General features: G+C 39.8%; 6 protein-coding genes across 7 annotated transcripts in view; 5 read left to right on the top strand and 1 right to left on the bottom strand.

The window, feature by feature from the left end:
* Positions 1–32347: 32347 nt before the first annotated feature.
* On the top strand, positions 32348–38664 carry LOC128968469 (radial spoke head protein 4 homolog A-like). Its single transcript, XM_054382963.1, has 6 exons — positions 32348–32655; positions 33130–33361; positions 34867–35619; positions 36735–36882; positions 37686–37803; positions 38424–38664. The coding sequence occupies exons 1-6, from the start codon at positions 32348–32350 to the stop codon at positions 38662–38664; spliced, it is 1800 nt and encodes a 599-aa protein (XP_054238938.1).
* Positions 38665–39703: 1039 nt separating this feature from the next.
* On the top strand, positions 39704–77569 carry CENPE (centromere protein E). The gene is made up of 44 exons (XM_054382836.1): positions 39704–39759; positions 40067–40158; positions 41464–41553; positions 41632–41750; positions 43288–43407; positions 44315–44396; positions 44612–44679; positions 44753–44824; positions 46279–46330; positions 47083–47170; positions 47341–47467; positions 48066–48185; positions 49379–49537; positions 49914–50061; positions 51184–51278; positions 51525–51581; positions 51661–51828; positions 53930–54004; positions 54253–54375; positions 54719–54853; positions 55454–55631; positions 56072–56226; positions 57211–57525; positions 58348–58662; positions 58857–59015; positions 59998–60198; positions 60942–61214; positions 61320–61478; positions 62301–62522; positions 63589–63756; positions 63950–64162; positions 65238–65375; positions 66196–66396; positions 66480–66626; positions 68024–68236; positions 70467–70676; positions 71170–71379; positions 73058–73279; positions 73876–74079; positions 74610–74722; positions 75211–75308; positions 75811–75973; positions 76315–76580; positions 77369–77569. The coding sequence occupies exons 1-44, from the start codon at positions 39704–39706 to the stop codon at positions 77485–77487; spliced, it is 6708 nt and encodes a 2235-aa protein (XP_054238811.1). The 3' UTR covers positions 77488–77569.
* Positions 77570–81082: 3513 nt separating this feature from the next.
* On the top strand, positions 81083–91993 carry BDH2 (3-hydroxybutyrate dehydrogenase 2). The gene is made up of 9 exons (XM_054383138.1): positions 81083–81154; positions 83126–83204; positions 86310–86406; positions 86933–87041; positions 88575–88635; positions 89268–89381; positions 90026–90084; positions 90756–90848; positions 91940–91993. The coding sequence occupies exons 1-9, from the start codon at positions 81083–81085 to the stop codon at positions 91991–91993; spliced, it is 738 nt and encodes a 245-aa protein (XP_054239113.1).
* A 6550-nt stretch (positions 91994–98543) lies between these two features.
* On the top strand, positions 98544–114140 carry SLC9B2 (solute carrier family 9 member B2). Its single transcript, XM_054382928.1, has 11 exons — positions 98544–98636; positions 100194–100377; positions 102091–102261; positions 104820–104962; positions 107109–107236; positions 108132–108307; positions 108836–108942; positions 110051–110200; positions 112559–112667; positions 112858–112994; positions 113901–114140. The coding sequence occupies exons 1-11, from the start codon at positions 98544–98546 to the stop codon at positions 114138–114140; spliced, it is 1638 nt and encodes a 545-aa protein (XP_054238903.1).
* A 5385-nt stretch (positions 114141–119525) lies between these two features.
* CISD2 (CDGSH iron sulfur domain 2) lies at positions 119526–126598 on the bottom strand. Its single transcript, XM_054382929.1, has 3 exons — positions 126496–126598; positions 120866–121077; positions 119526–119828 (listed from the first exon to the last, which is right to left on the bottom strand). Exons 1-3 carry the CDS (start codon positions 126596–126598, stop codon positions 119739–119741), a joined length of 405 nt encoding a protein of 134 aa, XP_054238904.1. The 3' UTR covers positions 119526–119738.
* A 14301-nt stretch (positions 126599–140899) lies between these two features.
* UBE2D3 (ubiquitin conjugating enzyme E2 D3) overlaps positions 140900–143796 on the top strand; it is a 21595-nt gene continuing 18698 nt past the window's right edge. For both annotated transcript variants that reach the window (XM_054383237.1, XM_054383236.1), the window contains exon 1: positions 140900–140955. In XM_054383237.1, coding sequence (XP_054239212.1) covers positions 140932–140955 — 24 coding nt within the window. In that variant the 5' untranslated portion in view covers positions 140900–140931. The remainder of the gene's footprint in view (positions 140956–143796) is intronic.

The raw sequence follows: 143796 nt of genomic DNA, 5'->3' as shown, positions 1-143796 counted from the left end.
GATTAAAAAGTATGCTGAAAATTCTGAAGCAAGTAATGAACTTCCTGATCCACTGTGGGTCAAGTGCTAATTCTTGTAACATGAAATAGTTGGTTACATTGTGCTGGTTTCTACCTAATAATATTAAGATGTCAAAATAAGTAATTTAAAGATATTTTCAATGTAATTTTTATAAGTACACCATATTTTGCTGTAATGTCATCTGATTTTTAGCTCACAGACTTATTACAACAGGTGTCAGTTACAGTAAAATCAAATGTAATATTAATGAAAGCAAATTTCCTTTTAATAAACAAAACTTTTTTCATATCTCAAGACTGTGACACAATTTTAGACTAAATTTCTCCATATATTCTAGAGTTTAGGAACCACAGTTAAGTTATTCATCCAGTACCTGTTACAGTATCTGAATTTTTTTAATCAGATCAAGGTCAGAGAGAGGAGGTGGTTTACAGAGGCCTTTTTCTTCACAAAGAACAGCTGAGAAAACAACTGCATTTCCAGAATGGCATCACAGCACACATTTCTTCAACATGAGGCTCATACAATGAACTGTAGAATGTTTTAGGTTAGAAGCATCAAGTCCATAGGCTGGACTTGATGATCTCAGAGGTCTATTCCAGCCTCAATAATTCTATGATGAGAACAAACTGCAATACAGAATCATAAGGGCAACCTCATTTTGTATTCTTTTTTTTTTCCATTAACCAGTACCTCACCTCAGGTCTTCATTGCAGCTTTCAGATTTCACTAAATTCATTCCTTCCTATTTGAAAACAAGCTATATTAAACTAGTCATGCATATAATCCATGCAGGAAGTTTCCTAATACTATGCTTGCTGCTCTCACAGTATTTCCATAAGGAGCAAAACCTTCTTGGTGTTGACTAGTTTAGTGGAAACCAAAGATGGAACACAAGTATTTAAAAAGTGTGTAATTGGAATTTCATAGCTGTCACAGCCACAGTGAGCTCTGAATTGCCTCAGTGTTGATGCATTTATAGTGAAAGACAGAATTGGTGATAGACAAACCTCAGACTTGCCATAGCATTTACAGGATACTGAAGATAACAGAACCGCAGGCCTAACAAAGTAAAGAAGGCAGGTTCGGGATAGACACATCCTGCATCTGGGAAACGTGTGGCATTACAGTGGCAATCTTACACCGTTATTAACAATCACAGGAAACCAAGAGTAGGATTCAGCTTCTGCTGTTGTTCCCTAAAAGTCTTTAAATAGCTATGTGATAAAACAGAGTTAGCAAGGCTGTCTCCAAAGCACCCAAAAAAACAGACAGCAATAGCTACCCAAAATGTGGATTTATTGAAATAATAAAATTAAATAAAAAATAACTCACTCTGTCCTTTGGACACAATTAAATTGTAAATTGAGATGCCAGTCAGGAATGCAACTACTACACAACCAGTGAATATTCTTTCTAGAAAACTGAACCAAAATGTGTGCACATTCACTCATAAAGGCAAAACATTCCACTCAAGGGTACCCGAAATATACACTTTCAAAAGCTGGGGGTGAGGACTCAGTCCACAGATGTATCCTTAGACAGCATCCCAGCCTAACAGGTGAGGATCTTACGGCAAGGCTGCTTGCTTCAAGAGAACAAACTCAAAACGGCTCTGTATCAGGACACCATTCATACCCTAGTCAATAGTGCACTGTGGTCAGTTCTGATGAGTTGGAGAGCAAAGCCAACATAAAACCAAACCTAGCAGCTACCCAACTCCCACCTGTACCACCACCACCCCTGCAGAAAAAAAGACAGCACCTAAAACCTGGAACCCGAAAGGAGCCTCTCATGAGGTGAAAGTTCTTCACAGAAACAGTGATCTACCATTGGAATGTGCTGCCCAGGGAGGTGGTGGAGTCACTGTCCCTGGAGGTATTCAAAAAAGGATTGGATGTGGGATTTGAAGCCATGGTTTAGTTAGTCGTGAGGTGCTGGGTGATAGGTTGGACTTGATGATCTCTGAGGTCTTTTCCAACCTTGTTGATTCTATCATTCTATGTTACAATCTGAACGTCAAGCCCCATAATGACAGTGGCATTGAGTGCACCCTCAGCAAGTTTGCTGATGACACCAAGCTGTGTGGTGCAGCAGACAGGCTGGAGGGAAGGGATCCATCCAGAGGGACCTGGACAGGCTGGAGAGGTGGGCACAAGCCAACCTCATGAGGTTCAACAAGTGCAAGGTCCTGTGTCTGGGTCGAGGAAATCCTAAGCACAACTACAGGCTGGGCAGTGACTGGCTGGAAAACAGCCCTGAGGAGAGGGACTTGGGGGTGCTGGGGGACAAGAAGCTCAACAGGAGCTGTCAGTGTGCACTTGCAGCCCAGAAGGCCAACCAGAGCCTGGACTGCAGCAAGAGAAGTGTGGCCAGCAGGTCAAGGGAGGTGATTCTCCCTCTCTACTTAGCTCTGGTGAGACCCCACCTGGAGTACCGTGTCCAGTTCTGGAGCCCCTATTACAAGAGGGATATGGACATGCTGGAACGTGTCCAGAGAAAGGCCACCAGGATGAGCAGAGGGCTGGAGCACCTCTCCTATGAAGAGAGACTGAAAGAGTTTGGGCTGTTCAGTCTGGAGAAGAGAAGGCTCCGAGGTGACCTTATTGTGGCCTTTCAATATCTGAAGGGGGCTACAAGAAAGCTGGGGAGGGACTTTTTAGGATATCAGGTAGTGATAGGAGTAGGGGGAATGGAATAAAGCTGGAAGTGGGGAGATTCAGGCTGGACATGAGGAAGAAGTTCTTCCCCATGAGAGTGGTGAGAGCCTGGAATGCGTTGTCCAGGGAGGTGGTTGAGGCCCCATCCCTGGAGGTGTTTAAGGGCAGGCTGGATGAGGCTCTGGCCAGCCTGATCTAGTGTGAGGTGTCCCTGCCCATGGCAGGGGGGTTGGAACTAGATGATCCTTGTGGTCCCTTCCAACCCTGATTGATTCTATGATAATACTTTGCTTCAGCCAGCACTTTCATTTTGAAGCTGGCATAAGGCAGGGTGGTTTGGAATAACAGCAGCAAATATTCAACTCAACCCATAACACATCCATAACCTTCCAATTGGACGTTTGCTGTTACAAAACCATACTTCAAACTCATTAAAACAAACCATCTTGAACTCACACAATGGCATCATATTACTATCAAAACACTGTTGCACCACTCCAGAAACAACAAAGCACCAGCTCAGCAGGCACACACCACAGTCAGGATTCTGCAAGTGTGCGACCTGGCATTAAGGCAAATGCATATGTCTAAAACTGGTACACTAACATAAACACAGCATGCACTACAACTCGAGGACATTTCCACTTACATCTAACCAAACCAATATAATGACAATCCTCTTCCATGCATAACATCATTTTTTAATCAAAAGACCCCTGTAGTTATACTGCATTATTAGTAATTATCTTATGGACACAAAGCAGAGTATTTTATGACCTGTTAAGTGTCTCTGTCCACATTATGACTCCATCTCTCCAACAGCTTCCCAGACATTCCCAAACATTATGGCTATGCTTACAGCCACCACTATTTGTGCACTGATTGTGCATCTGTATTGCTGGAACAACATCCATCAATAGTTGGGAGAACATTATCAGCCTATCCAGCAGCAGTAAACTATTGCTGCTGACAACCAACCGTATGGTAGTTAGCTTCCAGGAAACAATTGTTTTAAATAGTTTTCTCTTTTGGAAACATGGAAAGACAGTTTCATAACCAGCCAACTTTCAGATTAGAATAATATTTTCTTAAGATCATTCTCAGCATTTTCTCTTCTTCTCCTATGTGTGATAATCTCAGTAACTATGCTTATACTTTGAACATAACACTATGTATTCCTTGAAATTTAGAAGTTAGAAGTACTCAGTTATGAGATTTCATGGATCAAATGATACAAGAATTATCCTAGTCTTCCTCATCAGCATCTTTGCACAAATTCTCACAGTGGCTTATTGTTGCCTATCTCAAGGTAGTAGAAGACTGAATCCACACACACCAAAATGGAGTAAAGAGTAAAAAGGGCAAGACTGACAAGAATAAAAGGTGACTGAATAGTTTAAAATACTTAATTACATATGTTAATGTAGAGAGTCATCTTAATGCTTTTCTGTGTTCAACCATTTCCAGGAAAACAGGCCTTTATGACACATAAGGGTTACTTGTGAAGCTGAATGCCTTAATTCTGAACAGCTGCCCCTTTCTCCTTCTTTCTCCAGCTTTTATTGCTGCGCACGATGTCATATGGCATGGAATATCCACTTGGTCAGTCGGGTCCAGTTGTCCGGGCTGTATCCCCTTCCAAATGCTTGTACAGCCCCAGCCTACTCACTGGCAGTGCAGATGAGAAACAGAAAAGACCTTAACTCTGTGTAAGCACTGCTCAGCAGTAACTAAACATCTGTACCAACAACACTGGTTTCAGCTCAGATCCAGACACACAGCATCGTGCAAGCTATGACAAAGAAAATGAATCCTGATCCGTCCAAAACCAATACAGAGTCCCAGTCTCTAGCTGGCAGAGAATGAAAAAGTTCTGTGTTTCAAAGCTAGAGTTTTTTCTCTTTTTTAGTGATTAAAAGCTTGAGGCAGTCACTAAATGACACTGGATCCACAGTGACACACTGCCTGTTGCTGGTTGGTCTCAGTGAACTGAGAGAATTTTGCCTTAACTCACACTCCACATGGAAGGAATTGTTTTCTGGTATATCTCAATTCCATTGTACAACACTTGTCCTTGTGCCAGTCACCATTTGAACCATGGAGAGATTAAAGTGAAATCAGACTCTTGTTATTTCTATTCCATTGATTCTAATCAACGAGATCAAAAGGATTTTACTTTACTATTCCCCATAAAACTACATAATACAGGCAACAATCAATAGATGCTTTCAAAAGAGACACTCTCTTCTCCCTGCAAGCCAGTTAAGTGTATGTTAGCATGAAAAAGGTAAGAAAAAGTAGAATTAAACATGTCATTGCTAAATAAAGACAGAAAACTACTGTCTTCTGGAATACGAGCACCTGTCCTCAGGGGAGGTTTTTAGATTCACACTACATTAGATCAGTTGGTAACTGAGTTACTTCAATTAAGATAACTATTACCCTGTATTCTTTCTGATTAATTCTGAGTAGATTTGAATTACTTTATTTGAACATCCATAATTTTTCTGCATAAATTGCCTTGGAAAAACATTCAGCACACTTATCTATAACAATTTAGATGTAACCTCCAGTCTATCATCTGACATTTTACCACCTAAAAAAAACCCTTAGCTTTAATCCTCATGATTCATATTGTCAAGTTGAGCTTTATTATTAAAAAATACAATTTCTAGCTGTGATAAATTGCCTAAAGGCTAAATCAATATATTTATTTTCAAAGGCAGTTCAGAATAAAATCCATACCCACCAATTATAAAACCATGGCTGTTAAACTTTCAAAATTTGTAGCCTCTTAGCTTTACGAAGTTGTTCTATATTCCTACTTCCTTACTCGTTCAGTCTTTTTTATACAGCTGTTCTGCAGTTCACTGAATTTAACATCACCAGTCTTAAAGAATCTGTGTATGTCACACGTAAATTAACTGTACTGTTCATGTGCCCAACTACTGCTTTTGAATGCAGCCAGACCTCCAGCAGACAGGTTGTTACTGCATCTGCTGTCAATGCCTTTGAGATGTGAGTAGGCTCTGTATTAATTTTAAAAGTGTGTAGACTCCATGCCTTCTGTTAGCATCCACATACAGGTGCTAATTCAAACCTCTAGTTATAAGAACAGTTTATCTACTGACCTTCCTTTGTATTTATAGAGGCAGTTAGATGAACTATTGTCACAGATTAAATTTGTCAGTGGGAAGCATTCCTGTGCATACTACTAAGAACGCTCCTCTTGTTCAGTTAGGCAGCAACAATAAATCACATAACATAACCATATTCATAATTATGAAGCTTTGTAGGGTAAACTGATATTCAAGGTAAAAATCAACGCTGTTGCAGACTTCAGCTAAACCACTGTAGTTTCCAAGATGTGTCCTTACCTGACGAAAATGCTAGAAGAATAAGCAATAGCTCATAGTGAATTTTGGGAAGTGAGATTTGACATATACTGATAAGTAGTCCTTAAGACAAAAAGCTTTGGTTTAAACAGACATTCACATTCCAATACTACTGACAAGCTTCTTGGCTTCTATGGATTTGACTAACAGGGCTGCAAACAATGGAGCAATCTTAGTAGACCAGGGAACAAACAAAAAGTCTATCCCTTCACAACTATTTCAGAAGAGTCAACTAAAAAGAGAAAAAAAAAAGTTACCCCAGATATGATCACCTGAGCTAACAAACTAAGAATTATTTACAATTGTGCACCTGTTATGAATACTCCACTACTCTTGAGAGCTCCTAAGTCTCTCTCACTTAAATACTTTAGCTCAAGCTCTTTCTGCATCATGAAAGATAGAAATAAATTATATTCTCCTTGGCTTCATCTGGAGTGCTGCAAGAAAACACTCAGGTATTTTGTAAATCTGTAATATGATTAATCCTCTACCTTCCTGTAAGCTCACAGCAATTAAACATTCATACTGATACTGAAGTCACTCAGGCTGTAAGTCAGCATTTGCTGTCATGCAGCTATTATTCAACTCACACTTTGAATATTTATGCATAATCACAAGGATCATACAGTTGTTTAAATAAAGACTATACTCATCACAAATTATCCACTTATGTGCCATAAGATGCAATACTTAATATAACAATAATGATTTTGCCTTTTCTTTTTTTTTTTGACTCCCCGAAAAAATCTGTATTCAAGCACTCTGTCACATCTAGAGTTGCAATAATTAATAATAATAATAGTCTTTTTAATATAATAATAGTTTTTCCTAATGCACAGTAGAAGTCTATTTTAATATATGGCCAAGCTTTCAGGCCTCCCTTCACCCTTCATAGACTTACATGAAATTTCTCCTAGACACAACAGCACTCAGAATCACAGAAACATCCAGGCTGGAAAAGACCCTCGGGATCACCAAGTTCAACCAATAACCCTACTCTACAAGGTTCACCCCTAAACCATATCCTCAAGCACCACATCCAAATGACCTTTAAATACATTCAGGGTTGGTGACTCAACCACCTCCCTGGGCAGCACATTCCAATGCCTGACAATCACTCTTCCTATGAAAAAATGTTTCCTCATGTCCAGCCTAAACCTACCCAGTCGCAGCTTGAGGCTGTTCGCTCTTGTTCTATCACTGATTACCTGTGAGAAGAGACCAGCACCAACCTCTCCACAATGTCCTTTCAGGTAGTTGTAGAGAGGGATGAGGTCTCCCCTCAGCCTCCTCTTTTTCAAACTAAACAGCCTCAGCTCCTTCAGTTGTTCTTCATAAGATTTATTCTAAAGCAATTCTATGATTCTATGGTATGAATATATGTCAGTATTGAAGTCTGATCTGAAAACTAGTGTTTACTTTTTTTTAATTTAAATAGAGCAATAGTTTTTCTAATGAAGCCACTTGTTGAAATCAGAAGTCCAATGGCTGCAGAAGACTCTTCACATTATGACACAAATCTTACATGTCATTGCTAAGTCTAGAGTTTCTTAATGGAAATCACTATAGGAAAAGAGACTCAGTTTAAGTGGCTTGTTTAATCAATGGAAAACATGAATGATCCTTCTATGCTTCCTGGCAAGAACGTATACTAGTGAGTTAATTCTTGTGTTATCATAGACATCTGGCCAAAGACCTTAGCAGTTAATGTATTCTTTATACATTGGGAGGAAAAAAAAAAAAAAAAAAAAAGGTGGGGGTGGGGGCAATATAAAATGGTTACCTCTGGAAAGCCTCTTTCTTCATTATGAGATTTGATAGACCTTGACATCAGAACAACAGTTGTGGAGCAAATTTATTATAGTAGTGGAAAGACTTAACTGGTATCTACAAAGTGTTATCAGGTAACTCCCTGTGAAGTGTCCTGAAAAATTGATCTTGTCTTGGGTGACTAACAGGGGTGGCCTTGTTCTCCTTTTGTGCTTACTGATGTAACAAGTCTTTATTCCTTCATTGCTTGTGTGCAGACAGGTTCCAATGAAATATAGATTAAGTGGAACTCTTTTTGACTAGCAGTAGTCACAAATAGCGATATTTTGGGTAATTAGCTTCTGTGATTGCATTTAGAAGAGTGCTAGCTGGTAGAATCCTTTTAAATCAAACTCTGGGTGCATAAATGCTTTGGAGTCTCTTGGGAAATAATCACGACAGTGTTTTAAAGGCGGTTTTATTAATGTACATCATAAATTATTTGGAAATTTTCTTCCTGTCTGAATGGTACATCCACTTGCTGTCACCAAATAATTTTGGTTTGATTGCAAAAACACTTGTTGGAATCATAATTCAGTCACTTAACTGCTTATGTTCTTAGAGTGGATATGCATAAATAATTGCAGAATCAGCACCTACCATTATGAATTCTTTAATACAGACCTTACTGTGGCCTTCCAGTACCTGAAGGGGACCTACAAGAAAGCTGGAGAGGGACTTTTTAGGATGTTGGGTAGTGATAAGACTAGGGGGAATGAAGCAAAAATGAAAATGGGTAGATTCAGATTGGATGTTAGGAAGAAATTCTTCACCATGAGGGTAGCGAGACACTGGAACAAGCTGCCCACGGAGGTGGTGGAAGTCCCATCCTTGGAAGATTTTTAAGCCCACATTGAAAGTGGCTCTGGGCAACCTGATCCAGTGTGAGGTGTCCCTGTCCATGGCAGGGACATTGAAACTAGATGATCCTTGAGGTCCCTTCCAACCCTTACAATTCTGTGATTCTGTGATCTTACTTTAACCTCCCATTCCAGTCATCTATTCTTCATCCAACAGTCCCATAACTCCTCAAATTCTTGACCCTTCCAAAACAGTTTATACAAGGCCCTAACTCAGCCTAGCACTTCCAGGCATTGCCTTGCTTTCTCTTCTCTCTCTTTCCAGTCAGGATCCTCAGTTGTGCAATTCACTTTGCTGTTATCATCATTCATTCAAAATACCCACTGGGGTTTTTTGTTTGGTTTGGGTTTTTTTTAGCAAACACACAACAGAAAAAATTTCCAGACTTCCACCTTCAAGTGTGGTATTGCTGAAACGCAAGCTGACTAACTCTGCTTCTGCTGCAAGATGAAGCTGGTTTGTGTAAAATGAGAACCCACTGAAGATTTTTTCCTTTATCTTTCTTGTTACTGTTGCTGCTTTTCATATACATAATTAGTCTACTACTCTTGCAGCACTTACTTCCCAAATGATCTCTTTTCAGTATAAGAAAAAAATTGAAAGAAAGATAAGATCAGGGATGGAATATTATCAGGCATCTAAAGATAGTATTTTAAGGTCACATTTCAAAACAAAATACGAAAACAATTCAATGCAAATAGCTTACCTGAGAGTTGTTCATTACCTTGGCAAGACAAACACACCAGGTCTTCCTCCTGCTATGTTTCACAACTCCCTGTTTAGCAACTTAAATCTACATATTGCTACAGAACCACATCAATATGCAATGTGGTTACTGCAGTGCCTGCTTAGGTCAGTAAACAGGACCCCAGACCCAGGACTTCATGAGTCAGAAATGCTTCTGAACTCTAGGGAACTTCATTGTTTCGCATGGCTTCTCCTGCACCACAATATACAGCTGAGTGAATTCAGTCTATGCATTAGGAGGAAGTAAACTAAGCACAATTCTGTGCTTATCCAAACTTTGCTGGGGCTGGCAGGCTTGTTTTCTTATATTCCTCAGACACAAGGCTGAGATCTTTAGTGCCTGTTGCTAACAGCCCCCAGATCCATTAACAGCATGCCAGCCACAATTTTGTGGAAGAATACATTGCCATGAACAGAGCACAGAATTTTAGGGCACTCATCTGAGCAGAAGGAGTGTGGTTAGGAACCAGGCTCTATAGATCTGAAATAAATTTAGAATGTGGAAAACTATACAGCTGATTAAGAATCTGCTGATAAAAGACTAGGAAGCAATGGAGAGCCATTTTCATACACTCTCCAAGCTCAAGTTAAAAAAAAATATATACACATATATAAAAATAGGTCTTTGTATATTTAAGTAGCAGAAATGTCTTCATCTCTAGGTATAAAAATATGCCAAAATACACTAAGGAGAAAGGAACGAAAAAACAGAATATGAACTTTGTTAAAATAATTACACCCAAAATCATCAAAAGTATAGTCTCTTGATAATACAGCAAAAGTTTACCACATCAAAAATATTCACAGCAGTTTTTTTACAAAAAATATATTCCTGAAAGCTTTATGAATTAAATATGTTTACAGATAAAAACTGTCAGGAGGCAAAACAGAGCAGAAGGACTATAAAAGACTAAAGTAAAGTAAAGCTATATATGTATTTCAAGGAGTAAAGTTTTACCAAGTACAGTTAATGGAGCCTCATTATTTTATTTCACCATTTTTATCAGATTTTTGAGCTTTCAAGTAGGGAAGCAGAAACCACTATCAGCTCTCTGGTTGTTTCAGAAAGTTCCTCATTCAGTTCAGAACAGATTTCTACTCCTAGTAATGACTCCATTTAAAAACAGTCTCAGTAAGATGCACACACATTTTGTGGAAACTTTGAATTCTCAGGATACCTCCCTCTCCTCCAGACAGACAGAAAAGCTGCAGTAACTGGTTATATTTAATGATCTTGCTACATCTTGCAACTCCCTTCAAAATATCTCACCTGCCAGCAAAATCAAATCATAGTCATCTCTAATTTTCTCCTGCTATCCAGCCTCTCCTAGCGTGAGTGTATAGAAACATTTAAAACTTCATCCTTCCTTACTAACCTAGTGAGAAAGAGATGCTACATAAAACACAAAAACAAACTGAAAAAAAAGCTTCAGTACTAATATTGCTAATTAATCACTAAAACTTTCACATTATTTTGTCCATGGGCAAATACAAGTAAACAGACCAAATACATAGTCTTTTAGGTGTCTGCAGGTACACCAGTTGCTAATATAGCAGGGTACACAACAATCAGGCCAATCAACACATACCCTGGAACAATCAATGCATAGTTCCAAGTACCTGGCATAATCTCATTGCTGTGTTGATTAAGATAAACTGAGTCTTAAAAACAAGGAAGAAAGCCTAACCACCAGTTTTCAAACACTTACATTTCTTTGTGTATTATTTATTAAAGTCAAGGTGTGTTAGGTAGTCACTCAAACATGGAAATGAAACACACGGTGGGGGGGGAAACAAGAGCAGAAAAAACACACTGCTTTGACATGCTGACAGTCAAGAAGCTGGCTCTGGTTTAGGAGGCAGCTTGCTGAGGAACTTGTTTTGCTTTTATTTAAAGTGTGGCAAGTCTAAAAAATAGATGATTCCATTTCCATGCCTAACAAACACACACACACACACAGAGGAAAAAAAGAAAACCAACAACACAACTCCAAAACACTAAATTGGAACAATCGGAAGCCAAATTTGTGTATTAATTTTATGTTCATGCTTCAAAGCATAATACAATCTGAAGCTGACAGCGTTTATCTGACATAGTTAATGTGTTGAGAGCAGCACAGAAAGATACATCAGCATCTTGATTTTTCAAAATGTGTTAGACACCTGTCTGCTCCTAATAACTGAGTTTCATGGGGAATTTTAGCTGCTAGATAACAGCGTTCTGCTTTCCTATCCCTTGCACCTCAGGGAACTCCACAAATACAACTTGCAGCAAAAGATGATTAGCATTCCATGAGTCTGGATCAAAGTACACAAAATTTTTCACAATAGCTTGGCATAGAGTCCACACATATCTCTAGAAAAGCAAGAAACAGCAATAAAAGTTTTTTCCTAAGTCCCTGACAGCCAAGTAGAGCAGCACTGGAAGAACATAGAAAGCAGGCAATCAGATTCAGTGGGAGAGGAGGAACACCTGAGCCAGTTCAACACAACTACTAACACCCTCTATCCTTTGCTTTCAGTGGCATACAACAACATGATTAAAAAGCAAAGCTAAGGATGAATGGCACAAATGCTGTCACACCAATCACATTTTGGCAAGAGATGTTCATAGCTCTTTTCTTGAAGACACAGCTTAAGGTTCTGGAGACTTTCTCAAACTGTTTTACATTATGCTTTTTAAGTTGACCTAGCTACAAGTTCCAGTTGAAGCTCTCATTGAGAGTCATATGCTTAACACCATCACTGGATATGAATCCTGTAATAGGAAGGATGAGAAAGCAGCTAGTATGTAAGGCCAGTGCTGTGTCTTGCAATGCTACCATGTTTCTAGGCAACCTAACACCAACGACACAACTTATTAACACTTTTGCCTTAGGTGGAGTCCAAACTCCCAAAGCTATATGAAAGCAGCAAGCAATGGAATACACGTTTTTTTTTTTTTTTTACTCAGCTGTATGTATAGATAGGATTGTTACGAAGCACTAACAAATTTAAAAGGCTCTAGACTACAGACAAAAAAAGCCCCCTTGAGTTTGTACATGCATTTTTGATAAATGCGTATCTAAATTTGCAGATTTGATCAAATAGCTTGCCAGCTTTACACAAGGTGACTTATTTGGCATTTTCTTGCTTTACTAAGAAAGCCCATTTTGTATATTCCTTGCTCCTCAGTAACATGCCATTTTATTCTGTGCCTGCAAGTTACCAAAACCCATCAGATGGCTTCAGAAGATTCATCACAATAAACAAAACATTTCTTTTCAGAGTATTTTTAAGGGAATTAAAAAGAAAAAAAAAAGATAAATTGGATGACAGGCATGTTACTTATCAAGCTGTTATTTTGTTTTTTTCAGTTGGGTGGGTTTTTTGGTGTGGGGTTTTTTTTTAATACTCCAACCTAAGGTCCAGCCAAAACCAGATCCCGATTTGCTACTGATTAGGAATAGAGGATACATTTTTCTTTCCTTCCTCCTCCCCAGGATGCTACGTGGATCATTTTCTTCATGCTTCCAATTCTCCAACTAAACAGCTACTCTGCTAAGTAAACTATATACCACACACACACATTGTATGCAGCTCAAGAGCAGTAACATGACCTATCTTGTGATCTGCAGGAAAAGATGAAGTATAACGATGTATAGTGTCTAATGAGTAACAAGCAAAATTTCCCTACAGTATTTATATAAACATAAGAAGCAACAAAAATAAAGATAAAGGATTGAGCAAGATGCCTGGTAATTCAGGAAATATGGGGATATTTGGATAGGTAAACTAGCAACTAAGAACCAGTAAAATTTTTGACCTCGCCTGTCCTTTTGATGAATAACCACTTTCTGCAAAAAGGTTGACTGATTTATTTACAAAAGGGAAGGAAAGCAAGAGTAAAATTCACACAAACAACATGAGGTAGTCACTGGAGAACAACCCTGTTGTATCCAGCGTTCTGTACGACCGCTCTAGTGCAACACTCAAAGCCTATATTCATGGTGGTACGTTGTGTGTTTGCTGCAGTTTGCTGCTTCAGTGGAAGTACTGTTAGGCTGAAATCTGAGTGAGCGAGGGGGTATCTAACTGACAGGTTGACATTCTACCTGCTCTCTGGGCTGTTCTGCTTACAGGCAGCCAATTGTAACAGATGTAGCTGTGTGGCTGCAGCTTTCAACCATAGTCAGTATACTGAATAAGGGTTACTGACTCAGGCTAAGAGCCACTCTCATTGAAGTATATTGTTTTGGACAGCTTGAAGTGCACGTGAGGTGAGCTTGTATCTGAAAGAAAATGATGCCACGGGCAGAGTACTGTAATAGATGAAGATCAGAGCAATTAGTATCTTACAGATCCAGACTTAAGCTTTCATACATCTTGCTCCACAGGCAAAACTGCACATATATCCAGACTTTATAGATGCAAAGCCTTCCTTAAAAGACTTGAAGAGTTTTATCTGTTACTCCTCAGAATTCAGGATACTCTTAAGCTTTCTTGCTAGGAGTACTAATCATTCATTTGGCTGTAAACTGATTTTTTTTTAATTGCTACCCATCAAAAGATATTCACTGCTCTTTTATGCTATCAGCAATTACATGCTGTACTGTCCTATCAGGAGCATTCATATTCAAGGAAAGCAGACAGAAAAATGAGAAGCTTCTGAAGTGTTCAACTAGAATCAGCATAATCTACCACCACTGAAAATGCAATTGTGTAGTTCAGGGTAAATTTGAACTGTGGAAAAATTTTCACTACTACAATCTCCCTAAACTAAATGGAAAACAATGTCAAAACTTTACTCTCTGTACATTAAAATGTCAAGAGATTTAAATTACCAAAAAACTTTGAAATCACACAACAAATAATGAAGATAATTAGGAACCTGAAAGACTGCATTAGTGAATCCTAGGAAAATTTAAGAACTAGTTTATTTCAGGCAGTATCCTAACAAATCTAGTGCATTCAGGATCCACAATATCCAAAGAATCTATCTAAAAAAAGGGCCTGAAACTGAAGTGTGCATAGAAAGAATTAAAGGTACAGGTGAGAAAAATCACAGCAGAGACCTAATGCTGTTAGTTGCACTTCTCAGTGAAAGTTTCACGTTACTGTCCTCTACACGCAGAGAGCTGAGCAAAGCAGTTCAAAATGTACCACATACCAAGCCCAACTAGTAACTGCACTTTTTCCCTTCACTGAAGTCCTCCATGAGGACTTTGAGAGAAGTGTGAAGGAAAAAAAGAACGTACCAAAAAGGACTTTATTTTTGTTTTTAAAATAGAAGGGAGTTTTTTCTAAACTGACCACCTCTCAGTGTTCTTGCATTCTACACCAATTTAGAATCAGAATCTCTTCTCAGCTATGCCAAAGTTGACAATAAAGGAGTTACATTAAATCTAATGTAGGTATTAATACCCTTGCCAGAAATTCTAGGCATAGATGGGGCCTGGCTTTTTAAAAGCAAACCAAGAAGTAAGTCTCTTAAGTACAAAGGCTTCAGTACAGGCTTCAACTACAGTCTACATCCACTTAAAAAAAAAATAATAAAACCACCAAAAGACCTCTGGGGAAGTACTTTCAATCCTAACTTCATGTGACTTGTGGGTCAGAATACAGATTTAAGTCTGTCAGGAATTCACCTGATGTGTGGCCAGAATCCTCATTCTTGAATGAGCCCCTTGCTCAGAGACACCTGAAAAAACTTCAAATTCCCATCACCAAAAAAAAAAAGGGGGGGGGCAGCCCTTTGAAGTATCTGGGAAAAGAATTACAGGCTATGTCCCCAGAGAAAGCATTGCAGGACACAACTCTAGACATACACACAGGTTAACTTCACAACAGAAACCATCTCACATTCATAGACTACTCTCAGGTAAAGAACCACCCTAAGCACAGCGATGTAAGATGAAAGACAGGAGGATCTCTAATATAGAGGCAGTTCTAGTCTTCCTTGAACAACTCTTCATGCCACTCCAGTGACCAGACTTAATTCAGCAGAATTACTCCACATGAATATCTGGGCAAATGAGTGTAAAACTGGACTTTTACTTCAACTGGACTTGTATTTTTAGGAGCATCATATGGCTAACAAAAGCTCTTTCCAACTCATCCTCTGGTACATGAATATTCAGTTCTGAAATCAGGTGGGAGTCTCAGTAATTTTGGAATTACTCTGTCATCTTAATTCATTTAGGAGCTTTGTTCTTGTTTAATAATTTTATCTGACAAACCTTCAAGATTTCTCATTATTTCTTCTAACATAAGCAGAGCAGAGAGGCTCAGTTTGTATTAGCATAAAAACATGAAATATCACTCTAAAAGTTGAAGTTCATCCCTCAACCGTGTCCCTCTCCTGCCTATCTCCACTCCTGTGCAAAATTAGGGCACTAAATGATGCTAGGAGGCTATAACCAACGTGTAAAAATGGGGGGAGTGGGGGCAGAATATATAATCAGATCATTCAAGCTCAAAACTCAAACCAGTTTTAATTGTTAGAAAGTAGATGACATCTAAACAGAGGACAGCTGTGGGCCAAAGAAAAGAAGACTAGGATAGAATCATCAATTTTTCATATCATAATGGTACAAATAAATGCCATCTAGCAACTCACTTCTAATTTTTGTGGAAGAAAAACGTTTTCTTTCCCAATCATTTCCTTAGGAAGAACAGTGCTCATATCTCTTTTAATGTTGAGATGCTTCTTTTTATGTTCTTGGACAGTATTCAATATTTGCACAGACAAACACAGGATTCATAATATTGGATTAAGGGATTATGTGCAGTGGGTTTTACAGCCTTTTTTCATTTTCTCACTGCTATCACATCAGTACTTACTGAGTTGAAGTACACTGGAGGCAAGTTCAATTTCCATCTCTACTCAGGGGAACGATTAAATTTAGCTGATGCTGAGGGGAAAAAAAAAAAAAATCAGTGTGATGAACATAGCAACACATGATTATCAAGCCTATGAGAAAAGATTAGTACCACAGGCAATGCAGAGCTACCAAAACACCTGCAAATAAAGTTTACATATAGAAAAAGTAGGAAGGAAATAGAATTTTTTTTTCTAAAAAAGGAAACCCCAAAACATTATAAACACAGGACCCAAGCACACTTACCTCAGTTGTATATTTAAATATCAGACAGGATCCTAATGGTAGAATTTCCACTTCAGTAGAATAATCTTTAATTTTGAGAGAGTTTGGAATAAAATTTGAGATTCGGATTTTATGGCTAATATGTATCATTTTCCAGAATTGAAATGAAATCCTGAATGCAAGTTTCACTGAACTTTTGAGCTGTTTCAGATTTTGGGGCATTTACTTATTCCTGACAATGAGACATCCAATGGCTGCCTCTGTTAATGAAAACTACTCAAATATTTGCTTCTGGCAAACTGGAGTAACCTTTCCTATCGCCACAAACTTTCCCACACACTACAACAGCAGCCATCTCTTCACACAAGGAGAAGACTGAACGCTTCAAAACTAACTATTGCACATAAAACTAACCATTGCACGTAACGGACAACTTCGACTACAACCTACAGCAGACTGAACACCTTATTTTTGAGTTACACATTAGTCCAATTCATTTTTCTGTAACATAACTAGGTTTGAGTAACAGTGCTGCCTTTTCAAGATCAGGAAATGCAATGACCTGGCACAAGCACATTCCAGAATTCTCCACATTTTTACTATTTAAAATAAAACTAACATTATCCCAAAGGCAGTAGCATCACCCCTCTTCTCAGAAAGAGGGATTAGAACATGTTTTCCAAGACTGAGACAAACATATGATAGGGAAGAAATGTTTTAAAACATTGCTTTTCCTCAAGGAGGAAAACACAAGGATGCTTTGGGGAGTGTTTTTGTTTGGCTTTTTTGGTTGTTTGGGTGTGAGCTTTGTTGGGTTTGTTTGAGTTTTGTATTGGGGTTTTTGTTTGTTGGGCTTTGGGTTTTTGTTTTGTTTTAAGAAAGCAAGCATATCCTCTAGAAGTGAGGTCTGTTAACTTTAGTAAGAATTAAGGAATAAAACAGGCCCAAACTAATCTAATCCCACTTTCATTAAAAGGTGATTTTGAAAGCACTTCCATTTTAACTTAGGAAAACAAAAATAATTATCTTCTCATTTAAGCTAATTTGTTCATAAGAACCATGTCAGATCCAAGCATATCTGCATCAACAAAAAAAGCTCACTGTCATCACTAATTACACAGATTCATTTTTAGTTAAAAGCAGCTCAGATCAATAAATTACCACCCACAATGTGCGTGGTTTAATATCTGTTTTAAAGAATGATTGTCTATACAATGAATTTACCACTAGCTCTGAGCACCTAGAAACTTTGGAGGTGATATATACAGGCACTTCAGTTTGGCAAGGCCTTTTGGATACAAAGCTACTATCTATCACTGCCATCCCATAGGCCTTAAACAATGGCTGGGAATCTACACATTTGCTGTGCCAAGTGGCTAGTGTTAAGTTTGGGATTGTTTTGTCTGAAGATCATAGCCAAAACTGTAATAATGATGATCAGCCATTTACAGAACCTAACAGCCACAGTGATTCGTGGCCTGGAGCAGAAAACCATACCAAGGAAACCAGCAAGCTTCAGGCAACAGCTGTTTTTCATGAGCACTGCCACAGGAGATCAGCACAGCTTGTCTGATATTTACACAGCATTTCTATACATATGAAATAACTCCCCCAAACCATTTTCACTAGTAGAACTGCACTATTGCCTGCCCTATCCACCTAAAGCACTATTCATGGTTTGACTTTTTCATGCAAACTGATACGGTATGGGGGAAAAAAAAAATATTAGCAGAGAGTAGAGCCCAATTCTTTTGTCCCTTCCAGATGGTCAATGCTAATAGCAGAGTATGAATAAAACCATCTAAAAGGTCTCCAAATATTGTAGCACTTAGGTATTCTCCCCTTAATACCCTTCAAGTTAAACTGCATGTACAACCATGGCCCTGAACAGCATCACCACATCAATGTTTTAAGATATCTAAGGATATATTAAATATGTACTAACACTTGGCATTAGTATAATTGTGCAGGTAATTGCTTATCAAAATAGTTCTACTGATCCTAAATAGTTCCTAGTGTTGGAAGTCAATGATTCAGTTCTATGATCACTTTGATGATCCCCATGAGTAAGATCTTATTTTGTGAGTTTTAGAAGGCAAAAAAACTTCTAAAGATGGAAAACAAAGTCTTGACTCTTTCCCTTAAAAAGAAATGAAGAGTCAAGAAAAGTTATTACATCCTCAAAGAGAAGACTACAAATCCAGGATTTGACAACTAAAAGAAATACTTCTTTCACCTGTGAGAGCCCAGCATGAGGCCTACCCTCTTTTTTACTATGTAAGAAGTGAAGAATGAGAGCTGTATTCATCCTTCTTGCTAATCTGAGCCCCTCCTAGATCAGTCACTGGAGCCAGTGGAACTACCTTCAGGGCAATATTAGCTTTTGTCATCTTCGATCCAGTTCAATAGGTGTAATAATGCAGCTTGCTTTCATTGAATTAAAAAAAAAAAAAGTTTCTAAAATCAGAAGTTTGGAATATCAATGAATGAAAAGTTGCACCTAACATATGGCTAACAATCTGTTCTTCATATTAGGCTACTACTTCTCAACAGTTAGATGTGAAAATACTTGACACACTGAGTATTTAAGCCCTGAATCAACTCTTGCTACCAATGTGATAATGTTCCACTCCCATGGCAAAAGTCATTTCACTTGGAATACTCCAACAAATGAGAGAAATGATATTTCAAATATTAAAAACCTTCTGCAACAGTAGTTGAGGTTTAGAATACTTATGCTCTAAGCCATACAAAACTGCTTCTGCTGTAATTACACAAGTGTGGTGCAAGATAACATCACACACTAACACAAATGCCAGTCGCCTAGCAGTTGCTTTTTATTGTCATTTACTTACTATGCATTGGTTAAATAATTTTTTTATTCTATTCCCCAAAGGTTTTAGCAGAGAAGTCAAGAAAGACAAAAAAAAAAAAAAAAAAAAAAAAATCACTTCCTACAGATTAAATCCATCAGCACAAGTATTTGATAAATAGAAACTAATGAACTATTATTTAACTTCATCACAAGTGTCAGAGATCTAAAACAACAATGGTTAATTAAGATGATGTGTGCCTCGAGCCTTCTCCCAGGAAACTGGTGGATCACAACAAATTGCCTTCATTGCCAGAGATATTCACAGAATTACATGAACACATCTGTTAAAACTATATGAATGGCATGAAATCTCCTGCTGTTATTTCAGATAGATTAGTTGTTAAGCATATTTGAAGGAAGCAGGAGAGAGGCTGATACATAAAATGATGGAGAAAAAGCAGTTGTGACTTCTAAAGAGAGGCTGAGGTACTGTTTGAACAGAAAAGCTTATACATTTTAGATGAAACATGAAATAACCAATGAAACTAATGTTTCCCTTGCATTTCTGTTCTCGTGCCTATTGACAGATTTCAGTGCCTGAATAATATCAACTAAACATGGTGGTCCCTTTGTTATTTCTGACAACAAATACTCTCCCATTACTGACCAAGGACAGCTTCTAAATCTCACTCTACTTCACTGCCTATTTACAGAAACAAATGCATCACTAGCTGCAACTCAGTGCTGAAAGTACAATGTGCTTAACTAGAGCAATGATGTACTCAAATTTTATCTCCTCTGCACATGTTCCTTCCTTTGAATCTCAGAGCCAGAAGGAATCGAACCAACTGAAATTGAAGAGTGTACTGAAATGGTAAAGTCAGATCAAATCTAATCATAGAATTGTTAGGGTTGGAAAGGACCTCAAGGATCATCTAATTCCAACCTCCCTGCTACAGGGGGACACACCTCACACTAGAGCAGGTTGCTCAGAGCCACATCCAGCCTGGTTTTAAAAACTTCCAGGGATGGGGCTGCCACCACCTCCCTGGGCAACCTGTTCCAGAGACTCACCACCCTCACAGTGAAGAGCTTCTTCCCAACATCCAATCTGAATCTACTGACTTCTAGTTTTGCTCCATCCCCCATAGTCCTGTCACTACCTGATATCCTAGAAAGTTCCTCCCCAGCTTTCTTGTAGCCCCCTTCAGATACTGGAAGGCCACAAGAAGATCTCCTTGGAGCCTTCTCTTCTCCAGACTGAACAACCCCAACTCTCTCAGTCTGTCTCCATAGCACAGAAGCTCCAGCCCTCTGATCATCCTTGGGGCCCTTCTCTAGACAAGTTCCAGCAAATCCAGATCCTTCTTGTAATAAGGGCTCTAGAACTGGAAACAGTACTCCAGGTGGAGTCTCACTAGAGTGGAGTAGAGGGGGAGAATCACCTCCCTCGACCTGCTGGCTGCACTTTTCTTCATGCAGCCCAGGATCTAATTTGCTTTCTGGGCTGCAAGTGCACACTGCTGGCTCATGTTGAGCTTCTCATCCACCAGCACCCCCAAGTCCTTCTCTTCAGGGCTGCTCAGTGTGTATAGGTGCTTGGGATTGCCCCGACTCAGATGCAGGACCTTGCACTTGGTCTTGTTGAACTTCACGCAGTTGGCTTGTGCCCACCTCTGCAGCCTGTCAAGGTCCCTCTGGATGGATCCCTTCCCTCCAGCGTGTCTGCTGCACCACACAGCTTGGTGTCACCAGCAAACTTGCTGAGGGGGCCTCAACGCCACTGTCCATGTTGATAACAAAGACGTTAAACAATACTGGTCCCAGTACAGATCCTTGAGGGACTCCATTTGCACATGGACCCACTGACCTTACTGCACTTGTTGAAGGTAGGGGAGTGGGAAAAGAGACGAGACTGACTCAATACCTCTGTAACTGAGTTCTCCCTAGCTGGAAACTAATCTTCCATTCATCTTCTCACCTATCCCAGGTGAATGTGTTCATTTATTCAGAGTCACAGACACAAAATTATGAACACTCAAAATCACTGAAGGGCAAGTTCCACATTCAGAAGGAAAAGTTGGAATGGAAGATAGATGGTAGATAAATGAATTTATAGCACATGCTTAGAGGAAATGAGCAGTTATCAGCTGCATAAGCAAGACACATTGTGTCTACAATGATAGTTTTTAAAACAAACCTACTACCAGAACTGAAAAAGGGCTTGGGGAACAGATACAACTTGAAGAAAAGATCCAGAATTTCATAAACTCAAAGTTTTACTGTTTCTTTGTTCCTATTATATTTGGATTTGTTTCTCATAATACAAATTCTGAAAGAGTTCTAAGATTAAGGGATTTACCACTCAATTAATACTTCTATTTAGAAACCTTCCCCCACCCTGCAACACTGTGCCTTCGTATGAAGCAAGCGAAGAAAAAAAGCAAAGCACACAATTTAAACCTGCCATTTTTTTTAAAGCAATCCCACAATAACCCAGTAGTTTTACTGCCCACTTTAGTTTTTCCAAGTTATTTTTCTGATCACAAAATTATTGAATAAACATGTCAAGTGAAAGCTTGATTAAGTATACATTGCAAGATTGTTGAATTAATCACCATATAAAGGCCAATACAAGGTCCAGATGTTATTCATACAGAGTTCAAACTCCAGATGATGTATTAAAATAAGTTTTGTGTCAGGGCTACTCTAAGATCTCAGGCTGAGAAATGGTCTCTTTTCTAACAGGGACAGCAGACAAGCCAATGAAACCCAGTGGATGATATTTCAATTTCCGTAAAAAGAATGTGAACTAGATGTGTCTTCAGGCTTAGGGGGAGCAAACCCCAAGTCAGCAGGTATGTAATTAAACCTGTTAGTTAGCTCAGAATTCCACAACCATGACATTCTTCCGAATACCAATAACAAAAACTTGGGTGAATAGGTTTAGTTGTTTTCAGGCTTGTTTCAAAGCAGTACACCTCACCACACTGAGGAGTATTTATTAAATCTCAATCTAAAATAGCAATTACTATGAGAGTGGAAATGCAACATAGGCAGGCCTATTAAGCCTGGTGAAGACTTTGTTATGATTTATTTTCACTCTTGTAAGATTTCACTCTGTAAATAAACCTTGTAAGAGGCCTACGCACTTTAAAACAAAAAAAAATTGAAGCATTATTTTTATTGCTTCACGCTTACTTCTATCTGTACAAAGGGTAATTTTTAAGTAATAAACTTGGTATGTCCTGTCGAATATCATCAATGAAAAACCCATAATGCAAATTCCTAATGGAAAGGTGTTTGAGCCAGAAATGTCTCACTGAGGTACAGGAAATTCCACCAATGAACTCTACAACTGGCCCACTGAACAAAATCACAGTCATTTCAGGAAGTCACCCACTAACTCATTAACAGATAGTATTTAGACCTAGGTTCTCTAAACAGAAGACTTAAGCTCTATTTTATTATCCTCATTCTTACAGTCATTACTGTATCCCAGAAAACTCCTGTTGGCTATAAAACATTAGCTTTACTGTTTTAATCTTTTTATTGACTGTACTGAAATCTCTTAAGAGATGCTCCAAGATCATGGTTTGTTTTCTAAAGGTAAAAACCCTACAACTTTGCATATTAAGCTAAGGAAAGGAGAGTAGAATTTTGTAATCGTAGAATGGCTTAGGTTGAAAGGGACTCTAGAGATCATCTACTCCCACCTCCCCACCATGGGCAGCAACACCTCTCAACCAGAGTCAGCTTCTCAAGGCCTCATCTAACCTCACCTCAAGCACCTCCAGGGAGAAGGCATCCACAGTCTCCCTGGGCAGCTTGTTACAGAGTCTCACCGCCCTCATTCTTAAGAGCTTCTTCACAAGATACAGTCTAAACCTACTCTACCTGAGCTTCAAACCATTCCCCCTTTTCCTAAGGGTGTCTAGCAATAGGACAAGTCCCTCTCCAGCCTTCTTGTAGGATACCTTCAGGTATTGGAAGTCAGCTATAACATCCCCCCAAAGTCTTCTCTTCAGGCATACCTGTTCCCTTATTCAAAATACAGGACATAAGATTTGAGTTTTAGCCTGAAGGGAGTTGAATTCAGGCCTCCCCTCTCCTGGGCATGTAAAGAGTCTATGCTCCCAGCAGCTGTCCTTTAGAAAACAAGCCCTACTGATTTCTTTAGACAGTGAAGGAAAAGAGGAAAATTTGTCCTCCTTCAGCAGAAGATAAATTGAGAGTCTGAAACAGATAATTGTGAGCCCTTTCAGTTCAAACTTAGTCACCCTTCTCAGAAGAGATGCATAATTTACAGCATATCGCGACAGAATTTCCACATCATTCAGTTAAGCAGCCCTTGCTCAACACACGGATTGTCATGTATTTTTAACTTCCAAACATTTCACTCTAAGCATCAAAGAGGTCTCACTTCAGACAGCTGAAAGGAAAATGTTATGGCCCCTAAGTTTCATATACTTAAGGGCACCTTTTAAGATGCTTTTATACTTTTACATGGACACATTTTTTTCCTATTTTTGCAAAAGAAGACAGATTTATGGTTTAGTATGGATGCTCTGAACACTTACTGCATTGACAGCTAAAAAACAAAAGCAGTTTTCATCAACAAAACACAGAAGAGGGAAGCAAGTTACAAATGCAGGTGAGCAAGATGTTTACAATAGTAATATAAATATTTTGCAAGAAAAACAGACTAATAGAATCTATTCTACTATCTAAATTCACAGGATATTTTCTGTGGAAAACTTATTTATATGTAAAATAGGATGGAAACTCTTGTACAAAGAAAATCTAGTGATATGACAAAGTTACTAATTTAAAATACGGGGAAACGTATCTCAGACATTTCGTAAGTACTCTTGTTTACTTCACCTAAATATAGTCTTTTGATTTGCTGATGCAAATTTCTGCCTTGTTTTTGTCATACTTTCGTAGATAGAAAACAGCCACAGTAACTAAGTGAAAACAGAAGCCTTATCCAAAAAAAAAAAAAAGAGGAAAACAAAAAGGAAGAAAAAAAAAAGGGGGGGAACAACATGAAAACACATTTGTTCCTAGAATAAGGTTGTTCATGGGAAGTTCTATACCTCTGTTAAAAAAAAATGAGATGAAGTTATCTATAACAATGGAGATTGAACCTAGATGTTCAATTTACAATGAAAAAATATTTGAACTTAGAAAAATTATCTCCAGAGAAAATGGTTCTCCTAACAGTATTTCATGAAGTAACAATGACAAAGATGGATTTCTCTCAGTTGGATATTATCATAAAGTGAACTTCATAGCCTTACTTCTCCTCTTAACTACACCTTGAGTGTTATTTCAAATGAAGAATAAAATTGCATTATGAGCTCAGTAGACAAGTTAAACATACTGCTTCTGACCATACTGCTCTCCTTAAGTCAATTATGACATCTCAGCACTCAATACAGCACAATATAGGACAACTTGCTTAGACACTGTTGAAAAACATGGCCTGGAAAGTTCTGGCTTTGAAAAGTGATATTCAGTAGCGTGGATTGTCATGGCAAGCTCCTTCTGTTAAGAATTTAAATTTTATGACTAATTCTAGTGAAATATTGAAACTTCTTCTGTATATACGTAACTTCCACAAAACCACCTAGCCATTTCCAGTCACTAGGAACAATATCATCAATGGTTCTGAAGAATTCTGATTTTAGAATATTTATTTTCTAAGTGATAAATAGCAATGAGTATGCTCAGACAGTACTTCATTTGAAAGAGCAAATAGTCAGGCTTGGTTCCCTGTCTCCTCATGAGTTGTAAAAACTACTCTGTTTTACACTGCTGCTGCAGACTAGAGGGTTTACTGCAGTAGAATAAAAAAATAATTATCAAAACCATTCTCTCTACACTGAGAAGTGCTGTTACACAGCTAGGGAAAGGGGAAACAGTAACTGACATTTATAATCCTCTTCAAGTGTACTTCTCAACTTCACATAAGAATACATACATTACAAATAATCACTGTAAACCAAATGCAGTATCTAATAAATATAAAAATTCGGTTTATCACTTGGAAATACAGTAAAGGTTACAGATCAAGGTAAAAAAACGAACCTCCCTTTTAGTAATGACAGTGTATCGTTGCTCCATTTTAACTGTCACTTAATAAAACATTAACAGACAATAACCTCCAAGAATTTCTACATTGAACAAAATCACACACCTCCTTTCAGAAGAGCTTTAAATGCACAGCAAGGAGAAACAAGCCTCTTAAAGGTTTCGCAAGCCTGCAACAAGGCAGAGCTGAGGAGGGTATTCGAAGCTCATTCCACGACACAACTGCCACCTGGTAACACTTGAGGCAAAGACCCTAAACTCCAACAGCCACTGAGGAAACACTGCAGTCATCAGAAGCCACACAGCTCTGAGGAGCAGCTTTTGGTATTTTTAACATGAACCACTGAAACAGGTTCAGTCGGTAAGAAAAGCACAGAAATACACAACGACGCATAGTTAGGTCTTTTAAAACAAAGTCACTATCCAGCACTGACATGCAGATCTCTCTGCCTAACAAAAGCACACGGACAGCAGCTGAGCTGGCCCTATGTAGATACAAATCAGGCCCACTTGGACTCAAAAAGAGCTCTAACAGGCTAGCAAGGGTGACCACTGCTTTTCTTCTCACCCTAGCAAGTATTACACCACACAGCCTCCAAAATCCACAGCTGTGATCTAACAAACTTGTAGGAACTGGCTGGTTCTGAGCAGCAGCACGAAGTGCCTAGGCTGACACTGGTTAAACCCAGCATGTATTTAAAAGATGCACAACTGCAATGCCCTCTTTGCCAGGAAACTAAGCTTTGTCCTTAAAAACAGCAACCATAAAACACCATCTTCTGATGGTACTGACAAGTACTGTAAACCCAGAGAAATACCATCACCTTCAATAAGAGAAATTATAATCAAAGACATTACATTCCAGTATCTGAAAGCCTATTAACTTCAATTTCCTGCACTTCTTCCAAGAAAAATCTTCACCATGTCACTCAGATTCCCAGGTGATATAAAATTTTTTACCCTCTTCAAACTTTGCTGGTCTACATGAATGTTGCTGCCACTGCACAGTTACGATTAAACATCTGCTGAACATTATCCTGTAACTCACAGTGATCTTTTGAACTCAGAACGTACAATACAAAATTGACACTTTAGGATGCAAACTCACATGCAACCTTAACCACAGGAACTCTCCACTATAAGTCAGACTAAAATCAGTTTGCCTCCCAGCATATAACCTGGTCTACATTAAAAAAAAAAAAAAAAATTACCAAGAACCTAATCTTACTTTCACAGAATTCAGTTGCAGAACTCCCACCAACTTCAATAACAGCAAAAGCCAGCACAAATCTCCAAAAAAATATTCTTTTCAGAGCACCATATGCATTTCCTATCAGCCCCCTGCAGAAGGATGACAGTCTCTCAGCTTCTCAAGAATATTGCCTCATAGAAAGACATCTCAGACTGCCAGCACTAATCTAGTGTCTACGACCACCTAAGGAATACAGTTGGGCTTCAGCATATAACCAAAGAAGATAAAAGAACCAAGCCCTATGGAAGAAGAAAGCAGCACATGAGCAGTGATGACTTAACTTTTTTTCCTGTGTGTGTTAGCTACAATCACTGTCATATTTTAAGAAGATCTGGTATGAGAATCTACTCCTCTCAAAGATTCACAAACTAATATATGGTTTTTTTATATACAGGTACTTAAATATCTAACAGGAAATTGCTATTAGAAGTAACATAAAAAGCAGAATTTCAATCAAATGGATATCTGAAAGTGATGCAAAAATACATTTTGATTGTTTCTGGGAAAAAAGAGAAAACCCCACAAAACCATTTGCTGTAGCTTTAACTAAGCATTAAGTTTGCCTGTGACTTTTTGAAACTGCAGGAGAACAAAATGTCACTGGCTTCTGAACAGAGAGAAAAGATTAAGAAGTAGTTACGTAATTAGTCTTTTCATGAGAATTAAAAAAGTGACAAGACAAAACCTGCACTTTGCAAGCATCTTCATTTAGAAGTCAGAGTGAGTGTAAGTATTTAATTCAGAAACACAGTATAAAGGAAGATCTAAAGTTCATATGCTCAGGCACTTGACTCTTGATCATGGTATACAGTCTGAAACCTACTGGTTTTGGTATGGCATAAATTCCACTAATTATGCCTTCCCTTTAAATGAGCTGCCAGCACACCTGGCAGGCACTTGCTGGAACAAGCTTTGCACAGACTGCAGTAGCATCTGACTGAGTGCACAGGCTGGAATTCAGTTAGAATTACTTGCTACACAGTGAAGAGCGGCCTCAGTAGTTACAGGTGCTACTTACTGGTCTGGTGATGAAAGCATTCTTGTAGGAAGACAACACACAGCACCTGAACCTGGATTTTCCAATTCAATAGTTGTTTGCACAGAAAAGAGCAGAGCACACACAGGAGGATTGCCACTTGAAATGAGATGCTCAATTTAAATTCCCTTCCCAGTGTGAACATGTTCAAGATTCACCAATGAAGCTGTGGAGAAACAGATGTCCAGTTCAACATGCAACATTTTATACCACCTTTGGATCTCCACTTTGAGATCAGCAACAGGCAAGAGTTCAGTTTGAAATACAAAAAGGGCTTCTGAAAAAGAGACTTGCATCCATAGGACAAAAGACCATTGCTACCTTGCCATGGTAGAGTCAATACAAACCATTAGCATATCTCATTTGGAAAGAGTAAATATGGTAGTTACTGCTCAGCTAATGAACCCATGCTACTGACAGCATTCAGAGTTAAGTTTCTGCAGCAGCATTGCAAATATTCACTTCCTATTTTTCTACAGCAACACAAGAGGTCATTACAGCACCTTGCTGAAATACCCTTCTGTGCCCTGAACCATTGTACATTTATCCACTTCTTAACACATAACTGCAACTTAGGTGCCTCTAATTTCCTCTTCCTTTGCTGAACAAGACTGAAAGTAAGGTGGTTGCCCTTTCTTGAGCAGTATCTTCACAGAATATTACAGGCTGAAAGATAACTGAAGTCCATACAATTTTGACATAAGTCAATGACTAAACAAATCAAGTTTTCCCTCCAAATATAACACATATATCAAATAAGAAAGCATTAACAAGTAATTTGCAAGTGCTGTACCGCCCTCTGCAGTCAATGTGCAAGTTCTGCAAAATGAACTCGGGCACATTCCTGTAAGGCTCAGCAGGTCAATAATAAAACCTCTGCAAGTCTAAACCCAGCAGAATATATTGATAGTCTTACTTGCTGGAATCATAAGAACATGAGACAGAAACCTTTTAATTCTTCATATGAATGCTCTGCCTATTAAAGGATATAGAAATGCACATTTCACTGCTGTCAGGGTGGAATCCTCAATCACACCTTCTGGTATTTACTGTCTTGGAACTTGACAGAAACTTGAAATGGCCTGAGAATTTTTTCCTGGTTGTTCTAATATCCAAAATAAATTGCATTTTTTTCAAAGTTACATTAACCAATCTATCAATGTCAGAGAAGTATATACTAGTTCAGGTATTGCACTACTTTACTTAACACAACTTATAACCTTAATTGGGTGTCTCACTGAGATTTCTACAGCACTGCAGTGCATTAACCCTGGCTGGACACCAGTCACCCACCAAAGCCACCCCATCACTCCCTCTCAACTGGGCACAGAGGGGAGAAAATAAAATGGAAGTCTCATGGGTTGAAATAGACATAGGACAGAGATCTTTCACTGATTACCACTAAATAGTCTTGACTTGAGAAAATCAGTTTAATTTATTACCAAACAAACCAGAGTAGGATAATGAAAAATAAAACCAGATCTTAAGAACACCTTGTCCCTATCTCTTCCTTCTTCCTGGGTTCAGATTCATTCCCAATTTTGTCTATCTTCCTGTCACCAGCAGTGCAGAAGGACAGAGAATGGGATTTGTGGTCAGTTTATCACAGTCTCTGCTTCCTCAGGAGGACTCCTCACACTCTTCCCCTGCTCCAATGTGAGGTCCCTCTCAGAGGCGAGTCCTCTACGAACTTTTCTATTGTGAGTCCTTCTCATGGACTAGTTAGTTCTTCACAAACTGCTCCAACCTGCATCCCTTAAAAATGGTGGAGTACCTCAGTTACCAACTGCTCCAGCATGTGTCCCTCCCCAGGGTCACAGGTCCTGCAAGCCAACCTGCTCCAGAATGGGCTCCCCCGGGGGTCATAGCCTCCTTCAGACATCCACCTACTCTGGCTGCAGGAGGACAGACTGCCTCACCATGGTCTTCACCACATGTTACAGGGGAGTGTGTGCTCTAGCACCTGAAGTACCTCCTCCCACTCCTTCACTGACATCAGTATTTGCTGAGTTGTCTCACATATTTCTCTTTTCAACTACAATTTTGTTAGGCAGTTTTTCTCCCCTTCTTACACAGGCTATCACTGAGATACTACCACCATCACCAACAGGCTTGGCCTTAGTCAGTGGTGTGTCCATCTCAGAGCTGGCTGGCCTTGGATCTATCAGACATGGCAGAAGTTTCTAGCAGCTTCTCACAGAAGCCACCCCAAGTAGCACTCCCAGCTAACAAAACCTTGTCACACAAAACTCCTTTACACAGATACCTTAAGGCAATATTTTTTTCCCTGTTCAATTGTTAGAGAACAGTTGGCAGTTACCCTTGAGCCAGCTGTAAATATATGCTAAAGTGCAACTCCTTAAGAAGCCTTTTTTTTAATAAATAAATAAATAAATAAATGTACTCTATAGAACTGTTTTATAACTGTTTTGTTGAATACTAGGTATGTGTTTAGCTTCACTCAAACAGTAGAAGCTCTTTGTGGACTTAAAAGCAACCAAGGAGAAAATGTGAGTAAATTTCACACAGGTGATGAGGGCTCTGGAAATTGACACAACTCTGAGTTATCTGTTCGAGTCAATAGCACTGTGGCACATACCATCTGATGGGACTACAAAAGTATAAAGCAATGCATTACTACATTCCTGTAAAACAAATCTTGAGTAACTAAATTAATAGAAGCTATCAGGTTCTTCCTCTGTAATGTGACATTTGTCTTTCACATTTTCATGTTTGAATACTGTTGTAAACAAAAGTTACTCACACTTCGGTCAGCTGTCTCCTTCACACTGAGAGTATCTCACATGACAAAGGTGTTTTCTGTCACATCTGTTCTTCCCTGGAATCTGTGAATACAATATTTAAAAGTAATTACCAATTTTTACACTATTTTTCTCCTTCTAAGAGAAAAAACTTATTACCTCATGAGAATAGCACCACTAAAATGCATATTAAACTGAGTACAAGATTTTCTACTAAATGGAATGAAAGCAAATGAATGTCACTTATTTCTTTTCAAATCAAAATGAAGCTTTTGAAGATCCATTCTTCTGCTTTCAGCAGAGATCTGAAAGATTCTTATGCCACAAATGTTCAAGACATAATACTAACAGCACTTCAAGGTTTGTAGAATCATTGAATCATTAAGGTTGAAAAACGTCTCCAAGATCACGAGTCCAACCATCAACCCAACACCACCATGCTCACTAAACCACATCCTGAAGTGCCAAGTCCACTTTTTTTAACACCTTCAGGGACAGTGACTTCACCACTGCCCTGGGCAGACCATTCCAATATTTCATAACCCTTTCAGTGAAGAACTATTTCCTAACATCCAGCCTAAACCTTCCCTGGTCAGTCTGAAACCATTTCCTCTATTTTTGTCACTTCACCCCAAGGATAAGAGGCTGCCGTTTCCTCACTCCAACCTCCCTTCAGGTAATTGCAGGGAGCAATGAGTTCTACTCTCAGCTTCCTCTTCTCCAGACTAACGACCCCATCTCCCTCAGGTGCTCCTTGTAGGCCATGTACTCCAGGCCCCTCACCAGCCTCGTAAGCCTTCTTTGGACACGCTCCAGCCTCTCAATCTTCTTCCTACAGTGAGGGGCCCAGAACTGAGCACAGTACTCAAGGTGTGGCCTCACCCGTGCTGAGTACAGAGGGATGCTCACCTCCCTGTTCCTGCTGGTCACAGTGTTTCTAAGAGAAGCCAGAACACCACTGGCTTTCTTGGCCACCTGGGCACACTGCTGACTCATGTTCAGTCCACTGTTAACCAATACCCCCCCAGGTCCTTCTCCAAGCCCCAACTTCCACCACACATCCCCAAATCTGTAGATTACCATAAGGGTGTTGTCACCCAAGTGCAGAACGCAGCACCTGGCCTCCTTGAACTTCCTACAACTAGCTTCGACCCATCGGTCTAACATCTCCATATCCAGTTCTAGCAGGCTGACACAGAAAACCTCTCCGGAAAAGGGGGTAAGGGCTCGGGCAGCTTACAAGGGTTTCCCGCCCGGCAAACGCACCTAGCCTGCCCAGCAGGGCCGCCCTCAGCCCCCTGGCTGTAGCTCTCCAGAGACCTGCCCAGAGCGACAGCCCCTCAGGGAGCCGCCGCGCGACCCGCCAGACACTGAGGGCGGCTGAAGCGGCAAGGGGCGCTTCAGGAACCAGCTCCTTCTCCCTGCCAGCTGCTACTCCTCAGCATGCGGCAACGCGTACGGGACCGTTCCCTGCGTGCCGATTAAGAGCAGGAGCGGCAGCTGCAACAGTTTTGCTAGCCTCTCTTAGCGTCGCCGGGCCACCGCTGGCGTCCCCCGCCAAGGGCCCTGCCTGCAACGGGACAAGCCACCGCCTCCTCCCGACCGCGGGGAGAAGCGGAGCAGCAGTACACAGTCCAGACAGACATCAAGTGCAGGCCCACCCCTTCCGATATCCCCCACTCGGCGTCCCCAGCAACGCGGGCGCTCCGCCCCGCGGCGGCAGCCGTTGCTGTGAGACGCGCGGAGCTGACGGCGCTTGAGAGGCGGCTTTGTGTCCCCGGTCCGGCCCGCAGCCCCTGGACCAGGCCATGGGTGAGCCCCCGACCCCGGCTGTCCCGAAGGGCGGGCAGGAGCAAGTCAAGAGCATCTATCAGCCACAAAAACCCGACCAAGATCAAGACCAAAGAGAAAGTGTCAGCCAGAGCTATGCATCAGGACAAGCACCCTATGAGGACAGGCATGGCCCTTACCAGCCACATGAACCAGGCTATGGTCTTTATCAGCCAGGATTCAGTCCATACGATGATCAGATACCCGAACCTGAATCCCGGCTGCTGGCAGTTCAGAATGCAAAAGCCTACTTACTGAAGAGCAGCACAACATCTGGCCTGAACTTGTAAGTCTGAAAAAGGGACACAATTGAAAGGGGCAGGAAGTAGGAGTGGAGAGAAAAGTAGTGTTGGTCAAAGGGTGATGTTAACAAAGGGAGAAATACCAATTGGTATATAGAGAATGGGAGAATGTGTTCATTGCTCTGTGATACTTGTGTGCGGCCAACATCTTTCAGAATCAAAATTCCTTAGGAATTTTATAAAGCTCAAAGGGAAATGGCTTTGATTAAGTTTAATTTTAGCTTCAGCTCCTGAGGCAGGTGTTGTATATAGTAAAAATGGAAGACGGGACTACTCCTAAGTATCTTGTAATCTTAAATAAGTTTAATTTAACATAATGCTCCATGATACTCTTTCATCTAAGTATTCCAATGATTATTCCAGAGCTCCAAGTGATTAGCTTCTACTTTTGATGTTCAAATCATAATAATCTAAAACTTTTGTACAGTAGGCCAATAATATTTGCATTTATATAACAGATACGATCATCTTGCTAATATACTAACAAAAATCCTGGATGAAAAGCCCACAAATGCAGTAGATATAATTGAGAATATCAGCAAGGATGTGAAGTGGGCTCAATTTCAGAAAAAAATGGACACTCTTCGAGATGAACATGAGATTCTTCCAACATATGAAGCTGCAGAAAAGTGTAAAGCTTTGTTTCTCAAGGGAAATGGAGAAGAAGAGGAAGAACTAGAAGAAGAGACAGTGAGTTATTAACGGAGAAAAATAAGTATCATATATATACCAGGCAGTGGGCGGGAGGATGGCAGGAAAGGAAGGGAGTAAGGGAGTGATATCTTTTCTAGTATTGCCTCGCACAGCCATATAAATAGTTCCAGCCACAGTACCATGCACCCTCTTCACAGCTCAGTCAATCCCATGTCTTGTTGTGAAGAAGAAAACTCATCTTGTTACTTAGTCGGGATTTTTTCTTGTAGTAAATCTAATCATAGAACTGTTGAGCTTGGAAGAGACCTTTGAGATCATCAAGTCCCATCCTGAGCCTTTAAAATTATAAATACTGTAGAGAAGATGAACAGAAAGTAAAATTTACAATATCTCCCATAGGCCAGTTCAGCATGGAATATTGCATCCAAATTTCTTTATCTAAAAGTGACATTTGTTTACCTAAAGTGATCATAACTCGGGACACCAGTTCAAGAATCTTGTGCACAGCAGCTACTGTAAAATAGAAAATGAAGAATTTTATGATCCTTCCAGCTCCAGCCATGGTTCCAGCCTGTCCTCCTCCAACTCAAAAAAAAAAAATGGTTATAATGAAGAACTACTAGAATTGAAAAGCCTCTTCTTAAAACAGATTTTCAGTATTCAGTTCATTATATGCAAAAGCATTTTTACCCAATAAAAATCAAGAGAGTTCTTATAATAATGAAGGGAAACTAATCAACAAGATGTTGATTTTCATATGAAGCTAACAGTATATATTCAAATGAACAGTATATATTCGAAATGAATTGCTGTTGCAGAACACAGATGTTAACAACAGATAGTCTTTCATCTTTTCTATAGCCTATTACTTCTTATACAGTAACAGCACATGATGGTAAGAATTTTTAATTTCTCATACTCCTGTCTACCTTGCTTTGATATAAGAAGCCTGGAATTCCAGACAAAACTAGCATTAGTTCTGCCAAATCCCCTGCCCTGCTGTGTACAACTTCTAGGATCTTTGTGTGATATATAATCACCTACCCCCATGAAAGGGACAGTATTTTTAAAAATGCAGGGAGCTTTATGTCAATGTTTTCTAAGAATAGCATTCACTCCAGAGAAATAATGCTGGTCTGATTTTGAAATATATGAAATAGGTATTCTGTTTTCCCCAAGGAAACGTAGTGACACTGTGGGCATCAAGGCTTCTTAAATAGTCGACGTGTCCTAGCACTAAAGTCTTTGTAGATCATTTCATGTGACTTTCTTTAATCTATAGGAATTGGGAGTTTGCATTCTGAAATCCTGTACTCTAAAAGCAGTAGTTCATCTGTGTTCTCTTCTGTAGCCCCAAAGTGGAATTTTTATTTTGTCTAAATGATAGTGGTAGATGTAGTGAATGAACATCTTCAAAGCACTTGGAGAGAATGAGTGGCACTACAGAAAAGTGAAGTGTAATGTTTAGTGGATAACATGTTTATTTTTTCAAATAGATAATTATACTATTCTTCAGATTAATTCTGGATCTTCTTTCCCAGGAAGATACCCCTCTACCTAATGTGATGGAAACAGCCTTTTATTTCGAACAGGCTGGAATTGGCTTGAGCAAAGATGAATCCTATCACATATTCCTTGCCCTTAAAAATCTAATTAGCGTTCAGCCAATCCAGACTTGTCGCTTCTGGGGCAAAATTCTGGGCTTGGAGATGAACTACATTATAGCTGAAGTACAGTGCCAGGAAGGGGAAGAGGAAGAGGAAGCAGAAGAGGAAGAAGTAATTGAGGAAGAAGAGAAAGAGATGGGTGAGATTGAAGATGAAGATGAGGAGACAGAAAAAGAAGACAAACCACCACAGTCGACCTATAAGCCCCCACCTGTCATCCCAAAAGAAGAAAATGGGACTGGGGCTAATAAATATGTCTACTTTGTCTGTAATGAGCCAGGCACACCGTGGGTGAAGTTGCCTCCAGTGACACCAGCCCAGATTGTCTGTGCCAGGAAAATCAAGAAGTTCTTCACTGGTAGGCTGGATGCTCCTGTTGTGAGCTTTCCTCCTTTCCCTGGAAATGAGGCCAACTACCTGCGCGCACAGATAGCTCGGATCTCAGCAGGAACCCATATCTCTCCCATTGGATTTTACCAGTTTCCAGAGGAGGAAGAAGAAGAGGAAGAAGAGGAAGGAGGAAGAGGCACATACGAAGAAAACCCTGATTTTCAGCCTCTTTCTGTGGCTGAACTGGTGGATTCACTCTCCACATGGGTACACCACACACAGAGTATTCTACAGCAGGTATGTTCTGGTGTAGCTCAGATACCGTCCACGCTGTAGTACTGATAGGGTTTCAGAATCTAAGTGGCACTCTTCACCTTCACATTTGAACTAGTCCCTAGAAAATTGTGATTGGACTGAAAGATCTTTCTACAGAAAATATATCTGATATAGTATTTAATATATAAATATATAAATATATTGCACATTATTTACATATAGCATATATTTATATGTACATTTTTTAGGAACCTTCTAGGTTTAGTACTTTTTTTCAGTGTTGACATTGAAACCCATCTTTATGGATAATAGCATGGAGTTAGGTATTGACAGACAATAATTTCAGGTAATCTTCTATATTAGGTTTTCTTTTTTGAAGACCTTACTTGACAAAAATGTTTTAAATTCTCTTTTCTTGGGTAGGAGGCCAAAATGCAGATATGTTTGTGTGCTGAATGAAACTTATTTGATGTTTTATTTCTGGTTTACTGTTTGTTGCTTACTTTCTGCTGTCAAATATGCAAATGAAAAAGCTTAGAAGTTTCTGACATCAGACTAGTGCTGGAAAGAGGTATTACTAATGTAATGATCATTGCTGGATGACTTGCTGGCTAATCTACCAGTTCAAGAATGCCAGTGTAAAATAACAGGAATGGCAGGAAATAAGCTTTAAAATTAGCAGCAAAAAAACAATTGTAAAAAGGTGTAAAAATAAGATACATATGCATTAGAATCTTAAGAATATTTTGTTATGTTCCTCTGACTGGTAGGTACATACCAAGGCAGACTTTAACAGGAAGGTGCAAAATCTGTAAATTAAGCCTCTTAGTTTGTAGTAAATGGTAATCTAGCAAGGCTATAATCAAACTGTCAAGTAACTGAAGACTTCAGAATAACAGAAAGCTGATGTCAGAGATAGAAGCTTATTCTGAATAGTAAGCAAGGATGAGGGAGGAATGAGTACTACAGGGATACAATATTATGCCAACCATATACCAATTATGGAATATATCTTTTTATTTTCTCCCCCTTCCAGCTTAACCCGGTCTGTGTGTGCCTGAGACAGTTCTTTTAATTGGCTGGCATTCTTTCAGCGATTGCTACTTATATTTATTATTTTTCCATATCAATTACAGGGTCGCTGTGTTTGGCTTAATCCTTTTAAAAAATCTGAGGAGGAAGAAGAAGCAGAAGAAGATGAAGAGGAGGAGAAAGAAGAGGAGCCAGAGGCACCACAGCAAGAAATAGGACCGCCTCTTCTCACTCCACTCTCTGAAGATGAAGGTATTCTTCATGGGATGTCAAGTTTGTGGATAAAGAGCCACTAGGAATATTGGCATTTAGATAGTAAATATTGGAAGATAGAGGACTCTGATGCTTCCTGAAGCAATATAGTTTGCCCCTGTAGGCTAAGCACATTCTTTTACAAAATGGATCGAAAGCAAATAAAAATTATTTGGTACAAAACTGAAACCATTTTGTTTACTAGTTAATAATTTTGTTGAGGATAACAGGAAAATACCTCTGATTTGTAAGGCTACTGCAAGTTCAAGACAGCTCACTACATTAAGCTATTTTTCTGCCATCTTTTTTTAGGCAAAAAAAAAAAGAACTGTGCATGTGTAAATAAATAAATAATATACATACGTACAAATATAGATATATAAATAAGAATTTAGATCCTGTGGCATATTACTGCAGCAAATCATGGGAGTACAGGAACCTGAGTATTAGATTACACTAATAGGAAATGATTTTCCTACTCTCCATTCTTTGATCCAGGTGAAATATAACTATGTAATTTATCCACAAGCGATAAAACAATCAAGTCCTTGACTAACGAAAGAGCAGGGAGCACTATTGACTTTCAGGCTCAATTAGTATCCCTGTGCTATCTACCCATACATCCAAACCACCTGTTCAAACACAGTACTTATATCTATTGTTTCTGACTTCTGGCTCCTTGAACATGCAACTTAATATAACTATTGCTTGAATTCTGGGAAAGTCTTGTAGCTCAGTCTATAATATTTTGTAGAGGCTTCTAAGTAAATTTATTCATAGACTGTGTGTTCGGCTCCCTCCAGGAATTCAAAACATCCCTGCCTGGACAGCTCAGGCTTCTACAAACCTGATCCCACAACACGCTGTTGCAATCCTCCAGTCTAACCGGTGGCCCGGAGCCTATGCCTTTGCATCTGGCAGGTGAGGAGCTGACACGGTTACAACACAGGCTGTGCATGCTCCACACAGGTACCTCTCTAATGATGTCAAAATTGCTTTATTAGTAGTTTATTGACTGAACTCTAATATTCCAGAGACTGATGGAAAAGGCTACTGAAGCGTGTGCAGCAACACTAAAAATGTGTTTAAGACTGAAAATGAATAGTCATTAGAAAGGCTGGTATAAAGTTAATAGATGTAAATGTCCAGTTAGTATTTGGGCACGGTCCTTGATTTAAAACCTGTATTCTTGAGTCTGCTGCACTTTTTACAAAAACAGCTGTGGTTCTAATGTTCCTTTGTTTCCACTACACATGGTACAGTTACTAATGGGCACTGGAGTTGGTGGCAGAAACAGTGCCATGTTACCAGTGTGAAGTTGGAGTTGCATTGTAATAATAGTGCACTGAGAGAGTACAGCTGTCATCATTTTATCATTTGGAGATTTTTAAGTGCAAGGTGTATTAAGTTACAGCAGTTAAATATTTCTGTTATAGCATCTACACCACAATGACTTGTCGCACAGCAAAGAAAGCCTGACATTATCTCCACTGATGTTTTGTCAGGGGGAGAATTTGTGATCTTTCACTTTTCTTTCTCAGGAAATTTGGTAACATCTACTTTGGCTGGGGTCATAAATACAGTCCAGAGAACCACACTCCTGCACTACCACTGCCAGTGCAAGCTGAATACCCTGGTGGGCCAGAAATCACTGAAACAAGAGACCCTACTTTGGAAGAAGAATTGGCTTTCAAGGCTTCAAAAGCAGCCTCAGATGCAGCTGAGGAAGAAGATGGGGAAGATGCTGAGGAGGAGGAGGATGAAGAGGAGGATAATGATTAAAATATGGGGGGAAACATTTTTAATTTAAAAATGAATAGTATTTTCAGAAGTTAGTCATTAATTAGTTGTCCTTAAAAGAAATGCAGCTGGTGCATGCTGTCTTTTTTGACTTCTGTAGGCTCTTCTTTGGAGCTACCTTCCCTGTCCTTCCCTGTCTCTACACCACCAGTGCTGGTGAATCATAGAATCATAGAATTGTTAGGGTTGGAGGGGACAACACAGTGAAGTAGAATCATAGAACCATTTCAGTTGGAAAAGACCTTTAAGATCATTGAGTCCAACCATAATCTTACTCTACCCAGTCTGCTGCTAAACCAAGTTCCTCAGAATCACATCTCTGCATCTTTTAAACACCTCCAGGGATGGGTATTCAACACCTCCATGTAGAGCCTGTTCCAGTGTTTGAGAAGCCTTTCAGTGAAGAATTTTCTTCCACTATCTAACCTAGTCTTTTTTTCAGAAGATTAGGCGCACACAGTATGTTCTGCTTCTTGAAATAACACTGCTGTCAAGTATCCAACTACCTCACACGTTACTTTTCTAACTCATAACTCACGTTACTTTTCTAACCCGCAATTCAGTACCTATATAAATTTTAATTTCAAACAAACAAACAAAAAACCTTAATTACATGACACTGTTACTCCCATGTGTGCAAGCATACTACTAAAAATGCGATCGCCAGCCTGTTGAATTACTGGCCGAACCCCTCCCTGTGGGCCCGCAGCGATTGGCTGTCACACACCCAATACCGCAGCCCTGGCCGCCACCATGGCAGGACACTGGGCAACCATGGGGGGGGAGGGGAGGTATGGGGACACGGCGGCGCCCGTTCAGCCATTCAGCTTGCACCAGGCTTTTCCCATACTCCCCTCTCAACTCCTGGCGAGTGGTACGCTCCGCTGTGGCGTCTGCCCGGTGCGGGCCAATAGCAGCGGCCTCGGGAGCAGTTTAAACTTGGGCGGCGGTTAGGTTCTGGCGTTGTGCGCTCGGCTGCTGACGGGCGAGAGAGGAGTGAGCGGTTTTGTTAGCACCGACGATGGGAGAGGAGGGTGCCGTGACGGTCTGCGTGCGTGTCCGGCCGCTCATCGCCAGGTGAGGCTCTGCCTAGGCGGGACGTCCGTACCCGAAGTCCCGGCCGGAGGGGAGGCCGAAGTGTTGCTCGGAACCCCTCGGCTTTCCTGGCGTGTTGCTGGGCCCCCGGGGGTGCCGCTACAATCCTACGAAGAAAGGGAGGCAGGGGCGTAAATACAGCGTCCGTCATCTTGAAGGAAGGAAGGAGAGAACCTAAGCAAACGGAGCTGGCGATGGGTGGAGGGAGGACCTTGCCGTGAGGGGTAGACTCGTGTTACAGGAGCCCAGTCTTAACCTCGTAGAACTAACGGAATACGTTTTCTTTCAGAGAAAAGGCTCTAGAAGATAAACTATCACTTCACTGGAAGAGTGAAAATAATACTATTTCGGAAGTGAATGGCACGAAAGTATTTAGTTATGGTAAGAACATGAAAGCAATGATTTTCTTTTGATGCTTACATGGGCCTTTCTTCCTGTGCTACTGGAATGTTTCAGATAACAGTGATGACTATCTTTGTGACATACCCTGAACTCACTTTGCCGGCACCATAATCCTGACCAAGTGCCATTGGGACACACCGAATTTCTGGGTTAATCAGTACCAGAGATGTGGTTTTGAAGTCAGCTTCATCATGGATGTTGCTTTTTGTGTTCTGGCTCATGCTGTAGAGTGCTTTTGTAACACATGATCTGTGTTCTTTTCGAATGAATTCCAGGTACAAGTGGACTAGACTGGGGTTAGTCCACAGCATTTAGGAAGAAGAGGGTGTGGGAACCCAAATACAAAATGGGAGGGTGCACAGTATGGGTGCTGGATCCTTATAACTAACTGCTGATAGGCAGGACGACTTTTCCGACATCCTTTAATAGAGCATGCATGGGCCGCGTTGGGTCTTTCGAAGAGCTGCGAGGTTAATTGTACTCCTCATAGAGGGCTCATCTCAATACATCCGTATTACAAGCCTAAAAACTGAGTTCAACAGATACAGGCCTTTCACATCTGGGTCTTTGCTGCCGCCTCCTGGCAACATCGCAGTCGCGAGCCGTGTCGTTCTCGTAGTTTCTTTCGTTGTTTTGCCGCTTCTAACAGAAGCCTGGGCGTGTGGGAATTCTTATCGCTCTTTCCAGCTGCAAACAGTCAACGCAGTTATTTTTGTTCCTCCGAAGCTCAAGGCTTCACCGTTGCTTATGTTAATAAAAATTACTTTTTTTGGTCTAAAAACTATGTGGGAACATTTTCTAACAGTAAGAAATTTAAACAGGAAATTATTAGTCTCCTTCCTTCACTGCGTTTCTTTAAGTGTCCTCCTACTGATTCGCTCGTTAATAAGAATGTAGCCACCAAAAAGACTTTTTTTTTCCCCCGAAAGTATAGATTAAATAAAAGCATGCGCCAAGGCAGAGTTCAATGAGTAGTTTGTCTTGTCAGAATTAGAAGCCTCATAGATCATCTAGACACATTTTTAGGATTAAATGGGATTGCTGTTTAACTGTCTATCTTTCATAGTTTGTTTGACTTGCCTGTTCATCATATCTTTCTTGGTTCTGAGTCTAATATTTGCCAAGAAAATGCTAGTATTAGTAGTTATCACAGTAAATTTTGTCTGAATTATTCTATGGTCTGATGCCAATTTACTGGATTTGAAGTCAGCAATACTGAGTAAGCTGACAGCTTGGTTTTGAGTTGTTGAAACAGATTCTTGTGCTTTGTTTTATTTTTTTAAGATCGTGTTTTTCACTCAAGTGACAGCACTCAGCAGTTATATGAAGGTGTAGCTGTTCCAATTATACAGTCAGCTGTGCAAGGTTATAATGGTAAGTTTTAAAACTCTGTTTAAATCCCGTTCCTAATGCATTTCATCAGTAATTAACAAAAATTAAACATCTTTCTAGGCACAATATTTGCTTATGGACAGACGGCTTCAGGCAAGACATACACGATGATGGGAAATGAGGATTCTGCAGGCATAATCCCTAAGGCAATTCAACATGTTTTCAAAGTTATTTGTGAGGTGAGCAAATCCACTGAAGTGATTGAAAGGACTAGTAATGTTTGTGTTGCTATGTACTACACTTAGCTTGTGTCAAGGAGCTATTAAAGGAAATTCATTTATTGCAGCTACTTTGCTAGCCTTGCAAAGATGAGTGGTTTAAAAAAAGCTAATGAGATGCATTTAGTTGGAATCAAATCAGGGAAAAAAAGCTTTGAAGGGGGCTGTTAAATTTGCATATATAGTAAACCTTGATTAAAAATACAAATAGATGCTCACTTGTGGTAGATGGGTCATGTGAAGTTTTGTGTTGATTCCACTCTTGTAAAAATTAACATTATTCAAGACTTTACTTGGAAGAATGACACTGAATTAACTTACTCCAGGCTTTCCAAAGTATGGTCAGGCCACACCTTGAGTACTGTGTCCACTTCTGAGCCCCTCAATTCAAGAGAGATGTTGAGGTACTGGAATGTGTCTAGAGAAGGGCGAAGAAGCTGGTGAGGGGCCTGGAACACAAACCCTATGAGGAGAGGCTGAGGGAGCTGGGGTTGATTAGCCTGGAGAAAAGGAGGCTGAGGGGTGACCTCGTTCTCTACAACTACCTGAAGGGAGGTTGTAGCCAGGTGGGGGTTGGTCTCTTCTCCCATGCAACCAACAGCAGAACGAGGGGACACAATCTCAAGTTGTGCCAGGGGAGGTACAGGCTGGATATTAGGAGGAAGTTCTTCACAGAGAGGGTGATTGCCCATTGGAATGGGCTGCCCAGGGAGGTGGTGGAGTTGCCATCCCTGGAGATGTTCAAGAGAAGACTGGATGAGGCACTTGGTGCCATGGTCCAGGTGACTGGATAGGGCTGGGTGATCAGTTGGACTGGATGATCTTGGAGGTTTCTTCCGATCTGGTTCATCCTATGATACTGTTATAGGGTAATTGCTCTGTGTGAAGAAGTAAGGAGATAGTGCAAGTTAAAATAGCAATTGTCCAAACATCTGCAGAGTGCTTTAATTGTGATCAGTTACATGAAATGGACCTTTTTCCTACAAGGAGGTGGAGAGTACTTTCTGGGTATATAAAAGAAACTGAAGCCAAGAAAACCTTCTGTGGTGCTGTAGTATTGGGAGTTTATTGTGAAGCCTCTTCTCTCACCAGTATTCTCTACCAGGGAGGCAGGGCAAGAAGCAATGTAAGCAAGCAGAGAGAGACGACTAGCTACATAGAGGAAAGAGACTAAGCAGAAAGAAATTGGATATGGAAAGGACTTTGGAGTGGGGAAACGATTGCCACATTTCTGTAGGGTGGTTGCCTTACTTTTACAACATACTTAAAGTGATATACTATTAATGCAGCTGGGAAGAGGTAGAAGAAAAATCAATCTATATTGGTAAATGCTGATGTACAAAGAGGATGGGGAGAAAGAAATACATGGAACAATATCCAGAGGTGTACTTTTTAATTGAGAATACTTGTATTAAAAGGTGTTCCTACAGCAGTCTGGTTTTGTTTTGGTTTGTTTTAGGTTTTGATTTGGGTTTGTTTTGGCTGTTTTTAATGATAGATTCCAGATAGAGAATTCCTGCTAAGAGTTTCTTACATGGAAATCTACAATGAAACCATTACAGACTTGCTTTGTGACACCAGGAAAAAGAAGCCTCTGGGAATTCGTGAGGATGTTAATGTAAGTGGATATTAGGTAGGGAAATATTGTCTGGAGTAAAAGTAGTAGCTTAAAACAAAAAAAGGTCTTCAGGGGCATCTAGTTGAAAACTTGTCAGTTTGCATAATAGTTATCTTCAGAATAAGCAGAACACAACGTAGACAGCAATGGTGCTGGGTTATCTTTAAGTGTTTGTAAAAGTTAAGCCAATCCTTTCAGCTTTTCAGGATAGTATATTTTTTGCAGGATAGTATATTTGACTGTGAATACTTGGGAGTTCTATTAGCTAATAAAACCTCTACAAACATGGTATTAAAGCTACAGCTCAATGTGTTATAAGTCCTCAGCAGATAGACAGTTATTTTAATACCATCTTCATATGATCTACCAAGTATACACTTCTACTGTAGTCATAGTGTCAGATTACAACTACTCCATATGATGATCAGTAGAGAAAACAAAGCTATTAATGTCATCTTCAGTACCTTTACATCAAGTTTTGTAGCAAATAAAAATTGGTAGTTTGATTTTGTTTGTTTGGCTTTTTTTTCTTTTTATGCCCTAAATGATCAGTGGTTTTGGAACTTGAGAAAAAAGGAAAGTTTATCAGTTGTATCACTATGGCCTTACAACATTTACTGAGAAATCCTCTTAGATTACATTTCAGAAAATGTTCAGAGGGATATTTCTGCTAACTTTTTTTTTTTTTGAAAGTTTGCAGATCTGTTGGATTGCTGTGCCTTTAGGCTGCAGTTCCAACAAAGATTTAAACTTTGTGTTCTCTATGGTTGGAGTAAAAAGACTTTGAAGTGATGTTGGAAGCAAGCTAGCATGAATACTGCAGGAATTGTTTGTAATGCTAATTTAAGCGAAGTATTGAAGTGAGGTTTAGAGTTCAGTAAAACCTATTGCTGTTTTTACTCTTAAGAGGAATATATTTGTGGAAGATCTGATTGAAGAGGTGGTGGTTGCCCCTGAAGAAGTGATGGAATGGATCAGAAAAGGAGAACGTAAGTTGTTTAGCCCATGTCAGCTGATGAGATCTTAGCAAAGCTTTGATTATATCTAGAGTAATATATGAAATATATTTAGAATTGCGGAGTGTCTCTTAGATTATATTCAGAAAGTAATATTTTTCTGCTTGTTTTTAAATTGTGCTTTTTGTTTCATCTCCAGTTCATCTGAATATAAGCATTAAGTATTCCAATATTGCTTTTTTTGACAGGAAATCGGCATTACGGAGAAACCAAAATGAATGAGCACAGCAGCCGTTCCCACACTATCTTCAGGATGGTAAAAACTGTTGCACTGTTAGGAGGGGCTTTACTTTTGAAGTGAGGAAAAACTTTATTGCACTCTCTTCTAGATCATTGAAAGCAGAGAAAGAAGTGACCTTGCAAATGCAAGCTGTGACGGAGCAGTGATGGTATCCCACCTGGTAAGCTGTACTCCAAGTTACTAAACAAGTATTTTAAGTACAGATATTACTGCTACCTCTTGAGATAATGTTACTTTATACTGATAGTACAAACATACTTTTACTAACTTCTAGGGTATGTTTTTAAAGCAGAAATCATGTTTCTGGTCATCTGCACAAAGGGAGACTCCTGAGCTGTTATCTAAAGAGTATCTTTACACCAAAGGATGTTCTGGCATGGAAATAGTTCCTGGGGAGTGTTCTGTCCTTCCTGGGAGTATGAGGTGCTATTTTCAGCTTGCTCTAACATTTTTGTTAAACACAGCAAAGCTTCACCTACTGCTGACAGTTCCTGGCCACTGAGAAGCTCAGTGGAGTAACTTGTCAAGTGGGTAACATTAAGACTTCTCTTATCCTCAGATTTGGTTGTTGTTCAAGACCATTAGAGCTGCAAAGCTGCAGTGTCCAGAAGGTTCTTTTCAAAAGTATCCCCAGTTAGCATTTGGTGGATTACTAGTGTATGAAATGGCCTGAGCTGGGGGTGTACATGGATGATCTCTAAGGCAAGCATTTTGGTGTTTTCAAAAATCGAAATCAACTGGAGGAGTGAGACTAATATGAAAGCATTCAAGCTTGCTAAAATCTGCATGAGCTCTCTTCTTCAGATCTGGGAATGGCACTAAGTCAGTCGCATGCCTTGTGAAAGGGGTGTTCTCTTCTGGCTTCTGTGGAAGCTCTGGGATCTGAGTGTAAGCACTGCTCATACAGGACTTGAGAAAAATGCTGCCTACTCTTTTTCTTGCTGTAGTTTACAGAGTCCACTCTTACACTACACCCCACTCTCCACCCTCGGTCTCTTTCAGCTAACTTTCAGTAACCCTTTTGGTCTGTTGCTGCTTGGAGTTAGCACAGGACTTCTTCCTTTCGAAAGAGAAACCAGTGAGCGAGGGCTACTTGCTCAGGCAAATCATTATGGGATGCTATAAAGTTCCATTTGACTTGGAGCAAACTTCAGACTGGTGCTTTTCCTTTAATTTCATCCTTATCCTTAGAATGACAGCAAGGAGAGACATCTGATTTAGGACAAAGTGCTAAGTAGTACTGTACAGGCTCTCTTTTTCCCATGAAAGATTGGACCAGGTGACCTGTGACTCTGAAGCATCTTATAGCTTGAATCTGTGGTGAACTCTTCTATACTGAGAAACTGTATTTATCTTGTTACTGAGGGTAGGGAAAATTGCACTGGAAATTAGAAATGCTCTTCAGAGTGGAATAACAGTTAGGGACATAGAATAAGTTTGTATTATGTACCTTGGAAGTATTGATTGCTCTGTGTGTGATAGCTTCCAGTAATGACAGACCTCTTGCTGTTGCCTAAGTGTGTCTTTAATAATTAAACTAGAGGTTTAGAATTAGGAGAATCTGAACCCAAATTGCTTCAGAACTAACCTGTGAAATATTTAATGAATTTGCAGAACTTGGTAGATCTGGCAGGCAGTGAAAGAGCTAGTCAAACAGGATCTGAAGGTGAGTGTTAAATGAGGCTTTCCTGATGACCACTTCAGTTAATTAACCTTTATGAAAAATTATGATAGAAAATTATTTCTGTATGCTCCTGTATTCTTTATGAATCCCTTCTCTGTAGGGCACATTCTACTCAAGAAAACCCTGAAAATGCTTTAAAGTGCAAACAATTGGGTAGTAGTAGTATGGCTTTCTAGAATAGCAGGTCCAGCAACTGCCATGCACTGAATTAATAGAATGGAGAGGAATCAGTGAAGTTTCACCTGTAGTAAAGAAATCAGGAGCTTGTAGGGACTCCTATGTGAAGTGAACAGATGGCTGACTTGAGCTGAGAAGCTTGATTGTGCAGCCTCATGCTGTCCTTGCTGACAAAAATGCCTTTATTAATAAAAAGTGATCTGAGAGCAACACAAGTTCACGTTCTTTTCTACAAGAAATAACCCCAAAGCTTGCCTAAGGGGCGTTTGTTGTATTTAACATGTGTAAATATGGACATTTGTCAAATCTAAACAGGAAAAACTTATGGGTCCAGATAGTTAATATGTAAAGATTGGTTGTGTATCTGTGATACCTTATTTTGATGCATTTTGGCTGTTAAAGGATTTGGTACTAGAAGCTGATGGATCATAGTGGATTGTGGTACTTGAGATGTAAACTCCCTGAACAGAGCATAGCATTTGCAAAATTGACAGTTTGAAAACATATTTTCACATTGTTTTGAATCAAAACCTTGAACAAATTGCTGTGATACCTAGGTGTGAGACTGAAGGAAGGCTGCAATATAAACCGGAGCTTGTTCATTCTGGGTCAAGTCATCAAAAAGCTTTGTGATGACCCTTCTGGGTAAGCATTTGTGTTTGGATACCCTTTTTATTAGTTTCAGTATCTTTTAAATGAAAATCCTCTACATATAACTCTATGTTCTCTAGGTAAAGGTATGGTAAAGGTATGTACTGAGCTTTTTCTATACAAAATAGGAATTATTTTTTTCTTCCCTCTTTTTTCCCAATCAGCTTCATAAATTACAGAGACAGCAAGCTGACTCGAATTCTGCAGAACTCCCTTGGAGGAAATGCTAAGACAGTCATTGTTTGTACAATTACTCCTGTTTCTTTTGATGAAACACTCAGTACTCTTCAGGTAAATCATCTCACCTGCTTTCAAGTGTTTTTCAGGCTCAAGGCTTCATTGTAGACAGGTTAAAGAAGTGGAAAATGTAGTCTTCTGGATATGTAGTCACTGGAGTATTTCAAGTCCAAAGATGCCCTTTGGAATTTGAAATAATTGGTTTGTACACAGCATCTTTTCTCAGTCATCTTGTACTAGGTGGCCTAAAGCTTCCTGGCAGGTGGAACAGAGCTCCTTCCCTCCACTTTGAAGGCGGGAGGTAACATCTGTTTTCCTATTTGCCTTTTCCAAAGACAACCACGGGTTTTTGCTAACATAAGGTGTTAGGTCCTACAGGAAAGGAGGATAATTAAACTGTATTTAGGTAGGTCTTCCTTTCTGGTGGTCCTTAAACCTTTTCACTCAAATTTTTGCATAGATGTTATGCTTGGCTTATTAATATAAACCACAGAAATTTTATCTTTTTCAAAGCTTATGGGAAATAAGCAAATGTAAATATTTTTGTCCTTTATATGTTGTTCTTTGTCTCATGACCCAATGGCATTGAAGAGACAGTATCAGGGTAAGTTTTTGCTGGTGTCTTTGTACCAATGAGAGAATATTCTTCTAGTTTGCCAGTACAGCCAAAAGAATGAAGAACACTCCAAAAGTCAATGAAGTACTTAACGATGATGCTCTCCTGAAGAGGTATCGCAAAGAAATTCTGGATTTGAAAAAGCAGCTGGAGGAAGTATGTAATACGCTTATTAAAATTAATCTGTCCTTAATATTGATAGCTATTTTGAAATGGTTTTTTGTAAACAAACCAGGTAAGCTGAAGTGGTAAATGTTGCCTCTGAGAGAAGTTCAAAAGGTGGTGTGAAATTTAGAACTGATCATAGTCCATGTATCTGTGTGAAAGCTAATACAGGATGAGATGAACTGAATTGCTTGCTTTCTGTAGGTGAGCATATTTAAGATAGGAATTTGTCATGACTTAGAGTACATTATATTGCACAGATGAAAAAGAATTAATTGCAGTATAAGAAGCTATTGAGTGCTGGTTGGACTACATGTTTTTTCCCCCTTGCTGATGTTTTAACTTCAGCTGACCTTGCAACTGTGTAAGACTACTGGCAAAACTTCTCATGTGTAGGCAGAAGATAGGTTTAGGAAATGGGAAACAGGGACTTGCCACCAGACTGCAGTCTCCTCTTCATATGCCTTCCAAAAATCCATGGAGTTAGGAGAGCAGTCTGTCAAGTCTTGTCAAATCATGGAAAACCACAGGAAACTCACTATTCTGAACATAACTGTTCTGATGAATTAAATAATCAAAATATACAGTTGTGCTTGGTTTTCAAATTGAAGTAGTCTCAGGAAAAATGTAAAAATGACATGTTAAAGAGAATTTATCTGCACCTGGCAATGTTTGCTGCCTTCTGAGTTAGTAGGTAGTGAGTGAAGTACTTAAAGCACAGAGGAGCTTACTGAAAAATCCCATGTGAACTTTGAATTAGTCTAAGGTACTGTAAGCTTAAGATAGAGCTCTTAACTACTGTAAGGCAATTGCTTTAAAACAGGATAAATTCAGTATCTCAGTTTCAGAGTGGCTTGCTGTTATTTAGTGATTGACTCAGCTCTCAGAGCTTGGGGCTCTTGGCAGCAATGGGAAAGTCATCTTAAGCTGTTACACTTGAAAGTGCTGCCTTTTTTTGTTGTTATTAGAAAAATCTGAGGCAGTATTGTTTTAAGCCTCTGACATACCAAATCCACAAGTAAATTGATTAAACTTTCAGTTTCAGTAAAGATTAAATACAGCTTTTCCAGAGTTAGAAGAATACATGTGTAGTTGTTATAAAAATGTTAGTAATTGTGTATTTTCTGTAGAAGTAATTTTTGCTCTTATAGTGTTAGGCTGATTAAATATTCTTTCTATTGAAGGTATCTTCGAAGACTCAAATCCATGCAATGGAAAAAGACCAACTGGCCCAGCTGTTGGAAGAAAAAAATTCTCTTCAAAAAGTACAGGAAGACAGGATACGAAATTTAACTCAGATGCTGGTGACTTCTGCCTCCTTTTCCTCTAAAGCAAATGCTCAAGTAAGCACCTGTTTGCTAACTCTGATCCTATCTGTTAACTCTGGAATGCTTTGTGAAAGGTAATATTAAAACCATAGGGATATACTGATAGTTAAGAATAAGTTTGTTAGGTAATTTTCACATACTTAAAGCTGCCCCTTTAAATACTAACTTTTGAGTTGCAGTGTTGCCTTGGAAAGCAGAAGTCTCTGCAGTCTAACTGTTGTGCTGTATTTTTAGTTTTCAGGGGAGGGTGGGAAACCAACAAAAAACCCCAAAACCTGCAAAACAGTGTCTAGTAAGCTGCTGGTCCTGTTCTAGAACTAACCTAATGTAACATCTGCTCTCTTCAGTGTTTTCATTGTGTCCCTTTTTCCTGTAAATACTATTTTTAAAGGCCAAGAAAAGAAGAAGAAGAGTGACTTGGGCTCCTGGTAAAATAAACCAGGCAAATGTGAGCTATTTTGAAGAAACTGAAAAGTCAAGGCAGTGTGAGACAAAGAAAATGAAAATGTCTGTGTCATCACTAACAGACATAGAGGATTGTAAGTATCTTGAGAAAAAAAAAAAAAGGAAACACTGCAAAACAGCTTTTAAATGAGATATAATCCCTTCTTAATAAAACTACATGAGAAAGCAAACTTGCTAACAACATGGAAGCATTCAGTTGGCACTATACTACCCCAAATGGTTCATGAACCTGGTTTTGAAAGTTACCTGTAACCCATTAGGAAGTTACGTTTGTCTGCCAGCAAAGAATGCAGCCTGGGAGAGAAGTGGTTTTAGCACAATTCTGGTAGTTGTCTTCATAGTATCAAGGCTAGTTTTATTTCAAGAGTCATGGTACAAGTTTTGTTGTCCCAGGTCAAGAAACATGTAGTGAATTTTTGTTGGCGAACTCTGCAAGTATTAGTTTCTCAAAGGATTAAATTGAATCTTAGCACAAATTATCAAACTTAAAAAAAGCTGCCCTGTAAGCCCCCACCTCACTTTACATATTGAGCCTTTAATTTGTTAAAACCAAAGGTGTAGGGAGCTGTAAGGCAAGAAGCCTTTATAAATCTGCCATGTAGCCTACCCCAATTCTCCTTTTGGTTTTCCCTTGTAAAAGTAGCCAAAGCTATGCTTTAACACAGACTACAGCCCAACTATGTTCCCGTTATAAAAAACGGAGAGAAACGGGGAGGTGAAATTTAAAATTATCTACAACAGTTGAGAAGTCATTACTCAAGATCAGAGTGGGATATAGAAACTCAAGGATGACCAGAGGAAAAAGCTGACCTGTAGACATAATTGGGTAGTGTTGTTGCTGAATTGTATCTTCCTGCAGCTTTGAGTGGGGAATTAGGGGGTGTGTGCTTTTTCTTTCAATCATGGGGTATTGATGAGTAATTCTTTCCCTGACACTTCCTAGTGTGCAGTTAAATATGTATTCTACATTCGGTTTAGTGTCTATTAGTTTGGTAGTGGTCAGCATAAGTGTAGGGACTTAGCTTCAGTGTTTGCTTTCACAAGAGAAAATTACAGGATTCAGAAGCTGTATTCTATGTGCTACTCCTTGTACTGAATAATCATTTCCAATATAATATTTTTTCAAGAAGAAAATTCTTGATGTCCAGTTTAAAATCTACTGGTACTCTGTTTTTTTAATGCATCTCTTTTTTCAGCTATTTTAGAAAATTCTGAATGGGACAACCAATCCCTGGTGATCCCTGATGAAATTTCAGAAACAGAATGGACTTCTGGACCTAACATCAATTGGGTAATGTCTTGATCTGTTTTGGCTAATACAGTGCATATACATTATATGCTTCTCAGTAAGATCACCCTGACTCTGCTGCAGAACGTCAATAGTCTTTTATGTCTGAAGAATTATTTTCATGTATTAGAAAGCAAGTGGGTTTGTGGCAACGTTTTAGTAAGCTTTGGTATTTAAACAGAAGTAGCCATGAGAACTTGCTTGATCTTATGGATTCATTAATTCAGAATAATTTCTTTTTTGCTTTAGTCTCAAAAAGATTTTGAAGAATCTGTGCAACTCTGTGAAGCATTAGCCCTGGAAAAGGTAAGTGTTGTTTGTATGTCTTAAAGAACTAAGACTGACATCCCAACAACAACTTCTCAAGTTTCTTGTGCTTCTTCAGGATATTGCTGTAAATCAGATCAGCATCCTGCAAACGGACTTGAATAACCTAGTGTTGGAAAATCAGAAGCTGAAATTAGAAATAAATGAAGTGAGGGAGAAGCTAAAGGAAAAAATAGAAACTGATGAGTTTGAAGCACTGGAAAAACAAACACAAAAAGATTATGAGGTAAGGTGCATTGAAATAAATACAGACTTAAGATGTGTTTAGGCTCTTAATTCTCTAGTTCATTCACAAACAGATGGTGTTATAAGATGTGTTAAGGAACAGAATGAGTGAAGCAACCTAGGATTTAAAGTGGATTTACTCAGTGTAAAATTTGGGCTCCAACTTTTCAAGAGTCACATAGTGGAGTCCAGTTAAACATATGAAAATACATGGATACATCCACAAATACATGCATGATCTAAATTGCAGTCTAGATTTCTGCAAGAGGCAGTTGTCTTGCTGCATGAAGTAACATTTTTGAACTGTTCTCAAGGTAAGGGATGTTTGCTACCTTGTACTTCACATACTTATGCAAAACATGTTGGTTCACAATCCAGGATAGCTCTGGCATTTGATAATCCTTTGCACTATGTGGATGCTAGCTTAACATTTATCTTACTAAGAAAATGAGTAGTAATGTCTGTGGGGAAACTTAAAACATTGGTTGGTTGTTTTTTTTTTTTTTTTTGTGGTAGGATGTCAGAAAAGATAAACCTACCTGCAGGATAAATTATGGTATAGGAAAAGCTGTTTGTTTGGGGGTTTTGGTTTAGTTTCTTTAGTCATCTTGATTTCCTTGTGAAGAAGTAGGTTTTTTTTGTCCAAATGTTTTATGCCACAATTCTGTAACCTAAAATGTGTGACTTGTATTAGGTTCTAGCTCCCAAAGGGCTAGACTGTGAAATAAGTCACAGCAACACAAAAATCCTGTGAATAAGCAAATAAACTAAATTACAACTACCAAACCCAAAAAATACTCCAACACAACCTAAAGAAAACTCCAGACTTGAGATATTTAGACATGGATGTATCATTACATTTCTTTCCTGATACCTTCTCTGCAGATTTACTTGTATATGCTAGCTTGAATATCCTCTGACCAAGAAATTAATGTTGAAGCTGAAGTTGCATCCTTTTGAGTTTTTATAATTTTAAAAGATCATTTCTGATTTCTATTGTTTCCTATAAGGATTTATAGGTCTTTAACAAAATGGACCCATAATAGATTGTGATTTTTAGCTTGTGTTTAAGATTCTTTTTAGAAGACCCTTTGTATGCTAGGCTAAAGTTGCCATCTTCTGTTATCAGCCAGCATTTAACACATGTTCAGTTACAGGCTTTCTTGCAAAGACTATCTCATAACTGATGCAGTGCTCTGAAGTAGCTTCTCTTACAAGAATAATTCTTGAATGATTCATATTTTCAGACTGTCTTCCCGTATCTGAAGCCAGTCCATCAAATAGAAGCATTTGATACTCAGGTAGCAGATTAATTACAGAAATACAGAAAGGTTGCATACTTCATGAAATACACAAGTCAACTTAAATCATCACAGATAGAAAATTAGAACTTGAAATTACATCTGAAAGTGTTATCACAGCCTATCTGTGACCATCCTATGGTTGGGATTTTCTTCTCTCTGTACCCTTAAGTATATAGAAATACTCAGAGGAGAGTGCTTTTTTAAAATCTTTTCACTGATCTGAAGATGGAGTTTTCTCCTTACCTATGACTTTGTAGATGAGTGCTTACTGAAAAACTTTTCTAACAAATAACAGAAGAGTTCTTCAGTTTTGGGAGTGCTTTTCTATCTAGTTTTCTACTTGTCCCTGTTAGAGGGTACCACTGAATGTGTTTATGGTTTCCTTTTAATTTTGCCACCTTCTCACTCTTGTTAGTGAATAAATTAAATCACATTTGCACTGTCATAAAAATCCAGTTAACATGATTACAATTTGAAGTGCTTTATCTGTACAATTTCTGCATTAATTGCTATGATAATGTTGCTCTTGCTTCTTGAGCAGTTGCAGATTAAATTGTATTTTAATCCTTTCTAATTACTGGAAAGCTAAACCAGAGCTTTGCATCTCATGTATGCATTTGAAAGAATGTGGCAAGTTGGCTTGTCGCTGCTGGCATAGATGTTAAGTGTATACATGGATTGCACACTAACAGAAAACACAAGGCCTGTCTTGTTTGTTTTCATGGTGTTGGCAACTAAAACTACTGGTGTGGGTGCTTTCTAATGTCTTCTGCAATTTTGCTTCAATTTGCTCCACAGGAACAACTAATACATGAAATTACCAACTTAAAGAATCTAGTTTCAAATGCTGAAGTGTACAATGAGGAACTCGAGGTGAGCCTCTCTGTGAATTTACATGCAGTGTGACTTGTGTGAAATGTTCTTGAATTGTTTATCTGGAAATACTGTATCTGCTGAGGACAAGGTAGATATCATTTGGCTCTTACCAGCTATAAGGAGGAGATACCTCAAACTCATAAATGCTTACTATGTATAAAGCAGGTTTTAGTTGAATTCTTACCTGAAACACCAAACAAGGCCTTAGACTCTTCCTTTTTCTATTTTCTTTCACCAACTTTTAGGCAGAAATAAACTCCAAATTGGAACAGCTGAAAGAGAAAGAAAACAAAATAAAGATACTGCAGAACCATGTGGAAGAATTGCAGAAAGCAAGAGTAGAAAAAAATGACACATCTTTTTCTGTGGTAAATTGAGTTTTCTGTTGGGTTGAGAGATGGTTTTAGTTTCATTAAAGGTGGGTTAAATTTGGGTATAACCTTGGTGCAACTGAAATCTGTGTCCCTGCAGATGTTAGAAAAATTACAAGCCTTAAAATGTCAATTATATGGTCACACAGCAGTTCTCCAGCAAAGTAAATCTCTGGGAAATGCTTTTCATCCTATGCCTTGCAGAAGCCTGCTACTGTTCCTTCTAGAGTAAACTCCCCAGGCTTGAGCCTGTATTTGTATTTTAACTATATTATTACAAACATATTTGCTTTATTATGGCTCTTTTGGATGTGTTCCTTGGAGTATTTTTTTTCCTCAGGGAGATTCTGATAAGCTACTTGAGGAAATTCAGCAGCTGAATAAATCCCTCTTAGATAGTGAAATCATAGCCTTGGATGCCAAAAAAGAAGCTGCTTTTCTCAGAAGTGAAAATCTAGAGCTGAAGGAGAAAATGGTAAGTACTTGATCAAGTGCCTGAATAGCTGTGTAGAATGTTGTCCAGGGCCCGAGTAGTGAAGAAGGCAGCTGACAAAGGCAAGGGTATGGTAGAGCATTTGGAGAAAGCCAATGACTCATGCTCAAAGTAACATTCCTCTCATAGAATTCATGGAAAGGAAAGTGTCTTCAAGAGAAATGTAAAAAGAACGGAAGATTCTCCCACATGAGTGGGGGTGGTTAGTTTTAGGTTTACCAGTACAGAGAGAGCGAGCACATGAACAGTCGTTAGAGAGTTACTAGGATATGAGGCTCCAAACACAATTTTACCAGAGAAATAAAGAGAATGAGTTGTGAACTCATGTGGATGGAGCTCAGTCTGAGCTTTGAAAGAGTAAAAACACAACAGAGGAAGTTATAGCCTTCACCTGTAAGATCTGTTTTGTTCCAGGACTCCTGACAGGAGTGCAGTTGTTCAATTGTGGCTTGTTCTGACATATTTATCGAGACCTAAGTTGTGTAGAGTGACAACAGGAAATGTAGCAGATGCAATATTGACATGTTAAGCAAGTAGACATTTTTATTTTGTGTGTGAATTGCATGTTTTGTTTTCCCGAAGAATGAACTCTCAAATAACTACAATCAAATGCAAAAGGATGTTCAATTATATCAAAGCCAAATAGAAGCAGGAAAAGCCAGTTACAGAAAAATGCAAGTTGACTTGCAGAAAGAGTTGCAGGCTGTATTTCAAGAAAACGCAAAGCTGACTTCACTGATGGAAGGCAAAGTTCCAAAAGGTACTGTTTCAGGTGCTGCTTTTTTTTTTTTGCCCCTTCCTCCATGGTGGGGGAGTGGAAGACTTTAGCTCTTGTTTTCTTAAATGCTTGGAGCTTCTGCCAATATTGAAAATAATGTAGTTTCTGGTGCTGCTGGCACTCAGTAACTGCTTTAGCATCTTCTTGAACTATTTGGAGATGTGCAGCTTGTGGAGTGTTTTGCGTGTCTTCATATGAAAGTCAAGTTAAGGAAGGCTGTTGGGAACACAAGTAATAAACTGGATGTCAACCTAACAAGTGATGACAGAATTGAGACCAGTAGTTTCATCTTTCTCATTGCTGGCCATTATTAAATAGAATTTCGTAGAACTACAGTTAATATGGTATCCAGAAAGCATCACGAATCTTGTGTAGTTTACAACAAACTTTTTTTTCTCTCATGCTTTGACTTAAATCTCTAGACCTGCTTTCTGTTGTTGAGCTGGAAAACAAGGCAGCTGACTTAAAAGGAGAACTGGAAAAAGCATTGAAAGAGAATGCACTTCTACAAAACCAAATAAATGAGCTGTCACAATTTCAGTCGCTTCCAAATACTGTTGAGGTGCAGCAGACAGAGGTAAACCTGATGTTTTCCTTGGTTTTACTGTCTTACTTGACTGGTAGCATATTAATGGAGCCCATTGGATGTGAAGTTGTAAAGCCAAAACTTATGTTGAATCAAGCTTTTACATCTGATTGATTACATGATTGTTCCTTTGTTTTTTGATGTATACACCTAGGAATAAATAAGATCATCACATGTCTAATCACGAAGTCTGGTACACTTGATCAGGAATTTGTACTCCAGCATTTGCCTGTCTGTTTGCCTTGGTCACCACTGATAATTGTGTGTGAATATATAATGGTGATTGATCCTGGTTTACTGTTCTAAAACTGAATTTTTTGGCTAAGTGGGCAAAGACTATTTCAAGACCTCTTAGCAGAAGTCTTGCTTTAGAAGAACTTTAAGTTGAAAATTCTGGATAACTTTGAATGAAACTTTTCTGTTTCCTGGCAGGTCAGGCCTTAAACTCAGTTTGCTATAAATGTTTAAAGGGTTTTCTTGCAAATACTTTGAGTCTTTTTCCTTAAATACCTGCTATGAAGTACAGTGAAAATTATCAAGGGCAAGTAATCACAAACACAGGAATACTTGGCAAAGTTCTAAACCTGTCCAGGGATCTGCAGCCACTAACAACTTTTAATGAAGTTAACTTTATAAATTTTATTTGTGGAGAAAGCATCACTCCATCTAAATACTCTGTTTAGGAGCTGTATCTAGGAGCATCACTCCAGTTGTAGCTCAAACATAGGAAAAAAGACATGTAAAGAACATCTAACGAGTTAGACAGGCCTTTCAAAATTTTTTTTAAGGAGCTTGCCAGTCTTGATTCTCTTGGAAGGATTGTTTTCTTTACAGCTCCTCCTTAACAAAGCAAAACCTGATGTATCATGATGTGTGCTTGCCTGTACTTCGTTTCTTATATTTGTGTATGAACTTTTTTATTATGCAAAATAATGACTTGGAAAACACTATTCATATTGATTTTTCTATTGGCAGATTCTTGAAAAATGTGAAGAACTACACTTACTAAAATTGGAAAAAGAGAAGCTGCTTTCTGAAGTAGCTGATAGTGAAGTTAGACTTAAAGAGATGACTGAAGAAATTGGAAGAGCAAAAGACCATCTAGCAGATGCACAACTTAAATATGTAAAGTCTGATCAGGAATATCTGGCACTTAAACAGCTCCATGAAGAGCTAGAGCAAAAATACGTATCTGTGTCAGAAAACAATGAACAAATGAAGCTCCAAATAGATATTCTAGCTCAAGAAGCACGTGAGGCTAAAACAGCTTTGGATGAAGGGAAACTAGAGGTTAGTGTCAGCTTGGTGGTTTTTTTTATTTTATTTACAGATAAGAGAGTAATAATTCTGGCTTTAAAACAAAACACACAAACAACTTAGGTTGGAGTAGTCTGAAAGGTATAAATAATGCTGTTACTGAAGTTCCTCTAGCATGAGTGGATATTATTCTGTGCTGAGTATGTGAGATGGCAGGACTATGGAGCTTAATGGACCTTCTTCATAGGCAAAGAATTGTGTATGTTGCTGTGGGTTATATATTGGTCTATACTTGACTTTTTAACTCTTCTTTTTCCATTCTTAAATTCTATCTTGACTATGCAAATTTTATTTTCTTTTAAAATATGCTGCTATGACCTACTCTAGTTGAAGTCAGAGAAACTGTGTCCTCCTTGCAGTAAAGTCTGTTTAGAACAGATCATTTAAACCAAAGTGTGAATTACCACCCTGGCAATTTGGAAGGAGAAAAAAAAAAATCTTTTTGATAGGATTTTATAACACTGATATGGCTGTCATATTCCAGCTATGGTAACTCCTAATTTGATTCCTGAGATCTGCTACGGTTTCCTGTGTGGTGGTGTATTATGTCTTCCTACACTAAGACTTCTGCTAAGGAGAAACTACAGTAAGGCTCCATAAACAAATGCTTATTTCAGGTGGACAGAAATACATAAGCACTGACTTAAAGTCAAATTATTACCTTTCCATTCTCTTATTGAAAACTAATATCTCAGCCTTTCTAAGCTAGTATAGGATTCAATCGTAAGGTTGTTAGGCAAAACTGCATGATGTGTACATAATGGAAGTGTCTGACCTTTTCCACTCCAATTAAAGCTCTTCAGCAGAATTAAAGAACTGGAAGAAGAAACAGCAGAGTACAAACAAAAAATTCTTGAGGTAAGAGAAGATTATATTCAGACTCAGCAGAAGTTAAATGAATTGGAGCAGTTAAAAGAGCAAGAAAATATTATGGAGATGAGACTGGAGGCCAAGGATTCAGAGATCCAGGCAATTCTTCAGCAGCTTACTGAATGTCAGGAAAAAATGAATACTCTAACCCAGGAAAGAGATGACCTGAAGCAAAAACAAGAGTCTCTTCAAGCTGAGACAGACCAACTCAAAGAGGATATACAGGACACCGTTTCAATGGTAGGCATTCTGCCCTTGTAGAAAGGGACCACACATGTTAAGGGGAAGAGTATAACAAAACTTGAAATATTGAAATACATAAGGGACTGGAGTTTTGTGGGGGTTTGGTTTATTGTGTTTTGGGGTGCTTTTCTGAGTGTTTACTAACACAGCAAAATCTGGGTGTTTTCTCCATGTGTTTTCTTTCTTTAAAGAACATTTTGGCACACGAAGAACTAAGAAATGCACAGAGTTCTCTCAAGCAAGCCCAGGACAGAGTTAAGAAGTTGGAAAAAAATATTTCTGAAAAAGAATCTCAGATTCTGAGTGTTGAAGAGATGCTTGGCAAAACCATTAAAGAACTAGAAATAAAGGTACAATGTTACATAATGATTCAAAATAAAAATGCTTTTCATGTGTTTTCTAATACTAAAAACAAACCTAATTAGTCTGCTTAGTGTTTTCTGCTTGTTCTTGAAAATCTTCTGGGCTTTTGGTAGGCAGTGGGCAGGAAAGTAGTAATGCCCCTAATCCAGGTCTTTATGAGCTTCTGATCTATTGCTGTAGAGAGAGGCTGTAATGTGCACTAAGTGGTGTGAGCCATGGTTGCCAATTTGAGCTGTGGCATTAGATGGCAGATGAAAGCAGAGATTAGGGTTACTTAGGGGTAGGAATGTGGCTTATGTTTTATAATACTCAATCCCAATGAGAAGTGTAATGCTTGGTTAGAATCATAGAATCAAGAAGGCTGGAAGAGACCTCAAAGATCATCAAGTCACACTAAACCTCATGACTATCTAAACCATGGCACCAAGTGCCACGTCCAATCCCCTCTTGAACACCACCAGGGATGGTGACTCCACCACCTCCCTGGGCAGCAGGTTGTAAATGGCAGCTTGGTTCTCAACATATAGTTGGAGGCTGATGGGCTCTTTTGAGCCTGACTGTTCAACAACTGACAGAAGTGTGCTGGGAATGTTGTATGTTACATTACTTCAGCAGCACAGTTCCTCTGGAGGGAGAACTGGTATTGTTTGGCTTACTGGCAGCTGATATACTCCCATGGTTATCAATAAAGCATTTGGATGTTTTAGAGCAGATGTATAAAAATCTAGCAGGTATTCCTTGTTTGGCTCTTTCTCATGTTTTGCCTAGATAATCTGGCTGGTGTTGCAGAAGAGACTGCCAAAAGATCATCTGCTTTAAATGCTGACAAAGGCCAAAAATGCAGTTCTGAAGTTTTATTAGTTTGATTAGTGGATTAATGATAATTACTGTAGCAGAGTGATGTGACACTTCAATTTGATTTTGGCTTTAAACTGATGGAAGTTCTGTCTTTGCACTTTATTTAACTAGCTGTCACAAATGACAGAAGAAATTAAAACCATCACATCAGAGAGAGACCAGCTTGCTGAGGAAAAATCAGAGAACTGTAGAGAAAGCAATGAGCTTCAGGTGCAAAAGGAACAGATCTTTCTCCTCACACAAGAGAACAGCTCATTGAGGGATAAGCTGGACAGTTTATGCTTGAAAAAAGAGGATGGAGAAGAAAATTTGGTAAATATCCTATGAGTGAAAATAATTTGCAAAATCAACTGGAGTCTTGCTACTTGCCTGCAGATCATTAAACATTATGATTACTGATGCTTACTTAAAATAATCCACCCTTTTGGTTGTATATGGATGACTACTGGTAGAATGACAAATGTTCTGTAAACAGAATTAACTTGATACAGGATGGTCATATCCTGGGTTGATCTGCACAGTGATATGGTTCTATATTTAAGTAATTGAGGCTAAAATTTGCTCATCTGGAAAGCATGTTTCTCCTTTTTTCTAAAGCATAGATAGAACTGTGACCTTTCCTGGCAATGACAGGGACATTGCAGCCAACACTTTCTATAAGTGGACATGCTGTGACTACACGTGTGGTGTGTGTATGTATGCAAGGTACGCATGGGGGAAAGTTAAGTACGCGATGGAGGAGTAGAGAAATCTTAGGGAATCTTGTCTTGCCATCATTATTGTCTACTGTTGAGACTAGAAATATGGATAAGGTCTCTGTAATTTGGTTTGTGGGGTTTCTTGTTTTGTTTCATGTTTTTTGTTACTTTTTTTTTAATCTCATGCTTAACCTATGGCCATGAAATTCTTCTTCTGGTAACTCATTTCAGAAGTCCTCAAGTTTTATTTTTCTGTCTCATCTCAAGAAACTTGAGTTGCATGTTGAGTTAATCTCATTGTTAGCTTCTATTAAAGCTAATTCTCAAAATGTCTCTTCCGTCTCTGTATAAAATAAGATACCACAGATTCTTGAGCAAGAATTATTTCTTCTGAGAGAAGAGCTGAGCCAGGCACAAAGGAAGTTGCTTGAAATGGAGGAAATGAAGGCAAATGAATGCCAAAGAGAACCTGAAAAAGTGGAGAGAACAGAGTCTACTACTGAATTGCCTGATTGTCAAGAAATGAGCACTCAGACAGAAGGAGGAGATAATAATCTTAAAATGCAATTGGATAATCTCCAAAATGAGAGAGACCAACTAAGAGAAACTTTGCAGGAGACAATTAGCAAGGTAAGAAAAAGTCCTGTTCCTTTAGGATAATGAAGTTAGTAAATTTCTGTCTTCAATCTTGGAATTATCTTGTTTTAATGTATTTCAACCATGTTGTGCTCAAAGAATTCAGAGATGACGGAAGAGTTGAGATGTGCTCATAACTCTCTCAAACAACATCAGGAGACTATTGTGGAGCTGAAAGGAAGTATTTCAGAGAAAGAAAACCAACTCTTGGAAGCACAAGAGTCATTGAGGAAAACTACTGGGGAACTGCAGCAGAAGGTCAGATTCAGTTTTGAGTAGACTAGAAATGCTGTCACAATTGGCAGCATGTGTCCATTGCAAACTACATTGTAAGGGTTCAATAAATGTAGGAACCATGTTCAGTTTTTTACCTTTTCCTTCTTTGCATCACTTTCCCCACCCCCCCAAAAAAAAAATCCATAGATGGAGGCAGTGAGATGATCAAATGCAATTTGACCTGCAAGGTATACAACCCTTACGTACAACTAAACATGCGTTAGTGCTGAATGATGGAACATTATTTGCAATCAATGCTGTTCTTGGACCTCAATGCATTTTCCAGGTCTTCAAACTTTTTATATTCTAATGTCTCTTAGCTGTGGAACTCAGCAGGGACTTGAGCAACTGAAGATGGTTTAGCTCATGCTTTAAGTTGCTGCACTATTAAATTTCTGATCTACAGATTTTTGTATCTGAAGCTGTTGTAGCTTTTAGTCTTGATGCTAACAAGCATTAATGTCTATCTACTGTGTATACAGCAATGGAGTAATTGTTATGCAATGATAATGGTCTGTAGATTTTTTTACTTCTGTCTGCTGATGAGGTGGAAACAGTGAAATTTGACTATTCATCAAAACTTATCTTTAGCAGTAAGCTTATGGAAATGTCTTCTGTAAAATAATCCAATGATAACCTATATGTACAGGTAATGTTTGAAATATCTAATATACTTTGGAAATCTAAACAATTCAGAAATCAGTAACAATTCAGTAGATTGTTACTGGTGTTTTTTTCCCAACTATGGAATTATTTCTGCTCATGATTTAGAAATATTAGTACTGTTCTCATTTGTTCTTTCAGCTCACTGAAGTAACTGAAAACCTGACTCATGTGTCTTCTGAATATGGCAAGCTGATGGCAGAAAAAGAACAAATGGAAAGAACAATGAATGAGCACATCTCTAAGCAGCTTGAGAAAATCACTGTGCTTAACCAGGAGAAAGATGAGCTACAGCAGGCGGTAGAGATGTGTAAAGCAGAAAGAGATCAGTTGGAGGCTGACTGTCAGGAAAGCAAGGAGAGAGTATGTATGAAAATCCCTTTATTGTCCTAAAGGCAGCTTGTATCACTGCATGATTTTCGTTACAAAGCTTTTGCTATTAAGTATCTTTTCCTCTGCCTGTACTTGCTCATAGCAACAGGAAACTAAAAATATAGTTTACTAATACAATCTGGTTGTAAGAATCGGTTTCTTTTTTCTTCCTCTGTTTTCTTGATCCTTGGTTCCGGTGCTTGGTCACTGCTACTCTGGGTTTAGCCACCTGCTGGACAAACACTTAGGAAGTTCCTGGTTTACCTTTCCTGTGTAGTGCCTTTTGGTATTCAGCACTGAACAGGAGAGGTCATTCAGGTTTACAGATAGGCAAGGGCTTAATTCTCCTACTCCTTCAGCTCACTCTGAAGACAAAGCTTAAAGGCAGAAAAGAATAGATTCACCATTCTATTTCTCCTTCCTGTTGTCTTAATTTCTGGCAGATTAGTGACTTCAATAAGTATACTTATGTCAACACACTACTTTAGGCAAACTTGTTACCTAATTAACGAAAAAGAAGCTGTTAAATCTGAAGTTCAAGTCTAGTAAATTCTTCCCCACTGGAAGCTCTGCAAATTATTTTAAGGAACATAAATTAGTAAACCTCAAGTAGAACCACTGATGTCTTAATGTGTTTAGACCAACTAATTTAAAAGCTAGAAGTGACAGGGTAGGATTATCAAATCTAATTTTAAATCTTGCTATTCAATTGGACAAGTTGTTCACATAGCTGGTGACAGCTGCTATAGGAATAAGTGCGTTTTTCATGGTGGAGTGTTTTGTGGGGGATCTTATGGGTTTAAGTCATCTACATAATTTTTCCCCAAGACTTTTTTCCTTCCTCTCTACTTCTGCCTATTTAAACCAAATAAAACTGATAAAAGTTGTTTCTAAAGACTATCTGCCTTTGGAGTTGTTTAAGCATGGGACAGCTGCAACTGAGGTTTTTTTCTTCCAAAGTAAAAGACTTAGTCTTCTAAAAATTCACTTACTCAACTTCTAACAAGCAAAACTTAGTAATACTAGGTGAACATACATGTAATACCTTGTTTTCCAGTCCTTAAAAGTACTGACAGAAATGGAAGATCTACAGGGAGAACTAATGCATCAGAGAGAGCAAGCTGATACCCTGAAGAATATGCTAGCAAATACAGAGGAGAGCTTGCAGAACACTGAAGATAAACTAAATGAAGAAATAAACCAACTGAAAGAACAGGTAAGCATGGTGATATACCCTTAGAAATAAGTCCTTGAGAAGACATCCTCTAAATTACTAGAGTAACAGGCATTTAATCATTTGTGCTGATTTATTGATCTAATAAATGATGTCATGGTAATACAATTTAGTTACAGGAATTTTGGCTAATAGTTGGGTTTTATACTTTTTAAAACAAAACTTGATTTTATAGGTAGTCCAGCTGAATGAGGACTTGCATTTGGTAACTACAGAAAAGCACCACTTGCTGGAAGAACTTAAAGAGAAGACTGAGAGTGAAAGCAGTAAACTTCAACTGCTGGAGGAACAGTGTGACTTGTTAGCACTGGAGAGAGAGAAGCTCCAGGAAATGCTGGAAGGTGTTCAGGCGGAGAATAAAAAACTGGAGATAAACCTACAAGAGAGTGTTGATAAGGTGCTTTATCTTTGAAATGTGAATCCTTGGTAGAAGAAGATGATCTATTCTTGCAGCTGTAGTAAAAAAAAAAACTTTCAAGTGTTGATATTGCATACACAGACTGAATAATATTGGTATGCTTGCATTTGTCATGTGGAATGGTATTTAAAGAGGCATGTACATGCTTTTTTACATGTTACTTGAGGCTGCTTTATGTGGAAGTAAATGAGGAACCATAAAATACAGGCTTTGTTATACATGAACATTTAAGAGTTTCAAATTTATTAGGAAGTATTTAGCTGTTGAGCTCGCAAGTTTTGAAACTCAAGGTGACCAATTCTCACATGCTTTTTTCCTTTCTGAATTAGTCATGTCTTAGGGTGAAGACAAGTGAGTTAGATGGTATCCACTGAGGAGTAGCTCTAGCTCAGATATGAGAATCATTTCAAATACATAGTTGAAGTCTATGGTGGGGAGAGCATCTTTTTACTCACCTGTTTCTGAATATCAATTGTCTTCCTGCTAAAATTTAACTTCACAGGGAATTCAGAGGCTTAGTGAAAGGAATACTAGTTCTATAAGGCCAAATGGGATGTGGCTCTGAGCAACCTGATCTAGTGTGAGGTGTCCCTGCCCATGGTGGGGGATTGGAATTAGATGATCCTTGAGGTCCTCTCCAACCCGGACAGTTCTATGATTCTGTAATAAATCAAATCATTTAACAGCGCTGACAGGAGTCCAACTCATAAACTTGTGTTAAGTAATTTCTAGTTCTGGATGTGAATCCTGCCCAAATCATATTTCTGCTTTCTGTTAATCATCTGTAAAGTTTGCCGAAAATATGCCCGAACACTTTTGTAGCACACTTCACCTAATTCTCAAAGGGTTTTTTGGTGTACAGGTTGACAGGCTTTGCTTAAGGAAGTGAGAAACTTTCAAAGACACAAAACTTGGAATTTCTTATACACAGACCAAAGCTGATCTTTTTTATGCTAAGTATTTTTACTCCTATGACATACTGGATGGCCTGGTGTGTGAGAGGTAGTCACATATATAAAATTAATAAAATAAAATTTTTCTGTTTTTACTCCAGATTCTTGGAACTGAGAAGGAATTGAAGCAACAACAAGAGCTCCTCAGTGAAGAGAAGATCAAAGCTGAAGAAAGAGAAGAACATTTGTCAAAGGTTCAGAGGCAGGCAGATCTTTTGAAGGACAGCCTAACAAACAAGGTAGAGTTTTGAGTTTAGTTTCTAGCACAGCAGCAAAAGAACATCAGAAGACTGACTAAACTTTTGCTCAAGACAAATACTATTAAACTTTTAATTCTCAGCACGTGATTTTTGTTTATGGGTGCTAAACAAGCATGAACATGGACAAAGCCTTTTGTATCACTTTCTTTAGTGATGCTTAGAAAGGGAGTCCTCTGCTTGGGTTGGTCTCTCCATGAGAATGGACACCAATTTATCCTGTGTGCAGGGTTAGTGTAATATTCACTAACTGTGCATGTATTTGTTCAGCCTTTAAAAGGCACTGTGAGACAGTGAGAACCTAAGTGGATTTGGCATCTTTGGTAATTTGCATGCTTTCAACTTAGCACTTGGCTGCAGCCAGCTCAGTCTTCTGTCACTTTTCACATTTCACTTGTGAAGCTGTCTGTAGATGAAAAAATATAATTGAAGATTGGCTTAAATCAGCAAATGTGTTACTGCTCTATTTGCTAGAGTAGATGTTAAGAGTGTTTCATTGTCCCTCTCATGTTTTCTATTTATTTTCATTGTTCTTGTCATGTGGGTATATGTTGATTGCCTTTTTGTCTTCAAGACCAAAGCTGACTATAGGAGTTCTGAGTTGTGCTAGTCTTACTTTATTTTTTTTTCAGGTGGTTAGAGTACCAAAAAGATTTTAAAACTTTTCTTACTAGTGTGAACTTTAGGTATTGGGAGCTGTTCTTTGTTTTTTACACCAACTGATCTAAGTACTTCATTGGGAAGTACACAAACCAGAATAAAAACCTAATTTTTGGTGGTTTTTTTTCTCTACTACTTATAGATTCAACAGTTAACTGAGATGCTAAATAATGTATCATGTGAAAAAGACCAGTTACTGGCTGAAAGAACTAGTCAGTCCTTCCAACTTCAAGAACAAATCTCATCAATTAATCAGGAAAAAGATGAGCTACAAAAACTTCTCCAGGATGTAAGGTCTGAGCGGGACCAGCTCAAGACAGAATTGCAAAAAACATCTGAGATGGTTAGTATTGCAAGCTGCATGCCTAACTTATTTGTAATGTCTCTTCTACAGTTCATATGTAAATCTATATTGTTCTATTTCAGTGTGTTGATATAAATGCACAACTGGAAGGTGCTCGTGACCAACTGAAGCAGAGAAGCCTGAATGATGTGTCCATTCAGGTGAACTCACAGGATAATGCAGAGCAGGTGACTGATGACAGCCTGAAAGAAAAAACCTTGAACATTAAGGTAAACTTAATTCTCTGCTTACTTTAAGGATGGCTGTAGAACTTCTAATACTGTTTGTTGTGGAGCATAAACATTGCTCTTCTATCATCTGTAAAACTATATTGTGCTAGGACTGCAAACCATGGGATCAGTTGATATGCTGATCAGTGACTATACATCTTCTTTCAAGAATCTTAAACTGAATTCCTCAGTTACTGAGACTGTTCACTTGATGTCATCACTGCCCAATCACCCCAATAAAAATAACTATAGTAAGGTAGAAGTGCTTCATCATTCTGATTTCTGTGAAATCCTCCCCAGATCCTCACATCTGTTACTCCCTAACAAATTATTTTAAATTATTTAATTAAATAGTTTCCATGTGCAAAATAGGCGGCTCCTGTGATTCCTCTAGTGTTTTGATACTCAGCTGTCCTAAGTATACTCTCACAGGTCAGAATGACTAAAATTCTGCTTAAAGCCCAAAGAAACCAAGATCTATGCATGTGTGAAACACTTCAAGGGTGTACCATTGTACTGCAATCTGTATGTCTTGGCAGTGGACTTGGGCATCATTCTAGAAAAGTCCAAGTGTTGCTTCAGTTACCACCAGAAGCGATAAAAGACCAAATTGAAAGAATTGGTTATGTAGCTTTCTCCATTCACACTGTCCTTCCATCCTACATCAGCAGGAGAGAGCTAATGAGGGAATTAAGCATCAGCTGACCCTTTTTAATGCCATTCTCCCCTTCTGGCTTCTGTGACATGTAAGATCTCATCTGCTGCTTCCTTGTGCAGGTTTATCAAGTATCTAGTACTTGCTCCTGTGCAAGATACCATACTACTGAAAAGTTGTTTCTAATGCTTTTCTGTGGAGGGAAGCATTACACTAGTGAATCTTGCTTAGTTCAACTAGGAATCAAAGATGTAAGGTAGTATGCCTAGGAAGTCACTTGAGTTGCAGTTTGAGTGTCTTGATGCCTGTTATGTTTCTCAGCCTGGTCACTGCTTGATTGTGCCTCCCATTTTATGGCAGAGCGCTAGGAACACTTCCATGATCCTGTTCTTTCAACAAAGGACTAAGCAGATAATTTGGGAGCCTAACTGGCAAGCTTGTGGAAAACCAACCATTTAGTTTGAGGCCTGATCTGTGAGTCTTGATGTGTCCAGACAATACAATCTTGAAAATAATTTGAACTTCTGAAGAGATAAGACAGGCACAAAAGCAGAGTTTTTTTATGCTTTTAGTCTTATTCCTGTGGCAGGTCAAAACTCAAGTCTTAATAGGACTACATCTTGGGTTGTAAAACCATGCCTACTGTAGGGAGCAGTCCTGGAGTCTGGTTGCTTATGTTAAGCTTTTATTCATAGCTGGTCGATCTCTTCCTTATGACTGAATTTTTTTCACCTGCATTTAGGAGCTTCTTGAGAAATTCCTGACCATGGGGAAAAGATGTGAATGCCTCTCTACAGTGTCTCTTAAGCTGAAGTGTGATCTGGAGAGGCAGAAAAAACTAATAGCTGTAATACTGCCTCAGCTTTCATCAGAAGAGAGTATCCAAGTCAAAAAACTTCAAATGACAAATGAGAAAGTAAATGGTCATCTCCAAAGTTTATTGAACAAACTGAAGGTACTAACTTTAAAATACTTCGTTTTGCTTTGTTTTGTTGTTTTTTTAAATGATCTCAATATTAACAGCTGGGGTTATATACTCCAGCTTTCGATTTCTTTTTTTTTTTCTTGTGAATCCCTATCTTGTGGAAAATAAACAGATAGTTGTCGGTGGGGGGGGAATTTCAGCTCACACCGACATTCACAAATATATACGCTCAACAGAAAAGCACAACCGATCTCCCTTTGCTTCCCCCTAAGGGGACCCTCCCAAAGGGGCCTCTCTCTCTCCCAGGAGCTTCCCCCCCAGACCCCCCCAGACAGAGAAGCAGAGTTTAGTTAGAGCAGAAAGTTGTTAACTTAGCTGCCAAGGTCAGTGTGTTATCTTCAGCCAGAAGAGAAGAAGAAACAGCAGCCAGACAGCCCAGCAACTGCCCCCACTGCAGAACGCAGAATGTGAGGCGTGCCCCATTTTGTTTTGGGTAATAGTTCTTAAACATTTCTATCTATCCAATGGAAGTGTTTAGAACAATCAGTATTTTGCTTTCTTACACCCAATAGTGACTTATTTACATTCTTTCACTTTCTCTGTTCTGAACTTTGCAAGGAAAAATTAAAAAGACAGTTTCAAACCATCACAATAGTAAATGCTTTACAGTCATGGAAACCTTGGAACTATTTAGTTCAGTGACCTTGGGTTTTGACTGTAGATTGGCTGCTTTGCACAGTGTTATTAATCCCTACTCATCAGGGAATTTTATTGTTGTATTCCATCAAATTCTGGAACCCCTAGATGTGTTTCAGTGTGGAGACATGAAAGATGCCTTGGAGATGCATGTTTAATCTGCAAGAATACCCAAACAGTATAATAAATTCCATGGCCTTGCAGACGTAACCCAGTCTGTAGTTCAGTGGAGAAACTGGTTCCAGTTATCAGGGAAAAAATGAAGGGCTATTTGGGAAGGCAAAATTCCTGTTACCATATGCAGAAGTACAGTGAACAGTTAGGTGGGTTATTTTTATTTACAATAAGTCTTTAAGGGGTTTTGGTTGTGGAGGAGTGGGAGATAGCAGCAGGTGCAGGTTTGAGTGCAGAGGATGAGGTTTGAGTCCAGTGTACATACACACTCCTCTCTTATGAGGACAGCCTGAGGGAGTTGGGTTTTTTTTAGCCTGGGAAACAGAAGGCACCAGGGAGATCTTGTGACTTATTTAAAAGGGGGCCAATGAAAAAGCAGGGATAAACTTTGTAGCAGCACCTGCTGCAATAGGATAAGGGGCAGTAGTTATAAACAGAAGATAGATTCAGACTAGATGAAAGAATAAAACATCTTTACAATGAGGGTGGTGAAACACTGGACTAGATTGCCCAGATAGGTGATGGATGCCCCATCTCAAACATTCAAGGTCAGGCTAGACAAAGCTCAACCAGATGTAGTTGAAGATGTCCCTGCTTAATGCAGGGGAGTTGGACTACATGACCTTTAAAGGCCCCTTTCAACCCAAACCATTCTATGATCTTGAGAGTGTCATCCATAAACACTCCTTAGCTACAAAGCTGAACAACTCTTCTGGAAAGCCTTATTTTTTAACTTCAGAGAGGTTTGGCTTTTTCCCATAGATGCCTTTTAATGTCTATGTTAGAGTTTAGTGATCTTGACTGGAGTAAAGCTTTAAATCTGTGCAGTGATGTTCCTGTTGATCTGCATCTTTCACAACTCTAAGATTAAATGTAAGATTAAATTAAAGATTAAATATTTGGCTTTTCAGAGACTAGGTTCATGGAAGGCTGTCTAGAGCCTTTTATGCTTTTTGGCTTTTTTAGGAACCTGCAAAAAATAGTGTAACTTAGAAATACTGACTCAGCTAAGTGTCTTCAATAGTATGGCTATAGAATTATCAGGTTTGGAAGGGACCTCAAGGATCATTTAGTTCCAACCCCCTTACCATGGGCAGGGACACCTCACATTGGATCAGGTTCCTCAGAACCCCATCCAGCCTGGCCTTAAGTGCCATCCCTGGAGGTTTTTACCACCTCTCTGGGCAACCTGTTCCCAGTGTTTCAGTCTTAACCACTCTCACCGTGAAGAACTTCCTATACAGCACATACAAACTTTCTTAGCTGTCTCAGTTGTCCTGGACACCTATGGGCTAGGAGAGTAAATAGACCAAATTACAGATACAGGATTTTAGCTGGATGTAGGGCACTGTTTTGAAGCATGCTCATAAGTACATTGTTTCTACAACAGTTTCTGTTTGGTCGTGTTTGCTCAAAGAGAAGAGAATATTATGCTGCTGTTAACAAACATAAAATGGAACTGCTTGAAGAAAAGAGAAAACAAGATCAGCTACAAGTTCAGATTCAGTATCTCAGGAAGATTTGGATGAACCAGCCTGAAATACCTTCTGAAGAGTTAAACAGCAGTGAAATGCTGCAGAGTTTGCACTTGGATGCAGAGGTAGTATTTGAAACAATTTTCACAGAGACTTGGTGTTTTTTCAAGGGATGGGGTTGTGCTAAAAGCAATGGTGGCATGGCTTTTTTTGAAGACTTCAGTGAAGGGGGGCATAGAGTTTGGGTTGGTTTTGTTTAATGCTTCTCTTTCTCTACTATGAAGATTCTGTTATATAGGTGGCTCAAAGTGAAACTACAAGGTTATAAACAGTTGGAATGTTGTCACTCATTTGACCTGTAAAATATGCTACCTGATACCAAGATGTCATTTTAAAACAATGAAGGAAACTTTTATGTCCAAATTATTTTTTCCTTTCTCATCTGCCCCAAGAATGTAGGTTGTCTTCTCTTTTTCCCAGTAACCTAAGTAGAGTGAAATTCCTTTTATAATCAAATGATAAAATGGACTTCCTGAAAATAATGGTAGCTAAGAGGGTAAAACATGTTTACACATAGCTTACAAAGCAATATTTAAACTTGAATTTTCTCTTTTGAAGAGCATTCTCAAAGATCTATCAGAAATGGAAAGTGAACTTCTTTGCATAGAGGCAGAGCTTCATCAGCAAGAAAGTTCTAGGAAAGAAACACTGCAGTTCTGGGAAGTTGTTTTGACAACTGAGTGTGATGCAGAGGAACTTAGAGAAGTGTTAAAGAAAGATAATGAAAGGCTTTTGCAAGGCATTGAATTCTGGACTCCTAAATCAAAGGTAAGGTTAAGTCTTTAATTTGGAATGTGTTTTATGTAAGGTCCCTATAAATGCCTCTAACCTGAATGAAAACAAAACACAAAGGGCTATTAAAAGATTATTAATTAGCACTTATTATATTCATACTCAACTGACTGCAAGATGTAGGAATACCTAAGGTCTTTTTCTGAAGACTTCTTTCCCGATGCAGTCAAACTTGGAAACCTCCTTTGTAAAAGATTTTTCTAAGCATATGCATGAGGTTTTTTGTTTGTTTGCAGTTCTTATCAGACTAAATTCTAGAAGCTAGGTTCTAAATTGTTATATGGCTTTGCTTGTAGTACTTGGCATGATAATCACTGCTGAGATTTACACCCACGAGACTATCTGCTCTCTTCAAAATAACTTCACTGAAACTACTTCAGCCATTTCTGAAATTCAGTTGTGATTTATGTTCTCATGCTTTATCTTGCTTCAAGTTGGTTCAACTTTCCTTTCTCTTGTTTTATTTCTTACTTCTTGCCCTCTTTGGAAAAGAGGGAGAGTCTTTTACAGGGTTTAGTGCATTGTGAACAGAACTTCAGGAGATTTTGCGTTTCTGATGAAACGTGTTCAACACTTCTCAAATAGTTTATGGAAGGGAATCCACTATATTCTGAGTTGTTAGAAACAGTGTTTCCTAACAAGAGTATCCTGGAAATTCCTGGTCTGTTGACGCTATTTTTTCCTACTAGGACTGGTCTGGAGTATGAAGAGCTCATCAGCCTTCTTCCTTCAGTGTTGTGACTAAGTTCTGTCCTGTTAAGCTTAGCATGTTTTAAAAACTTTCTTCTGCAGAGTTAGTTGCCACCCTGACCTCTTCAGGATTTAACAATGTTGACAGGCATCTTAGAGGAATTTCCTGACAGACATATGATATGGAGAAAAACTTTTAGCAAACAAAAATGTTCTGGTATCATGTTGTCATATCCTGGCAAGTGAAGCTTTCTTTCACCTAGAAGATGTATGTTTCCTTTCAAACGGCTCTGCTCCCTTTACTCAATGAATACCTTCTAGCAAAAACTTTATTTTGTTTCTTACTGATATTCTCTACAGCTATCTGATAGGAGGTTGTAGTGAGGTGGGGCTAGTCTCTTCTTTGAAGTAACTAGTGATAGAACAAGAGGAAATGGCCTCAGATTGTGCTATCAGAGGTTTAGGCTGGATATTACGAAAAAATCCATTACAAAAAGAGCAGTCAGGCATTAGAACAGGCTGCCCAGGTAGGTAGAGCTACCATCCCTAAAAGTGTTCAAAACTTTGTAGCCATAGCACTTGAGGATATGGTTTAGTGGGCATGGTGCAGCTGGTTTGACAGTTGGACTTGATCTTAGAGGCCTTTTCCAAACTTAATGGTTTTATGATGTTCAAGAAGGCATTCCAGTCTCCTTCATTTCTGCAATGGTCATGCTGATTTGAGTTAACGCAGAAATACTGTTAGATTTGTGATGCATCATCTTTTTGTGCCCCTTCCTGCTTCCCCTTTTGGAAACTGAACTTGTCTTTTGCTGGGGATTCCACTTCTGACTGCGAACATGTTCAAGTGGGACACAGAAACAAGATTCTGAAATTACACAGTTAAAGATACTCCCTGTTTCTTCAGTGACCTTATTTCTAGTTGATTCAAAAATTATTTAGAACTTCTCTTACTTATTTTCAGATGCTCTATCAGCTTTCTTCAGAGCTGGATGCCAGGACTGCCAACTATTGTAAAAACGCCGATGTTGAATCAAAACAGAGAAAAGAGAGAACAGAGGAGTTGCTGCAGGAACTGAAGGCTGTTAAAGATCAGCTGGCCCCTGGTGGCTCTGCCAGTCTTGCCTTAGAAGAAGAGAACTGCAAGCTTCACAACAAACTGCAGGCTGCAGAACAAGATAAAAAGGTACCAATAGTTGTTTCGAAGGAAAACTCCTCGTGATGCTCAAAGCAAGAATACTTTGGGGGGGGAATACAGATAGCAACTGTAAATCTCTGCCACGATGTATTGAGCCAGACTGTACTTCAGCTTTGCACCTTCTTATTTTTTTATTTGCACGGTGCGAGTTTCAGCTCTTGCCTACAATGTGATTATGTTAATTCCCTGTGTTCTGTACACAGCTTGTCAGACAGACATACAATATGTGATCATTTGGTTTTGAGGCACTGGGTTTAAGTGTGATAGTCTTGATGTTTCCTTAAAGATATTTGCTGTTGAACTGGAGCAAAATGCTATCTTTAATCTTAGCAATTGAGGACTCTTTCTATCCTATATTGCTTTTGTCAGTTACCTTCATTTTTTCATTTAGACTTGAGTGTCCAAAACACTGGTGCACAGGAGTGAGGTAGACACCAAGACACCAAGAGTTTCTCTGCAGCCTCTAGCATTGGATTGTGTTGTGTGGTTTGAGTTCTGTCTGTTCTACTAAGGCTACAGCCATGTGCTGTTACTGTTATCCCTTGGCATAACTACTTATAACTGGCTGGTATATATCTCAATAGGCTATGGAAGTCAAAATTCAGAAGTTGGAAAATGCAATAAATGAAGTAGCAAAAGATGTGGAAAAGAGAGATGATAGGATAAATGAACTCCAAGAACAGATAAGAACAAGAGTGTCAGTGAGTGAGCTCACCCAACTGCAAGCCCAACTAGACGAGACGGAGAAGCACCTCAAAACTACCTTAACAGTCAATCAGAGTCTTCAGGTATGAGCTAGATAATCCATTTCTCTTTCCTTTTATCTCAGACAGAGCCGAGATGTCTGAAAATGGAATGTTCTATAGGGCATGGTTAGAGTAAAGCTCAAGTTGCCTGCTTAATGCAGTTTCATATTCAACCAATGCAGCCTTCAGAGACAAAATGTAACACCCATGTTACGGGATTAGAAGATAAATCGATTGCTTGGGCATGATACATTTCTGAAACATTATAGAATATTTTCATTTTGCAACTGAAGCATGAGCTATGTTTTTCTATGTACTCTTTACATACTAGTTCAAAATTCCTGGAGTTTTATCTCTAAACAAGTAATCATACTTGAGCAAGTTTTGTTTGCATGTAACACACCAGAAGTAGGATACCAACTAAGAGTACAGTGTACCTGGCAACATGGGCATTCTTACTTCAAAACAGCTTCCTGTTCCCAGTCTTGTTCTGCAAAAGCTACTTGTAAAGACAGGGAGTAAGCAACTCTAAAATTCATTGCCTTTCTTCCAACTATACTTTTTATTTTCAGGCAGAAATAGATAAAGGTGCTGAGTTGCACAAAGAAGAAATTGATTCTCTCAAAACACAACTGGTAAAATGTGATATGGAAAGAATGAAAAAATGCAACACTCTGGATAGGAAGTAAGTTAATTTTTTATTTGTTTCCATTCTCAGCTACTTCAGGTTTAGCTTCTACTTTTCCTTTTTTTCCCCAGAACATGAATGTTCAACTTTAGGTGTCATAGGATTTTACTGTAGCTAGATTCCAGATACTAAAAATCTTAACACATCTCGAGTTGATTTCTTCCTTGTTTTAACTCCTTCCCTATACACCCACCAAAAGTTCTCAGCCATCAAAGAAATTACCATTCTGACAAAAGATGAGGGGGAAGCATTAACTGAAAGCACTTTATTTCACTGGGGACAAGGGACACAGAGTAATTGTAATCTAACTTCTGGTTTTCTGCCTTTTACCTAAAATTTAACTGGTCAAGTTTTATGTCGTTTTATGTGTATAACTTGGGTATGTTTTGTGTTTGGTAGCTCAGTCAGAAATCAAACTAAGTCTCCTGCAACTGTAGTAACTGTTAAATTGAGGACTTCTCTTATTCTTTTCCTGCCCTATTTAGGCTTGCTAATTATAAAGCTCTTGCAGAACACCAAAAGCAACAGTTAACAAAGCTACAAGAAGATCTTAGAAGAGCACAGCAAGAGAAGGATGCTACTGGTAAATTAAGGAGTCCCTTATGTTTTTTTTTTTAATTCTAAAGAATTGTTTGAAGTGCAGATGATGATGCAGACCTCTTATCTCAAGGTGGGGATTGGGTGCCTTGGAGGTGGAGTTTATAGTATTTTCAGTACACACTGCAGTAGAATCACAGCAGTTAATGTATTTTTGTTTCTGCAGCTGTTTCCACTTGTGGTGAGACAAGCTGCAGTAGCTCAGGTTGCCATTTTTCCCTTGACTGACTTTATGTAGTTCTAATTGTAATTCTGACGTAGCTAGCACTATTTTAATTTTAAATGGTTTAGGGAAGAATCTTAAGTTTCATATTTTCCTAGTGCTGTGAATAGTAGGAAGTGTCTGTGTATAAAAAAAGAGCTGTTGTAGTGATATTTAAAACCTATTGAAGTTTTACAGGTAAGACTATAGGAAAGAGTAGACCAAAAAATAAATTGGTTTGAGCACTGCCAAATAACAGACTTCGATATATAAAACTCTTTTCTAGTGTTGCTGGAAAAAGAAAGTCCTCAGCAATCCCAAATACCACTTACCTGTGGTGGTGGCAGTGGTATTGTGCAGAGCACACAAATGCTTGTGCTAAAATCTGAGCAAGCTAAGCTACAAAAAGAGAATTTGCACCTGAAGAAACAAAATGATGTTCTGCTAAGGTAAGTATAAAGCTGATGAGAAAGATGTCAAATCCTTTGTTGCTATTGTTTCTTTTTGGGATAACTATAGAACTGATTTGCAAAGCTTAAACTTATTTAAAGGTAGTGATTTATTCCTTATGTTTTTATGGTTCTGAGCTTTAAGTTGCTTTCATAGGAACCTAGTGAATGCTTAAAGACATACTTAAATTGTGTTGGAATTGCCTCTGAAAGCAAGATACTTGTTTTCAGATAACGTCACAGACATAGGAATTACCTGTTGTCAGGAATGTTTCCTTAACAGAACTACTTCAAATTTTTCTTAATTAAATGCTCAGTTGTTGGGGGTTTTCTCTTATCAGCAATGAGTGTCAACTGAAAGAGGAACTTATAAAATGGAAAGAAAGAGCACTGAAATGGAGAGAACGGGCCTCAAGAGAAAACACTCGAGAGGCAGTACCAAGGTCTCCAAGGAAGACTCTGTCTCCAAGGAAGGCTGTATCCTACTCCTTTAAAGAGCAAATACCTACACTCTCTGAGCAACCTGTTTCTCAGGAAACTGTGACTGAAGGCCTACCAAAGCCTTTGCCACGGGCTCGTACAAATTTCTTTGATAACTCCAACTTGGGTATACCAGCAGGTACGTAACACAGCACTGCTGTCCTGTAAAGATTTGTAGAGGCAAAATATAAGGGGTGGTCTGAGCTGGGGGTTAATGCTCTAATTAGTACACTTCAGACCTGAAACAGTACATAGTCTTCCTGAATGGTTAGTCAGCTGACTCTGGAAGGGCTGACTAGCTGGAACTGTGAAGCTTAGGTATGCTCCACAGAACCTAAATGCTTAAATGAATCCTTCACCTCTTAAAGAGTATAGAAACTTTTCTTTTGCAGCAGTTAGTGTTGATGACTGACTTTAAAAAGTCAGTTAGTAGATGTTCATTACTAGATAGCTGATGCTTTAAAGTATTTGGCTTTTTACTGATGCTTGGGTTAAGCAAGCACTACTTTTCTAATCTTTGAGGAGGCAGATGATGTTAAATGTGCCACTCTGCCTGGCTCTAACTGCAGTAATGGCTGTTTCTAACTTCCTCAGCCTTACTCAAGTTCTCTTGCCTGGCCTGGTGACTTCTGGGAAGTCTTAGTGGTCTACATAATCATATTAGTGCTTCTGCTCTCATTACATTTTATTGCTAAAAACCTTGGGAAGACATGTTGAAGAGTTCACCAGTTCTCAAGGCAGATGACCAGAAAGAACATCAATTATTGCTGTTTCTCATGAGGCTAACATAATGGTAGAGATCCCTTCAACACAAAGCTTCTCAGAGGCAAGCTTTGTTGACTTGAAAACACTAACCAAGATTAAATTGCTGTATTCCTACTGCTTGTCTGGGGAAGTTTAAATGTTACTTTAAAGTTGTTCTTGTCATCTGTATAGATATACAATTTCCAGGACCAGAGCCTCTACAAGAACATCTTCAGCACTGGTTTGGATCTTCAGAGAACAATAAAGCCCCTGATTGTGTCACTCAGTAAAGGTGCTCTGTTGTAAGCTGCCTTTGCAGTAGGTACAGAAAGAATCTGCCTTGTACATAAGATAATTGCTTCAGGTCTGAAGCCATCAGCCTCTTTGAGGAAGTGAGAAGAGCTCTGGTGGCATGCAAATCCCATGCTCTCCAGGCTGCTCCTTCCCATAATTGGCAAAGATGGAATACAAGAACTAAAATGAAGTAGCAGTCATGGTGTCCAATACCTGCAGATGTGAAGCTATTTTGCTCTGGAGTTTTTTTTCCCCTTACACTGTCTGCAGCTCATCCTACTGTGGTATCAAAAGTAACTATTTTTGCATCCTATTCCAATATATGTCTGGTTTCCATCTGAATTTGGCTATTGGATTTTATTAATGATAAGCAGTGGCCCTGATACTTTCCTGCTACTCAATGGAAGATAAATGGGTTTGTCAGGGCTGCAAGACTATTTTTACTGACCTACTTCTCTGCTTTTGGGACCTATTTTTTGTATGTGTTGTATAAAAAGTTTTTTTTCTTGACAATAAACTTCTGTGTTAAGTATTAATGCATTAGCTGGTTGTCACTTGTCCTGTGATCTAAGGGTATGGACTACAGTATTCAGGCTAAGTAATGTCACCACCTCCATTATGTTTATTGTCTGTCTTTTAACTTTATAGCATCAGAGAATGGTTTGGGGTGGAGGAAACCTCCAAAGGTGGTCATGTCCAAATCCCCTGCAGTGAGTAGGGACATCCTCCACTAGACCAGGTTCCTCCAAGCCTTGTATGGCCTGACATTGAATATCTCTGGGGCTGGGGCCTCAACTGCCTCCCTGGGCAACCTCTTCTGGTGTGCTGCCACACTCGGGGTAAAGAACTTGTTCCTAACATCCAACCTCAATCTCCTCTGTCATTACAGGCCTTACTGCACTGACTACTTTGTGCAGAAGTTTACTCCTGCACAAGTCTGTTACTGCTATTTTAATTCCAGGTGTGAGGAAATGTTTCGAGTGTGAAGCACTGCTCCTCCTCCTTTTCCTCCCCCCCATGCACTCTACTACCAACTAAAATAGGCATTTGATGCTCAAAACCTGGTCTCTCCATTAAGAATGAAATCATTGTGACAGTCATGCCTAGGAAAGATACCTGCATCACCTTTATTTTCTACTAACAAAGCTCTCAGCGATGCTACGTCTCTTAGATATTCCTTTATCCCAAACTGATGATCCAATGGTTACACTGACATGTTTCTGAGCAGTTAGCAGTTACTGGACTTGGAAGAGTCATACAAGGATTATGAACCTGATGCAGGCACTTCAGAGAGCTGAAAACTGTTAACTACTGGAAGGAAGAAACTCTAAGCATTAACCATTCAATTTCTGACCTGCAACATCTTTTGGGAAGCTTTTAAAGACAATGCTAGCCAAAAATACACAGGTTCTAAAAACCATGACTGAGTTTAGCACAGTAGTCTTCTTTCCTACCATGTACCAATAGGAACAGTTTTTCTGATGTGTGTTTGAGGGGGGGGAGGGAGGGGGTTGGGTGACTGGATTTTTGCTTGGTTGGCTTTTATCACCACCACTGAAAGATGTCCAGATTTTCTTTCATTCTCTCCATTCTGCTGTTCCAATAAATTAAATTGCCCTTCCAGAATGTGAAAACAAGGGGGGTGTATGTGTCTGTGTGTATATGTAGATCTATTGCTTTTTTTTATATGCAGTTCGAAGGGAGGGACTTTAGTTTATTGCTTGCTTGCAACATTTCTGGATTTGGAGATTTTTCTTTCAATAGAGCTGCAAACCAGGAACCTTTTGCAATAGGTCAGTGTCTGAATTTGGTTGGCAAAAGGTTAGAGACAGAAGGACAATTGCTTTGAAATCTTAGTAGTTAAAGCCTTTGTTATTGGGGAGCTGATTTACCAAGTCTTAGAAAACTGCCACGGTCTAGCAGAGTGACAAGATACATAAAGTTAATTCATGAGTTTATCTTTATTTACCCACAGAAATTACTTTTCTGAGGAGAATGTGCTTAACTGAAGCACAGGCAGGACTAGCTCCTTTAAGAATGTTCTCAGGGTCACTTGAGGTGTAGTGTAAGATTGATTAAATTAGTTTCTTTCAGAATTTTCCAGTCTGCTGTTAATGGCCTTAAATGTAAGTTAAACCACTAAATATACAAAAAAGGCATAATTGGTACAAACAAAAAAAGACCAAAAGATGCCAAAAAAGCAAAACTCATATGAAAACCAAAATTAATTGTGCAAGTATTGTCCTTGTTTGTAATGTGATGGCTTACATTGTGAAGAGAAATTGGTTGGGGAAAATGTTTGTGTTCTTTTTGTGGGAATCCTCTTGATTTCTTTAATTCCTTGGGGAGAATGGGCTGCTGATGCACTACTGCTGCTGATGATCCTTTGTCCTTTTGCTGGCGGAGGAAAAATCGCCCTTTAAGTATTTTGTGTCACTAGGTGGCAGCATCCTAATGTACCAACAGAAAATTACCTTCACCTCGAGAAACTTCTTAAACTACCAATCCCATCAGTCATAGCAAAGAGAACATAAAACTTCCTTTAGTACCAAGGTCACTAACTACAACCAGTTTGAGATTACTTGGTGAGTGTGACTATATTACTACATGTTTTTGAGTGCTTCATCGAACTGGGGTTGCATATGTTGATAAAAACTGATTGTTAGATTGAAAAAGGTAGCACATTTTGTTTCCAATGCACTAAGTTAATATGGGGAAGTACTTGAACTGATCAGGGTTTTTTCCACGGAAACGATGCGTGTGACAAGGAGGAATATGCAATGGCTTCCTCTTGCCTTCAAGGAGCCTTTCTGAGCTCATCAAGATACTTAGGAAAAAAATAATAAAACCTTTCCCACAATTTTGTGCCTGAGGAGTTGTATTTTGGAAAGCTTGGTACGTTTGAAAGCCAGTGAAACCCAGCTGTGTGTGCAAATTCATTTTGCTTAGCTCACTTGGCATTGTTCATCTGCCAATGCAAAAGATTGTCAAGATAGGTACAGTGTCATATACTCTTATATAGAGCCAACCTAAGAAGTGGTTTTAATTTACTGTGTTTTCTGCTAATCATAAAGATGCATTTCCTTTACAGTTTGCATAGGCGAATGATCTTTTTTGTTTGTGCTGTATTTCGTTCAGTGTGTACATGTGTCCCAGCCACGGCAGGGGGCACTCTACAGTGAAACATTTTGGTGTCTTGAAATGTGGTCTGTAACTCAGTCTGACTTTAAATCACAAGAGATGAACTTAGAATCACACTAGATTGCAAGATGATATATTCTTGTTTCATCCTGTCTTTTTTTCAGTTTAAGGAAAAATAAATCCTGTTTCTGCTCTAATAAAGCTTGCCTTTGAGCTCAAAGGCCTTTTGATCTTTTTTGAGGTTTTTATCTAAAAATACAAGTCCAAGGTTGAGGCAGTCCCCCCTGCCTTAGAAGTCTGGATGACAGGACCATCCAAGATGTGATTTGGTGGCACAAGTACCCGAAATCATATCTTGATTTTTGGAATGTTTCCATCTGATCCCTAGGGAGCATTGTTGGCTCTTTTCATTACAGGGTCTGTGACATCATTTCTGCAGAAGTCAGCAGTATGGGTCGGCTGGAGGGGAAGGTCATAGTGCTGTCTGCAGCAGCACAGGGGATTGGACGAGCAGCTGCTATAGTAAGTTGGAAAAGGTTTGTCCTCCTGTGCCTAGGCTAGGTCTGTAATGCTAGCTTGTGCAGTGACACCTGCACCAAACAAGTTCTCACATGAACAAATCACAGATGAACCAGAGCTATCCACTGAGCATTGAGGAAAGAATACAGTCACCACGGTGTATTGTGCCTGCTTTATGTTTGAACTTCGGCAAGTCTTCAGGTCTGAGGGGTGGTGTTAGCCAAGGATAAGAGCAAGATTTGAGAACAGCTGCTTTTCTAACAACATGTTGTTGTTGCCTGTACTTTTAACCCAGTATTTCTTCTGTTTTTTTCTGGGAGAAGATGAGGGATATAGAAGAACTATTTTCCTGTTATAAGGTTGGATGACACAAAGGTTTTCCTATAGCAGAATCAAGATATTTTATTTACATTTGATAGTTAATGTAACCATATCTAGGTGGTTCTAGCAGGACAGCTACAATGTTGTTTGCAATGAGCAGCTGTGAGAAATCCTTTTACAGATTTCATTTGCTGTTAAACAGAATTCAACATATCTTAACTTTCATGTTACCTTCTATTTCCCTTTGTCCAGTTCTTCCTCTGCTACTCCCTTCTTCTATAGCAGATAAAGAAATGTGGTAGTTTTAGACTGCCTTTAAAATTTTTCACAGATTTCAAGCAGAAAGTAGTAAAAATGTAAATAAATCATTATTGGGTATTAAAGGAAAATAATGATTATTCTAAACAATTCCTTTGGTGGGATATCTCCCATAAGATTTGTTTCCCAAAACAATCTTTTTTTAATTCCAGCTTTGGCCTGGGAAATACTAACTTGATTTTGCTTGACCTTGGCTGCATCACTTTTATTTTGGCTAAGTGTAATATATCTCTGCTTTTTTTTTTTTTTTCCCTTTATACAAAGAAGGTAAGGGGGAGGCAGGGAAGGAGAAGCTGTTTGCAGCTTCCCTGGTCTTTTGGCCAGGGGAGTCTTTGTGCTGTTTTGTTAATTGTAAATATCTGTAAATACTGTATATTTGTACATATTCCTTGCATTTCATTGTAGATTGTACTTTTGCCTGTAAATACAGCTTCCATTTGCTTCCACTGAGCTGGTCTGGCAAAGTTAATGTTGGGGGGGAATTTTCAACCCACCACAAAAAACTAGTGGAGTTATCTCTGTAACATAATCAACAAGCCAGACTAGTTGGTTTCTCATGCAAGCAGTTAAGAATGCAGAGGACTGCTGATCTTGGCACTTGTGTTGAAACACTTGGTGCAAGAAGGAGATAATTTTCCTGATGATTTCACTTTGTAAATATCCAGCAAACCGTAGAAGGCTGGCATGTTTAATACCACTATCCTCTTCAGCTGCACTTCAGACACTCATTTTGAAGATTAGGGACTACAGTCAGAAGTCAAAGCAACTTCTCCGTCAAGAGTATTCTATTAGCATAGCTGTAGAGAAAGCAGGTTTTGAGGGGACCATCAAGAATGATACTTAACCACAGATATTCCTTCAAAGTAATGCATCTTTAAATATTACTCTACACTAATGATTTGGACACAAGGTTTTCAAAAAGCTTATATACCAAGCTTATGACTTGTCAGCTCTCATAATTTCATTTAAATCCAACAGTACGAACAATTCTAGTTCTATGTGTTTGTAACATGCTTGCTAGTGCACGTGTGGCTAATAAGGGCAATAATAATACCAGCTGTCTTAGTCTGCTTACTGTTCTTATGCCTTATTTATGGATTGGATTTATCTCAATCCTGTTTTATATCATGTGTAGTTGCTCAGTTTGTTCCCAGAATGTGTGGTAATTGGTGTCTATGGCTCCCTGATGTGCCTAGAATGAAAAGAGAGAGATCAGCTGCCTTCAGGCAACTTGTATGTAAACCAAGGAAGGAAATGAGAATAAAAAAAGATTTCCTTTTTGGTAATATCTGGGATCTCTAAATGTAAACTGCTTCTCTTACTTGTGGTGTTCAGGCTTTTGCTAAAGAAGGAGCCAGGGTCATTGCTACAGACATCAACGAGGCTAAGCTGCAAGAACTGCAGACATATCCAGGTAAATGACCATCAGCTTTTGCAAGTTTTGTTGCAGACTGGTTGAAATGCAACTTGAGGATAGGACAGACTTCAAAAAAACAGCAAAAAATGGAAAATGTCCTACCTCATTCTTTAGGTTTTGCCGTTTTGTGGTGTGGAATGGCAGAGATTTAGCATATACAGTATTGCAGCATCAGCAGAGCAGCCAGACTATTATTCTAGGCACGTGGCATAACTGAGTTTTTCATGTCACAGAAGCAGCTGATTTCTCCTTCCCAGAGTGGTCCCTGTTTCAGCTACCCTTTAAGATCACTAAGCCACCTGTCAAACGTACCACTCTAAAAGGCATGGAATGCTTTTCTCTGATCATAAGAACTAGCATCCAGCTATATAACAAGTAGATTTTTTTCTTGCATTTCCATGGTCCACATTTACTAAGGAGTACATTAAAAGGATAGCTGCCTCTTAGAATTTGTGTATCTTGAGAAGCTAATTCCATGTTAGATAAGCTGATTCTATCTGTACAAATGCTCAGGCCTGAAGGTCGTCTTCCTGCTGATATCAGGAGGAAACTACTTCCAGAATTACAGAATCAACAAGGTTGGAAAAGATCTCAAGGATCATCAAACTCCAACCTGTCACCCAAGACCTCATGACTACTAAACCATGTCACCAAATGCCATGTCCAATTCCATCTTGAACATCTCCAAGGATGGTGACTCCACCATCTCCATGGGCAGCACATTCCAATGGCTAACAACTCTCTCCATGAAGAACTTTCTCTTCACCTCGAGCCTAAACTTCCCCTTATGCAGCCTGAGACTCCCTTCAGGGAGTTGTAGACAGCAAGGAGGTCACCCCTGAGCCTCTTCTTCTCCAGGCTAAACAATCCCAGCTCCCTCAGCCTCTCCTCATAGGGCTTGTGTTTGAGGCCTCTCACACACTTCAAGGAGTAGGTTTTGGAAAGCTGTGTTTCTTCATCATGACAAGTGTGGAACATTAGAAAATAGATCTTTCGTTCTTGAAACAAATAATATGACTTCACTATATCTTGCAACTGAAAACGCTTCCACCTTGACAGAAGGCAGTGGATTGAGGCAATTCCTATTACGTTGTGGCAGTGAACTATACAAACCACTTTCTTCTGGTACAGCTTTTTAGAGACAACATTGATCCTGAGGTTTACCACAAGCAATCCCTTTAAAATTCTTTAGGAACTTTAGGACTTTCCAGGTTCAATCTAAGGGTGTTAAAGAAAGTGTTATGTTTAGAACTGTGTTCCCCCTTACCATGTGCTTACCAGGACAGAAGTAATTTTCCATATACTCCGAGCCATTTTCTGTTTTTCTGACACGATTAGTTAAGCTATAATTCATCAGAGCTTGGCACATTGTTGTCTTTGAATTTTATCCAGCAGAGGTAATTCCCATGCTGATGTTAATCGCTAGCCTGTAGTCTAATTGCATCATTTTACACAAATCTCTTCAAAAGTGTCTGTATCGTTTAACTAAAGCATAGCATGCCTGTTCATGGACTTGTCACATTGGCTTCAAAAGAAAGTTTTTTAAATCCATTTCAAATCAAATTCTCTCATAATTTAGATGTTACTCAGTTGCTTTACACACAGTACTTCATAGAAATATGTAAGCTGGATGAGACCTCCAGAGGCCATTTAGTCCTGCCTACTGCTCAAAGCAGCTCCAGTTAGAGCAGATTGCTCAGGGCTGTGTTGAATCAAGATCTGAATGCATCCACGGATGGAATGTCAGCAACCTCTGCAGGCCTGTGATACAGTGTGACTGCCCTCATGATTTGAAAATAATGATATATTTTTTAAAAACAAACCAAAAGCCACAAAAAACAAACATACCATATATTTAGTCAGACTTTCCCATGTTCAGCCTTCTTCCTGTTACCTTTCATCTTTCCATTGTGGGCCTCTGAGAAGTATGCCTCTATCTCCTCTATATAGTCTACCACCAAGTAGTTGTAGGCATTTGTTAGACTGTGTGTCACTACTTGCACACCACTAAGTTGTGTTTTAAAAACAAACAAACAAATGCAAAACAAAAGAATTAAAATGAGTATTAAAAAAAAAATAAAGACAAACAAACCAGAAAACAAAACAAAAACTTGGCTTGAGGCACAAGTGTGTTCTGCACTGCATCTCCCTTCATCCTAGATCCAGGCTGATTCTACTGAAAAGTGTTTAGAAGAGTTGAGGTTTACCTTGTTTTGCAGAAATTTTGTCAACAATTCTGCAACAAAACAGAAGGGTTATGGTTTGGGTGGGGTTTTTGTTTGTCTGTTTGTTTGTTTGTTTGTTTTCTGTTAGCAGTGGCTTTCTTGAAGGTATGACACAGGCCCAGCCAGAGCTATAAACACTGATAGTGACAGCTGTCAGGAGCTGAAACATATAGAAGCTTGAGGCAAAAGCAATGCTTTCAGTGCTCTTTTGTTCATTTAAAAACACAAATATCATATTTTTACGCAAGTTTTTGTGATAGAAGACATCAAAATCTTACACTTAATTTCTATTATCACAGCTATGACACCATTCCATGTTGCAGAAGTTACTGGTTGATACAAAATCACTTTCTCATTAATTAAATGGTATAAAGCTGACTTAACCCTCAACTACACATGGATAGGTGGCATGTAATGTGATTGTGAGTGTGTGATATGTGTAACTAGTTCCAGGTAATTATCATTCTACAATAATAGGCATAAAAGTTTGTTATGATTATACAGGCTCTGTAATTCTTCAGCTTATGAGCGCTGTGGAATTCCGCTCTATTGGCAACATTTTTATAGTAAATGACATTAGCTTATCTGCTTGTGTGATGCTGTAGAGCAATCAAATCAGTTGATCTTTTTTAAATTCTCTTCTTAAACTTTAAGTAGCATGTCATGCTGTCCATTGTTGAGCTGATTTAACTACTGCACTGTTTGAAGCATTAAGTGTAGCTCTTGCTCAGTGAGTATCCACATCACAGTGAACTACTGAGAGAAGACTTTTCTAGGCAAGACACTGACTTGAATCATAGATTCAGTCCTGAGCATATCAAAGACAAACTGTTGATACTTAGCCAAATACACTGAAATGAATACCATCTTTTTCTAGGCATTGAAATACAGGTTCTGGATGTCACCAAAAAGGACCAGATAGAAAATCTGGCCAAAGAGATTGAAAGAATTGATGTCCTCTGTAACATTGCAGGGTAAACAACTTATGTTTGATCCTACTATTTTTTCCTACTTTTCCTGTTATCTAGAAGTAGTTTATCTTATTTAAACATTATTCCTTTCTTTCTCTCTCTCTCTTTTTTTTTTTTTCCCCTAAGGCATTTTGTCTTTAAATTTCTGTGTTTTCATCCATACTGAACTTTGTGTACAGTTGTGATACCCAGGCCAAGGTAGAATGGCTCTGGAATTTGTTCCCCCCACTGTGAGTCCCATGTACTGATGGCTTTGTCCCTCCTGGCACAACAGTGAGCAAAGATGGTGGTCTGCTAGTGGTCTGTTTCATTGCATATATTGGATCTTTCTTGTGTCCCTGATACTCATCAGAAAAAAACACATTATCTTTTTGGTTGTTTCTTTCTTTCTTCATAACAGTTCTTGTCCCCCCTTTTGAAGGTTGGGAGGGTTAGCTGTTACGAAATAGCAATGGAAAAAAATATGTATTGAAAGACTTAGAAATATAGATCACAGAGTAATTCACTTCATGCACCTCACTTATTTGAGGTTTGTCCATCATGGAACCATTCTGGAGTGTGAAGAGCAGGACTGGAACTTCACTATGAACCTCAATGTTCGCAGCATGTATCTAATGATCAAGACATTCCTTCCTAAGGTAAGGCTTGCTTGTCCATCATTTTTAGTCACAGGATCACAGGGTGTTAGGGGTTGGAAAGGACCTCTGGAGAGCTTCAAGTCCAGTTCCCCTGCCAGAGCAGGACCATATAATCTGGCATAGGTTGCACCGGAATGCATCCAGATAGGTCTTTGAAGTCTCCAGGGAAGAAGACTCCACAATCTCTCTGGGGAGCCTGTTCCAGTGCTCTTGTGACCCTTAGAGTAAAGAAGTTTTTTCTCATGTTGAGGTGGAACTTCCTGTGCTGTAGTTTACATCCATTGCCCGTTGACCTATTACAGGGTGCAACTGAGAAGAGGCTGTCCCTTCCTTATTGACACCCAGCCCTTATATATCTATAAACATTTGTTAAATCCTCTCTGTCTTCTCTTCTCCAGACTAAAAACCCCCAGGTCTCTCCTAGTCTCTGCTGCATTGTTTAAAGCATAAGAGGTCTAAGCTGTTGCCACCATGACAGCATGGGGTTTGAGATACAAAGGCAAGTATGCAGCTTTGTATAGAGCATTGGATTACAGCAATCCTACTCCCAAACATTCTCTGTGTTGCGTAATCCCTTAAGCAGACAATCTAGCTCAAGATTATGGCAGAGGAGATTGATCCAGGGGTTTTACCCTATGTAATTTGTAACTGAAATCCTTTACATGCAGAGTAGAGGGGGAGCTGATACAACACAGTACTAACATTTATACTACAGCACACAGCTACACATCATCACTACTAGAAAATACTTACATAAAATTCATATTCATATACATATTTTTTAAGTCTGGAAACTATCTTATGAAGCAATTCAGTCTCACTGATACATGCTACAACATGCCAACAATCCAGCTGAACAGTAGCTTGAGAACAGTTGTGTTCCACATAGCAAGTAGGCTTGGGACTGCAGTTGTGGACTGAATAAGGTGTCTAAGTTCCTATAAATGCAAAGGCCAGAAGTGGAAGCTGTGACCATGACTGAATGACAGCTAGTCTCTTTAGTGTTGCTCCAGTCCTCCTTGTTTGGTTGAGGTGATTGGTTGATTTGTTTTAATAGCTGGTTTTCATTTTAAAAGTTCATTATAACAACTTTTCTCATTTCAGGCTTTGAGATCCCCTGAAAAGGTTGTAGCATAAAGGAATTTAGCTCCAATTCAAAGATGTTAGATAGTCAATTTTTAGTATTTTCCAAAGCAATGGAGAAGTGAATTAGCACATTTTTAGCTGGCATGAGCATATGTCTGTAGGGTAATATTGTGGTGACAAGACAGCAATGATGCTGAAGTTACTATCTAGGGAAAAAATTCCTTTCCTGTCTATGACTTAGGATAATGCAAGGAGAACTTCAGATTCTCCTTTACTATTGCAGTTGATAGATCAAGAACAGATAAGCGTTTTTTATGCCAATTCAGCTTTGTTACCCTGCTTATCAATTGCATATAAGGATGTTCTGTAAGAGGTTATGGGCTATTTTGCTGGCCCTGGTGATGACAAAACAGTTTACATTTGAATGACTCAACCATTTTTTTGCAGATGCTTCAACAGAAATCTGGAAATATTATAAATATGTCTTCTGTGGCATCCAGCATTAAAGGTCAGTGGCTTTTCCTTACATAAATCTTTTAAATTATGGGAATGTAAAATAAATATTGCACAACTTTGAATTTAGAGGAGGCTGCAACTCCTGTGCAGAGATGCAAGTTTTAAAAAATGAATGCATCAACTTGTGTGTACACACAAGGTCACAAATGGGACATTTAAGAAACATAAAGATCCTTGCCTTTCAGCTTTTGAATTTATGTCCTGAAAGTTTTTGCAGCATCCTTTTTACCCATTCATATGAACTAAAAAGGAATTGCTTCCAGTAATGCCTTACTACATGTGTTCTTGGGAGAAAGAATGAGGAAACGACAGTTACATCAGCATAGCTGTGCTTCCCAAGGAAACCTGATGGCAACTATCAGATGGGTTTCTGCTGTTCCTAGATCTTTGCTTGCTTTAACAGTTCTAGACTTACACTATTGAAAGACTGCACACTTTTCTCTGGCGTATGTCTGAGTAGAATAACAGCAGTCAGCATTCTGGTTAGCCTGGCCCCATGGAGTGACTACAGGTGCTACAGGAAATGCTGGAGTCTGGAAGCAGGTGCATGCTGAACAAACCTGATTCTTTGTTTTTTTTTTTTTAATTTTATTTTTATGCTGCTGTCACACTGACCTCCATAAGGAGTTGTGAACAGATGTGTATATAGTACTTCAAAGGCAGCAGTTATTGGTCTGACAAAGTCTGTGGCTGCTGATTTCATTGAGCAAGGCATCAGATGCAACTGTGTGTGTCCTGGTAAGCATTCTTACATGATTTTGTAAACTGGGAGCATATGGGAGAAGGCCCACTGTTAGTCTGAATCATAGAACTATAGAATGGCTTAGGTTAGGAGGGATCTTAGAGATCATCTGCTCCAGCTTCCTCTCAACTAGACTCGGCTGCTCAAGGCCTCATCCATTTGACATTGTTAACAAAGAACAGACTTGTAAGTGCCAACTGAAGTTACTAGCAGTCGAAAAGAACAGAACTTGCTTGAAACACTTCTAAATTTAAAACAGAGAAGTTGCTGCTTTAATAGTAAATCTGTATGTTCAGTCTGTTAGCCCAGCCCCATGTGCATGATACATGCATTACACAGTGTCTCAATGTTTATCTTCAAAGGTACAGTCCAGGAAGTTAGAAGCAGATAAGGGCTAGCTATGGGGCTAGTTGTTGATAAACCATGTGAGAAGCGTTGAATTTCATTCTCACAAGTCTTGCCTTTTGGTTTAAATTTCAAGTTCTGTGTGATGTTGATAGGCCTGCAGTCCTTCTGGAATCATAATATGAAGTTAGACAGAAGTTTGAAGACATACAGATAGAACCAATGAACTGCTTTTTTTTTTGTCAGGATTGTTAATGCAGTTGATTTTTAACACTGAACTTGACATTTTGCATAGGAACTGTTGACACACCATCCTTACGGGAAAGAATCAGAGCTCGGCCTAATCCAGAGCAGGTGAGAAAGCAGCTTATTGGCTTAATTCTGTGTGTACAAATGTTTAACTCCATTAAAAAAATAAAACAAATCAAGTGGCACTTCTGCCCATCCTCAAGAATAGCCCCTGTTTCAGAATAACAATGACACCAGTGTTGTCTTGCTTAAGAGTAGTTTGGTCTTTAAAAAGCCTCAGGACACTGTTGCTTAGTGAATAGAGCGGGTCGGTCATTTGCAGAAGCATTTGCAATTATTGATTACAGTATCTAAGACAGGAGTAGAAGGCACTTTCTACTGTGGCAGGGGGCATGGAACGCCCTGACAAAAGGGCATTCTGGCCTACGCATTTCAAAATCATTTGGGATGCTTAACCATAAATGTGTAGACAATTGTGAGCCCTCACTTGAAGGGCCTGCTAACATTTACCACCAAAGGGAGAAGGACTTCTGTTGGCTTTGTTCTGGAACCAGAGTTTTAGGTTCAGTTTTCTACTATTTTTTTAAGCTGAAATTCATACTATGGTTAATCTTCTGATTTTTTTTTTTTTTTGGTCATAAATTCCCTACTTGGTGTACTGAAGAAAATTTTATGACTTATGGCGTGTTTCCAGTATTGCTTTGTACATGTCGTACTAATTGGATTAAAATAATTCGGTTTTATTTTTGATATACCAAATGCTCTTGTGTATCTAGGCATTGAAAGACTTTCTAGACAGACAGAAGACTGGTAGGATGGCAACTGCTGAAGAAGTGGCCCACCTCTTTGTGTACCTGGCCTCTGATGAAGTAAGTATGGAATAATACAGTGTCCTGTCACAGAATCCCATGCTAGTTTGCTGCTTCACAATAGAGAGAACCTGCTTTAGAAGGATTTATATTGCGTTTGAGCTGGATTGTTACAAAAATAAAAGACTTTATGTTCTTTTAGTGAGTTCAACTTAGTCCCTTTCCTAGCTGAACCCAGCTGGATCATGTTTTAAGGAGGCAGAATTATTAGTCATCACCTACCTTGACTATTCAAGAGCAAACATTTACATAGAACTGCTGGAGATTTTAGCTAAAAAGGGCTAAATGCTGAGACAATCTGTCCTTTCAGCAGAAGGAAAACAACAGGCACGCTGAAGCTGTTACACACCAAACTCTTCATGACCACCTCAAATACCACTGATGGTAATGAGAATACCAAGGTTATTTTGGATGCTATGAATGTTATTATAAACCTAAAATTGGACTGCAGTCCTCTGGACTTGTCCAGCAGTCCTGCCAAGCATAACACAGTACTTTAATGGGATTCATTCAGTCATAAGGTTGCTATCTATCAGTAATCTGTTTTTCATTTTCATCTTGGCTTTAGTGCTTCTGTAAAGCTACTAATTTTTTTTTCCAGTCTGATCAGAGGGTTTTCAATAGTGTAAACAGAATTCCAGTTTTCCAAGATATTCTAATATACTTCAATGCTGTCATAGGAAAGAATGTCAATGGCTCAGATGCTTACCTCACTGTCTATGCGATCTAAAATTTCAGTTAGATCTCCTTGTAACTATTTGCTGACCTGCTCGCATTGTGCTCAGCTGAACAGAGTTAATACCATCATAGTGTGAGGTATTATTCCTGTAGATGAGACATCTAAAGTCTATCTTTTGTGGATTTGTACATTTGGGATGCATTCTCATCTCAATACCTATACTGCTACACTCCCCTAAATTAGCTGGCAGGCCTCTGTTTCTAAGTCTTTGTATTCTATTTGTTCAGATACTTTACTAGAATAAAAAGTATAAAAGGAAATTTTTTTTTTTTTTTACTTTATAGAAAAACCCTTTCCTTGTAATTATAACCCATGAGAAATTGGCTAAAATTGTTACTTTTTGTCATTTCAGTCTGCTTACATGACTGGTAATGAAGTAATCATTGATGGAGGATGGAGCCTGTGACTGGAGGATGGAGCCTACCTGCAAATGGAAATTTTTACCATGAAAGGCAGAAAATGTGGATCGTGTTTTTTAGTTAAGCTAGCTTTCAATGATTTAGATCATGCACATGTCATCTATAAAAAGAAATCTGGTGCATTTTTACTGCTATATGATCTCTTTCTAGACTGATCTTACTGATTTCTCTTTTTCCTAGATGATAAACCACTAGAGTAAAACATAATTTGTGTGGCTTCAGTTTATGGTAACTTTCAAAACATGAAAGAATAGCAAGGTAACATTTAAGATTTCAGAAGGCAAAGAATATTACTTGAGGTAAAAAATCTGAGTTATGTTTTAAGCAAATATGAGCAAACTAATCAGTGTGACTTTTATTCTCGTCCTGCAAATTACTTGGTAGCTAAAAATTCACTATTAGACTTCCTACTAGCATTGACAGACTATCCAGAGTGACTACCATTAAATCAGCCAAAAACTGATTCTGAACGAAGTGTGGTTAAAACAGAAGAAGGCAGAAATAATATCAGATTTGAAGATTTGGAATGTTTGAATCATTGTTACTGGTAATAAATGTTTTTACATTAGAGAGCATACTAGTTGCAAATTGTACTTGAAAGCACATTCTGCTTTGCAAATTTCAAACTATGTCTGTTCTCCTCTGTACTTCTGTTAGTGAAATGTTTTAGAATTGTAATAGCCAGAGAAAAAAAAAGTCTGAAATTGTTGAAAAGAAAACATCCCAAGCCTGACAACACTTACAGATCTAAAGTTGGCAGTGCAAGACAGTTAACACCATAGATACACAGTGTGTGGGCGCATTAGACTTCTGCATGTACAGCGAAGAGTCGGTGTACATCTACAGCTGGGTTGTGCAACTGCAACGTCTGTTTACCAGATCCTGGGCAACTCAGGCAATTCTGGTGGGAATCTGGAAAAGCAGTAGTGCAAAAGGCAGGGCAACAGATGACTATTACAAGCAGTAGGACCACTTTGTGGAGTTTGACGGCGGGGTGTGATTATTTAAGCATATAACCACTAGAGACGCTGATGCAGAAATGATGAAGAGTCTGCTCTAATGATTAAGACTACAGCTTATGGCATGTAAAGAGCATAGAGATGGTGGGGTCAGTGCCCCTCGAGGTGTTTAAGAAGGATGAGGCACTTAGGGCCATGGTTTAGTTGATTAGATAGGGCTGGGTGATTGGTTGGACTTAGTGATCTTGGAGGTCTTTTCCAACCTGGTTGATTCTGTGCTTCCATGTACTTTTAGTCTATTTAAAAGAGTACATCAGCCCAGTACAAAAGAGATCCTAGTGGGAGAAACAGAGACCAGAGCTGTTCTATTAATGGTATAAATCACTCTTGAAATGATCTTGGAAGTATCATTACTGTTTTGTTTGGGTTTTTTAACTCCTTCCACATTCAGGAAGCACTATGCAAGGGCATCACTTTGACAGGCATGGAGAAGGGTATACACGGGAGAAGCATTTCCAGTACACAAGTGGATCTTCATCAATACATTTGACTTCTGGCACAAGCAAAAGGAGAGGCAGAAATCTCAAGTTACCTGAAACACCCCCATCTATGTTCACTGACCTAAATTCAAGTCTTAGAAGTTCAGGCTGGCAGGATACTGTTTCAGTGGTTTCAGGGTTTAATATAAAGGCCAAATTCCTTCCTCTGCAGCAGGTGTAGAAGGCTTACCTTGAAAAGGGAATCTCCCTACTGCCCTAAAATGCAAAACTTCTACTGTGCATTCAGAATCTGAGAGAGAATTCATTGTACTTATGGCATATTGAACTTTATTAGTTAACATGTCTAAGGTTGCTGGTGATTGTACTATACAGGTACTACTCAGAAATTACTTCCTTTTTTTATCAAAGGAGACACCATCTACTTTTGCATTGCTCTAAAAACACAGAGATACGGATTTTTCAGTGGTAGTCTGAGAAGCTGGTGGACTAGAACAACAAAACAAGGCAAAATTTGCTGTCTCTTGCCTTATTACTAATACTTTTCATGGGTATGTTAACAGCTGCAACTCTGAATGTCTTCTGTCTTGAGGTTTTCCAGCAGACTTGATGGAATTATTCAAGGAGAATGTTTCTTAATACTCTTGTGACCTCTTAATTCCCTGGGCTGTTTTCAATGGAACTGGGTAATTTTCTTTGTTTTCCTTCCATCCCAGTGATAATATAAAGAGGTTTTTTTGACCTTTCAGATTCTAGGTCAAACTGTTCTGTTGTGGTGGAGGAAGGGTTCCTTCTAGAAAATGTAATCTGATTAAAAAAACAATGCTTTTGTTTTTTGTCTGAGGCTTGTGGTCATCTTAATGCTGTGTAATGCTACTAGGAACCAGTGTAGCAACATGTTGCATTTGAATCTGTTTTCACATGCACCCAGTGCAGCTTGCAAAATGAGGCTGATAGAGGTCTGCCTCATTCCCTCAAGTGTACTTACAGAGGTGGACACACTTGATTCTTCCTTAACAAGTAGAAATGTCTTGATTAGAACACCACAAATATACAAGTTTGGGGCTTTTTGATTTTTTTTTTTTTTTTAAATTCTCCTGCCTGTTCCAGTGCAGTTCTTCAGCATGCACCTAGAGCAGAAGCTAGAGATCCTTGCCCTTTCTTTGCACCTAACCTTCAATTGTAATGCTGGAGTCTAAGAGGATTGTGTGTAGCTTCCCCATGTCTCTTCCCCGGGCCACGGGAAAAGCAGTATAAAAAGCAACCTTTTCCATGTGTACCGGTTGCAATGAAATGATGGGGGAAGCAGAGGCACACATCTACTTCATTCTCATCCCTCGTCATTCCAAATGCCGGGGGCTCGGTGCTGGTCCGTTGCCCAAACCAACCTGACTCTTCTTTGACATCTGATAATCATAGCCACGCCTGTCCAAGCTCCTGCCAGCAGTGACCTATTCACAGTGCCAAGGCACGAAAACATCTGCGAAGCCCCTTCGGTCTTCCCAAGATGTAGGCTGAGGTTTTTGTTTCTGGTCTAGTGAAGCTGTGCCGTTTAGAGGAGAGGCTGCGTGGCATTAGGAGCACAGCGCGGGAGGAGGAGCCAGAGCTGGCACGGAGCCGTCGCTGCTCGCTGGGAGGGGATTATCTCCTGGCCGGCTCCCTGCTGAGGGAAGCTGTGAGAGAGAGAGGCTGCACAGCCAGCAGGTTCTTTCTCGCTGGTCCTGCCCGTTCCTCAGGTAGGTGTTCTGCTCCTCTGTCTTGTTTTATCTCCATCTCCTGCAGCAGGAGTGGTAACATGGGGAGCGGGTAGCTGGCTTTGCAGACAGGAAGCTGCAGGAGCAGGCAGGGAGGAGGTTGCATCTGCGTTTAGTTACATCTTTGTGGATGGTGGTATATGGGGGATGGGTTGAGGGTGTTTTCTGGGTTGTGGGGTTGGGATTTCTGAATGTTAGTTGCTCTGGCAGTGGTGGTGGTGGTGTATTTGTATTCTTTTCTGCATTGTGTGTGTGCAAAGGAGAATGTTGACAGTCACCAGACCTCTTAATACGGGCATGCACAGGTGCCCCTGTCAGTTATCTCTTCAGTTCTCCCTCTCTTTCTTCCTACCAATTAAAATCAAGTTAATTGAGAGGATCTGATAAAAACCTATAATAAAAACCTCTTTCTTGAAAATAAGGAAAGTATATTTTACTAGGATGTACTGAAGTAAGTCTGTTACTGGCTGCTTTCCATGGTACAGGCCTTAACTCTGTGGTATGATTTCTGCTCCATGATTTCTCAATCACTGATTTTGTTTGTAGAAGGGGTGAAGTTTAAAAACCAAACCCATTACAAAACCCAAACAGCAACTAAAAATGCCCCCACCTAAGAGAACCCATGAACTCAACCAAAGCCAAACCCCAAAACAACAACAAAAACCCCAAACACCGCACCCTGCTATGAGTAAACTTAATGATTCCCTTTGGTCTTATTGTTAACTATTGAAAGCAATCATATCAAGAACCTGACAGGGTGCAGACCTGTTACAAAACAGGCTGAGGACAGTATATCCACTATCAGACTCCTCATTCACACCTTCAGACCATTCCTGCTAGGCAGAACAGCCCATCTCCTTCCTTAGTCAAAAAGTTCTTTCCTGTATGCTACTGTGCATAATGCATTCCAGAGCTGAAGCTGTTGTAAGCTGAACTTGAGTTTCTCAAAGTATTAACACCTGTCATGTCAGCAACTACATGGCCCCAAGAACTGGGATGTTGCTGGCACAAAGCTGGATGGAGAGTAACATCCTTCTGTCCCTTACCCTCATGCACCCCTTTCAGAATTACAAAATTAAGCGTGTATGTCCTGGAGAAGTAGTCAGTGAAGAGGAGGAGTGAGACACTACTAGGTTGCTTATGCTTTCTATTCCAATTAGTAGACTTGCATTTGTGTATTCCCAGCATCAATGAAAGCCACAATCCTAGGACTACAAAACAACCAAACCCAAACTGAAGTATCACTTACTGAACTTTGAGACCATAACTATTTGGTTCCACCAGTAGGAATGAAAAAAGATAGAAGAGTGATAGAGTTTGAATAAAGAGGAAAGAAAGCAAAACTGCTACCTTGGAACACACTGAAAGCGTTTGCTGTGGTTCTCTATTCTTCCTCTATGCCTTGGCTGTGTCTGAAGCCTGTTTCGTATCAGAGCCAAAACCACCCATGTTGCTCTTCCCTTGCCTATCAATGCCATTATCCTATCATAAAAGGCCAAGAAATTTATCAGGCATGATTTTCCCTGGGGAAAATCCCAGGGAATTCCCCTTTGGCTGCCACCAAATCACCTTCTTGTTTTTCACGTGCCTTAGCAGAGTTTACAGGAGGTTTTGCTCCATCATCTTGCCAGGCACAGAGGTGAGGCTGTAGTTTCCCAGGTCTTCCTTTTTTGTCTTTTTGAAAATGAGGGTTATGTTTTTATTTTTCCAGTCAGTGGGAACTTTACTAGATTGCTGTGTCTTTTCAAATATGAGTGAAAGTAGTTTAGCAGCTTCATCCACCAGTTCCCTCAGGACCCGCAGATGGATTTCATCAGGTTCAGGGATTGGGTAGGATGAGTGCTGCTGGGACGATCCCTGGTTGAGCTGGCCAAGCTTCAACATCTTCTCTATACCTATATGTACACCTGTGCTGTAATAGGAAAGAACACCACCAAGCCTTGTCTTCAGATATGTGCATGCAAGTCTTGCTGGCTCAGACTTGTGAAACTGGAGTAAATATTTGCACAAAATTTCTGACAAACAGAACAGTACAATGCCATATGTCTTGTTAGCATCTAGGGGACAAGAAGTGGAACGGTTAGACTGAGTAAGCACAATGACAAACTCACAAGCAACTCAAACCTTATTTCCCCCTGTCAGAAATATGGGATAGAAATACTGAACAAGAGCCATCTGCATCAGCCTGTGTGAATATAGAGTGCAAGTTGTGCATGGTCCAGGTCGTTATTCAAACAGGCATCTTCTCTTTCTTAGATATGCAGTCAATGTGTTTGTGAACAGTGATGTCTAACGGACCCACGCTGTTAAAAGTTCTTCTGACAATCAAGCTGCACCTTGTCAGGTGTGTGTTAGGGAAAGTGTGTCCCCTTAGGTGTATGCTTTAGAAACTGTAGTTGCTCTTCTTAGCTTCATGGCATGATGGCTTGCTCTGCCATGCACACGGTGCCTGTGATACTTTAAGAATTAATGGTGCTGGTAAGTAGTGTTGACAGAAAGAACCTTTATCTTGTGCTGATTGCAGGCACAAATAGGAAGAAGAAAAGTGTATGCATACATATGTGTGTGTGTATATATATGTGTGTGTGTGTGTGTGTGTGTATATATATATGTAAAAGCCATAGTTTTAAGGAGGCATTAACAGGTTATCACAGATCGCTGTGATTTTAAAACTCAGATTTTTAACACGTTTTTTAGTGCCTGACTTTGTAAGCTTAATGCTGTTCTTAGGAATCCATGAATTCATACCATGGTTTGGGTTGGAAGAGACGTTAAAGATCATCTAGTCCCAACTCCCCTGCCATGGGCAAGGACACCTTCCACTAGACCGAGTTCCTCAAGGCCTCATCCAACCTGGCCTTGAACACCTCCAGGGAGGGGGCATCCATGACCTCCCTGTGCAACCTATTCTAGTGTTTCACCACCCTCACTGTAAAGAATTCCTTCCTAATTCCAAGCTTCAATACATTCCCTCTCATCCTGTCACTACAAGAAGTGCCTGCCTGGCTTGCTTCAGGTACTAGAAGGCTGCTATGAGGTCTCCCCAAAGCCACCTTTTCTCCAGGCTGAACAGCCCCGACTCTCTCAGCCTGTCCCCTTTGGGAAGGTGCTTCAGCCCTAATTATGTTAATTTCTATGTCTTGGTCTTCGGTGTAGCACACACAGGCATACAAACTCCATTAAATTCCAAAGTGGGCTTTGAGGGTGTTTTTTCATTGGATCTGTGGGAATGAGACAACATCTCTGAGAAGTCTTCTATCTGGAAAACAGCATTACTTCATTTTTTCTAACTTTTCCATCTTTATTGCTTTTCTTAGGTTTGCAACAATGGTAAAGGAAGATATTCTAAATGATAATGAAGATTCTGAGCCAACAGTATGTGACAGAAATGGGATGATTCCCATGCGTGAGCAAAGTGAGGTAATTAATTAGGATCTTAAAGTACAATTTTAGATAGAGAAGGACCCTCCTTTTCCCTCTCCTTTTTCTTTCTATAGCTCTTAAAATCCCTATGTCTGAAGGGAATATGAAGAGAAACCTCAGTGGGAATTTCCTACAATTAGCAGACATTCATGTTTTTTTAAAAGTTTGTTATATATTGGGTTGTTGGAAATCAGTGGTTGCTATTTCAGCTGGAAGTGGAAAAAGACACTAGTGTATGTTTTATAACCTGTTATGGAAGAGAATTAGGTGCGCTTAAGATTAGTTCTTTGCTTTCAAATTGTCTCTGTCACTCCACATGCTGAAAGTCATTCATGTATGTCTTCCTTTCCTTAGTTAAGAAAAAAATATAAATTGCTGAAGTTTTAACTTTCTATATGCATTAGTTTCAATGTTCTTGGAAATGTCTATGGTGTTTAAAAAGATTTGCAGTAGATCCAAGAATTCTTGATATAAGGCACTTTAGAGTAAGCAGAATGTAAAGATAAATACTGTATGGTGTATCTTGATACACATGGATAGCTGGTGACCACAGACTCACAAGGCAGATAAACAAGTACCTTCATGCTGAAAGCTCACAAGATTTGTGTTCCAACTGTGACTCTGAGTAAGGGCAAGAGAGACAGGAGAGACAAAAAATAATTGGAAATGTGGAACTGTTACTGGCTAAGGGCCAAACCACAGTATAGGCAAGAATTCCATGTCTATGCTATGACAGCTGACATGAAGGTGAATAATCATAAGGGAAGCAGATGATTAAGTAGTCAAAAATAAGGACCCTAAAATAAAGTGAGGCACATATCCAAAAATGGTCAAAGAGTGCTTTGGCTATGAATATGGATAAGTAGACGAATCAGTATAAGAGAATAGCTTCAAAGAACAACCATTCTTCAAGGAGATGACTCCCAGGGTAGTATTTCTTCATTTCTAACTTGACTTATCAGCTTGAGCCTTCTAGCAATGGATCATGTGAGTAATGCTTGCACTGACCAGATGCTCTGATTCTTTAAATTTTGTCTAATCATAAGCAAGTTTTGATGTTTTGGTTCAAGGCTTTGCAACAGAAGTTATTTAGGCATTGTATTAAAGATGATGCTAATCACTAAGTGTATTGTGAAATCCAGTCTGGAAGCAGAACCTTATCAAATTGTAGGAAATACTAATGAATATTTTGCATACAAGATAAGCTGAACCTGACCTGTCAATATTGTTTCTCCATCAAATATGCTGATATTCTTGCTGAACAGGTGCTATTTGTGTGGGGAGAGGAGGCCTTTCAGTTGCAGATAAAAAGGCAAATATCCTGCAGTCTCCCATACCTGCATATTGGTTATGTTCTTTGTGCCATGTGGAGAAGTACATAACCCAAAATCCCAAATATACTGCAAAGCTGGACCATTCCTACAGCAATTGCTTAGTTAACGTAGTCTCCTGTAGACAGTGTGGATCTACTGCTTTACAGTTGATTTCAGGTCTTATATTCTATTTAAAGGTATACAGGGCCACTTCTGAAAGCATCTTGTTGTTTTCATTCAGGAGGGAACATCAGTAGAGGCCAAAGGTACTGATGGGAATATACAAACAGAAGAAACTGCTCTGTTGAATCACTCTGTTCAGCAACCTCCAGAACCAACAGCAGGGTCTTCAACACCTGCCAGAACATGGAGGCAAATATGTGCCTGTCCTCCACAGGGTTTATTGGCCCAAACAGTAACAAATGGTATGTAAGAAAGAGCTCTGCTAAAACAAGAAATGGCAACTGAACTACTCATTTCTCCAGATGTGATGATATCTTTACCTTGTCCATGAAAGTAACAAAAGGAAATAGCTGTGGTTTACCTATCCCAGTTTTGCTTTGGTGTTTTAGTAGAGGGGGGAAAAAAAGAGCTGAAACAAAGATCTGAATGTAGAGTTTGTTTCACTATCCTCTTTTCTATGTTGAATATGGTAGGTGTGTTTTTGCATTGCAAATTGTTTTAATCAGAATAAAGATGATCTAATTCTCATCTCATTTTGGTGTGAGAGTATTGAGATAATTATAAATACAGTGGTAATCTTGGCACACTGGAGCCCTAATGGCTTTTTGTTGAATTGAGGCAACAAAGATGAGACTTTGCAGTGATACCTTCTTTTGTTCCTTAATATCCCAGGCTTACAATGCCAAGAATCCTAATACAAACTGACCCATTTTATTCAAGATTTGTCCTAGAGTAAAGGCTCACAGAAGAGGATGCCTGGCTGACCTGGCTCCTTGGTGTCAAATGACAGGACTAGAGCAAATGGTTTCAAGCTGCACCAGGGGAGATTTAGGCTGGATGCTATGAAATATTTCTTCACAGAGAGGATTCTCAAACATTGGAATGGTCTGCTTAGGGCAGTGATGGAGTCACTGTCCCTGGGACGTTTAAGCAGTGTGTGGACCTGACGCTTAGGGACATGGTTTGGTATTGACCCATCAGTGCTGGATCAAAGCTTGGCCTGGATAATCTTTGAGGTCTCTTCCAATCAGATGTTTTCTGTGATTGTGATTATTCGTAAGAAAAGACACTTCTTGTGGCTCCTGACTGCTTCCACAGCCTCCATTCTCTCACTTGGGATTCTTAGGCTTTTATGTTTGGAAACCTGCTGGTCCTTCCTTTGACACCTGTCAGCATCAAATCAGATTATGAAAAATCCTGTTTGAAAATGCAATGCATTTCCTTGTGATATGAGAAGAGGGATTTATTCAACACAGTTTTCGTTTTCCTTCACTATTCTATTTTTGTATCTATGCGTGCCTGTTCTTGTTGAACAGATTTGGGAGTCTGTATAATATTTTCACATCTTACAATATTTTCACTTGTAATGTTTTCAGGATTTTCTTTCCCCATGTGTTATTTCTCTTTGGTTGCTGTATAAAGGGAAGTATCTGTGCTATTTTGGGCTGTCCAGAGACTTGCCCTTCTTCAGATTATTTATCCCACAGCAATGTCTTGCACAGGCACATACAGCCTAAACAGTATACTTAAATTCTTTAAAAAATTAGGCTGGGGCTGCAGTCATTAGCTTGAATATATAGCAGGTTGTACAGCAGTAGGTTCTTACTGCAGTTCTGAAGTAGATGAAGAAGATAAGCAAATAAGAGATAAGCAAGTGAAAGTCTTTGAGTTTGGGACCTACTAAGTGCTTTCCACATTGTCCCAGTGTTCACTTAGTACTTTTTGGTCGCCAGTGATGTTCCAGTAACCATTTTTTGAAGTACTTTACCTACAAAATCAGATCTTCAGTTTAGAGAGTATCAAAGATTAAACACATTGTTATGATTAAACTGATTTTTAAGCTGATTTTATTTCTGAAAGTCGTGGTGCCTTTTTCATTAGTAGAAACTAAATGTGATCTGATAGCAAACAAAGTTAGCACTGAGAGATGATTAATGTTTCTTCTTTTGTTCCAGTTGCAATTGTGGTCCTGGTCTGGGCTGTGGTTTGGTCCATTACTGGTACTGAGTGTCTTCCAGGTGGAAATCTCTTTGGAATTCTGTTTCTTTATTTTTTTGCTGTCATTGGAGGCAAAATTTTTGGATTCGTTAAAATAGGAGCACTGCCCCCTCTCCCTGCTCTTCTGGGTAAGATATCCTTCCTTCTTTTTTTCCCTGCGTATTTGTGTTTAAACTGTCAAGTAGTATCTACATGCTGGGTATGTCTGGACTGGGGAGAAACCAACTGTATCACACTCAACCTGTAGCTTTTCCAAGTGACTTCTATCTGGTCCTCACTGAGAAGATGCAAAATTCCCTAAAGTTGTTCAGGTGAAACTGCTTGGATGTTACTAAGGATCTTTATTCTTTAGGGGCCAGAGAACTGTATACCTACAGATTCAAAGGTTATTGTACTTCAGCCCCTTCTGAAGTTGCAGAGTTACTTAAAATTTGGGTTTAATATCACCAAACAGGTGATATTAATCTATACTTCCTGTTTTAGTAATTAATTTGCATTCTTGCACTGCTTAATTTCACAAGCTAGAAAAAAAATCAAATGAGAGGGAGGGAAGTTTTGCATATAGCCTGCATGCCTGCAATAATATGAACACAGAATCTAATACACAGGGTGTCTTTGTGAGTAAACACCTCCCTTTAAAAAGAAATAAAGTTTCTGACCATTTGAATTCTCCTTCTGTATCTGAAAGTTAGGAGTTGAGCATGAATCTGCTTGTCAGACAGGTAATACTGAACAACAGAAACTTAAGCATGACAGCACATGTCTGTTGAGTTGGTTAGGACAGAGTTCATTGTTCAGATCCCCGGCCTTTGAGAAAAACTGGAGAAATATGTGAGTCAGCAGAAACAGACAATGCCTTTGAATACTCTTTTCTACATTAAAAATAAGAATCTTATACTCTTACATGCCTGTAATCCACTTGTGCTAAATGCAGGTGACTGTAATGTGGATGACTGAGCACTTCAGCACCTTATAGTGGGCTTCTGTCTGGGGAAAAAAAGAGTGAAATTGCTACTACTACTATAGTCATATGGTATATTTTAGGCATACAATTCAGAGAGGTTTCTGCAGCAGGCACCATTCACAGATTCACAGATTGCATTGGGTTGGAAGGGATCCTCAAAAGTCATCTTGTCCAATCCCCCTGCAGTGAGCAGGGATACCTCCAATAAGATCAGGCTGCCCAGGACCACATCAAATTTGATCTTAAATGTCTCCAGGGACTCCAGGGTCTCAACCACATCCCTGGGCAACCTGCTCCAGTATTTTACTGCTCCCATTGTAAAGAACTTCTTCCTTATGTCCAGCCTAAATCTACCCTGCTCCGGTTTCAAACCATTGCCCTTTGTCGTATTGCTACAAGCCCTTCTAAACAGTCCTTCCCCAGCCTTCCTGAAGCTCCCGTTCAGGTATTGAAATGCCTCTATAAAGTCTCCCCAGAGCCCTCTCCAGGCTGAAGAGCCCCAATTCTTTCAGCTGTCTTCACAAGAGAGGTGCCTCAGCCCTCTGATCATCTCTGTGGCCCTGTCAAGATATCCTTTGAGATGGAGTTTTTTGTTTTGTTAAGTAGATTTCTAGATCAGGGTATCTGCAGTGAGTTGGACCTCAGGCAAACATTGCAAAGAGCATGTGACAGTTCTGCTGGCCTGATAGAATTGCCATGAGGTACCACAGATTAATTATGCCACTTTTTTTTTTTCCTGGGAGCTGGTGGCAAGAACGATGTCTGAAAGTTCAGTGTATTGCAGGGCCAAGGCTCACACCAAGCTGGGACCAAACCAGCTTGGTTTTTGGTTTTTGCCTTTTTTGATTTCCTAACGTAAACTTATGCCACAAAAATGTATCTTTGAATCAATACCTGCAACGAATCTCTGCAGATAAAAAGCCAGCCTTTCCTCTGCTTTTCTGTATCCTTCCAGAACTACAGTTCTGGTAGCTTTGCAGAAAAGTCTCTGATTAGATGGTTTTGCTAATATTTGCCAAAGGCTGGATCTTGCAGGTAGCTCAAACAGTGGATAAGACCAACTTCCTGATTTTTTTTTTTTTGCCCCTCTTTTCCCTCTCTGCACAGGAGTTCTACTGCCAGTGCATTCTAACATGTCTAAGTGAGTCCATGGTTAGATGTTTAAGGTTATATTCCCCAATGACATGAAGTCAGCATTATGGTTCCTGTGATACCTGCATTTCTTACACCCAAGAGGATTTTTAATTACACAGAATCGCAGAATGGTAGAGGTTGGAAGGAATCTTTGGAGACTGAGTCCAAGCTGCCCTGCCAATAATTTCCACCTTCTGAGGAACATATGCAATATGAGACCATATTCTTCCTTTCATGTTACTAACAAGGAAAAACATCATTAAAGGATGCAGGAGCATCTTTGCTTATGGAAAGTATGATCTGCACCTAGTGAATAAAGCTGAATTTGGTTGACTCACACTAAAACTGTGTCAGCATCACACAGATTTATTCATTGCTGACTTGGTGTGTTCTTAAAGCTACTTTCATTGCTTTAAGCACGTTTCTCTCTTTCCATGCCTCAGTCTCCATTGTTGAAATATGGCTAACGATTCAGAACCTGAAGTGTTCCTTTGTCTCTCATGCCTGCTTTTGAGAATGCTATGCAAGCTTTTATCCAGCAATACAAATACAAATCGTATGATGGGAGCTTATTTTCTTTCATTTCAGGGATGCTTCTTGCTGGTTTCCTAATCCGTAACACCCCATTTGTTAGTGACATTGTCCAGATAAACCTACGCTGGTCTGCAGCACTGAGGAATATTGCTCTCTCCATCATCTTGACCCGAGCAGGACTTGGCCTGGATCCAAAGGTAAGGCACCAGCCATTGTGTGTGGCACAGTATACAACAGCCCTCAAAAACATTTGAACAACAGGTTCAGTTAAAAATATTAAATTGCTCAGTCTTAGAGGATTTGCAAATTAGGTCATTACAGAAAGCATATTTTCTATTGTATCATCATGTGTACATTAATATTGGCAGTTGGGCTTGTAGAGTAAGACAAGCAATCAAAAGAATACTTGAAGAAAACTGATTTTATGACTACATTCCTCCTTGCCTTAAAAAAATTTCCTCACTTTTGTGAGCAGAAACTCTTGAGGACATGTTCTGCATCATGGTCTGTCAGGAAGAGTTTATGCTTCCTGTCAGTTCACCCTGAAACAAGTCGTGAAAGGGATCCCAAGTCCGTGGAAGAGAATGTTCTTGCCTGTGTTGACACAAATCAAGAGATCTCAACCAACCAAAAAATCCAAACCTTTCTGTCTTTTTTTACTTTTGTTTGTTTACATTTTAATGCAAATACGTTAATTGAAAAGATGAGTCCCTCTAACACTCCTGTGAACAAAAGAATAGTGAGCACTCTATGAAACATAATGTTCCTGGAGCTGTTGAGAAGACTGAGAGGGGATCTGATTAACGTCTATGAACATCTGAGGGGTGGGTGTCAAGTGGAGGGGGGCCAAGCTCTTTTCAGTGGTGCACACCAGTAAGACAAGGAACAATGTATACAAACTTGAACATAGAAGGTTCCACCTCAATGTGAAGAGAAACTTCTTTACAGTGAGGGTGACAGAGCACTGGAACAGGCTGCCCAGAGAGGTTGTGGAGTCTCCTTCTCTGAAGACTTTCAAAACCCACCTGGATGCATTCCTGTGCAGACTACCCTAGGTGATCCTGCATGGGGGTTTGGATTTGATGATCTCTGGAGGTCCCTTCTACCCTCTAATGTTCTGTGATTCTGATCCTCATAAATGAATGAAGGTGAGGTGTTGCTTGATGAAAATCAACTAGCTGAAATAAAGCTGTACTATATTGGCCTCTGTTTATTGAAGTTTATGGGGCTGCTTAAAGTTTACATTAAAACTTAGGTCAAGTACAGCTAGTTCAGTTGCCAGCTCTTCAGATAATTAGGAAAATAGGGTTTTGTCATTATTGAAAAATGCCTAGATTATAGTATTTTTTTTTTCCTAAGACTGGAACTTGTATGAGCATGGACTGTCTGTTGCTACACACAGCTTGGATGTCCAGTTTTGTGACACTTCTTTTCTTTCCATTCCATGACAACTTCTTTTGCCAAAGGAACTTCATCTTTGACTCTTTTTGTTTTCCCTTCTTTTTTTTTTGATTTGCATGTGGCAATCAAAACTGTCATTTGGACTCCGTGTAGCAATGCTTTGTTGTAGTTACAGTTGTTCCTCATGTAATTGAAGCTGTGGAGATAAAAATGTCAGTTGCTCTGGTGATTCTCAGCACTAATTACGCTAGCATAAAATGAGCTGGTAAAAAAATGCAACTCATTGATTGATTTATTTGCTTTCCCATGTCAAAATGGTCCTGCCAGAGTCATGTTGGTGACTGTTAAAGGCAGTCATTACAAGTAAGTACTGTTTTAGAGGAGTAATTGAAGTTGCTGAGCCAAATGGAAAGTAATCTGCTCTGGATATCAAGTGAGAGACAGCTGAAAGAGATGCTTGGCTCCTTGTGCCAAGTTTATGTAGTTCTCCAACTTTTCAGGATTTGTTCATAGATTTTGGATAATTTTTTGGGGGTGCTCATGCAACTTGTAGCATGATAGCAAAATCTCTTGTGGATGAAGCAAATGGCATGAAGTAACTGCGGGTAACTTAGCTGTGTTGAGGGTGCACTTTTCAAATGGATCCTAGCTAGTCTAGCCTCTCACATTGTTTACTCTGCACAAGAAGCCAAACAGAATTTTCTGCCAATCCTTCCTGTGATATGCAGGAACCTTTTCAAACTTAGATTCAGTGGCTTTCACTGTCACACTTGAAAATTTATAACCAAATCCAGTTGTTATTTTAATCGTGTCTCTGGCTTAGGTCACATAAAGCTGTACTCTGGGCTTCTTTTGATAAATGGTATCAGATCAGAAATGTGTTTCTCTTCTATGAAGCTAAGAGTACTGATACTAATGTTTGAATGTACTGTTCTGTTGCAGGCGCTTAAGAAGCTCAAAGCAGTCTGTTTACGGCTTTCCTTTGGACCGTGCCTCTCAGAAACATGCACAGCTGCTGTTCTTGCCTACTTGTTCATGCATTTGCCATGGCAATGGGGATTTATATTAGGGTAACGTACTCTCTTTTCTCCTCTGGGACAAAGGTGCCTATTTTCATGCTACAGTTAAATGATCCAAGTGCAGCTCGTTCTCTGTGCCAGAGACCTCAGCTTAATGTGAGCTAGGAAGCTGTGCTTGCCCCTGTGGTTGTTTGCTTACCATTCATGTCTGGCTCAGTGGATAATTTAAAGGTCACATTTCCAGGCTGTGGAGGAATACTTGCATCATTACTCTTCTCTGTTTGTGATCTGAGCACTTGAAGGAAGGAGGATGGTGCAGTCCCTGAGTCTTCAATCACAACACTGGGGACTTTAATGAACAAAAAACCAAAGTTTGGAGCATCTTCATGCTGGAATTAAGATATGGCATGTTATATTCTGGAGTATTGTCCTTGAAGAGGAAACCTTTTCCATCTACTTGTATCTATACTGGTGAATTTGGTCCAGACCCATATACTGCAGCAAGATGGATGAACTTCTCTGCCACACACTGATTTTTGCGAAGGAACTGGGCTACTGAGTTGTAAGCATGTCTAAACCAGGTTCCTAAATAGGACGATCAAGTCATATATGAGGGAGCATAACTGGCCTTCAGTGTGGTCTGAAGTCTCAGGCTGTGGACCCTGCAAGGCAATTAGCTGGCTTTGTCTAGGTGACCAGCCCAGCTGCCCTGCATATGAGCACCTGGACAGGCCCTGGGCCTGCAGCAACACTGCTGTTGAGTTGGGCAGGAAGTAAGAGCTGATTGCAAATCTGCATAGAAATATCACTGCTTTTAATTAGCAGGGAAAGGTAAGGGCAATACCTGAGGTAAAGATCTTGTTATTTATGAAGACTTGGGGTCAGAATTTTTGAAGATCTTTGTTCAGAGTTTTCTTTTTAAAAGAGGCTGAACTTGTGTTTTCAGTTTTGTTCTAGGTGCAGTCTCCCCTGCTGTGGTGGTTCCTTCAATGCTGATTTTACAAGCTGGGGGATATGGGGTGGAGAAAGGTGTCCCAACTTTGCTAATGGCAGCTGGCAGTATTGATGACATTCTGGCTATTACAGGCTTCAACACTTGCCTTGGGATGGCTTTCTCTTCCGGTATGCTGGTTAATCTGTATGTGGTGAAATCCAGAACAAACTGATCTTTTGAAGAATATGTGCTCTGTTATGATTTACTAGTTTGCAACTTAATGACACGTATGACAATGTATGGACTTCAACATTGAGAGGGAAGTTACCCATGATCAAAAGTTCTGCTGCAACGTTGTCTGCTCTGAGTTGTGGTTCACAACAGCTTTCAGGGAATGTTTTTCCCCCGCTCCATTAGCTGCCGTCTGGTTCCTCCATGCCCCACATAATGCTTTCAAATTTCCCTGGGTTTGGCAATGTTCTTGCAGTGGTGCTTTCTCTGACTTCTCTGGCACACTTTCTTGGCATGAGCTTTCACAGAGAGAAACTTGCATAATTCAATACTTTCAGGCCCATAGGTTCTCTCCTGAGTCCCTTTGCCTCCAAGTAATTTAAAGCAGACACTGTCCTGGAATTACCCTCATAAGTCTACCATGTGGTTTGTGTAGGAAGGGTCTGTGTGTAGCTTACTGAACCCATTTTTCTTCGGCCAGATAGGTTCTACTTGGTACAATGTGCTTCGTGGTGTGCTGGAGGTTGCTGTTGGCATAGCAGCTGGGGGAATTCTGGGAATGTTTGTTCGGTATTTCCCAAGCCATGATCAGGTAAAAACCCAATTAAAAAAAAAAGATCTTACAAAATAGAGATTCTTTGCTAATGGATAATGTTCTTAAGTTATTAATTTCCAAGATTTATGTGTTTTGGGGGAACGCTGTGTACAACACAAACAGCTTCCAGGTTGCAAAGCCTATCGAGTGAGGATGTGTTTTATAGGTGATTGCCTGTTTACTACAACAATAACCATGGATGATTTCATAGTCCTTCCTTACACAGAGTTTGGAACACAGACTCATCATACTGCTCTCACTGAAGGCGGTGGAAATGTCCACATGTGAAGCAAGAAGGGTCTAATACCCATTTCAGATAGTCAAATAATCATCAGGTTGATATGCGACACATTTACTTCTACAAGATGTTTCCAGTAGTCATAAGATAAGAAACAAGTGGAAAGATTGCAGGCTTTAAGTGATCATGCATATCATTAGCACTAGCATGTGGTACTTTCAGTAAAAATTAAGATTATAGAAAGCGGTAGATGAATTTACTATCAAGGTGCAAGTCAGTGAACAGAAAATTGTGGAAGAAAGTAGGGATGTTCTGGACTACTGAAGTCAGTTTTCAAAGCATCCATTGCCTTCAGTGGACACATTTTTCTATTATTCAAAAAAAACTAAGAAGTGCCATACAGGAGCTAAAAAGATGAATACAAATGAGGAATAATGTCACAGATGTTAACTGTCTGCTGTGAGACTTGATCAAATAACACTAGATTGCCTCTAGCAAACGTTTGGTTGACTTGTCTAGTGGCAAGGATTTCACCCCTCTATAGGTGAACTGTTCCTTGGATTTGACTGTGCAGGTAGAAAATCTTTCTGCAGAGTTGAAGTAGGGCTGTAGAAAGAGCACCATGTTCCTTGTAATACAAAAATATTGAAACTTCCAAAATTTCAATTTTTTAGGAATGAATGTCCAAAAAATGCCCTGAAATCAACAGAGCAGTTCCAAGTCTCATTTGAAAGCTTTGATTCTTTCACAATGGCTAATGGCAATTTTTTTTTCCACATTGTTCTTTTCAAGATAAACAGAAGGAATCTTTTTCCTCCATTTCTAAAATAAATTTACTTTTTTTTTTTGTTTGTCTCTTCTCCACAGGCTTCTCTGGCATGGAAGAGATCATATTTTATACTTGGGCTGTCCATGTTTGCTGTTTTTGGCAGCATCTACTTTGGCTTCCCTGGATCAGGAGGGCTCTGCACGTTAGTGTTAGCTTTTGTGGCAGGTGTGGGATGGTCTGATGAAAAGGTGAGTGTTTACGTAATGAAGCACAACATACTAAAACTCCTGTGAATCTACAGTGTGGCAGGAGTTTGAATTTCTGTCAGGAGTAGAAATGTGGCATTTATGAAGTTCTAGGGGGTGTATGGACTAAAAAAACTGCAACATTCTACGTTTATTTTGGAAGACTAACATTTAGCACACAGAAAGCTACCATGTCTCTGAATGCATATTGATAGAAAGCCTAACATACTGACAAGGAATTGCTCACAAGCTTTTCTTAAGGTATCTTAAACCATGTAAAGGAGATTTTAGTTGTCAAGGCATTCAGCTAGGAATCCAAAGCTTAATGTTCCAGCTCTGAGTATCTGCAACCTTGCACAGTCACTTTAGGGTAAGATTTACAAAGGTGTCCAAGATAGAGTTATGCACTTGGCCTGAAAACCCTGAGGTTTTATTCCTTGTAGTTTTAGGGGAGTGAAATGGAAAATAGGAATTAGTCATCTTTCATCTTTCCCAAATCCCAGTGAGTGTATTCTGGATAAATCAGAGAGCAGAATTCCCACAGTAAATGGTGATACAAAGCCATACAAAACCAGTACAAAAGACTGGCTTTTAGTCACTTTCTCTTAGCCACTAAGCCTGCTTCCTCTTACTCTTGCTGCCCTGTTACGTTCCTGTACCTGGGCATGATTCACTGCCTCTTTTGCTTGAAACCATCAACACAATGTTTTAAGGGCATCTTTCTCTCCACAGCTGTAGCCTTGTGACATGCCATAGGACAAGGGAAGAAAAAGAGAAAGGAAAGGGGATCAGAAAGAGCACAGACCACTTTATTATCCCCCTCTAGACACTGACTTTAGTAAGATCTCAAGGTTTGTTAAAACGACAAATAAGAAACCATGGTTTCTATTTAGTGGATTAAGTTGCTGTCCAATTTTAGAAGGAAAATCTCATCTTGGCACTTATCAGATATAATGTCCATTAAGTAGTTAAAGCTATTTTAAAGCTTTTCAATCATCTCAGAAGCAAGAACCTTTAAAGGGTTTATCAAATCTATAAATGCTTAAAATTCTTTTGAGCAGTGAATGAAGCTTTTTGGCCTTAACGATATTGGCTTCAAATGCTTTAGCTCTTTTTTAATCACATACAGTCAGAGACAGAATAGCACACAGAATCACTAAGCCTGGAAACGTCCTTTTAAGACCATCAAGTCCAACTGTAACCCAGCTACCACAACCACTAAACCGTATCATGAAGCCCCCCATCTGCAGCTTCTGGAACACCTCCAGGAATGGCAACTCCACCACCTCCATGGGCAGCCTGTTCCAACACCTCGCCACTCTCTCAGTAAAGATGTTTTTCCCAATATCCAGTCTAAACCTCTCCTGGCACAACTTAAATCCATTTCCTCTCGTTCTGTTGCTAGTTACTTGGGAGAAGAGACCAACAGCAGCCTCACTACACCCTCCTTTCAGGCAGTTGTAGACAGCAATAAGATCTCCCTTTAGTCTTCTCTTCTCCAGGCTAAACAACCCCAGCTTCCTCAGCTGCTCCTCATATGAAAGATGTCTGCATATTACCAAGGTTTTCCTGCAGACCTTTTCAAAGGCCATGGCCTCCTGCTCTCCCTGGTGGAAGTCACTCAGCAAATCCTGACCACAGAGAACAAGGAACACTGTAGAACCCACTTAATTAAAAAAGAAGTGCTATTAGAGATGCTATATGTACCTTTTCACATAAGCAGTAGATTCCTGTTTTATCCGCGCCACAGATTTTTTAGGAAAGTTTTTAGGCGTAAATTTCAAACACAAGGAGAAAAGATGACTTTGCCCTCATATAGTGCTTCACATTGAAAACTTCAACATTTTTTACTAATGTAGGACTGCAGATCTCCTCGGTCTCATTTTGCTCACACGGAGCCAGGTCTCTGAGTGCAGCGCAAGTGGAATTAGGTCATGACTGAAACTTTTGAGGGTCTGACTCTGCTTAGATACAAATGGGAGAATGCATTTAAGCATGTAGTTCCCAAAGGCTCAGAAACTTCATGGCAAAACTGTTCAAATCGCATCTTCCTAAATACTGAAAATCAACTATGCTTTCTTTTCTTTCTCTTCTCTGCAAACTGCTGTTTCTGTTCAAATCAGTGAATTTTATTTCTCTCCTTGAGATAGCAAGCATTTATTTACCAGCAGAGCTAGACACACTCTGACCTTTAAAAGGTGTGTAACTGATTTTGAATCATTTAGTACTAGGTCAAAGAATAAGGAGCAATTCTGGACAATCTTTATGATACATTTTTACTTTGTCCTTTGACTGATTAAATGTTGTGTCTACTTGGCCATATTTTTATGAATTTACAGATTATTCTTGTTTTCCTTGCAGAGGGAAGTAGAAAAAATTATTGCAGTTGCATGGAATATCTTTCAGCCTTTCCTTTTTGGTTTAATTGGAGCAGAAGTATCAGTTACGTCTCTTAGGCCTGAAACTGTTGGTAAGATCATTCGCTAATTACCAAACTTTCATTTCTGGCTTCCAAAGACTCTCTATGAAGATACATAAAGCAAAGCAGGCTGCAAATGATCAAAAAAACTCCAAAAAACAACTATAAAACTACAGTTTTAGGAGGCTTATTTCCATCAGGCACCTATGCACAAAAGCACTGAGTAGTTTCTTTGTTGCAGGACTCTGTGTGGCCACATTAGGCATTGCCCTAGTTGTGCGAATCACAGCAACGTTCCTGATGGTGTGTTTTGCTGGGTTTAATTTCAAGGAGAAAGTATTCATCTCATTGGCATGGATTCCCAAAGCCACTGTCCAGGTAAACAGTCCAACATCGCTTTCATTTCAGGCTCAATCTACTGTTGCAGCAAAGCTTCTCATAACTAGCACAGCAGTAAACAAGGAGAGAATGAGGCTCAGTAACAGCAGCTCATGTTCTAAATCACCCTAGGTCTGATTGCAAAATGCACTCAGTCTTCTATGTGAAGCGGTTTTGCTTGCATTCTGGGTTATACTCTTAATAATGACAGTGAATTGTACTTAGATCGTAGGAAGTTCAACTATTTCTAAGCTACTGCAGTGTACAGATTCTGAGGACTCTCTAAACAAAGGTAAAAGTGTTTCTGTCTTACACATGAAGTTCTGTAGAGACAGTCACACCAGAGGCTCAGAATGGATATTCAGTTGGTGGGCATTTTGGCAAGGACTAGTCTGACAGCCATGTTGCTAGAGAATCCTCCAGCTGGCTGTATTCCTTCTAATTCAGTGATCTTTAAGTCATTTAGACTTTGCTTCAGTAGCATGATTACTTGCAAACTAAAGTTAACACTCAGAACCAACAAGAATTGAAAGAATTGAAATTGAAAGATTTGCGAACTAAATTTTCAGAAGCTTCTACTAGTTGACTGTTGCCAGGATACATTCTCAAAGTGTGCCATTTTAATATCTGCAGGACACAATATACCTACCCATTTAATTAATCACACATCCTCCAGAATGTGGGAATGATGGCAGCTAAGCGATGTCCTTAGCTGCCAGGAGGGGACCACCCAAATAAATTTCTTTAAACTAATAGAAAATTGTTCTCATGGGTGTGATTACTTTTCTGTGTGCTGCCTAGAAATGAATGGGTTGAATGTACTAAAAATGTCAAATATATGTTAAATATTGACTGATGATTAGTCCCTTTTTCACCTACTTCACTGCAATGTTTTCTACCCTGCAGGCTGCAATAGGTTCCCTTGCCCTGGATACAGCAAGAAGACATCAGGATGAGCAACTAGAAAAGTATGGAATGGATGTACTGACAGTAGCTTTCCTGGCTATCTTGATCACCGCTCCAATTGGAGCCCTGGTTATTGGCTTGGCAGGGCCCAGACTTTTGCAGAAGGCTCAGACAAATAGCAAGGAGGATGAGGAAGGTGCTGAGGCAGGAGAACAGGCAGAGGCCTGTGATGCTTCATAAGACAGACACCTACAGGAATGTGGTCCTTACACTTCTGCTGAGTAAACACAGCATGTCTGTAATCTTTCTGGGGGGGACCAAAACAAGCGTCAGCTTTGTCTGCTATTTTTATATCAACCCTGTGGGAGTTGCATAAAATATTTTCCTGTGTTGATGGTGCCTTAAAAGATGAAAGAACTGAACATACGATGAACAGGCTGGCCAGGCAGTGAGTCACTGAGAAGTTAGCATCAACAGTTACTTGAAATGGATGGTGTGAGGCCAGGAAGAGGACCAGAAGCATGGAGTCATGAGATGAAAAATAAACAGGAAAAAAAATGAAGACTAAAAGTGAGCACCTTCTTGATGGCTGAACTGCACTGTGAGATGACAAGTTCAACAGGTCAAAAAATGGAACTTCTAACTAAGAGACTGCTGACACACGGTGAACAAGTCCTGCCATGGGTCGGTGATCCCCTCTCTTTCCTCATTCAGGTTCCAAAACTTGTCTTTTCCTGTTGCTGCTCTTCCTCACAACTCATGCACTCCTTTGTGCCTTCAAGGGATGGTCAGCTCTGGGCACTGGAAGGAACAGCAAGTGGTACTTTTGTGCTGAAAGAGGCAGTTGGGTCCATCACAGACTGTGGTAATACCAGTGTTGCTGACGTTGGTAGAAGAAAGAGCTGAGCTTGAAAATGGGCTGAGGGCTGTGGGGATGTGTTCAGGACTGGGACAGAGTTCTATGGGATTGGGATGTCTGCTGCCTCACTGGTGTACCTCAGCCTTTGCACAACCTGATATCAAGGGAGGGAAAGCCAACTCCTTGGCCACTGAGTGTCTATGTTCTCATGCTGTAGAACAGATAGGAGAGCTCTTTTCAGGTTTGTCAGTGAGGCCAAGATGACAATGAGTTGTCTGTTTCTTCCTCATCTCTTTTTGGGGAGCTCAGCAATAGCTGCTGTGCAAAGGAAGGTGTCATGAAGAAGCAGTGATTGGGTCGCAGCACTAGCACTCTAAGCACATACCCACAGAATCCAGGAGTCTTTCCAGAAACACAACCTGTGTGTGGTTAGGGATCGTGGTAATAACTGGCAATGCTCATGTTGATTACCTACCTTGCCAAAATATTTCACCAGAGGAAGCAGAAAGCTCAAATGTGGTTTTCTTCATTTTACTTAATATTGATGCCTCCCACAGAGTCAATTGGCATATAGTTCACATCTGATTTTGCCATTCCCCGAGGAGTTTCTTTTCCTTTCCAATTGACTGTCCTAAAGCCAGGAGTACCTCTTCTGTTGACCAAAACCTTACTCTTCCCTTTAGCTTTGGTATCAGTTAGGGTTTAGTATTCACAGACACCAGCAAATCTTTCATACTCTGCTACATTTTATATAAGTAAATAGCTCCAAGTAGGTCATTCCCAGCTCCAGGCTGAGGCATGGAGTTGGTACAGCATCCTCCAAAACCTGGAAGCTTTGTTGTTTTTCAGTAAGGATGTTAGATGGTGCCTGTAATCAAGGTGGACAATGCCTGCCTAAAGAGTTCTACACTACAGTTCACTGAACTCCTTTTACAGGATACTGTATAGAATATATTTCAGCTATCTAGATTGTTTTGGCATTGGTAAGAATTAATCAGTCCTAGTTTAGCTTTATACTTCTAATATGCAATACAAAAATACCTTTAAAAGAAACCATGAAACTGCATTTTTTGCAGTGTCTGCACATGCCTCTGCATACAGATGAAGTACAGCTCAGTATGTGTGCCTTTTGTTTATGCCTTCCTCTCCAAGCCAAAAAGAAAGCTTCCTGAGAAGTATTTCATATTTGTAGCCTGCAATTCCAGCACAGGGATTAAAAATGCCAGGAAATTCTTCAGTGAGTCTTCTCCTAACAGTTGTCAAGTACATTGACATTTTTCTTACTGAACACTGCTGTTCTCTGCTTCCTTAGGGAATGCACAATCTTCAGTTTGTGTTTGTACCCTGACTAGATGTTTTCAGACAGTACGCTGATGGTTAGGGGGCTGTGCTTGGTGGTTCCTGTGTCAGCCACTGACTGCTGTGCCTGTTTTGCCTAGTTCACATGGCTAACAGAGGCACTGTTACTCAAGCAGGGGTAGTTTCTTTAGGAGGCTATTTGAAAATTGTAATGTCTGTAAACCTGACTGATAAGGGAACTTGGTGTTCAGTTCATGAGTAACTGTCTATAAAATAATTCTATGTGAGTAAAACATAGAGGAGTAGAAGCTTTATATAATTATCTTTTTTTCATAAAGCTTTTTGTTAACCTTTTTAGGAAGGTATCACTCTGCTAAATTTGGAGTCTGTTCCATAACAGAAGTGTGATGTGTTAAGACTCTAACTGTAATTCTGAAACACAACCTTAAGTTTACAAGCAAACCTCTGACAAACAGCTCTTGTTCATGACAGCCTCTAATACTTGCTCACCACTGTAGTAGCGTCTTATCAACTGGATTTATCATGTTCCCTTAGCTCAGTGCACACTCAATTCATTCATTCATATCACTCCCATCATTGTGAGTGCTTGAACAGCTCTACCAATGAACAAGCCTGAATTAGTCTTCCCTTCCCTGTCACTGTATGTGGATGTTTTTCACAAGAATCCTTTTCCCCCACCTTTTATTAAATCTTCAAAAAGAATCAGGTTGAAGACCAAAAATGAAAAGCATTAATGCTTTATCATGTTCCCCTTCTTGCCTTCCAGAAAGGCATCTAATCATGAAAAGAAAGGTCATATCAGGGCTAAGAACTGAAGTGTTCTTAGGGTTTTAGTCAGTATCATGACAATTTCATCTGATTTTAAATAGCAGTTAACTTGCAGAGATACCATTTCACTTTTTATCAGTTTTGGTGGGTGAAGTCATGGCATTTAGAACCGTCTCCCTTTTAACAATTTATGCCATGAAATAATGCATAAATTCAAGCCAACAAAATCTTTATGCTAATATCTTATTTGCAGGAAATAAAATTTTAAGAGCACACTGTGCAGCAAACTCAACCAAAAGAGCCCTGCTGTCATGCAGACATAATCACAGGCATAAGGTGAGAGAATATTGAGCACAGTATGTGTGTGCAGTTCCAGAAGGTTCACAAGAACCTCTGCAGCAGAAGGCTCTGATGGCACAGCATGTTCCTGGTGGCCAGCAGTGCACAGTTACAGGAGGCAGCATACAGGGAAAGACAGAAATCGGCCATCTGGAAGCAGAGTTGCACAGACCAGGGGATGCAGTGATAAGTAATTCATCTCTGCTTTTCAGCCAAAGCGAGCATTTTAGGGAACTTAGACTGAATTCTAAAATTAACCGTGAAACACTTAATGGCATAACACAACCACAAAAAAGTGAATTATACAGTTCTTGCTTTTTAAATAAATGGAGTGCCAAACAAATCCAGTGCCAGCTGCACTTCAATTACACTTGTCCAGTAGCTGCCACAAGTCAGATACCTTTTTCTAAATGCTTTTCTTGTAGAGTAAAAAGGCATGTCATGACATGCCAAGTTCAGCTTCCCCTAATTTGGCACAAAGGCTGTTAAGACCTGCTCTACTGCCTCAGCCCTGGCCTTTGTTATCATTCAGGGCAATTTATCCCTGTATGTGGAGCTTCCAAGTCAGAAAAGTCATGCAGTGGCAAGGCATGACCAAGCACATCCTGGCACACTTGGTTCAGCTCTCAGTCATTGGTGAGATACGAGGCTCTGGAGATAGTTCTTAGCTATCCCTGGAGACTTTGGGTTGATAATTTGAACCAATTAGTAAATTATTTAAGATTTTCTATAGAAAATTCTGCAGCCATGAGAGACTACTACCTTGACAGATTTTGAAATGGTAGGAAATGTCAAGACCAAGCATAACACTTATCGCTATTCAGTCTGGAGAAGAGAAGGCTCCAAGGAGACCTTATTGTGGCCTTCTAGTATCTGAAGAAAGCTGGTGAGAGACTTTTTAGGCTGTCAGGTAGTGACAGGACTTAAGGGGAATGGAAAAAAAAATAGAAAGGGGTAAATTCAGATTGGATGTTAGAAAGACATTTTTCACTATGAGGGTGGTGAGACACTTGAACGGGTTGCCCAGGGAGATGGTGGCAGTCCCATCCCTAGAGGTTTTTAAGGCCAGTCTGAATGTGGCTCTGGGCAACCTGATCTAGTGTGACGTGTCCCTGCCCACAGCAGGGGCATTGGAACTAGATGATCCTTGAGGTCCCTTCCAACCATAACAATTCTATGATTCTATCATCATCACGGATTTTCCTGTATTGTTAAGTGTTACATCTCCTACAGTATTTATGGTTTGCTCATTCATAAAGAAGAGCACCATGAACCATTTAAACATTAAAGATTGTACCATGGTTCTATTGCCTGCTTTCACAAGTGTGTATTTAACATAAAATCCCATTCTCATCTGCCATTTTCAGCTGCAAGGCAAAGAGCTTTAGGTGTCTACAACTGTTACAAATACAGGAGGAATCATCTACCTTAGTTGTTCTGTTGCTATGAGAACCATTATGTTGAGAACTGCTCTTTCAGTACTGTGCCTTCCTACCTGCAAAACAAGGGGTTAAATGAAGTGCTGAGAATCAGCTGAAATCTACCTTTATGCAATGGTCTAAAATTACAGCATGGATCAATGTTTAAACTGAGGGATACAGCTTCCACTGGAGAATAAAATGCTTTAGAGAAATTAATTAGAAGTCTAGCAATTAGATAGTTGGCAAATATTTACCTCCATCTGAAATTAAGCCATACCACAGCGACGTTCTGACTTGTCCAAATAATCGTTCTAAATGGGTGACAAGCCAAGAACACAGCTCAGCTCTGTTTTCTTGCTTCTGTCATTTAACCACTCCCTCCCAGGAAAAGTCCCCACTACAAAAAGCAGGAGCTACAAGAAGCAAATTCATGTTTCCTTATAAGAACTCCTAACAATCAACAAAGGGGCCCAAAATAAAGGGATGAAGTTAGGAGCTAACCTGCTCACTGAGGTAGTTTTGTGGTCAGGAACTGCAACACTCTACCTAGAACACTGTATGAGACAGTGGTACGCAGTTTGTCTGAGCCAGGCTCCTTTGCATGAGACCAACAAACTGCCCACTTGGGCACTGTGCAGGCCAGACCTTCACTACACTGTCTGCCCTCAGTGGTACACTTGAGCATATTCACAAAGAATGAGGTCAGTATCTTTTTCCTTCTTGCATAAAGTGCACTGAAATTTGTTCCTGGAAAGTAAAACACAACGTTGCTACTCAGCAGAAAAGAATCAACAGAAAGGTGCATTTCTGTCACTTGAAAACAGTGACAGCTTTAATTGCATGTTCATACAAAAAAGGTCAACTGTAGGAAGTAATTTTATTATTGAAATAAACTACTTATGTACAGAGATTGTTACTTTACAGCTTTACAAAGCAGTCATAATTCTTCTCAGAATAAAGTATCAAAACAGTGACAGATTTAGCACTGTCTAAACGCAGATTATTCCAAAAAGAAATCTACAGTATCATTAGACTAAATCATACCAATCACACAATAATATGCTGTCCCTTGCAGCTACAAATGTAAAAAAAAGACTTTTTATTAATCCTATCTAGTGGATTAGCCATCTACTATACTTCTTTCTTCTTGAGTATTAGTGGACCTACATTATCTCCAGTTAATTCATTGTGCTTGTTGTGGGAGCCATCACAGACAGGGAACTGGAAGAAAACACATATGAGGAATTAGTAAAACTCTGTACAATTATATGGTGAGTGTCATACTTTCTTTGCCAAGAGCACTTTCCTAATGTTGTTAGTTCCTCCTAATATGCCTTATTTCAACATAGGACACTTGCTACTAAGGAGAGAAAAAAAAACAACAACCCACAAACAATACTGCTAACAGGTAACTAAGTTTGTGAGGTGCTAAAATAGGTGTTCTCAGACACAAAGTTAGTGATAAAGCCTTCTCCACTAAAGAACAGAAAGCAAAGCAGCCACTGCAGCCACAAGTTATTTAAGGTTTATTGTGGAAATAGTAGAAGTGTTCTTAATAGATTTAATCATTTGCAACCATAAAGTACTGTTTTAACAAAAGCTGAAATCACTTCGCTGAAGTGATTAGTCTTTAAGTGAGAATAGTTGAGAGGGTTTCTGAGGTCCAGGGCAGATTTTTTTTCTTCAGGAGAGCATTTAACCCAGAGAGGACAAAACCAGAGTGCAGTCAGGACATTGAAAAGAATAAATGAAAAGGATAAATGAAAGGATAAATGAAAAATATTCATTTAATTGATTTGCAGGGGGGATACAGACTATCCAAATCAGTCATCTACTGGCCGTTCTGTACCAGATAGGGATATGGTCTCCCTTACCAACACAGGTCCAGTTTTAATTCCATTCTAATACGAACAACTTTCTAAGCATTGTTTTTGCAGGAAAGATTAGTTATCTTCTAATTAGTTGCAATGTAACTCCAAATATTAAACAAGGCTTGCCTGGCTTTAACCTACTCGCAAGTGGTCACGCTGTGTTTCTAGAAAAGTTCTAAGGTGTTTCTTACAAATTTCTAATGTATTTTTACTGCATGTGTGTACGTTTGAAGTGGAGAAAAATAACTCTCAAAATCCAGAAATATATACCACCTTTACAGAAAAGCAATGGGTCAATACATAGCAATTCACCACTGAAGCGCTGATTTAGAACAAAAAAAAAGTGAGTTTCAATCTCTAATCCTACAGCAGGACAAAGTGTCTTACCGTCTTAGAACGCCAACATCTGCAGTAAGCTTTAGTGAGGCACAGATCTTCAATGTTTATTTCATTCACTACTTTTGGATTTTCCTTCTGGATCTTGAGGTTAATCAAGCTATCCTTTTGCTGTTTCTTCTTGGGGAGGAAGGGACGAACAGCGAGGTAACCAAGCAAGGCGAGCACACCCAGGAAAGGCAGTAACCGCAGCCACTCTGAAACTAAGGACAGGCGGAGTTTAGATTGGCTCTTGACACTGCTTCAGCCATCAGCTACTCTCAAATGATTTAGACTTAGGGTAGAGAATGGGGTTGCTGAGTCAGCAAGACTTTGATGGCAAACAAGACTGTGAGTAAGGCTCAAAAAGAAAGAAGGCTCAAATTAAAGCCTGGGGTTTACTGTAGCCAAGGTTGTAATTTGACTCCTAGAATTTAATTTGAAGTTTAACACTCCAGAAGATGACTCAATGAAAAGAGAATAAATCCAAAGCAAATAAAAGACATACTGAAAAAAGGAATTCTAAAATTAGAGGGGTTCTGCTCATCCAAGGTAAGCCAGCAAAAACTGGGCATGATTACATGCAATAAGTGTAGTCAGCACTGGTATCTTAACATTTTCTATATGAAAAATTATTCAGTATGTTTGATAATTCATTTTTTAATTGCTTGTTTCAGATTTTTAACTTCTTGAAGTTTTCCCCTTTTAATTTTTTTAAAAACTTTCACTAGAAATGACACAGATTATTACATGAGCACCGGCAAAACCTTCATCAATGTCTTTGTGGTTTTCCCACTTAGAACTCTGTTTGCTCAGGGATCTGCAACCAGTTTCTACAATACATAGAGACAGGAAGAGTCCTGAGACCAGGTATGTTGTCATGGTTTAAGCCATGAAATGCAAAAGAGCAGGCTAGGCATGCTAGGTAGGTTGTAGCTCTCAAAAATTACTCTGTATAGCCTGATTTTGTTTATAGTAATAGAGCAGGTTGATGCTACTATTTTTCAGGTTAGAACATGGTGGCTTTTTCTTAATAATTTGAATTTTCTGGAAGTGTACCACGTAATGAAAATACTTTCACGGGACTAGTTTTATGTCCTTTGGGCTTTCTATAGCCCTGGATGTGAAAGCCACAGTTACTGCATTCATCTGGGAATGCAACACAACTGTCAGATGCTAAAAGCACTGCAGTAACTTGCAGCAGTCTTTGCACACCTGCTCTTGGCAGCAGTCCCTATGTACAACAGTTTGACAAAATATGCTAGGAGTCACTGCAGTAGATTAACCTCTGTCGCTCTCTTCTGTTCTCCCAACAAGCTGTAAGGCCTAAATAGTAATGATTAACACTGAGATACTTAAACATTTTCAGTTACACAAAATACTGAGTCTCCTGGACAGCTGTGCCTGTTCATCCTTTGTAACATTGCTGTTTCAGAACACCCATGTGAACAGCACTACAAATGCACTTGAAGGGGTGACATGAAGCGGTGACTTGGACTATACTATAAAAGAGAGGAAAAAATATTTGGTTCCTGAAAAAAATTTCCAAATAAAGTATGTAACTTGACTGGGCAAAGAGGTGGATCTCCCCAAAGCTACTCTGAACTCCAAGACAGAACAGATGTTCCAGCAGGTGCACCATAACCAGAATCAGGGCACCTATCAAACGTGTGATGAATGCAACCAGGCAGAGATTGACACACAGAAAGGAAACATCTTGCATGAGAATTAAATATCAGTGAAGGAAACTGGCAACTAAACAGTGGCATTTCAATACAGCTTGAAACTTCCTAATATAATAGCAAAATTGAAACAGTAGTCATGTCTATGGGAGACTCATAATCAGTTGGGTTCAATCAAATGAAACTGGAACATGACAGTTGTAACCTCTGAGAAAGAAAATCAGAAACAAATATAGGAGGTACAAGGATATTATTTATCATGGTTATTATTTACTATCTATATTGTGCTAATTGCTGATGAAGAGTTTTGGTCACGCTACCCAATGATTTCTTTACATATTTCTAATCTGGAAGTCTCCAAAAAGCCCCCAGTTACACTAATGTGTATGCTAATCATAAACTGACTTACTGCCAAAAGACTGCCAGAGGCTCATACTTTTAGACTGAAAAAAACAACATGACCATTTTTCTAGGGCATGAGAGACCAGGTACTGTCACAAAGTTTAAAAGTCACAGATCTTTGGACTGGGTGGGAAACGATAGGAAAAAAGCTTCACCCAAAGTAATGCAGTATCTTCCTATAACTGTACACAGCTCTGTAGTTTGGAAGCTATTCATACCTTTCTGAGGCACAAGAATGTTTATTTCCACAGATGAGAACTTAGAGTTCAGCAATTACATTGATTCTGGAGATTACTTATCAGTTTTCTGTATGGATAGAGGTAAGTCTTTGGAATCAGAGATGAAAAATAGAGTACAAAAGAGGTTAATTGTCAGACTTGTGTTACAGAGACCAATCCCAAAGGTAAGTTCTGAAAAGTATTTGGAACATCACTGAAACAGGAATGCCTGCAGAATTGCAGATACTGAGGCCAAGGACAATGGGCCACAGTTACATTTTTGAGGAGAAGCTGTCTGAGCTTTTAGTCGAACAGTAACAAGTCCAAAAAAATAAGAAATACATATGCTATGAACACAAAGGGATTGGCCAGCCACTGAGGGTCAAATCAAAGCAAGTGGGCCCTGCTTCTCTTTCACCAACTACTCCTTTGATATCATTAAGTTTAATTTCTGTGGAAATGACCTTATGCAAACCCAAAAGCAGCTTCTTACAGTAACAGCTCAACTACAAGATAAAATTTTAACATGTATTAGCTACCAGTTGAAATGAAGATTGGAACTGTGATAGTATATTCTCTGAACTGATTAAATTCTCCATGCAAATTTAAATTACTTAGTTACATTCTCTTCAGAACTAATAAGCAGTTCTGTTTTGTTATTTGCTTGGGTCTCTTAAGGGTCTCTGCTGCAAAAGGACTCCACACACCACATTAGTATGTCTATTAGCTTATGAAGGTAGAGAGGTGACAGTCCTTCTAGCAACATAGCACAGTTTAATTAAATTAAAAGCCAAAGCTGTGGGTACCTTAGCAAGCCACTCTGCAAATGCCAGATTCATGGTTCACATGGCTTCCTTGAAGACTCTGTAGTCATGGTACCACCCTTCTTTCCCTCAGTACTGTAAGAGATGATCCATGGAACCGTACTCTTCCTGCCTATCAGCTTGTTACATTGAAGTCCCTCTTAACATATAGGCCAAGTGTAAGGCTGCCCACACAGGACTGTATCATGTTTATAGAAAGAAGAGCCTAGCACCTAGATTCTTACATAAACCTTGACATTCTGACCACATGCTATTTTGAAGTCCATGTCCATGCCGTTTCAATGGCATGTACCAGGATAAAAGTCAACACCAGCGTGTGACAACACTGTTCATTTCAGCAAACTTGAGAAGGGAAGGGTAAAGCAGCTATGACAAGAAACTGAAAGAGGCTTCTGAGCAGCAGCAGTGTCACAATTTAGATATCCAATTTCAAACTCAAGGTCAAACATTCTTCCTTTCTCTCTCCTTGCTTTTACCTTCAGGAGTTCTGCACATTTAACAGTCTTCCCCTCTTCAAGCAAGCAGCTTCCCATTGTGATTTGGTGAGGTCAAGATTTTTAATTAGCACACTATGCACTATCCTATACAATTGATCCTCCTTCTACTTTTGGTCTATTGTTTTAGCAATCGATGCACTAGGGGAACTGAAGCTGTACTGGAATGGAGTCTAATAAAGGTCTACAGACATAATAAAAGAACGGTCAAGCAACAGACAACGCTGTTCCAGATTTGGGTTCTGGCCTGTCTTTTCAAACAATGTCTATGTTGAAAACTCATTAAAAAAAAAAAAGTGTAAAAATGTTAAAACGAATACTATATTATACTATTCTACAGCTATGCATTTTTAATTATACCACTGTTGCCATTTTTTAAAGCTTTCAGCACAAGGCCAGTCAAAAAAAAGAAAAAAATCACCATGAACTAGTGGCAGTGATTTTTTTTCAGCTATGTTCATTAAAACTTACCAGGTCTCTAAGCAATTTCTGAATCAGCTCCTTCTACCTTTTCTTAGCATTTTGAGGACTAACGTTTCATGTGTTTAATCACTTATTACCTGCTTACTTCTTGCCCTCCCTTCAAATTTGAGAAATTAAGTATCTCTCAATGGGGTAATTAACAGGACAGCAAATCAGTTCTGCCCCATTGATAGTTCTATTAAAAACTCAAAATTCCAACCAGAGGTTTTCACGATAAATTATATTACTACTATATAGTATGAATAAATAGAGAGTGCACCAATAATCCTGTTACAGAAATGTATGATAGGACAAGTGAAGCAAGACATTAAACTCGAGCGTTACTAAAGCTTAACAAATTTTAAGTGCAACTTGTGGTTAAAAGGGCAATAATTTAAAGTAGGAAACTGCCAAATGCTACAACTATGAGAAGCTGCATTGTTCTGGAGCTTATTGTATCCTCTTCCTCCCAACTTTGTAGCACCTTAATTTCTCTACTCTGTAAATATAATTAATTAACAGACTTTTCAAATGATAGTAGTGTGGAAAGAAGAACAGTTCCCTTGCCATGGGAAAAAGTAATGGGACTTCAGGATTACAAGTCGGATAAACGTATTGAAAAAAAAGTACTCATATCTGGTTTTAAGTGGCTTGGGCCAGTTCTAAATTGAATCATTTCCTAGCACTAGGGAAGTCAAATACCTTAGTGCTGCAAGATAAACAGATCAATTGATTCTACACTTTGAAGACTTTTTCTATTTGCAGAGAGTTTCTGTTAGAGCATTCTTATTATTTATTATCACCAAACCAATCTTGTCATTTGACACTCCTTGAGATTCTGACTGTTATCACAGCTGAGCTTGGGTTTCAGTTTGCAAAGCACTGAAATGCACTGAATTTCCTGGTATTTAGGCTTTGGGGTATTTTTGTTCACTATGTGATTGGGCTACAATTAATGAAAATACTTACAAAAATGATTAAATTAAAAAATCCTAACTTTCCGTATGTTGCAGGCTCCCAGAAGCAGATAAAAAAAAAAATCTGTGTAGGCACGCCTCTTTAACTTTTTAAGCAAACGTAAAGCCAGTGCTCTAGGCCTTCAGCTAAAAATCCCATTTTCTTTACAACCTTTGACTTGCTGGTACTTGCCATTTAAGTTCAGTGCAAACCAGGTAGGGCCAAAGAGCCTGGTACGTTTTACTTAGCACTACGTTTTACTCTGTTATCATTTGCCTCATGGGGCATCTTAAATGTCTTGACGGATAATTTTGCTGCTAAACCAACCTAATGGCGATTTAACGTCGACAATCCCTGTAACAGGTAACTTGATTAGCCCGGCCAGGAGAAAGCGAGCGATGTCTGGAGCAAGGAGTGAAAGTCGCAGCCCAACAAGGGACAGACCCGGGGTGATGTATCACAGACGGGGTGGGGATCAGCGTCCCAGTAGAAGCGACCCACCCCGCCCAGCCTCGCCGTTCCCCTCACGCAACCTGCAAAGATCAGAGGAGCGACGGGACAGGGGGTGCAGGCCGCCGGACCACTCCCGCACCCCCTACGTACCTGTGAGGCGCAGGAAGCCGCCGACGCTCTCAGGCAGCGGTAAGCGCTTCAGGTACGCAGGAAGCTGGACCTTAACGATGCGGGCCAGACTCTCCAGCACCATGGCGACAGCCGGCGGGAAACGAGCAGACCAGCCAGTGCCACCGCGACCCCCTGGAGTTACTCCCGCCGCGCATGCGCCAAGGGGCGGACCCCGCGTCAGTGACGGCCCTGCGTGTGCGCATGCGCTCAGAGAAGGCCCCTGGCGCTGCTAGGGGATGCCGCCGCGTCAGGTTGGGGGCGCTGCTGCCGCGAGGCGGCGCGCGGGCGGCGCCGGCCGTTACAGCCAGGAGGGAGCAGCGGCGGTGGGCAGTGGAGCGGAGCGGAGCAGTGCCAGGCTGGGCGTTCGGGGACATCCGGGCGGTCTTTCGGGCCTCTCTTAAACCCGGGCAGGCCTCACTTGAAGGCACAGCTAGGGAGGTGAGGGAATTAACGCGTGGCTGTGAGCAACCTGATGTAGTGTGAGGTGGCTCTGGCCACGGCAGGGCGGTTGGAACTGGATGGTGTTTGAGGTCCCTTCCAACCCTGACAGTTCTGTGATTCTGTGAGTTATAGGCGATATACTACCTGTCGTCAACCTAGTGTGCTGAAGTTGTATTTCATTTCGACGGTCTTAAAAATACTGAAGACTAAAATTTGTTCTATGCGTCCGTGATGTTTTCCATATGGTACTGTAGCTCTTCTGAGGTGGGATAATGCCAGCGTTGAGAGGTTTCACATTACAGAGAGAGGCTGATCTGCCTCATGCTGGGCAGTGATTTGCACAGAACAAGCACAATCTCAGAGCGTGTTGTGTAATTTTACTTCATTTTATGCCTAGGAGAGTGGTCTTTTTGGCATAGAAAATTGCCCTTGTATAGCCAGGTGAAGAAATGGGAAATACGCAGTCATTCCAGGTCACTTTTGACAATCCAGTCAGACCTGAAAACTCTTACTAGTCCCTTGGTTATGAGTCCAACACCATTTGGTTCCAGAGGCTTTGCTACTGTGAGTGAATCCATCCAGTACTAATAGTATATACCATAGAGCTCAAGCATCTACAGGAAAGCTGAAGCAGCATCATCCTTTCGGAAGATAGTATCTCCTTGCTTAGGTAATCTTGGCTGGAGCACGGTTCTCTCTCTCATTCTTCACTATGTTGTATCTGCCTGTATCAACTGTGCACTTTTTCTTCTGGCCCAGAATTGATAATTTTGAAGTTTTGGGGTAAGTTCATAGGGTTGAGCAAAGCAACGATAGATTATTTCTAGATACTTCTTGAGTCACATGAACTCACCGGTCTGTCTTTGGCTCAGTCTGCTGGGCAGTAATGGTTGTCTTGTATTGACCAGGATATACAAGCTCTCTTTCGCTAGTTTGCTTTAAAAACCAGTGTAGGATAATCTTAACCAAATGTTAAAATCACTATAAAGAACTAAGAAAAAAAAAATAAAAACAAAACAAATAGCTAGGTTTAAAACAAACAAATTTAGGTTGTTTGTGCGTCTGGACTGCATATTACTTTTTTACCTGTGACCTTACATTAACATTTCCTGATGAATCATCACTTCTAGCTAGTGAGAATATCCCTGTGATCTCAGAGTATCTTCGTTCCCTACCTCATCTAAATTTATCCTTGTAATGACTATGTCTGATGTCCTAAGATGATTTGTTCTTGTGTAGGCAATTGACTGCTGTTAGACAAGGTAATGAAAGAGCAAAATGCTTGATTATTCTGTAAAGATTATACATCAAATGTCATGATGTAACCTTGTTTGTGAAACTTTCTGAGGGAAGAATACCAAACGTGTGTAAGGTAAATCCTTCTCTGAATCAACCTCACATTGAAGTTGAGAGCCTTTGTCTTTCCCTCTTCCTCCCCTCTGCTCTTCCAGCTTTCTCTGGATGTTAGCTGTAATACTGCGAGCACAGCTGTTTCAGAAGCTCCTGAGCCCCACTGTGCTGCCTTTGATCAGTGCTCCACTCAGCACACTGCTAGATAATCTGCACATGTTGCAGAGAGGAAACTGTTCTCACTGCATCTCGCCTGTCTGTGTAGCTATCAGTTGACGTGTGTCATAAATGGTTTTGGTATATGAAAGGCTGAAATCATAGATTATGGAAAAACTATAAAGAAAATGAAGTCTGAATGAGATTCTGAACTGAAGGAGAGGCAAAAGGTGACCTTTAAAAATCCTATTTAAACTGGAGCTCAGGAGATGCATGCTTGGTCTTGAACTTGGCTGTTGACTTTTGGGGAAACTTCTTCCTGTTTGACTTAAGGGAGAAAACATAAGGTGCAGGCAGGGTTTTACACAGTACTGCATCTTCAGGGACCACGTTATAGGCTCAGAACTTAAAATCAGTAAACATCAGAAGGTTTACCAGGCAGAAGTGACATCTTCCTTCTTTTACACGTTTGACACACTACGTGGACATTCTTATTCCCCAGGCAGATTCCTTCTTCAGGATTTTATCAGTATTCTTTTCTACTTTGCCTCAAATCTCAGTACTGTTTGGTATCTGGAAAATTTTCTATTTTTGGGGGGGCAAGAGTGATATGTAAACAATTCATTGTTGCATGTTTAGCTTCAGTGAACTGTTAAAAAATAGAGATTGCCTCTGCTTATATGTTTCATGCTGAATTTGGCCATTGAAACTCTGGTATTGGGTAGGATATGTAGAAGTAGATGTAATAAAAATAATAGCATTAAAAGCCCAAGCATGGATATTTAAACAGCACCTAGGCCGCTGATACTGAAATACAATTATTGCTTTCAGCAATAGTTATCCTGTCACTGAGATTTTTCATCTAGCAAGAACAACCTTGCAGGAAAAGTAGAACATGGAGCCCACATGAAGAGATCGACATAGTGCTAGTTCAGGTCTTTTACATGGAATTCCCAAAACACAGCCCAGAAGAGAACCAGCCCAATTAACTTCCTGCTATGCATACTTTGATGAGAATGGCAGAAAAACTTGTGGTACAGATGAAGATTGTGCTTGGCAGAATTCTGCTAATCATAATGTCACTACAGCAGAGCTTCACTGGTCTGGTTGACACTGGAAATAAAGTTGCCTTCAGCATCTGCAAGCTAGTTGGTCCTGGTCCAACAGACTAAGCACTGGTGAGAAGGAACTGGTTGTGTTCCTCTGATTACCCTTTAAAAACTGATTAATCTGTTTGTGCTTTTAATTCAGCCATAAAATGAGATAATACTTACTGATCTGTCTAGAGCACTAAGATTTGCAGAGGACTTTTAAATTTTTTTTCTTTTTTTTTTTTTTACCAAGTACACACCTGTAGGGATAAATGATGAAAAGTTCTGAGGTAGCAGACACAGACCTTCCATTTCTGAAGCAAGCCTAAGTAGCACGGTCATTTTGCTCAGCACTCTTTCATGGTAAAGAGCTCTTCTATCAACAGGATGTCTCGTGTTGTTAAAACCATTTTCTTGGAATTTGCATTGCCCTTTTCTATATTGAGTGCCTGGAATGATCTCTGCAGCAGGCAAAAGCACTCTTGTCAACCAAAATCTATCCTGTCAGCAAAGGGCTGGCTTCTGTGATCAACAAACACAGGCTTCTGTCTAGGAGGAAAGTGGATCTCTCCCTTTGTATTCAAATCACTTCGCAGTGGGGGTTGTTGAGCTTCTGTCCCTGCTGTATGCAAAGATCTCTCTCTTCCACTTCCCCAAAAGCAAGCAAAATCATTACACCCGAGCAGGGCTGTAGGAACTGTGATTCATTTCATGTCACCTCTCCATCATGTAGTTATGCAGCACTGTCAACACCCAACTATTAATTCTCAAAAAATGAGGAAACTGCCTTAAAACCAGAAACTCTCAGACCACATTCATAAGGTTACTTTCTTTTATTGTTATGAACATTGCAAGAAAGTTGCAATTGCATTGCATGCAGTTTAGCTTTTAATTTCTTATTTTTATATCCAGATGCTTAATTGATTCTGGAAGAGAGCTAAGACGGTTACACTTTCACTTGACTCTCAGACCTGGCATCTTAAGTGGCTTCTGCTTGTGTTTGTTGAAAATATCCACTATTCAGTGGTAGGCAAAGTTTTAAGGAAAAAAAAAAACTTAAGAAACAAATCACATTTATAATAGAATCATTAGCATCATTTTGTGACAGCATAATTTTTATATTGAAAATTACTACTACATTAGCATTACATTACTTTCTAATCTACCTAATGCTCAAGAATTTACAATGTAGCCATTATGTTTTGAAAGCAGGTGCTATTGTCATTGCCTAAGTAACTGCAGTGTCCTACTAATGGCTTGTATTATTGTTAGATTTTAAAATTCCGCATGGCTTAGAATACTGTTTATTGGCACAGACTGTAGCAATTTAATTTGTGAGAAGAATGAAAACAGGAATGTAAAGAAAAATATCAAGATTTCTAAGGGTTGGATCATGTTCCACATGACAACTTTGTGCATGACACAACAGAGTGGTAGGCATTGTTTTTACTTATTCAAGAAAAATTCCATGCTTTGACCTCTCAGTTGCATGTTTAACAGTTTAATTTCTTCTTCTGGCTGCTGCTGCTGGGGACTGGAAAAGGTTACCCATGAGCTGGCTGTTGAAGAAACCCCAACTCAAGACAAATAGGTGTTCTTTCCTACTTCCTAGCTACCCCCAGATAAACTTCAGTTATTTCCTATTTACATTGTTGTATGTTTAGTCCAAGCTGGAACTGATTAGCACTGGTCCACAGTAGTGGTTTCTGCAGCTGCTATATGTAATACCAGAAGTAGCACAAAATGAAACTATGACTATCCACTGATTTCAACTGCCTTTATTTAAACCATAGAAAGCAACAAGTTGTATGACATGAAACTATTGCAAGTAACATGAGTCAAGTGACACTAATGATGCACAATGAAGTACACAAATATAATATTGCAAAGAGTTTAAAACTTGACCTATTATACAAATCATGCAATTGTTCTGTCCACATTAGGCAGTTGATTCAATGCATACTGCTTATGAGGATCCAGATTGATCTGATTGCTGCTTGCACAGACTTGCACAGATTTGGAACTTTACTGGCTTCCAGGGAGTTGATCATTCACAACAGCTTTATTCAAATTGGAAGAAGTATTCTTAGGATTCACTAATATGTTTATAAAAGACCAGACATATTACTCATTTTGGTAAGTTCTGCCTGGTTTGTTGCAATAAACCAGGCTGCAAAATCCCTGGATTGTCCTCTGGGAGGAAGCTGCAGTGATAGAAAACAGATACATCCTCCCCTGTGCTGAAGAACCTACAGCGGACAAAACTAACAATCTGGAAATGCACACTGCTAAATGAACATTCTTGAAGTGAAACCACTATCACAAAACTACAAGCTGCTCCCTTATGATGGGAATTCCAGGGAAATGAAGCTATATATGTGTCAATGTATTCTCATCAGGGAACCACTCACCATTCCCTTCTAAAGTGCACTGATCTTTGCTATCAGTGAAGACTCTACATCCCTGATTAGGCAACTAAGGGTTTATGTGTTCCCTTGGTACTTTGCTCCCTTGGTGCAATAGCTGTCATTGAAAGGTATTTCCTTCATTTTGGAAAGCAAAGGTGAGAATGCCACGAGACTAATTCCTGTGACGCAATGTGTATTCGTTGGCAGTGGCTAATTATAGCACAGAAAACTTCTGCTGGGTACAGGTTATCTGCAATACGACTGCACTCTGCTCTTAAGTTCTTCCTGTGTTGGTGCCCACTGGCACTGCAGTAAAAGAGCTGTTTACTCTTCCTTCTCAGACTGCTGTGTAACAACAGCACTGTGAAGATTTCTGAACCTGTCTGCCCTTTTCAAGGTTAGCCACGTCTGGCACTAACAGGAACCTGTACTCTATCTCTGTCATCTCACAGGAATAAAGAGGAGCAAAAAAAAAAAAGCCCCAAAACACCATGCCTCTTCAATTTCAGACAAGTTTATGTATAATGGATAGAGATGAAAGCAGGGGAAAAGGGGCTATCTTGATTCCAGGGCAATGGCAAGGACTAGTACTTCAGCAGATAAATAACATAGTCTCTTTTATGCCAAACTCAGTAATATTTTTCTGTTTTTTTTTTTTCCAGGTACTCCCTGTCCTCTGAACTTCAGGTCAACTATTAGCACAGCACACTTCCAGATCTAGGTAGATGGCTACTCCCTAGAAGATTTGTAAGTTACTTCCTTGCTTACTTTCAAGTTACTGCCAAAATTTTATGTACATTCTGTACTTCTCTGTGTAGGGAACTGTAAGATTTGTAAACACATTTTTCCCTTTTAATCAGCAGAAAAAACAACCAACAGAAAAAAGTAGGATATGAACATATCACCTCAAAATTTAAAAATTAGGAAATAAAAGCTTAATGAATGTGAAAGGTAAAAAGTAAATGAAAAATAAGTATGTGGTGATTGAAGCAGTCATCTTGAACAACATGCTAGGAGAGAGCTTCTGGAAATTAGGAAAAGATACTAGTGCTCTTTTTAGAGCAGAAAGTCTGAAATTAATTTTGTCGTTAGTGTCTTTAGTTAGTTTACTAAGATGCTTGAAAATGTTTCCCAAGAGGAATTAAATTCTTCAGGTTATTGTACATCTTTCTGTGAATTATTTTGACATCTTCATGGACAGAAACATTATAATTATTCTGTAGTGGGTACAGTAGAAATGGATGCTGCACTTAGTGTGTCAAATTGCCTATCCAATGTGATTTGATGCTGTCAAATATATGGAAAGATGTAAGAGTAAGTGTATCATCTAGTCTCCAAGTACCCAAGTCCTCCATTCCTACTTGCAGCAGTGTTAGTGTTTCTAATATGGGAGCTAAACAGAGATCATAAAATCATTTAAAACAGGCCACCAAATAGTCAGAGAGGACTAAGAAATTATCTTTTTTCCTTGCTAACTTAAATTTAAATCACTATGACTGAGAAAATTGCTATATTGGATGCCATTACTAACTACTTAAGCCAGGATTTTTCAGTAATTTTTTTTAAGATGATGTCCCATTATCCAAAGCAAAGATAAAAATTGCAGCCCTCATTGTCTTCATAAAAATGAATTAACATCTATTGCTTGCAAATTTGCTAAATCTATGCAATATTTCTTGAAAGGCTGAAAAAACGTGCTTGACGGTGCAGATTAAAAGTCACCAGGAGTGCAGAAGCTAGGTTGCCTTTGCTTTATAATTTGCAGAATTTTCAACAACTTGCCAACACCTGACCGTATTTCATGACTACCATGTATGTCTACACATGGTCTACAACCTACCCTCTCAGGAATACTGCCTGATCCATCCCCCTAACCATAACTGGCTGATTTCAGTATTGGTGATTTAGTGTCATCAACAGTATTTCCCAAATTACAATGACAGCGAACAAGAACAACATCGTTTCCTTCTAAAAGACACATTTGGCTATAATTACCTGGATATTTGAGGTTCTAACAGGCTCTTGGTCATCTTAGAGTTAACTGGGACATACCAAAACCTGAAAAGATCAACCAAATCTTTAAAGATAAGGTTGTTCAAAAAGACAAATGGAAAAGTTAATTGACTCATAGTACCACATGGCTAGTTAAATCCATTGTCTAAATACACAGCATTTACTGCTGTCAGTTCAGAGAGAAGCAAAACTGAGAAAATCCAAAAGTATTTCTGTGGGCTTTCTTATTTACTTAAATCATTATTTGATACCATAGTTAATATGGCATCAAACAATTAAAACACTGCAATGTAAAAGGCTATGTACTAATTTCCCTTGAAAAACACAGCATTATTTTATATAAAAAAGAATGGGGACAAACAAGCAAACCAAAACAAAACAGAAAAGCAGAATGTTCTACAAAGAAACAAAGCCTTTAAATGAAGAGTGATAGGAAGTCAACCTGCTGCCTCTGCTGAGCTGTAGTATTTATTTAGCTGCAAGTATTTGGATGATTCACAGATTTGCAGGCAGCAGGACTACCTCAGACGAAGGAGAAATGACCAAGAAAGCTGCTTTGCTGCAGGCCATTTGGGAAGTCAGTGGTATCAGGGCTCTTAACTCAGAGAGGGTCCCTGCCCCAGATCTTCTGGAAGTGGTGGCTGATCTCTGTGGGAAAACCTCCTAAGATAAAAGGCCAAACCAAATAAAACACTTTGCTAGAACATACACTATGTGTGTCCTGATTAGCTCAGGCTAACTAATTCCCTGTAACTCTAATCAAACAATGAAAATCATACTTGGCATGTAGCAAGCCAGGTGAATGGAATGAACTGCAGATCAGTCAGTGCAGCATCTTGTGAGGTCTGAACAGTCTTGCCTGTGCTAGGGACCCTGCAAAATATGTTAGCTAGCCTGTTTGAATAACTAACTGTAATGCTTACCATTTTATCTGTATTAGCAACTTTCCTAGTGTATTAGGTGCACTGGTCAAATCACTTGTTAAACTGAAACACTGCAGTTTGCTTGGTACGTTTGCATCCTGGAACAAGCATTGGAGGAGCAATGAATTAGGATGGTCCAAATCTGACTAGTAATTACTTAAGTCAAATTAATAAAAATAGACTAATCTTGAAAGCACTTCAGAGAGTCTTTTGATGTCTCCTTTAGTAAACACAATAGGGCAAATTAAGTACTACTGAAAACTACTCTAAGAGCTTGGTCATTTTTCCTTAACAGTCTAACTCCCACAGACTTAGCATGCCATCTGAAAGCAGCCTGAGGGGTCAAAAAACAGGTATAACAAGTAAAAGCAACTGCCTCCAAAGGGATGGGGTAAAGTAGGTCACCATTAAACACCTTTTTGACAAGATCTCCAGCTGGTGTGCTCTGGCCTACTGAAACCGATAAAACTCTTGAATGGCTTCAGAGAGGGGTTTCACTGGCTGAATTCAGCCTGTGTTACCTTATTTTAGCAACTGTGAGTAATTGCTCAGCCCTTCACATCCCTACTTTAAGATGATATTTTGCCATGTATGTTTGTATTATCTATGTTTATTCAAGAATGTAAAGAATTCATATAAAAGAAAACAAAGATAGTTAGTAACTACATGATAACCAAACTTTTCACTTTTCGAAACTGCCATGCATGTGCACATCTGACTTTCATGCTTCAATATCCATAGGGCTAAATCAGCACAGACAAGGAACATTCTTGTTGACATAAACTGCTGCTGACTAGAAAGGAATATCCTTTTAATTTAGATCAAATGATCATTTTGCTGAGAAAAAAAAATCTGTATGAATACTAGTAAAAATCCAGAGATTTCTTTATGTAGGGCTGTGAAAAAAGACACATTGAATTTAGGTTGTCAAAACTTTCTCCTTGCAAAATAGCTCTTATTTTCTGTAAGGGTTTCAAGAGAAGAGAAAAAATCTATTTAACTGAAAGAAAACAATGTTCTCATTATGAGGCTAAAAAAGTGCTAAACAAAATCATGAAGACCAGAAGATTACATGGGGAACTTTGGTCTGTTTATCTCAGTGTATGTTGCTGAAGTATTTTACATTCTTGTGAATCCTACATGATCTTGTGCAAGCCATGAAATCTTAGTATGCCATTATTCAACAAAGCACTCAAGCTTTTCCTGGGACTTGTATATAAGGACTTGGACATTGCATCTTAAAACTCCCTATGAAGAACAGCAGCAACTTAAAATGGATTAAGTATACAATCATTGAATGCTTTAGGTTGGAAGGGACCTTTAAGGGTCATATAGTCCAATCCCAAAATACAGGGACATAGTGTTTTGCCCCATGACCCAGCAATGAAACAAAAAGCATTTCTATATGAGGGAAATGTGGAATAGCTTGGCAATCATTTCAGTGAGAATGTCAGAGGAAGTGTCAAAGAAGCAATGGAGATGCCAAGTTGGAATATTAAGACAAAAAAAAACCAACAAGCTTTTATCTAACATTCCTTAGAAGGCTAACTTCTGTCTAACACACTGACCTTCAGCTGGACTCCAGATGTGGAAGGGTTTTGCTACGTCATCTTCCTAACAGAAGTAATGGCCCCCAAAATACTAGGCAGGAAACTGAGCACGCGGTACAAAGGTGGTAACTATGACCTTGCCACCCTTCTCAGAAGGGAGAAGCCTTCAGCTACACAGGAAGGGCTGCTGGTCTTTGCTATTTGAAACAGGATCAGGTGGAAGTCAATGGCATCCCCAAACCTGTTTTTCTTCCACTGTCAAAATAATGGCACTTGGCTGGCAAAATCAGCCTTTTTTGTTTGTGGTTTGTTAAAAAAAAAAAAACAATGGAACAATCTTATTTTACCAATTTTCCACTGTGATTTTATTCTGTGTGGCCCCACTGAATGGAAAGTATCCCAAATAAGGGGAGTTTTACTCAGATTAAAGAGGGATTTGACTGCAAGCTGGACTTACGATAATTAAAGGAAAAACAAGTTGGACAGGATGCAGAAGAGAAAATTGAGTCTTGGTAATACATGCAAACAGGGAGAAGCTGCTGTTGTTGATCTTCTTAGTGCTTTGTTTTCCAGCAGCAGCTGTTGAGTTTTGTCTCCTCCTAACAGGAGCTCATACTGTTCTATCTAATGGACTAATAGGAAGGATGTCTTGCTTTTGTTGATTATTTTTTGTCTTTCCTAAAAAAGAAGATCCTCTTAGAAACACTTTGCCTTGTTTCCCCCTTTCCTCTCAAATACATGAAGCATCCTATATGGAATGCTGCTTGATGTCCAGGCTGCTTGGTTGCTCCGCTTATTTTAAGGGCAGGTGGAACAGTATGCTCAAAATGTAAAAATGGCTGGCCTCAGGCAAGCAGAAGTGAAAAAATTACATTGATGTGCAAGCAAGCTACACCACCCTTTAAACTAAGGCTGAGCTGCTTTTCCCCTCAAGTCCCCTCTGTGCTGAGGGGACATGCCAAAACAAAATATCAAGGCAATCTCCATTCATGCTTGCTCTGATGGACCATCACATAGCAACTGAAACAGACTGGCAGATTCAGCCCTCGAAGGTTATTGACCACTTGGCTGTACAAGGCTCTGTAACACTATACTTAAAAAAACCAAACAAAACTCAGAGATGGAGTTTGAGTGACCTGGTCTGTTCTCAGTATTTTAATGAATTTTTTTAAAACTATTACCTTGCCACATCTACTGAGCTATTCTGCGTAACAAACCTCTGAAAATCTAACCCCATTCCAGTACCATATGAGGATTAGACTTGGTAATACCTGTCTTCAGCCACTTCAGAGGATTAGCATCAAAAAATCAAATTAAATTGAAGCAAACCCAAATAGAGTGGGTAGTTCCACAAGAAGTTGCAACACCCATAATGGTTCAGTAACCATCACCTGTGCCTCTTGCATTTTTATTACTACATGAAGTGTCTGTGCAGGTAATGTTACAGCACACCTGCTGGATATGGTAAAGGTGAGAAGCTCCTTAATATACAAAGGTTGTGAGACCTTACTTGCTCAGGTACTCCTACCCAAGTAAAAAAAATCTACATATTTCCAAACGCCAAAGGAAAAGTACACGATTTTTAGTCTCACCACTTGAACAAAAAGAGATGAGGGTGAGAAGTATAATACTTTCCAAGCAGGAGTGTGTGCTGTGACTTGCAGAAATGGCCACAGAATTGTGAGTGTTTGTCTAGGTTTTTAATCCTATGTAGGATGTTATTTTTTTTTTCATCAAATGTATTTTAAGGTAGCTATTTAAATTGATGGATTTTAAATAAATAAATGAAAGAAACCAACAACCAACCCATGGGTGTAATCATGTTTATCTAACCCAAGTATACTCAACAAAACAAGAAAACCTGTTTCTGAGTGATGGCCCTAAACAAGAGCTATCCTATACATTTTAAATTCTATTTGGGGTCAAATGCTAATAGATATACTGATTTTAACATGTAACTGTTGAAAGGCATATAAACAAAACTTGATTTACCAGACTAAGAATCCCTGTTGTCTTAAATTAGCAGAGAAAATTACACTGTGTCAGCAGTACATGTGTGCTATTCATTATACAGTAAAATAAGAATCACAAGCCAGATCAAAACTCTTAATATAGAGGCATATCAGAGATCATTCATCTTAACAGTTCTACATTTTAAATTATTAAGTACCTAAATCTCCTGAGATGACAGACAATAAAAAAGTTCAGGAATTTTATAAGCAATTTACAAGGCAGATGAAGATGTCCGTGACAGAACGCTGTGATTTGGAGCAATTTAATGGCATCTGTAATCTAAAGCAGGCAAGGAACAGCAACGTGGTTTTCAAAATATTCTTAGTTAAGGTGATAAGCACATTAATGAAACAGTTTGGGGCTACACTTCCTGAATATGTTGTTCAGTACAATTAAAATAATAAGCAGAAAATGAAGACTACAAAAGGAAGTTGCTCAGAATGGTATAGGTGATTACAGAAAGATAACAGGACTTTTCAAGTACAAGCTATGGTTTACTAACCATATGTGATGTAAAAAACTATGGCAGTCCTATTTTTTAAATAATAAAAAAGATCGTTGTTCCCCTAATTCACTGCTGGCTATTCTTAAGCTTCATATTGAAAATACTACACAATCAAGTTTTCTGAATATGCTGCCTTCTCCAGACAAGCAATAATTAGCATCCTACACAGCAAGAAAACTAACATTTGTTACAGTGAAGGCACTGTACCAAATGCAAACTCAGTTCAGTGCAATGGACTTGGCTAAATTACGTGCCCATATTCCCTGTACAGCAAATGCCACATTTATTTATACATTACTTCCCTGCATCATAGCAGAAAGGCAGTCTGGCAATCTTTCTCTGCTTGTTTCACTCGAGTAGGAGTCCTTTCCCACGCATACAACTATGCATAAATCTACACAATTTATGAAGAAAAAAAAAAAAAAAAAGCCTAGATCAGAGTGATTTGTTTACCTGTACTGCATAAAATAAAAAGCCTCCAGGGAGCTGGAAGTGTTGCAGAAGTTACCACTGCAAATTAAATACTTAACTAGTGACCCTGGCCCTTGTGCTGACAGTCTATATCTTCCTTTTGGTGGTGGTTTTTCCCCCTACACTGGGAAACTCGGTTTGATTTACTTGTACGTGCCGATGTGCTGCTAAAAGTTTCCAGTCCTGTTACTCCCACACCAGACGTACACTTTTTATTGATGCCGCTTCTCTCCCGGGCAAGAGCAGGCCTTTAGCTGGATCAATCGCACCACAGCGATAGGTGCAACCCCCTTTGCTTTAGTGCTCCTCTGAGGCAACCTCCTTGCTCTGCTTCCAGGCGCTCCAAGTCCCGCCGGCGGCGGCAGGGGTTGTGAAAGCGTTGGTGTTCCATTCGAGGCGCAAGAAGCACACCTCAGCCTCTCGTTCCCGCGCCGCCGCTCGGTCGCGTCATTGCAGCCGCCCGCCGCGCAGCCACTCGCACACCCGCCCGGCCAAGGGAACAGGTGCCGCGAGGGGCGGGAAGAGGCTCAGACGCCGGCTAGCGACGGCCGGCCCCCAGCACGTCCCAAAGTGGGACATGCCGCTTGGAGAGCCAGCCCAACCTCTCTCCGCTTTGTGACACCTTCCGCAGCTGACAGACAGCTGAGGTGCACAATTAGCGCGCGGAGGGATACCACGCCGCCGCGTCAGTGCACATATGCGTATCTGACCGCCGCGACTATTTCGCCGGCGGGCGCTTGGCGTCAGCGGTGCGCGCCGCCGCGGGTCCACGCCCGATGCACCACAGCGGAGCCTCTCAGCAGTCCTGTTTTGGTGTCAGCAGGAAGCAGTACAGCAAATCCGCAGGGCCGCGGCAGTCCCAGAAATTTTCTTCCCTATGTTTCTTTCTCCCGGCTTGCCAGCGCGGCACCGCCGCTACAGCTGCCGACATCAGCCCTTCGATGTGGTTGGGTCGCAGCATATACCGGCATCGCGTGCTCCGCCCCCCTCCCTTTGGCCCACCGGAGGGGCCCACTGCCTGTGACGCGCCTCGCTCCGCCCTTTCCCATCCCTCCGCCTTTCCCTCTTCCTCCGCCCTTCCCCATCCCTGCCTGGTGCTCCCGTAGTGTCTGGGTTTGGCCAGCGGAGGCGGCTGTCCTGGGCTTTCTTGGGCGGCCAGTGTCTTTTTAGCTTCTCCCCCTCTTGTTCCACAAACTCTTTCTCCTCCCGGCAGGGACGGGAGGCGGCGAAGCGGTGCGGCGGGCGGAGCGTTCCCTCGGCAGCCTCCCCGGCGCACGGCCTCACTGCCCGTAGGCAGGACTCCGGGCGGCCGCCGCGCTCCGGTCGGGCGCCCCCCTCGGCTGTTTCCGGAGGAAGAAGAAACGCAACTGCCCCCTCCCCCCTCGCCGCCTCCTCCTCGCTTGCTCCCTCCCTCCCGGCCCCCCCTCGGCGCGAGCGGAGCGCGGAGTCACCGCGGCGCACAGACGGGCCCGGCGGCGGCGGCACTCGCACACAATGGCGCTGAAACGCATCAACAAGGTGAGCGCCGCGCCTCCTCCTCCGCCGGCTCCTGCTTTTTCCTGCTTCGGCCGTCTTTTATTTCTGTGTTCTCTTTTCTTCTTCAATCTCGTTCTAGGAGAAGCGGGGCACGGCTTCAGGGGTGCGCCAGCTGTGCTCGATGGGGGAGGGAGAGGGGAGGCGGGAAGCCGGCGGAGCGAGGCCGGGCAGCGGCCGGCTCCTTCCGGCGAGGCCGAGGCCCGGCTGGAGCGATCAGGCCGTTCTCTCCGGGCCTAGGCCTCGGATCTCGGAGGTCTGCTAGGGCCTTGAAGAGAGGAGGGCTGGGTTGAGGTCGAGGCACGGGCGGTGCCGCTCCCGCAGACGGGGAGCGGCAGTTCCTGGGGACGCTCAAATGTCAGCGGAACCCGGAGCCACCCGAGCGCGGTGGTGGCGTCGTCGCCACTGCCCTTCCGCCGCCGGCCGGCCCGGATGGTGCTGCTACGTGTGTGCTGAAGGGTTTTCGGTCCGATCGCCTTCCTCCCCGGGACAGGCAGCCAGCCTCCCAGGCCGGTCTTTCCCCACTGGCGTGCAACTTCTTTCCCGCATTGTAAGATGGCGGCGGGTTCTCCTAGTTCGGGCTCTTTCCGGGATCTCTCGCTTTCTGCAATAACATGACACACACACACGCACGTCCGCGTTCCCGTCGACTCCGGAGCATCTGCCGCGGTGCCATCCTCTCCCCGCCGTCCTACTCTCCCTCCGCCCCGCTTCAACCCCGGGGCTAGCTCGGCCCTCCTGCCGCTCGGGGTTCGCCTGCCGCCTCGCCCCCAGCGTCGGGTGGGAGCGCGCACCGCGCCGCCGCCGCCTCCCCCGTTGCACAATCGGAGCCGGGTGGAGTAACTTCGCGGCTAACTCGGAAAAAATGCCGAGGTGATGAAAGTTTTTTGGGGGGTTGTCTTTTCTTCTTCTTTTTTTTTTTTTTTTTCCTTTTTTCAAACCTCTCCCAGGGAAGCAGGCTCCTGACATGAGGTTGCGCTTGGGCAGCTGTAAGGTTTCTCGGCAGCATCGCGTCGGGTTTGAGAATTGCTGGGATATAATAGCAAATGCAATGGGAGCGCAGTGGCGTTACCGGGAAGTCGCTCTTGATCTGTGCTCCTACGCGACCTACGTGGAGCACTTACGTATTTCAAGAGCTGAGAGGAGTTTCTTGGTCATCTCGCTAGCCTGGCAAGATGGCAGAAAGTCAGTGCGTCCTGAAATCGATGAAGTAAACTTTGGTGCACAAAGCACTTTGTATAGATGTTGTCTAAAGTAAAATGTGCCGTGAATTAGTTTAACTGTAATTCTGCATCTCTTTTGACAGTTCCTGTGAGCATATTTTAGTGAAAATGAGGTTATTTATAATTGATTAGTGAAAGGATAGTTTTGTTATCCCTGAAATTTTAAATCTGTTCTGGATTAGTGTTAAGTAAATTAATTGTCTTCGCATTACGTCTGTAGTCTCATAAGAATTTCAAAACAATTCCTTTGGAATCTGCCATCAGGACTTGTTCTTCAGTATTAGTGGATGATACTACTTGAGTTGAAACACAGCTATGATACTCCCTGGTATGCTTTGTCATCAACTCATGCTTATGAAACACATTCTGGCACTGCAGGTAAGAATTTACTCTCAAATATCAACCAAGGCAATCCTCCACTTACATAGTAGTAATCTGGTGGTCTAAACCTTAAAACAGTTCAGCATGACTCTCGATTCTCTGAGTTACTTGATTTGAAGGGGTTTGGCCTGTTGTGTTATTTTTTTTCCCTTTATTAGTCTTTGTGCTTAAGAGCAAGTGTCTTCCTTTGCCCAGTGCTAGAGTTTAGAAATGGTGAGATGGTTGGGTTAGGGCTCTTAATTTATTTCTTTGTTTTGCTTTTTGGTGAGTTGTAGGTTTTTTGATTATGCTGGGTTTAATCACACCATGCAAAAAAAAAATACACTTCCAAATTCACATAGGCGCTAATGGTTTAATTTTGTATTTGCCGACTTGGAAAGCAGTGTTTTGCTAGACTGAAACCATTGCTTGCAAGTTGCTTTCTTCCCAAGCATGGTTTCTAGTACAAAGGTTTACTGGGATTGAGGCTGGAATCCAAAAATAGCAGGGCCAATTTTGTAACAAGATGGTTGTGAATTTAGATTTTACTCTTGCCAACCAGTAAAGCCAGAGAATGGCACTCTGTGACCAGTAAGCTGGGATCCCCTGTCTTCTAATCGTAAGGTCATGGATCAGACCTTGAAACTCTCTGCTTCCTTGTAGTATGTTCTTGGCACTAGATCAGAACAGGCTAAAGAGAGACCAGGACCTCAGAACATTGTAATCACACATAGCTGATGTAGTCTGACTTGTGGTATTACCTGTCAGGACTAGAATTCATTATTGTCTCCTACAGCAGATGACATCCCAGGTGCACCAGTGAAGGTGTTTTCAGTCTGTTTGATTGACTCCCTTTTTGAAGACCTGACATGCCAAGCAAAATAAAATTCTTAATCATATGTGGTAAATCAAACTTACAGACTGTATTAGTGTGTGTGAATTTAATCTGAATTATGTTAGACGTGCAGAATATAACCAGACCTACTTAGAACCAGCACATTCTACTTTGGGCTTGGAAATGAAAGTACACAAGTATTGCTATGTTATGTGTTGGGTTATCTACTTCTGGAACACTCGTTATAAAGCGCTCTCCAAAATGAAGTAATTCTCAGGTGTGTAGCCAGTCCCAGAAAGATGATGATGTGCTGGAGCTCATCATCACATAGGTGCCATCTGCCTTGAGGGTAGCCTGCATTCAATCCGTGAAACTGCTTTTATTGATACAGTTTACTTTGCATGAGAG

This window comes from Indicator indicator, chromosome 8 (assembly GCF_027791375.1).
Source record: "Indicator indicator isolate 239-I01 chromosome 8, UM_Iind_1.1, whole genome shotgun sequence".
NCBI classification, from domain to species: Eukaryota; Metazoa; Chordata; class Aves; order Piciformes; family Indicatoridae; genus Indicator; species Indicator indicator.
This window is presented reverse-complemented; position numbering and strand designations above follow the sequence as displayed.

Bases quoted from the DNA above. Each gene is read 5' to 3' on its own strand.
- LOC128968469 (XM_054382963.1), top strand. From the start codon at position 32,348: ATGGGTGAGCCCCCGACCCCGGCTGTCCCGAAGGGCGGGCAGGAGCAA. The intron at 33,362-34,866 runs GTGAGTTATTAA...CTTCTTTCCCAG, and splicing joins AAGAACTAGAAGAAGAGACA to GAAGATACCCCTCTACCTAA. The intron at 35,620-36,734 runs GTATGTTCTGGT...TATCAATTACAG, and splicing joins CACAGAGTATTCTACAGCAG to GGTCGCTGTGTTTGGCTTAA.
- CENPE (XM_054382836.1), top strand. From the start codon at position 39,704: ATGGGAGAGGAGGGTGCCGTGACGGTCTGCGTGCGTGTCCGGCCGCTC. The intron at 40,159-41,463 runs GTAAGAACATGA...TATTTTTTTAAG, and splicing joins CACGAAAGTATTTAGTTATG to ATCGTGTTTTTCACTCAAGT. The intron at 54,376-54,718 runs GTAAATTGAGTT...TTTTTTCCTCAG, and splicing joins ATGACACATCTTTTTCTGTG to GGAGATTCTGATAAGCTACT.
- BDH2 (XM_054383138.1), top strand. From the start codon at position 81,083: ATGGGTCGGCTGGAGGGGAAGGTCATAGTGCTGTCTGCAGCAGCACAG. The intron at 87,042-88,574 runs GTAAGGCTTGCT...ATTTTTTTGCAG, and splicing joins TCAAGACATTCCTTCCTAAG to ATGCTTCAACAGAAATCTGG. The intron at 90,085-90,755 runs GTGAGAAAGCAG...TTGTGTATCTAG, and splicing joins CTCGGCCTAATCCAGAGCAG to GCATTGAAAGACTTTCTAGA.
- SLC9B2 (XM_054382928.1), top strand. From the start codon at position 98,544: ATGGTAAAGGAAGATATTCTAAATGATAATGAAGATTCTGAGCCAACA. The intron at 102,262-104,819 runs GTAAGATATCCT...CTTTCATTTCAG, and splicing joins CCCTCTCCCTGCTCTTCTGG to GGATGCTTCTTGCTGGTTTC. The intron at 110,201-112,558 runs GTGAGTGTTTAC...TTTTCCTTGCAG, and splicing joins TGGGATGGTCTGATGAAAAG to AGGGAAGTAGAAAAAATTAT.
- CISD2 (XM_054382929.1), bottom strand. From the start codon at position 126,598: ATGGTGCTGGAGAGTCTGGCCCGCATCGTTAAGGTCCAGCTTCCTGCG. The intron at 121,078-126,495 runs GTACGTAGGGGG...GCCTGTCCTTAG, and splicing joins CGGCTTCCTGCGCCTCACAG to TTTCAGAGTGGCTGCGGTTA. The intron at 119,829-120,865 runs GTAAGACACTTT...GTTTTCTTCCAG, and splicing joins GATGTTGGCGTTCTAAGACG to TTCCCTGTCTGTGATGGCTC.